Source organism: Carcharodon carcharias, chromosome 8 (assembly GCF_017639515.1).
Source record: "Carcharodon carcharias isolate sCarCar2 chromosome 8, sCarCar2.pri, whole genome shotgun sequence".
Lineage (NCBI taxonomy): Eukaryota > Metazoa > Chordata > Chondrichthyes > Lamniformes > Lamnidae > Carcharodon > Carcharodon carcharias.
Window position 1 is genome coordinate 118315357 of NC_054474.1, and position 122779 is coordinate 118438135.

The window sequence follows — 122779 nt, forward strand, 5'->3', positions numbered from 1 at the left end:
TATCACACTGACACAGCGAGTATCACACTGACACAGCGAGTATCACACTGACACAGCGAGTATCACACTGACACAGCGAGTATCACACTGACACAGCGAGTATCACACTGACACTGTGAGTATTACACTGATACTGAGAGTACTACACCGACACTGTGAGTACTACACTGACACTGTGAGTATTACACTGACACTGTGAGTATTACACTGACACTGAGACTATTGCACTGATACTGAGAGTATTACACAGACACTGGGAATATTACACTGGCACTGTGGGTATTACACTGACACTGAGACTATTGCACTGATACTGAGAGTATTACACAGACATTGGGAATATTACACTGACACTGTGAATATCACACTGACACTGTTTGTATTACACTGACACTGAGAGTATTGCACAGACACTGTGAATATCACAGTGACACTGCGAATATCACACTGACACTACGACTATCACCCTGGCACAGCGATTATCACACTGACACTGCGAGTATCACACTGACACTGCGAGTATCACAGTGACACAGCGAGTATCACACTGACACTGTGAGTATTACACTGACACTGTGAGTATTACACTGACATTGTGAGTATCAAACTGACACTGTATAGTGCCCTGACACTGTGTGTGTTACACTGACACAGAGTATCACAGTGACAATGTGTGCATTACACTGACACTGAGAGTTTTAGACTGACACTGTGAGTATTACACTGACACTGTGAGTATCACTCTGACACAACGAGTATCACAGTGACATTGTAAGTATCACACTGACACACTGAGTATCAAACTGACACTGTATAGTGCCCTGACTCTGTGTGTATTACACTGACGCTGTGAGTATTACACCGACAGTGTGAGCATTACACTGGTACTGATAGTATTACCCTGACACTGTGAGTATTAAACTGACACTGTGAGTACTACACTGACAGTGTGAGCATTACATTGACAATGAGAGTATTACACAGACACTGTGAGTATCACACTGACACTGTGTGTATTACACTGACACTGAGAGTATTACACTGACACTGAGAGTATTACACTGACACTGAGAGTATCACACCGACACTGTGAGCATTACAATGGCACTGATATTATTACACTGACACTGTGAGTATTAAACTGACACTGTGAGTACTACACTGACAGTGTGAGTATTACATTGACACTGAGAGTATTACACAGACACTGTGAGTATCACAGTGACACTGCGAATATCACACTGACACTACGAGTATTACACTGACACTATGAGTATCACACTGACACTACGAGTATCACACTGACACTGTGAGTATCACACCGACACTGTGAGCATTACACCGACACTGTGAGCATTACACCGACACTGTGAGCATTACACTGACACTGTGAGCATTACACCGACACCGTGAGCATTACACTTGCACTGATATTATTACACTGACACTGTGAGTATTAAACTGACACTGTGAGTTCTACACTGACAGTGTGAGTATTACATTGACACTAAGAGTATTACACAGACACTGTGAGTATCACAGTGACACTTTGAATATCACACTGACACTACGAGTATCACACTGACACTACGAGTATCACACTGACACTGCGAGTATCACACTGACACAGCGAGTATCACACTGACACAGCAAGTATCACACTGACACTGTGAGTACCAAACTGACACTGAGAGTATTACACTATCACTGATAATATTACACTATCACTGATAGTATTACACTGACACTGTGGCTATTACACTGACCCTGAGAGTATTACACTGACACTGTGAGTATTACACTGACACTGTGAGTATCACACTGACACTGAGTATCACACTGACACTGAGTATCACACTGACACTGAGTATCACACTGACACTGAGTATCACACTGACACTGTGAGTATTACACTGTCACTGAGAGTATGACACTGACACTGAGAATACTACACTGACACTGAGAATACTACACTGACACTGAGGGAAGAATTTTCTGCATGTGTGGAGGGCCGCCCACGATTGGGTCTACGCCGCCATTTTATGCAGGCGGGCCAATTAAGGCCCGCCCAGTGAGAAACGCAGCTCCCGAGGGCAGCAGGAGTGGGCAGGTGGTGGTGGGACTGCTTTGACCACTGGCTCCAATGGTGACCCATCGGCCTTTTTAATAGCACTCCTGCAGCCTTGTAAAGGCTGTGAATCGTGGTCAGCAGATGGGCTCCCCAGAGCGCTGCTGGTGAGCAGGCCATGCAGGAGGGTAGGGCAGAGGGGCATTGTGCCCTTTGTTTCTCCGATGATTGCCTTGCTGCCCTCCTCACGGAGGTGGGCAGCACGGTGAGAGGTTCTTGTAACCCAGGATGGGAGGAGAAGGCTCCCCACATGACCAAATGTGCCTAGGAGGAGTTGGCGAAGGCGGTGATCTCCCATGATGTGGTGCAGCGCACCTGGATCCAGTGCTGCAAGCGCTTCAATGACCTGTTGCACTCAGGAAGGGTGAGTACCATGTTGGCATTGGTCATTTAACCCAGCACGTAGACTTTCCCCACTGTTATCATCCCCAAGTCTGAGTGTAGTGACTGCATTGAATCATTGACGGCCCGTGTCCTTCACTGGGTGGGCCAGCAGATATTGCCCATGCTAAGGTCGCCCTGAGACGGTGGTGAAGAGATGGGTTCTGTCCCTGCAGCATGTGGTACACCGAGACCCACATTACTGTTTTGGGGGCGAACTGTAGGAGCTGCACCTAGGCGCAGTGCTGGAACTCCAGGACATGTCAAAGTCAGGGTGATGACATGCTGGGAGGGGAGCTTCAAGGTGGCATGGCAGTGATCGATCTGCTGTCCTCTGCACTCCACGTGTTTGCGCCTCCTTGATATGGAAGGTTAGACCGTGTGGTGCCTAATGTGATGTCAGCAGCATTTGGCCAATGGGGTGGGAGTTGGGGAACATTTGGTATCTTTGTGTGAGTGTCCGGCAGCAGCAGAGTGAGGAGACACTGGAGCTCTGCAATGTCCCACTCTGGTTGGGGTGTGCTGGCCGTGAAGAGAATCCAGGTACAAGTCGCACTAATCAATGCTCCTCTCTCCTTTTCAGGAGAAGAATGAACATAATGCCGCCGAGTGGGTGAGGACTGGTGGAGGGCTGGCTCAGCTGGCGATTCTCAGCCACTTCGAGCAGGAGGCCTAGATCTGGAGAGGTGCCATGTGCCCAGGTCCACCAGTGAGAGAGAGGCTGGGGTGCCACAGGCAGGTGTGTTTGCCCAGCAGTGAGGTCACCATTGTTCTCCCAACAGCCATGGCAGTGCTGAATGTTCAGTGATTGAAGTTTGCAACATGACTTGACCATTGCTTGTGGAAGGATGAGTGCATAATAATCTGGGGGACAGGGATGCACATTGACATTGTCTCCACGTTAACTGATCCAATGTCCTTGTTCTTCCTTTCAGCATCGGCAGAGCAGGGCTGGGAGGAGGAGCAGCAGAGACCCCTCTCACACCTGAGGGCCCTGAGGTCTCACCAGCGTCACACCATCTCTGCCAGGCAGGCACCAGCACAGATACTAGCACCTCGGTGGGAATTAGATCATCGGCTAGTGTCCCGGGGCACAGCGGTGAAGGCACTTCACAGTCAATGGAGGAGCTGGCAGAGACAGGGAGTGCCCATGGTGCCAATGGTTGGAGGACTGCAGGGGACCAGGCACATGCTCAGTCAGTGCCTAACGATGTGCCTCTAGAGTCATCTGTGAGGCAGCAAAGGCTGGAAGTCCATCAGGGTGTGTGGGAAGATCTGGTGGCGATACATGAAGCTATGCTTGCCTTGATGTCTGTGGTGGAGGAGTCCACCCAGATCATCGCCGATGCAATGAGCCTCATGTCCGAGCGCCAGGCGTCCTCCATGGAGAAAGTGGCGACTCTCGTGGAGAGGCTCCTCCAGGGGACCCATCAGTGCCTGCTGGGGATGCGTTCTGATCAGCAAGCCCTCACATCAGCATTGACCTCAGCTGGTCAGTGCCAGTGTGGGAGATGGTATGGGCACCAAGTTTCCCAGCTCGGTGCCCATCCATCCATGGTGAGCAGGGAGGTCCAAAGTGACCTCATGTCGGTGCAGCAGCCGCCTGTAGTCTCTGCAGACTCCTCTCAGGGTGCTCCGGATGAAGGTGGCAGCTCCTCTGCTCTTCCGCCAGTGACCATTGCATCCAATGAGGCTGCGGCAGCTGAGGAGATGCCAGCTGTGGAACTGGCCACTCCCTCCCAGGCGGGGCCAGCACAGGCTCCATGGGCTGGGGGACGGCTGCCAAGGTCGTCAAGGCCAACAGGACAGCACAGTGAGCAGGCTGTCTCAGATGCCAGTGCCAGCGAGGGGACAGCACCTAGGCGTAACACCTGAAAGCGTAAATTTAAGTCACCTTAGGCATACCACGGGTTTCTTACTGGTGCTTTTGTGTTGCCCCGCAATGAGGTCATGATTACTTGGTGTGGTGTTTAACACCTTTGTCATTTTGTTTCCATTAAGTTCATTTTGTTATATCATTAAATTTAGACATGGCTGAGGGTGCCTCTTTTCCTCTGCAGGTGGATGGTTACCCATGATGTTATGAGTGAGTTGTGTCACACTGAGCACTCAGGTATTGAGTATGAAGCCTGCAACACAGGCTTTTGTTGGAGGTCCATATGTGGTGTGCTAACTGAAGGTTTGTTAGATTAAAGCCTTCTGGGTGTCCCTGCCTCCCTGGAGTATGCCCAGGTCAGCGTCTACCCCCTCAGCATTTCCCTGTGCATGCTCATCCTCAGACTCACTGCTGGACTCATCGTGTGCAGCCGCAGCCACTGCATTGACATCTTCATCGTCCACAGCGTCACCCCTTTCCAGCGCAAGATTGTGGAAAGCGCAGCATGCAACCACTATCAGCCACACATGATCTGGGGATACTGAAGTGCACCCCCTGAATGATCCAGGCATTGGAAGTGCACCTTAAGAAGACCCATGGTTCTCTCCATCACAGCCCTTGTGGAGCCGTGGTTCCTATTGTACCGCTGCTCGACTTCTGTTCTTGGATGGCGGAGAGGTGTCATGAGCCACCTTCTGAGAGGATAGCCCTTGTCACCCAGCAGCCATCCATCCAGTTGGGCTGGAGCACTGAAGAGCCTCGGCACCTGGGAGTGTCTGAGGATGTAGGCATCGTGGGAGCTGCCTGGGTACCTTGCACAGACTTGTAGAATCAGCATTCTGTGATCACACACTATATGTACGTTCATGGAGTGGAAGCCCTTCCTGTTGACGAAGGCTGGTGCCTTGATGGCCACAAGTGTGCAGCCCATTGCACCCTGGACAGGGGGGGGGATGCCAGCAATGGCCGCATAGCCTCTGGCTCACTGTGTCTGGCTGGCCTCATCCCAACAGTAGTGAATGAAAGTGAATGCCCGTCTGATCAGAGCATCTGTGACCTGCTTGACACAGGTGTGCATAGCTGATTGGGAGACACTGCAAAGATCACTCACCAACTCCTGGAAAGAGCCAGTGACATAGAAGTTGAGGGCAGCTGTGACCTTTAGAGCCACTGGCATGGGGTGTCCACCCACACAGTTAGCGGAGATCTCAGGGCCAATCATCTGACAGATAGAGTTAACGTCTCCCTTGAGGGGCAGAGCCTCCTTTGGCACTACACCTCAGACATATTGAGGTAGCTGCTTCGTTGCCTGTAAACCCTGGCAGCAGGATAGTGGCGTCTTCTGCGGTCCCTTCCACCTTGGACTTCCTATTGGCCCTGCGTCCCTTGCACCTGCGCCTCTCCTCCCAAAGGTGGCTCCCCTAGAGGCTGAATGTGCACTCCTGGCCTCCTCCCCCTTCTGGCCCTCCCTTCCACCTCAGAGGAGGTGCCTCCAGTGGAGAGCACAACTCCCCATTCCCAGGGTAAACGAAGGCATCCTGAAACCTGCAGGCCCCAAAAAGGATCTTCACTGTAGCGTGCTGAACTGAAGGTAGTGAGTCCTGTCCAAGCAGCTGGTATGAGTTTTGAAGTATCACTGCTCACACAGGCAAGTATCAGTAACTTTCTAAATTAAATATCTGACTGAGCACATTCGTGACCCCACTGACCCCTCTTATCCCGCCTGTGGATGGGTTTATACAAATGTGTCCTACCCGTCTCCTGATTGCTTCCGTGCGATGACCTGAAGATCACACGGGCCCCAAAAAATCGCCATCAATTGGTGCCTCAAGAGCCTTAAGTAGCCCATTAATTAATGGCGGGTGCGCATCGGAGATCATCACCAGCCCACCGAAACATCGCACTGGCGCGCGGTGACATCGGGAAGCTTGCCCGATGTTACCTAGCATCATTTTACGTGTTAGCACGCGGGCCCCTTTCCCGCATGCCAACAGGAAATTTCTGCCCTGTGAGTATTACACTGACACTGTGAGTATTACACTGGCACTGTGAGTATTACACTGGCACTGTGAGTTTTACACTGCCACTGTGGGTATTACACTGATACTGTGTGTATTACACAGACACTGAGAGTATTACACTGACACTGTGTGTATTACACTGACACTGTGGGTATTACACTGACACTGTGGGTATTACACTGACACTGTGGGTATTACACTGACAGTGAAGGTATTAAACAGACACTGTGAGTATTACACTGACACTGAGAGTATTACGCTGACACTGAGAGTATTACCCTGGCACAGTGAATTTTACACTGACACTGTGTGTATTACACTGACACTGTGTGTATTACACTGACACTGTGTGTATTACACTGACACTGTGTGTATTACACTGACACCGAGAGTATTACACTGACACTGAGAGTATTACACTGACACTGTGAGTATTACACTGACACTGTGTGTATTACACTGACACCGAGAGTATTACACTGACACCGAGAGTATTACGCTGACACCGAGAGTATTACGCTGCCACTGAGAGTATTATGCTGACTCTGTGTGTATTACACTGACACTGAGAGTATTACACTGACACTGAGAGTATTAATAACCTATGTCTCGATTGAGATAGGCAAGTGTTCCATGTCACTTTTTCACCACCCCACTAACATGCCCTTCTGCCTTCAGAGATCTATGGACACACACGTCAAGGTCCCTTTGTTCCTCAGAACTTCCTAGTGTCATGCCGTTCATTGAATACTTCCTTGTCAAATTACTCCTTCCAAAGTGTAACCCCTCACACTTTTCAGGGTTAAATTCCATCTGCCACTTATCTGCCCATTTGACAATCCCGTCTATATCTTCCTGTCACCCAAGACACTCAACCACACTGTTAACCACTTGGCCAATCTTTTCGTCATCCTCAAACTTACTAATCCTACCCCCCCACATAGTCATCTATGTCGTTTATATAAATGACGAATAATAGGGGACCCAGCACAGATCCCTGTGGTATGCCATTGGACACTGGCTTCCAGTCACTAAAGCATCCTCCTGTCATCACCCTCTGCTTCCTACAACTAAGCCAATTTTGAAGCCACCTTATTAAATTACCCTGTATCCCATGTGCATTTGCCTTCTTTATATATCTCCTATGTGGGACCTTGTCAAAGGCTTTGCTGAAATCCATAGAAAGTACATCAGCTGCACTACCCTCATCTACACACCTGGTCACCTCCTCAAAAAATTCAATCAAATATGTTAGACATGACCTCCCTCTGACAAAGCCATGCTGACTATCCCTGATCAAACCTTGCCTCTCCAAGTGGAGATAGATTATCTCCTTCAGAATTTTCTCCAATAGTTTCGTTACCACTGATGTGAGACTCACTGGCTTGTAGTTCCCTGGCTTCTCTCTACAACCCTTCTGAAATAGCAGAACCACATTAGCTGTTTTTCAGTCCTCTGGCACCTCCCCCGTGGCCAGAGAGGTATTAAAAATTTGGGTCAGAGCCCCTGCGATCTCCTCCCTTGCCTCCCTCAGCAGTCTGGGACACAAATCATCGGGACCTGGAGATTTGTCCACTTTTAAGCCTGCCAACACCTCCAATACCTTGTCACTCCCTATATCAATTTGCTCAAGAACCTCGCAGTTTCTCTCCCCGAGTTCCATATCTTCATCCTCATTCCCTTGGGTGAAGACGGATGTGAAGTATTCGTTCAACATTCTTCCGATGTCCTCTGGCTCCACCCGTAGTTTGCCCCCTTGGTCCCTTTCCTTGGTTATCCTCTTCCCATTGATATACTTATAGAATATCTTGGGATTTTCCCTACTTTTACCAGCCAAAGCTTTCTCATATCCCCTATTTGCTCTCCTAATTGCTTTCTTAAGCTCCACCCTACACTTTATGTACTCCACTAATGCCTCCGTTGATTTGCTTCCCTTTTACTGACACTGTAAGTGTTACATTGACTCTGTGAGTATTACACTGGCACTGTGATTATTACACTAGCACTGTGGGTGTTACACTGACACTGTGATTATTACACTAGCACTGTGGGTGTTACGCTGACACCGTGAGTATTACACTGACACTGAATATTACACTGACACTGAGTATTACACTGACATTGTGAGTATTACACTGACAATGTGAGTATTACACTGACACTGTGAGTATTACATTGACACTGTGTGTTATACTGACACTGTGAGTGTTACACTGACACTGTGAGTGTTACACTGACACTGTGAGTGTTACACTGACACTGTATAATATTGACTGTAATTTTAATGCTTGTTGTAAGTGGGTGTTGCTGGGAAGTTCAAATTGGATGGTTGCTCCATACCTGTATTGATCACTTTTTTCATAATTTGCGCCATCTTCCCTTTCAGAACGGTATTCAATAGCTTTACGATGAGGATGAGGCAGATACAGAGAACAAGCAATGATGCTATGAGCAGGATGACCCCAACTGCAGTATCAGAGAGGGTTGTGTTCACAAATATGTGGTGACCTGTCAGAAAATATAATGAGGTTGCAAAGGGAGGTCAGGCATTTGCTGATGAAGTGACTACAAGTTTAAGTTCTCTCCATCTGTTTCATCTATTTGCCTACCATACAACTGAACAATGTCCTGTATGCATTTTAGCAACTGTGTGATATCTGGTGCATAGATCATACATCCCAGAGATTGGCTGATTGAATCAGCAGCATGTTCTTTTGCTTGTTTGTAATTGGCAGAGTATAACCCATACTCAACCAGCCTGAACTCGCAAAACTCAGAACAAAACGTCCACTATTAGATGTGATTCTGTGATTGGGCAACATTCGCTGAATAATCCTGATTGCGCTAATAGCTACACTAACAACACATTTCAGATAATCAATCGAGCTTGTGACGTGGCTCATTTTAACTTGCTTGAAGCCACATACATTCATAAGCAAGGACCTATCCTCTGCAAATATAAGGAATATAATTGAGCCTTGCGCTTTTAGAATTACCCAGGAACTTCGGGACCCAATAGCTCCCCATTGTTTTCTTCATAGCAATGCCTCAGCCAATCAGAGTCATCCAGAATCACAGAATTGTTACTGTGCAGAAGGCCATTTGGCCCATTGTGTCTGCACCGGCTCTCCAAATGAGCTAGTGCCACTCCCCCACCTTCTCCCCGTAACCCTGCACATTCTCCCTTTTCACATAACACTCTAATTCCCTTTTGAATGCTTCGATTGAATCTCCATCACACTCACAGGCAGTGCGTTGCAAACCTAAACTGCTCACTGCCTGATCAAGGCTTTTCTTATATCACTTTTGCTTCTTTTGCCAATTATTTTAAACCTGTGCCCTCTCGTTCTTGAGTGGGAACGGTTTCTCCCTGTCTACTCCATCCAGACCCCTCATGACTTTCAATACCTCTATCAGACCTCCTCTCAGCCTTCTTTTCTCCAAGGAAAACAGTCCTAACTTCTCTGGTCTATCTTCATAACTGAAGTGCCTCATCCCTGGAACCATTCTTGTGAATTTTTTCTTCACTCTCTCTAATGTCTTCACATCCTTCCTAAAATGAGGCACCCAGAACTGGATGCAATACTGCAGCTGAGGCTGAACTAGTATCTTATACAAATTCAACATAACCTCCTTGCTCTTGTACTCTATGCCCCTATTAATAAAGCCCAGCGTGTTGTATGCTTTATTAACTGTGCTCTCAACTTGCCCTGCCACCTTCAATGATTAATACAAGTATACACCCAGGTACCTCTGCTCCCGCACCCCCTTTAGAGTTATACCCTTAAGTTTACATTGTCTCTCCATGTTCTTCCTATCAAAACAAATCACTTCACAAGACCCAAAGTTATTAGGGGGAATATCAAATGCTTGCCAACCATCAGCACTCTTTTCTCCTGTAGTATAAATTGTTGTGATTGTTTGAAATTTGGCATTCTTGCATTTGTCCTGATGAATGCCAGATAAAAAGCTTTGTCAACATGTCTCTCTGTTCAGCGAGATTTCAGCTATTCCTACACATTCTATCAAGAAATTAGACCGATTCCTTCATCCTTATCCTCTCCAGTTACCATCTGCTGATGGATCCCCTCAAAATTGCTCCAAGCAGTTATTGTTTTCTGATTGATCTCCTTGGCATTGCTCTATATAATTCCTGCTATCTTAACCATCCCTGGATTATTAATCACACAGGTACCCATTCTGTGATTGCTTTCAGTTTCTTTCTCTCTACTGGTGCAGTTCAGATATGGAGTCCCTCATTATTTATTTTTTGAAAATAAAGCTGAGCTTAGAATAATGGTTCTAATTTCCATAAAGAAGCAACATTTAGTCTGAAAACATTTAGTCAGAAATATTTCTTGCAAATGCGCAGATAGGATCTGTCTGCCACTTACATAGCTGAAGGTTCTTGGTTTCTGTCTCATTTTTCAGTGTAACTGTCTCGTTCCCCATTTCAAAGCAGTGCAAAATCTCACAATCAGTCTGATTTGTCACTGTTACGTTTTTCAGAACCTATCAATGAACAGCAAGACGTGAGTTGAGCAAGACTGGGCAGTGTTGTGAGATTTAACAGTTAAGAGTCAGTGCACTGTAGCAGATATCATTCTCACTTGTGGTTCAGACAGTAATGGGTTCAAACTTGGACACTGGTGTAAAATCTATGCTGACAAGTCAGTGTAGTCCATACAGGGTGCTGCACTGTCAGAGGGGCAGTAATGTTTTGATTTTTTTGCATGAAGTGCTATCTCATCTAACTAAAACTTTTTCTGTCATGTACTGCATTCCAAGTGCTGCATCGCAGAGGGGCAATACAGAGGGTGTGCTGCAATGGTTGGGGACTGTATTGAGGGAGCACTGTGTTGTTGGAGCATCTGCACTGAGAGTATTATACTGTCGGAAGGGCAGTACTGCAGGAGCACTGCACTAATGGAGTGCCGCACAGTCGGAGGGGCCATGCTGAGGGGGTGCTGCCCTGTTGGAGGAGCAGTACTAGGGGAGTCCTGCAGTGTTGGAGAGGCAGTAGTGAAGGAGTGCTGCATAGTTGGAGGGTCAGTATTGAGGGAATGCTGCACTGTCGGAGGGTCAGTACTGAGGGCGTGCTGCACTGTCAAAGGAGTCACATTGAGGGAGTGCCGCACTGTCAGAGGAGTAATATTGAGGGAGTGCCACACTGTCAGAGGAGTCATAATGAGGGAGTGCTGCACTGTCGCAGGAGTCACATTGAGGGAGTGCTGCACTGTCGGAGGAGTCACATTGAGGGAGTGCTGCATTGTCAGAGGAGTCACACTGAGGGAGTGCTGCACTGTGGCAGGAGTCACATTGAGAGAGTGCTGCACTGTCAGAGGAATCACACTGAGAGAATGCTGCACTGCTGGAGGAGTCACATTAAAGGAGTGCTGCATTGTCAGAGGAGTCACACTGAGGGATTGCTGCATCGTCAGAGGAGTCACATTGAGGGAGTACTGCACTGTCAGAGGAGTCACATTGAGGGAGTGCTACATTGTCAGATGAGCAATGCTGAGGGAGCACAGCGTTGTTAAAGCAACAGCACTGAGAGTCCTGCAGTGTTGAAGAATAGTACTGACAGAATATATGTACAGCTACTCATTTGAGTACTTAGTTGCAGCACAAATGCAGGGGCTGTAGGCAGTTCAGGCTCACCATTATGTCATTAAATTCACACCATTTCTGGATGAGACTCCTGTTCCTGGCTCCTGTTTCTCCAGTTGCAATGGCTGAAATCACAGATTGATCCAGCTGCAGAGTAAGAAATCACGTATTAGCTTCTACATCTTTAATCACATGCTCAGCTGACACAACTTAGAAAGGAGAAAGGCTCAGGCAGTTTGCTGAGTGAACTTCAGTCCATTACAGAGCATGTGCACTGCCTCTGAAAACAGTGGGGCAAAATGTGTCTCATCTTGAGCCAGCTTGAAGGGATATTGGACAGGGAGGGGGAGGATCCAGTCGTTGTGATTAATGTTGAGACCAACAACAAAAGAGTAGGTAAGAGGTCCTGTTCAGTGAGTAAGACCCCAAAGGTTATAACATCTGACTTCTCACCCATGACACAAGCAAACTGATAAAGAGGTATGTAAATTAGAGAGATAGACATGTAGTCGAAGGAGTGGTCAGAGAGAGATGTTTCATTTCCTGGGACACTAGAATCACTATTGGAACAGGAAGGAAGTGTATCCTTGGGATAGGCGCCATCTGTTAGCAGGGTCCTCGTGGAAATGGGTGGTGACAGGGGCTTCAAACAAATAAATGGAGGTAAGGCTGAAGTAGAAAAGTTAGTTTAAATAATAGTTTGAAAAGAAACAGAATTGAGGAGAATAGAGTAACAGTCAGAAATTGTACTTTAGCCATTTACAGGTGAAGGGAAAACTAAAATATGTAAAGTAATTAAACCAGGAGAGAGAAATAAGAAATGTGAGTAAAATGTTAGAGGTGAAAGACATCTCAGGGTGTTCTTTAATACAAGCACACAGAGTATAAGGAACGAATTGAATGATGACCAGGTGCAGATTCAACTTGGAGGATATGACTTGGTAGCCATAACTGAGACATGATGCAAGACAGTCAGGACCTAAATAGACCAGGTTATAAGGTCTACATGAAAGATAGGGAAAATGATGGAGCGGGAGATGTAGCTTTGGTGATTCAGGATGAAATCACTTCAATGTTAAGGGAGGATATAATGAGGCGAAATAGAGACTTCATGGGTAGAATTAAGAAATAGAAAAGAATTTAAAGACTGTAGTGGGATTTGGGTATATACCTTCTAGTAGCAGCTGCCCTTAGATAGCACCTTCCAAACCCGCAACCCCTACCACTTAGAAGAACAGGGGCAGCAGATGCATGGAAACACCACCACCTGCAAGATCCTCTCCAAATCACACACCATTCTGAATTGGAAATATATCGTCATTTCTTCACTGTCGTTGGATCAAAATCCTGGAACTCCCTTCCTAACAGCACTGTAGATGTACATACACTACATGGACTACAGCAGTTCAAGAAAGTGTCTCACTTTCTCCAGGGCAATTAGGGATGGAAAATAATACTGGTCTTGCCAGCAATGCTCACATCCCACAGATGAATAGTAAGAGTGGCAGAATGTATAACTGCAGAGATTAGACAGACATGTAGTAAAGACAGAGTGCTTCTATTGGGGGTTTATAACTTTCATATGGATTGGGAAAAGTAGACTAGCTCATGTCAGAAACACAGTGAATTTCTTGAGGATAGTTTTCTGCAATATTATGTCCTGGAATGATCAAAGGGTCACATTAGATTTAGTAATGAGTAATGATCCAGATTTAATTAACAGTCTAACAATGAGTGAACATTTATCTAATACTGATTGTAATAGGATTAAGTTCAAGACTGTTTAGAAAGAAGAAAGGTGAAGTAACTATTAAGGTTTTAGATTTAGGTAAAGGTGGCTTTAATGGGATGAGTCAGAGGTTTTCCACAATAAATTGCAAAAGAAGTTAAGGGGTAAAACGACAGGAAATTTGTTGGCGTTGTTCAAAAAATAATTCAACATGATACAGAACCAGTTTATACACATAAGGGGAAAGAGTTCTACTTGTCAAAACAAGCAATTATGGATGATAAGGGGTAAGAGATAACCTAAAACAAAAAAAAAAATACAATATAGCTGAAAACAGCACAGAACCTGATACCGGTGAGACAAAGAACAACAAAAGGTGATAAAACATAAAGTAAGCTATACAAAGGGAATATGTAAAGAAACTTGCAAGAGAGATCAAAATCATCACAAAACACTTTATAATTACATTAAGAAAACAAGAGTGGCCAGGAACAGTGAGCCCCTTAAAAACTACTAACAGTGGTCTTGTCGATAAGATCATAAGAACTAGGAGCAGGAATAGGCAATTCAGCCCCTTGAGCCTGCCCCACCATTCAATACGATCATGGCTGATTTCATTTCGGCCTCAACTCCAATTTCCCACCCTCTCCCCATAACCTTTCAACCCATTACTAATTAAAAATCTGTCTATCCCCTCCTTAAATTTATTCAGCGTCCCAGCATCCACTGCACTCTGAGGTAGTGAATTCCACAGATTCCCCATGATCCTTTGAGAAAAGTAATTCCTCCTCATCTCTGATTTAAATCTACCACCCCTTAGCCTAAAAATATGGCCTCTCGTTCTAGAATGCCCCACAAAGGGAAATATCCGCTCCACGTCTACTTTGTTTATCCCGTTTAGCATCTTATATACCTCAATTAGATCTCCTTTCATCCTTCTAAACTCTAGTGAGTATAGGCCTAAACTGCTCAATCTCTCCTCATAAGACAAGCCCCGCATCTCTGGAATCAATCTAGTGAACTTCCTCCGAACCACTTCCAATGCAACTACATCCTTCCTCAAGTAAGGGGACCAAAACTGTGCACAGTACTCCAGGTGCGATCTCAACAATGCCTTGTACAGTTGCAACAACACTTCCCTATTTTTATACTCTATTCCTTTAGCAATAAATGCCAAAATTCCATTTGCCTTCCTTATTATCTGCTGTACCTGTATACTAGCTTTCAGTGATTCATGCACAAGGAAGCCCAGATCCCTCTGCACTGAAGTGTTCTGAAGTTTCTCTCCATTTAAATAATAAGTCGCCTTTTTATTCTTCTGACCAAAATGGATAACTTCACACTTATCCACATTAAACTCCATCTGCCAAATTTTGGCCCATTCACCTAACCTGTCCATATCTATTTGTAAATTTCTTATTTCTTCATTGCAACTTACTTTCCCACCTATTTTGGTGTCATCTCCAAATTTAGCTGTAGTACCTTATATCCCTGAATCCAAGTCATTAATATAGAGTGTAAATAGTTGGGGCCTAAGGACCGATCCCCGTGGCACCCCATTAATACCAGCTTGCCGTCCAGAAAATGACAGAAAGGAATAGCAGATACGTAGAACAATTACTTTGCATCAGTAGAGGAAGAGATCAGCATTCTAGACATCCCAAGGAAACTAATATTGGATCATGGACAGGGTTCACACCAAAATAATAGTAATGAGTGGGAGCACAGAGTGGAGACAAGGAGGACTGAGTGCCATTGGGGGTGAGAGCTAACCCTGGAATTTGGTGCAGGGGAATCTCTCTGCTAAGTTTTTTTCAAGCTATGGTTTAGATTAACAGTCAGACTCCGGCATGGAACTTTAAAACTCCGAGGCCATTTCAGAGGGCACTTGAGAGTTAACCACATTACTGTGAGTCTGGAGTCACATGTAAACCAGGTAAGGGTGGCAGGTTCCCTTTTCTAAGGGACATTAGTGAGCCAAATGGGCTTTTACAACAATTGACAATGAGGTCATGGTCACCATTGCTAAGACTAGCTTTCTAGTTCCAGATTTTATTAATTGAATTTAAATTCCACCAGCTGTCATGGTGGGATTTGAACCTTTTGCTCCAGAGCATTAGGTTGGGCCTTTGGCCTGCGCCACTGCCTTCCCAGTTGCAACTTGGTGTAAATCATCAGCCCTCTATAAAAGCAGACGGGCTATGGGACTGCACAGACTGGGAGCACAGAATGGAGATGACCAGGCCTGATTGTGATGAGGAATGGGTGCCGACTTAGTGATTCAGAGCACAGGGGGAAAGAGCAGCTGCTTTTTATATAAAATAAAATAGAGGGCAGAATTTTGCCCTTGTCGGGTGGGCTCGGCGGGGGTAGGCAGGGTCAGTCGGGAAGCCTACCGTTGCCTGCTATTGGGGCCGCGCTGCAGCTTCATGCTAAAGAGTCAATTAAGGCCTGCCCAGCGTGAAACACGAGTGACAGCACTCAGCGCTGCCTGTGCGGGGGTGTTGGCGGTGGTGGGGTAAGGAGCATGAGCACAAACTTCACACATGCATGTGGGTGCACGCTGGAAAATCCCCCTGAGGCACTGAGCTGCCTCAGGGAAACCAACAGTTTTCAAAATAAAAAATAAAGATCTTAAAAATGTTATAAAACATGTCCCCTCATGTCACATGAGCAGGGACATGTTATTAAATAAATCTAAAAAATTTAATTTTAATTTTAATTTAATTTTATTTGATTTTGGAAATCTTATCCCACCCATGGATGAGTTTTCCAAAAAAATGCAAAGGCCGCTTGGCCACTTGCCTAATGTTATCGCACATCATTTTATACTCGGACGGGTTGGGTATGCACCCACCCGCTTGCCGAACTTAAAGTTCAGCCCAGAAACTTTAGTTCAGAGGAAGAATCATTGGACTCAAAACATTAACTCTGCTTCCAGACCTGCTGAGGTTTTCCAGCACTTTGTTTTTATTTCAGATTTCTAGCATCTGCAGTATTCTGCTTTTATTGCTGCGTTTTATACCTTTTCTCAGCCTTCAATAACTGGTGAATGTTCAAAGGCATTAATTAGGTGAGCAGGTAGGTGATTGAGTGGTGAGTTTTAAAATTTTATCCCTCTAAACATTGGTAGTAGTTTAAACCGGTACTATGGAGATATAAGTGTTTCATTAAATTTATAGCTTAACTAGTTAAAATATTTAATATAACTACAGATAAGAATCTGAATGATATTTCTAAACTTGAAACCTAATTAGTTAAATTAAACACAATAAAAATGGCAGAGCAGGTGACATGTTGCAACTGTAGCATGTGGGAGTTGGTGGGTATCAGTGTGATCCACAGCAACTATATCTGCAGTAAGTTTCTGCAGCTAGAAGAACTTCGGCTCACAGTTGATGAGCTGGAGTCTGAGCTTCAGACATGGCGATGCAGCGGGTAAGGGAAGGTTACCTGGACCCTTTGTTCCAGGAGGCAGTCACACCCCTTAGGCTGGGGTCTCCAGATTTATTCATTGGTCAGAGACAGGAGGGTGTGTCTGTAACTGAGGCAGGTATGAGGACCCAGAAGGTAGCAATGGAGGAGCCTCAGCCACTGCAATTTCCAAAAGGTCCAAGGTTCTTGCAGCCTATCTGGATGAGAGCAGGGACTGCATGATGAGAAAACTGACAACAGCACCATGGTACAGAGAGCCATTCAAGTGAGGGGAGTAAAAAGGTATGTAGCTATAGTAGTGGACAGTATAGCTAGGGGGATGGATACTGCCCAGAGCTTGAGTTTTGAAGGCTGCGTTGCCTGCCCAGTGCCAGGACATCTCCTCCCGGTTGGAGAGGAACTTGGAGTGGGAGGGGTAGGGTCCAGTTGTCATGGCCCACTTGGGTATCAACAACATAAGTAGGAATAAGAAAGAGGTTTTACTGAGGGAATATGAAAAGCTAAAGGCTAAATTAAAAGGCTGAAGCACAAACGTGATAATCTCTGGATTATTACCTGAATCACAAACAAATTGGCATAGGGTAAATCAGACTAGAGAATTAAATGTGTGGCTCAAGGTCTGATGTGCGACAAATGGGTTTCGATTCATGGGGCACTGATACCAGTACTGGGGAAAGAAGGGTCTATACTGTTGAGATGGCCTTCACCTGAAATGTGCTGAGACCAGTGGTCCGGTGAGCCATATAACTGATGCTGCAGGGAAAACTTTAAACTAAATAGTAAGGGGGAGGGTTTACATGAGGGGAGATTTGGAAAGTTAAAGAGGAAGGACAGGACAATCATTGATGGGTAATGATACGGGTAATGATAACCAGAGTGTGACAGGAAAGGACATAAGAGTTCGCCAGTAAATATGGTCAAAGTAGGGAAAATGGCTTTAAATCAACAGAGGGGGAGGAGGGTTTGGGTGAAGGGAGATTTAGAAAGACAAAGAAAAAAGCTGAGGCAATAGAAAAGTTTATTGATGTGGGTAAAGAAAAGCTGAGTGGGACAGGAAACAGCAGAGAGTTTAACAGTAGTAGTGCATCAGAGTATAAGATAAATGCAGGAATTAATAGTTAAAAAAATAAAAATGAAGTCACTTAACCTGACTGCATGGAGCATCCGGAATGAGATAGATGAACTAGTGGCACCAATAGAGATAAATGGTTTAGACCTAATCTCCATTACAGAGACATGGGGCAGAATTTTGCCCTTGATGGGCGGGTGGGCCCTATTGGCTAGGTGGCGGGCGGGCAGCCGACCCCCACCACCATTTTGAGTGGGCGGGTCAATTAAGGCCCGCCCAGCGAGCCACCCAACAGGAAGCGCTATGCGCTTCCTGTGAGGGGGGGGGGGGGAGGGATTCCCCAACTGTCAAAGTGCGCTTTTTCACACATGCGCGCGAAAGAGTGCACATCTCACTGAGACTAAGTGCTGTCGCAGGGAGATTACTGAAAGTTTTTTAAACATCAAGAATAGAAAAATAAAAAATTTATTAACATGTCCCCCTCATGTGATGATGTCACATGAGATGGGACATGTCAATAAAAAGGACATAAAGTTTATTAAACATTTTTAAAACAGACATGAAACCTCACCCTGCCAGTGGATGAGGTTTCATATTTTTTATATTCTCCGCTGCGGCTACTCGCCTGTCCGCCAGCCTTAAGGTTGGATTGGCTGGGCATTTAATGAGCTTAATTATCCTGTCAATGGCCTCAATTGGCCATTGACATTGGCAGGCGGACAGCTGATGTTGCTGTCCGCCCGCCTTCCTGAATATTTAAATGGATGACATCGGGGATTCATCCTGACGTCATCCCGCATCATTTTCGTGTTGACGAGTGGGCCCTGCCCCCAACTTGCCGATGGAAAAATTCTGGCCATGGTCACAAGGTGACCAACATTGGGAAATAAATATTCCAGGGTATACAATATTTCAAAAAGACAGGCAGAGGAGAGGTAGCCCTGATAATTAAGGATGACGTAAGTACATTAGTGAAAAAGGGTCCTGGTTCAAAAAATCAGGAAGTAGAATCGTATGGGCAGCAGTTAGGAAGTAAGGGTCAGAAAACACTGCTGGGAGTAGTTTATAGGAGCTCTAAAAGCCATTATCCTGTTGGACAGAGCATTAAACAAGAAATTATTGAAGATTGTGATAATCACAATGCCATCATTGTGGAGGATTTTAATCTTCACATAGGTTGGACCAATCTAATTTGTGAAATTGGTCTGGAGATGAGTTTGTAGAATGATTTGATGATGACAGTTAGCTGGGGCAATATGTTGTGGAAGCACAGAATCGTTACAGCGCAGAAGAGCCCATTCAGCCCATCATGTCTGCACTGGCTCTCCGAATGAGCCATTCACTTAATGTCATCCTCGCGCCTTCTTCCTGTAATCCTGCACTTTCTTCCTGTAATCCTGCACCTTCTTCCTGTAATCCTGCACTTTCTTCCTGTAATCCTGCACTTTCTTCCTGTAATCCTGCATCTTCTTCCTGTAATCCTGCACTTTCTTCCTGTAATCCTACACTTTCTTCCTGTAATCCTGCACTTTCTTCCTTTTCAGGTAACAGTCAAATTCCTTTTGAATGTTTCAATTGAACCTGTCTCCACCACACTCTCAGGCAGCGCATTCTAGATCCTAACCACTCGCTGTGTGAAAAAGTTTTTTCTAATATCACATTTGCTTCTTTTGTCAATCATTTTAAATCTGTGCCCTCTTGTTCTCAATCCTTTCATGAATGGGAACAGTTTCTCTCTATCGACTCTGTGCAGACATCTCATGATTTTTGAATACCTCCTTCAAATCTCCTCTCAACCTTCTCTTCTCCAAGGAAAACAGTTCTAACCTCTCCAGTCTATCCTCATTACTGAAGTTCCTCATCCCTGGAACCATTCTCGTGAATCTTTTCTACACCCTCTCTCCAGTGCCTTCATATCCTTCGTGAAGTGTGGTGCCCATCGGAAACAATGCTCCAGCTGAGACAAAACTAGTGTCTTATACACGTTCATCATTACTTCCTTGCTCTTGTACTCTATGTTTCTATTAATAAAGCCCAGGATACTGTATGCTTTATTAACCACTCTCTCAACCTGTTCTATCACCTTCAATGACTTATACACATATAGCCCCAGGTCCCTCTAATCTTTATTTGATATTGTCTCCCCATGTTCTTCCTGCAAAAATGAATCACCTTAAATTTCTTTGCATTGAACTTCATTGTTACATGTCTGCCCATCCCACCATCCTGTCTGTGTCCTTTTACATACAAACATATGAATTAGACACAGGAGTAGGGCGCTCGGCCCCTTGAGCCTGCTCTGCCATTCCACAAGATCATGGCTGACCTGATTGTAACCATAAATCCGCATTCCTGCCTACCCCGATAACCTTTTACCTCCTTGCTTATTAAGAATCTATCTAGCTCTGCCTTAAAAATATTCGAAGACTCTGCTTTCATTGCCTTTTGAGAGAGTTCCAAAGAATCACAACTCTCTGAGAGAAAAAAAATTCTCCTCATCTCTGTACTAAAAAGGTGAGCCCTATTTTTAAACAGTGACCCCTAGTTCTAAATTCTCCCACAAGAGGAAACATCCTCTCCACGTCCACCCTGTCAAGACTGCTCAGGATGTCATATATTTCAATCAAGTAAACTTTTGAAGTTCTACACTAGCCTCCTCACAGTTCACAATGCTTCTGAGTTTCATATCATCCTCAAATTTTGTAACTGTGCCCTTTACAGCAAGGTCTAGGTTATTATTTATCTGTCAGGAAAAGCAAGGGCCCAAACACTGTCCCCTGGGCATCTCCACTACAAACCTCCCTTCAGCCTGAAAAACATCCATTAACCACTACTCTCTGTTTCTTGTCACTCAGCTAATTCCGTATCCATGGGCAACATTTCCCCCCCCAGCTGGGGGCACACCACTATTTTATGTGGGTGGGCCAATTAAGGCTCGCCCAGCGTGACGTCCGCCAGGAAGCACTATGGGGTCCCTGTGCGGGCGGGGGGCGGGCAGAGGGTGGATTCCCTCAGCCGAGAGTGCATGCGTGCAAAAGACCATACAGATCTCCCTAAGACTAAGTGCTGCCTTGGAGAGATCGGCTAAGATTTTAAACTTTAAATAAAGCTGAGAAAAAAATTTCCCTGACATGTCCCCTCACTTGAGTTGGGACATGTCCATAAGTTTTATGTTAAAATATTGTGAGATTTTTAAATCCTCATGAAACCTCATCCCGCCCGTGGATGAGATTTCATGTCTTTTCAGAAGCCCGCCTGGGCTCCTGGCCTGCCCACCAACCTTAAGGTCGGACGGGCAGGTCCATTAATGACTTCAACTACTCTGTTAATGGCTTTAATAGGCCATTGACAGGTCGGCGGGCGTGCAGCTGACTCGGGTCTGCGCCAGACTGAAAGTCTCAATGACGCACCATGACATAGGGATGCACGCCCGACGTCACCCCACATCATTTTACGCGTCGGCGAGCGGGCCCCGACCCCGCTCACCGACTGAAAGATACAGCCCCATATCACTACTTCAGCTTTTATTCCATGAGCTTTAACTTTCTTAAAAGTCTGACATTGTATCAAATGCCTTTTGGAACATCAACAGCATTGCCCTCATCAACCCTCTCTGTTACTTCTTCAAAAAAATTCCAGCAAGTTGTTTAAACATGATTCTCCCTTAAGAAGCCCACACTGGCTTTCCTTAATTAACCTGTATTTGTCCACATGATTATTAATTTTATCCCAAATTATTATAGGTTAAACTGACTGACCTGTAGATACTGGGCTTATCTTTACAACCTTCTTTGAACAGGGGTGTAATATTTGCAATTCTCCAGTCCTCTGGCAGCACCCCTGAGTCTAGGGAAGACTGAAAAATTATTGCAGTGCCTCTCCAATTTCCACTCTCACTTCCCTCAGTATCCTGGGATGTATCTCACCTGGTCCTGGTGCCATATCAACTTTAAGTACAGACAGCTCGTCCAAAATATCCACCTTATCAATTTTAAAATCTTCAAGTGTCTGAATTAGCTCCTCTTTTACCATGGTCTGAGTAGCATCTTCTTCCTTGGTAAAGACAGATGCAAAGTATTCATTTAATACCTCAGCTCTGCCCTCTGCCTCTATGCATACATTCCCTTTTTGGTCCCTAATTGGCCCTACTCCTCCTTTACCACCTTTTTATTATTTATGTGCCTATAATGGGATTCCCATTTTTGTTAGCTGCCAGTTTCTTTTCATACTCCATCTTCACTTCTCTTATATACTTTTTCACGCCCCCCCCCCCCACCGAGCCTTCTATATTCACCCTAGTTCTCAATTATATTTTCTACCTGACATCTATCAGAAGCATACTTTTTCTTCTTTATCTTAATGTTTGTCTCTTTTGGCATCCAAGGAGCTCTGGATTTGTTTCCTTTTCAGGAAATATATTTTGTCTGTGCCAGAAATATATTTTCTTTGAAGGTAGCCCATTGCTACAGTTTTTCTGCCAACCTTTGACTCCAATTTATTCAGCTCAGAACTGTTTTTTTTTATTCATTCATGGGATGTTGGCTTCACTGGCTAGGCCAGCATTTATAGCCCATCCCTAACTGCCCTTGAGAAGGTGGTGATGAGCTGCCTTCTTGAACCGCTGCAGTCCTTGTGGTGTAGGTACACCCACAGAGCTGTTAGGGAGGGAGTTCCAGGATTTTGACCCAGCGACAATGAAGGAATGGCGATATATTTCCAAGTCAGGATAGTGAGTGACTTGGGGGGGATCTTCCAGGTGGTGGTGTTGCCATCTATCTACTGCCGTTGTCCTTCTAGGTGGTAGTAGTCATGGGTTTGTAAGGTGCTGTCTAAGGAACCTTGTTGAGTTTCTGCAGTGCATCTTGTAGATGGTACACACTGCTGCTACTGTGTGTCGGTGATGGAGGGAGTGAATGTTTGTGGATGTGGTGCCAATCAAGCGGGCTGCTTTGTCCTGGATGGTGTCAAGCTTCTTGAGTATTGTGGGAGCTGCACTCATCCAGGCAAGTGGGGAGTATTCCATCACACTCCTGACTTGTGCCTTGTAGATGGTGGATAGAGTTTGGGGAGTAAGGAGGTGAGTTACTAGCCACAGGATGCTTAGCCTCTGACCTGCTCTTGTAGCTACAGTATTTATATGGCCAGTCCAGTTCAGTTTCTGGTCAATGGTAGCCCCCAGGATGTTGATAGTGGGGGATTCAGTGATGGTAATGTCATTGAATATCAAAGAGCGATATTTGGATTCTCTCTTGTTGGATATGGTCATTGCCTGACACTTGTGTGGCATGAATGTTACTTGTCACTTGTCAGCCCAAGCCTGGATATTGTTCAGGTCTTGTTGTATTTAGACATGGACTGCTCCAGTATCAGAGGAGTTGCAAATGGTGCTGAACATCGTGCAATCATCAGCGAACATCCCGACTTCTGACCTTATGATGGAAAGAAGGTCATTGATGAAGCAGTGGAAAATGGTTTCGCCTAGGACACTACCCTGAGGAGCTCCTGCGGTGATGTCCTGGAGCTGGGATGACTGACCTCCAGCAATCACAACCACCACCCTTTGCGCTAGGTGTGACTCCAACCAGCAGAGAGTTTTCCCCCAATTCATATTGACTCCAATTTTGCTAGGGCTCCTTGATGCCACACTTGTTCAAATGCTGCCTTGATGTTAAGGGCAGTCAAGTTCACTTCAGCTTGGGAGTTCAGCTCTTTTGTCCATGTTTGAACCAAGGCTGTAATGAGGTCAAGAGCTGAATGGCTCTGGCGGAACCCAAACTGGGCATCAGTGAGTAGGTTATTGCTGACCATTGCTGGCTGGTGGAGGATTTGTCCTGCTTTTTGTGTGCAGGAAATTTCTGGGCAATTTTCCACATAGCCAGGTAGATGACAGTGTTGTAGCTGTACTGGAACAGCTTGGCTAGGGGCGTGGCAAGTTCTGGAGCACAAGTCTTCAGTACTATTGCTGGAATATCATCAGGGCCCAAAGCCTTTGCAGTATCCAGTGCCTTCAGCTGTTTCTTAATATCACATGGAGTGAATCGAATTGGCTGAAGACTGGCCTCTGTGATGCTGGGGACCTCTAGAGGAGGCTGAGATGGATCATCTACTCGACACTTCTGGCTGAAGATTGTAGCAAATGCTTCTGACATCTTTTGCACTGATTTGCTGGGCTCCTCCATCATTGAGGATGAGGATATTTGTGGAGCCTCTTCCTGCAGTGAGTTGTTTAATTGTCCACCGCCATTGACAACTGGATGTGGCAGGATTGCAGAGCTTAGCTCTAATCTGTTGGCTGTGGGGTCGCTGAGCTCTGTCTATCACTTGCTGCTTATGCTGTTTGGCATGCAAGTAATCCTGTTTTATAGCTTCACCAGATTGATAACTAATTTTTAGGTATGCCTGGTGCTGCTCCTGGCATGTCCTCCTGCACTCTTCATTGAACCAGATTTGATCCCCTGGCTTGGTGATAATGGTAGAGTGGGGGATATTGCTGGGCCATGAGGTTGTGTTCGAGTACAATTCTGCTGCTGCTGATGGCCCACAGAGCCTCATGGATGCCCCGTCTTGAGTTGCTAGATCTGTTCGAAAACTATCCCATTTAGCAAGGTGGTTGTGCCACACAACATGATGGAGGGTATCCTCAATATGAAGGCAGGACTTCGTCTCCATAACAGTGGTCACTCCTACCAATTCTCTCATGGACAGATGCATCTGCAGCAGGCAGGCAGGTGAGGATGGCTGATGATGAGCCTCTGGGGTCGTCCATGAGGCAGCAGATGCCGGATGTCCAGTGGGGTGTGCGGGAGGGTCTGACAGAGATACATGAGGGAATGTGTGCCATGGTGTTTGTTGTGGAGGAGTCCCTGCTGAACCTAAGCAATGCATTGACCCTCATGGCCGAGCACAATGACTCCTCCATGGAGAGAGTGGTGACTCTCATGGAGAGGCTCTTCCAAGGACAGAATCAGGGGTACCTGGGAATGCATTCGGACCTGCAAGCCCTCACACCGGCAATGACCTCAGCTGGTCATTGTCAGTGTGGGAGATGGATTAGGCAGCCAGTATCCCAACTAGATGCCCATCCATCAATGGTGAGCAGGGAGGCCCAAGTGACCTAACGTTGGCACATGAGCTGCCTATCATCTCTGTGGGCTCTTCTCAGGGCTCTTCTCTGGATGATGCCAGCAGCTCCTCCACCCCTCTGCAAGTGACCGTGGCATCTGATAAGGCTGCGGCAACTGGGGAGATGTCAACTGTGGAACTGGCCACTCCCTCCCAGATGGGGCCAGCACAGGCTCCACGGACCAGAAGATGCCATTCAAGGTCATCAAGGCCAACAGGACAGCAAATTAAGCAGGCTGTCTCCAATGCCAGTGCCAGTGAGGGGGGGAGCACCTAGACATAGTACCCGCAAAAGAAAATGTAAAGCACCTTAAACACAACATGGCCTAATCAGTGGTGATATTTTATTCCCCCACTTTTACATTAAATGTTATTTGGTGTGATGGATAACACCTATCAATTTAATTTGTATTATGTATGCCAGGCACCATAATCACTAAATGTGTTTCTGTTCAACAAGCCTCTGGGTGCTTCATTTGTTCTGCAGGTGCAGAGTAACCCATGATGTTATGAGTGACTTATTTCTCATTAAACTTTATTGAAATGGCACATGGTGCATCTTGTTCACCAAGCAAATGATCCTGTCAGGGATCAAGTATGGAGCCTATAGTTTTGGCATGTGGTGGTTGTTCTTATTTGGTAGCCTAGCTGAAGGAGCCTGGGATCAAAGCATCCCGGGTGTCCCTGCCTCCCTGGAGGTTACTCAGGTCAACGTCCATGCCCTCAGCATTCTCCTCACTGTGCTCGTCCTCAGGCTCACTACTAGACTCATCATCTGTGGCCTGTGCAGCTGTGTCAAAATCTTCTTCCTCCACTGGGTCCCCCCTTTAGTGCCAGATTGTGCAGAGCGCATCATGCAACCACTATCAGTGATGCATGCTCTGGGGGGTACTGGAGAGCTCCCCCTGAACGGTCCAGGCATCGGAAGTGCATCTTGACAAGTCCTGTGGTTCTCTCTACCACAGCCCTTGTGGAGCGTGGCTCCTATTGTACCGCTGCTCGGCCTCTGTTCTTGGATGGCGCAGAGGCATCATGAGCCACCTTTTGAGGGGAGAGCTCTTGTCACCCAGCAGCCGTCCATCCAGTCGGGCTGGAGCACTGAAGAGCCTTGGCACCTGGGACTGTCTGAGGATGTAGGCATCATGGAAGCTGTCTGGGTACCTTGCACAGACTTGTAGAATCAGCATCCTGTGATCACACACTATCTGCACGTTCATGGAGTGGAAGCTCTTCCTGTTGATGAAGGCACCGGGCTCACCTGCTGGTGCCTTGATGGCCACATGTGTGCAGCCCATTGCACCCTGGATGCGGGGGAAGCCATCAATGGCCGCATAGCCTCTGCCTTGCTGTGCCTGGCTGGCCTCGTCTGTACAGAAATGAATGAAGGTCAATACCTGCCTGAACAGAGCTTCTTCACCAGCTTGACGCAACAGTGGACAGCTGATTGGGAGACTCCACACAGATCTCCACTGACCCCTGGAATGAGCCAGAGGCATAGAAGTTGAGGGCTACTGTGACCTTCAGAGCCACTGGCATGGGGTGTCCACCCACATAGTCGGAGCTGATTTCAGGGCCAATCCCCTGACAGATGGAAGTCACTGTTTCTGTTGAGAGACGGAGCCTCCTTTGGCATTGCACCTCAGACATATTGAGGTAGCTGCATTGCCGCCTGTAAACCCTGGCAGCAGGATAGTGGCGTCTTCTGCGGCCTCTTCCGCCTTGGACTACCTGCTGGCCCTGCACCCCTTGTGCCTGCGCTTCTCCTCCCACAGGTTGCTCCCCTGGAAGCTGAATAGGGACACCCCTGGCCTCCTCCCCCTTTTGGCCCACTCATCCTCCTTAGAGGAGGTGCCCGCAGCAGAGACCACAATCCCTATTCCCAGGGTAAGGGAAGGCTGCCTGATACCTGGAAGGGTCCACACGGTATGAATCCTCTGGGGGCCTGGAAAACAACCCTGAGTCCTGAACCGAAGCCTCTTATTTCTGTCAATGCAGCTCTGAAGCTGAAGATGTCCTGTTCACACAAGCAACCAGCAGCAAGTTCTATCCTAAACTACAAACTATTCACAATTACATGCCCACTCTTATCCTGGCGGCGGATGAGGTTTTGCTAATTGTGGTCTGCCTGCCCATTGGGTCTGTACGACGGCCTGAAAACCATACAGGCTACATAAAGCCCAAGACAAATGGTGTATCAAGGGCTTTAACTAGCCACTTAATTAATGGCGGGCGCGCCTCCATCTTCATCACGCGCCTGCCTAGCGAAATATCGTGTGGGTACGCGGTGATGCTGGGACGCACGCCTGACGTCATTGCACATCATATTTCGCTCGGGCGTGTCGGGCGCAAAGCTTCAATGTCTCTCTTTTTTCAGCAATTTTCGACATAGTGGCGCAGTGGTGTTGTCACTGGACGAGTAATATGAAGATCCAGGATAATGCTCTGGGGACCTGGATTTGATTCCCACCATGGCAGATGGTGAAATTTGAATTCAATAATAAAAAAACAATCTGAAATTAAAAGTCTAATGATGGCCATGAAACCATTATCAATTGTTGTAAAAATCCATCCTGTTCACTGATGTCCTTTAGGGAAGAACATCTGCAGTCCTTGCCTGGTCTGGCCTACATGTGACTCCAGACCCACAGCAATGTGGATGACTATGAAATGCCCTCTGAAATGGGCCCAGCAATCACTCAGTTGTATTAAACCACTAAAAAATCTAAAAGGAATGAAACTGGATGGATCATCTGGCATCAACTTTGGCACTGGAAACGACAATGGCAGACCCAGCCCTGTTGGCCCTGCAAAGTCCTCCACACTAACATCTGGAGCCTTTATTGCCAAAATTGGGAGAGCAGCAGCCTGACATAGTCATCCTCATGGAATCGTACCTTACAGATAATGTCCCAGACACCACCATCACAATCCCTGGGTGTTTCCTGTCCCACCAGCAGGACAGACTCAGCAGAGGCGGCCGCACAGTGGTATACAGTCAGGAGGGAGTTGCCCTGGGAGTCCTCAAATATACTCTGGACCCCATGAAGTCTCATGACTTCAGGTCAAATATGGGCTAGGAAACCTCCTGCTGATTACCAAGTACCGCCCTCCCTCAGCTGATGAATCAGTGCTCCTCCATGTTGAACATCACTTGGAGGAAGCTCTGAGGGTGGCAAGGCCGCAGAATGTACTCTGGATGGGGGGACTTCAACGTCCATGAACAAGAGTGGCTCGGTAGCACCACTACCGACAGAGCTGGCTGAGTCTTAAAGGACAGAGCTGCTAGACTGGGTCTGTGGCAGGTGATGAAGGAACCAAGAGGGAAAAATGTACTTGACCTCATCCTCACCAACCTGCCTGTCACAGATGTACCTGTCCATGACAGTATTTGTAGGAGTGACCACCACACAGTCACTGCGGAGACGAAGTCTCGCCTTCACATCGAGGATACCCTCTATCGTGTTGTGTGGCACTACCACTGTGCTAAATGGGATAGATTTCAAATAGATCCAGCAACTCAAGACAGGGCATCCATTAGGCACTGTGGGTCATCAACAGCAGCAGAATTGTACTTGAACACAACCTGTAACTTCATGGGCTGGCATATCCCCCACTCTACCATTACCACGAAGCCAGAATGTGTACCATCAACCCTGGTTCAATAAAGAGTGCAGGAGGGCATGCCAGGAGCAGCACCAGGCATACCTAAAAATTAGGTGTCAACCTGGTGAAGCTACAACACAGGACTACTTGCATGCCAAACAGCATAAGCAGCAAGTGATAGACAGAGATAAGCAATTCCACAGCCAACGGATCAGAGCTAAGCTCTGCCGTCCTGCCACAACCAGTTGTGAATTGCGGTGGACAAGTAAACAACTCACTGGAGGAGGAGGCTCCACAAATATCCCCATCCTCAATGATGGGGGATCCCAGCACATCAGTGCAAAAGATAATGCTGAAGCAGTTGCAACAATCTTTAGCCAGAAGTGCCACGTGGATGATCCATCTCAGCCTCCTCCAGAGGTCCCCAGCATCACAGATGCCAGTCTTCAGCCAATTCGATTCACTCCACGTGATATCAAGAAACAGCTGAAGGCACTGGATACTGCAAAGGCTATGGGCCCTGACAATATTCTGGCAATAGGACTGAAGACTTGTGCTCCAGAACTTGCCGCGCCCCTAGCCATAGAACCATAGAAAAGTTACGGCACAGAAGGAGGCCATTCAGCCCATCTTGTCCGTGCCAGCCTGAGGACACCCAGATGCCCTTTCTAAACCCACCTTCCTGCAACTGGCCCATAGCCCTGCAGTTTACAGCACTTAAGGTGCAGATCCAGGTACTTTTTAAAAGAGTTTAGAGTTTCTGCCTCTACCACTAACTTGGGCAGTGAATTCCAGACACTCACTACCCTCTGTGTAAAAAAGTTCTTCCTCATGTCCCCCCTACACCTTCTGCCATTTATCTTGAATCTATGTCCCCTGGTTCTAGCCAAGCTGTTCCAGTACAGCTACAACACTGGCATCTACCTGACTATGTGGAAACTTGCCCAGGTCCATCCTGCACACAAAAAGCAGGACAAATAAAACCCAACCAATTGCCGCCCCATCAGCCTACTCTCCATCATCAGTAAAGTGATGGAAGGGGGTCATCAACGGTTTTATCAAGAGGCACTTGCTTAGCAATAACCTGCTCACTGATGCCCAGTTTGAGTTCCACCAGGTCCACTCAGCTCCTGACCACATTCCAGCCTTGGTTCAAACATGGACAAAAGAGCTGAACTCCTGAGGTGAGGTGAGGCAAGTGTGGCATCAAGGAGCCCTAGCAAAACTGGATTCAATGGGAATCAGGGAGAAAACGCTCCACTGGTTGGAATCATACCTAGCACAAAAGAAGAGGTTGTGGCTGTTGGAGGTCAGTCATCTCAGTCCCTGGACATCACTGCAGGAGTTCCTCAGGGTAGTGTCCTCGGCCCAACCATCTTCAGCTGCTTCATCAATGACCTTCCTTCCATCATAAGGTCAGAAGTGGGGAAGCTCGCTGATGATTGCACAATGTTCAGCACAATTCATGACTCCTCAGATACTGAAAAAATCCATGTCCAAATGCAGAAAGACCTGGACAATATTCAGACTTGGGCTGACAAGTGGTATTTAACATTTGCACCACACAAGTGGCAGGCAATGACCATCTCTAACAAGAGAGAATCTAAGCATCGCACCTTGACATTCATTGGCATTATCATCACTGAATTCCCCCACTATCAACATCCTGGGGGTTACCATTGACCAGAAGCTGAACTGGACTAGCTATATAAATACCTATGGCTAAAAAAGCAGGTCAGAGGCTAGGAATCCTGCAGAGAGTAACTCACCTCCTAATTCCACAAAGCCTGTCCACCATCTACAAGGCACAATTCAGGAGTGTGATGGGATACCCTCCACTTCCTGGATGGGTACAGCTCCCACAACACCCAAGAAGCTGGGCACCATTCAGGACAAAGCATCCTGCTTGATTGGCACCATATCCACAAACATTCACTCCCTCTGCCACTGATGCACAGTAGCAGCAGTGTGTACCATCTACAAGATGCACTGCAGGAATTCACCAAGGCTCCTTCGACAGCACCTTCCAAACTCACGACAACTACCATCTAGAAGGACAAGGGCAGCAGACAAATGGGAACACCACCACACGGATAGTTTCCCTCCAAGACACACACCATCCTGATTTGGAAATATATGCCGTTTCTTCACTGTTGCTGGGTCAAAATCCTGGAACTCCCTCCCTAACAGCACTGTGGGTGTACCTACACCACATGAGTGCAACTCACCACCACCTTCTCAAGGGCAATTAGGAATGGAAAATAATTGCTGGCCCAGCCAGCAACGCTGACATTCCCTGAATGAATAAAGAAAAATAGTTTCCAGCCCTAATTGTTGGGCTGAAATTCTCCCACATTGACTTTAAGTCGTCCCCTATGTGACATGAACTTGGGAAAATATCAAATGAGCTCAGTCCATGAGCTCAGACATGGTCCCTGGGCACAAATGGAAAGAGGCGGGAATGAAAGAGGCTACAGCAAGGGGGTCACTGCTCCATCCCATTCCTTGTAGTATTTACAAATCAGATTTATGTTGGGTGATTTAAAAAACAAATCAGATCATAAGTCAATGGGAACCTCCTGATGAATTCCTTTTATTAAAATGATTTTTCCTGAATTTTCCATTAGTCCCATTACATGGAGCTTATTTACATTTTACAAGCAAAATCATTTGGAGCAAGCACTGCTCTATTGGCAGGTTTGATGTACTTGGACAGGGTATTGTCTAAGAGTCAGATCAGTCCCCAGCCACTCCTGCTAGCTCATCATCAAGACCTCAATGATCAGTATAGCATCACAGCACACTTCCGAACTACTAAGAAAGGACAGGTTCACCCAAACTCAAAACTGAGCATTTAACAACCTCTCATTCCAACCATCACAAGAAACATCAAAACAACTCTGCTACACTTTCAGCAAAGCTGTGATAGTCCCTAAACCCCAGCTCACCTAAACAACCCCTTCCAACATCACCAATGTCCTGAAACTGAGGCATGAAAGAATCCATTGAGGAGAAGGTGGGATTTAATGTTTCATATTAGGAGTTAGGTGACTTACCTGAGTTGTCCTTGTGAGATTATTGAACTTTTCCTTGCATTCTGGCCATGTTCTGGGGCCATATTTTTGGCAATACCACCTCTGCCTACTTTTCCTGAGGGCCCCTTGCAACTTCTGTCTATGTTCTTAAGTTTTAGTTGCCTGCAACCAGAGTGCACCTCCCCTCTAAGAAGATCAGCTGTCTGTAAATAGTTTCTTCCATTAAGCGAGCTTCTAATGAACAGCATAAGTTCAAAGGCCAAGGCCTTTTATACATATGTAAAAAGCAAGAGGGTAGCCAGGGAAAGGGTAGGCCCACTCAGGGACAGAGGTGGGAATCTGTGTGTGGAGCCAGAAGAAATGGGAGAGATACTAAATGAGTACTTGTCATCAGTATTCACCAAAGAGAAGGACTTAGTGGTCGATTTGTCTAGGAAGAGGGTGTAGATAGCTTGGATCATGTTGAGATCAAAAAAGAGGAGGTGTTAGGTGTCTTGAAGAATATTAGGATGGATAAGTCCCCAGGGCCAGATGAGATCTACCCCAGAGTACTGAGGGAGGTAAGGGAGGAGATTGTTGGGACCTTGACAGAAATCTTTGTATCCTCACTGGCTACGAGTGAGGTCCCAGAGGACTGGAGAATGGCCAATGTTGTTCCATTGTTTAAGAAGGGTAGCAGGGATAATCCAGGAAATTACAGGCCAGTGAGCCTTATGTCAGTGGTAGGGAAATTATTGGAGAAGATTCTTCATGACAGGATTTACTACCATTTGGAAGCAAATGGGCGTATTAGTGAGAGGCAGCATGGTTTTGTGAGGGGGAGGTCGTGTCTCACTAACTTGGTCGAGTTTATCGAGGAAGTGACAAAGATGATCGACAATGGAAGGGCAATGGATGTTATCTACGTGGATTTCCGTAAGGCCTTTGACAAGGTCCCTCATGGCAGACTGGTATAGAAGGTAAAGTCGCACAGGATCAGAGGTGAGCTGGAAAGATGGATACAGAATTGGCTTGGTCATAGAAGACAGAGGGTAGCAGTGGAAGGGTGCTTTTCTGAATGGAGAGCTGTGACTAGTGGTGTTCCGCAGGGATCAGTGCTGGGACCTTTGCTGTTTGTAGTATACGTAAATGATTTGGAGGAAAATGTAACTGGGCTAATTAGTAAGTTTGCAGACAACACTAAGGTGGGAGGAGTTGCAGATAGTGAAGAGGATTGTCAAAGGATACAACGGGATATAAATTGGTTGGAAACTTGGGCGGAGAAATGGCAGACGGAGTTTAATCTGTACAAATGCGAGGTAATGCATTTTAGAAGGTCTAATACAGGTAGGAATTATATAGTAAATGGCAGAACCCTTAACTGCATTGATGGTTAGAGGGATCTGGGTGTACAGGTCCACAGGTCACTGAAAGTGGAAACGCAGGTGGATAAGGTAGTCAGGAAGGCATATGACATGCTTGCCTTCATTGGCAAGGATATGGAGTATAAATGCTGGGAAGTCATGCTGCAGCTGTATAGAACCTTGGTTAAGCCACACTTGGAATATTGCGTGCAATTCTGGTCGCCACATTACCAGAAGGATATGGAAGTGTTGGCGAGGGTGCAGAGGAGGTTTACCAGCATGCTGCCTGGCCTGGAGGTTATTAGCTATGAGGAGAGGTTGGAGAAACTCGGATTGCTCTCATTAGAGTAACAGAGATTGAGGGGCGACTTGATCGAAGTTTACAAAATTATGAGTGGCATGGACAGAGTAGATAGTCAGAAGCTTTTTCCCAGGGTGGGAGTGTCAATTACTAGGGGACATAGATTTAAGGTGAGAGGAGAAAACTTTAGAGGAGATGTGCAGGGCAAGTTTTTTATGCAGAGGGTAGTGAGGGTCTGGAATTCGCTGCCAGAAGAGGTGGTGGAAGCAGGTACGATAGTGGTGTTTAAGAGGCAGCTTGACAAATACATGAATAGGATGGGAATAGAGGGATATGGACCCCGGAAGTGCAAAATGTTTTAGTTTGACAGGCAATATGATCGGCACAGGCTTGGAGGGCCGAAGGGCCTGTTCCTGTGCTGTACTTTTCTTTGTTCTTTGTTCTATAAGTAGCACTGGGAGTTTGCTTATTTTATTTTGGGCCTTAGTGCATTCCATGTGATCAGGTGGCAGTCCAACCATTGTGCTCATTCTGCATATGTAACATGCTTAAACCAATTTCCACTTGCGAAATTCAGTATAAGATTCATAGGAAACATAGGGATAGGAACAGGCCATTCAGCCCCTCAAGCCTGTTCCACCAATCAATGAGATGATTGCTTGTCTGTGACCTACCTGCCTTTGTCCCATATCTTATCATACCTTTGGCTAACAGAAATCTACTAATCTCAGTTTTAAATTCAACAACCGATCAATCATCAATTGCCTTTTGCAAAAAAGAGTTCCAAAATTTTACTGTCCTTTATGTGTAGAAATGTTTCCTGATTTCACTCCTGAAAGAGTTGTTTCTAATTGTTAGACTGTGTTGCCTAATGGTTGACTCCTCTAGCAGCAGAAACAGCTTTTCTCAATTCCCACCAGCATCTTGAAAACTTGAAATCAGGCTTTAACCTTCTGAATTCCAAAGAATGCAATCTTAGTTTGTGTAATCTCTCCTCATAATTTAACCCTTGGAGTCCAGATATCATTCTGGTAAATCTGCACTGCACTCTCTCCAAGACCAATATGTCCTTTCTAAGTTGTAGTGCCCAAAGTTGCTCTCAGTGCTTCAGACGTGATCTAACCGGGGTAGCTGAAGTATAACTTCTACCCATGTTGAATCCTCTAGATATAAAAGCCAACATCCTATTCACCTTTTTGGTTATTTTCTGTGCCTATCCATCACATTTCAATGATTTATGTAAGTTGAGCCCATGTCTCTTTGGACCTCCTTTTCACCATTTAGAAAGTATCCTCTTCTATTCTTTTTAGGTCCAAAATAGATGACCTCACATTTGTCCACATTGAAATCCAGTTGCCACAGTTTTACCCATTCGCTTAATCCATTAACTTCTCTATTATGCTTCCATCTGCTCTGTTTACAATGCCACCTATCTCTGCAAACCTGGATATATGGCTCTCTATCCCATATTCTAAACGATCATTAAATAGTTGAGGCCTCAACACAGATCACTGTGGGATAGCAGTAGTCACATACTGCCAGTTAGAGCATCTGCCCCTTAACCCTCCTTTCTGTCTTCTGCCATTCAGCCAATCTTCTAACCAGCCAATAATTTGCCTTTGATTCCATGAGATTCAATTTTAGCTAACAGTCACTTATGAGAGGCTTTATCAAACACTTTTTAGAAATTCATATAAATAGCATCCAAAAACATCGTGCTATCCAGCACTTTAGTCACCTCTTTAAAAAAGTTCAATCACATTCATCAGGCATGATCTACCCTTAACAAATCCATGCTGACTGTCTCTGAGCAGCTGAAAGCTTTCAGGCTGTTCAGTCATCCTCTCCTTAATTATACACTCAATGATTTCCCAAAAACAGAGGGGATAATTACCAGATCCTAATAGTGGAATGACAATCGCAATTTTCCAATCTAATGGAATGGCCCCCAAATTGAGAGAACATCAGATGATTATAGCTATTGTACCTGTGGCATTTTCACCCACTTCCTTTAAACTCCACAGAAACCATCCAGTTCTGGAGATTTGTCCCTAGTTAGTGTTATTATTTTCTTTATAAGAACATAAGAAATAGGAGCAGGACTAGACTATAGGGCCATCAAGCCTACTCTGCCATTCAATATGATCATGGCTATTTTGGGCTCCAACTCCACTTCCCACACACTCCCTATATCCCTTGAGTCCCCAAGAGACAAGAACCTGTCTGTCCTCAAATATAACCATAAATATAATCAGCAGTGGAGCATTCTCCACCCTCTGAGGTAAAGAACTCCAAAGGGTAAAATTTTTAGCTCAACCGAGCATCAAGCGGCCTTTGCACTTTTTTGGAATCATCATCAAGTTTATTAAAAATAAAATGAAAACTTTATTTTTTCATTAATCACATGTCCCTGTTCATGTGACAGAGTCAGATGAGGGGACATGCTTTATAACATTTATAAAATCTTAAATTAAAACAAAAATCTGTTCATCTCCCCAAGACAGCTCTGCACCTCAGGGAGATTTGCAAATGGCACTCGTGTGCGTACGCGAAGTTCGCACTTGCCCTGCTTGCACTCACCCCACCCCCTCCTCCAATTGGCCTGACAGTGTGAAATTGCCTTCAGGCCCCAATCACAGGCAGTGGTCAGCTTTCTGACAGCCCCCGCCAACCTCCACCAAGCCCGCCCAACATGGGTGAAATTCTGCCCAAAGATTCACAATCTTTGAGTGAAGAAATTTCTCCTCATCTCAATCGCAGAATCATATCTAATGTTGGACACAGTTTTGAGTTTTGCAAGCACGGCTGGTTGGGTACAGTCTGTACCTTGCCCATTGCAAACAGTGGAAGGGACATGCTGTTTGATACAATCCACCAGTCTTTGGGATGTATGGCCTACATACCTAGCATTACATTGGCACTGAAATTCATATACCACATTACTCATTTGTATGATAGGCAGAACATCTTTTTGGCTTGATGGCAGCATCCTGTTAGTGGCGAATACCAATATGTGATGTGATTCCACGATTGGACCACATTTGCGTGCTAAGAATTACACTGACAGTTAATTTAAGATTGTCAGTCAGGCTTGCAATGTGGCACATTTGTGTATACTGGAAACTACATATATTAATACACAGGGCCCTGTTCTTGACAGACAGAAAGAACATGTATATACATTGCGCCTGTTTCAGCTAAACAAAATAAGTGACTCATTCCTCAGGACAATGCCTTGACCAATCAGGATCAAGCTGCCTGGTTTAAATTTCAAACAATGCTTGGCAGTTAACTATCAGTCACCATCACTGGTGCATTCTCCATGGCAATGCCTTCACCAACCTGAGTCTGCTTGCCAAACAATCAGCGCTCTCTTCGCATATAGTATAAATTGTTGTTTTCTCCTTATATTGGTATTCTTGCAAATTGTCCTGGTGAGTGCAAGACGAAAAGCTTTGGCATGTCTCTTTTTTCAGCAATAGTCAAGTTCTGTACTACCAAAGACTATGGGCAGAATCTCGCCCTTAACATGTCCCCTTAATGTGACAGTGTCACACGAGATTGGACATCTTAATAAAGAACACATACACTTTATTAATTTTTTACAATACGGACATGAAACTTCATCCCGCCAGTGGATAAGGTTTCATTAATAATCTGGAGCTCACTGGGGCTCCTGGCCTGCCTGCCAGCCGTAAGGTTGGACGGGCAGGTCTTTAAATAGCCTGTCAATGGCCTCAATTGGCTACTGGCAGGTCGGCAGGTGGACAGCTGATTCCTAAAAATTTAAATGGACCAGTATGACATTGGGGATTCCTCCCGACATCATCCCGTGTCATTTTCCTCTTGGCGACTGGGCCCCGCCCCCAAATCGCCGAGGGGAAAATCCTGGCCTATATGTTGCAAATGTTGTAACAATTGAGTGCATGCTCTGATTGTGATTAAGAGCAACTGATACTAAATGGGGAAAGGTTAGGGCACAGATATAAGTACCAGCTTCCACTTGTGGGGCAGGAGGCTGTGTGAAAGGGAATAGTCTACACTTATAGTATACAGGGTTTCAATAATAAACCTATATTGAAAACAGACTGGCTCCAGCTTCCTCCTTTGACAGCAAAGTAGTAGATATAACCCAAGTCTCAGAGGTGAAAGAAAAGATATCCGATATCTAGCATCACCCAGCCCCTGCCTCCCCACCTCTGCCGTTGTAGTGTGTGTCTGAAATCACATCCATGTATAAGAGGTGCCTCTTGCAACTTTGTCTCGGGTGTCTCAGATTCTGAGTTCATTAGAAGCTGGCACACCTACCTTGATGATAAGCTGCGTGAAGGGCTCTGTGATGACTTTCAGGATGTCCGGTGAGGTCTCTCCTGACTGGATGTTGAAGCTCTCGATACAGGCCTTGCTGACGTGGTACAGGAGCCCAGTTCCAACCTCAGTTGGAAATAAGATGATAACTGTCATCCAGTTAAATATCCCATGCACTGCCGAACCTGCAAAGGCCCTGGGAACAGAGGGGTAGCACATTACAACAGAAAGACCACTTTAATCTGCCAGGATATAGTTCCCAGATGTCACTCAAAAGAAAAGGAGAAGTGAAATAGGATTGGACAGCTTTGGTCAAAGTGTTAGCATCAGAACAGGCAGAGTGGGTCAATCAGCCACCTTCAGTAATTGCTAGCTTGTAAGGGCATAATTAAGTTGAGTGATATGGTATTACAGTAGTTATATTCCTAGCAATCCAGAAAATGTGAGTTTAAATCCCAGTATAGTAGTATGAGAACTTGAATTCATTTTATTAATTATAAAGAAATAAACACCTGGAATCAGTAGAAGTGATCACGAAGCTGTCAGATTGTTGTAAAAATCCAACTGATTCACTTGTGCCCTTTAGGGAAGGAGACCTGCCATCCTCATCTGGTCTGAGCAAATGTGTGTTTCCTGTTCACACCCATGTAGTTGACTGTCAATCAACTGTGAAGTGGGCTCAGTAAGTCACTCAGGGCAACTAAGGATGGGCAATAAACACTGGCCATGCCAGGGATGCCCATGTCCTGAGAATGCAATGACAGTATCAGGCAGTCCACACATACCACTCTCCCGGGGCGTCCTGTTCATGATTCAGCACCATTCTGCTGATGAGTTTCCTGTCTAGTCATACAGTCCAAAGAACTGCCACTGAGCTTCTGTTCCTGTTTTGTGCTGAAATAGTGGATCTCACCAAAGCCAGCAGGAGGACCATCATCATCACTGGGTCAGGAAGGAAATAATCATCTAGAATCACCTTCCACTGAAGACAGCTAGAGGTCCACCTGTGGGTCAGCCCCCTGTTCAGGCATGACATTACCTCCTGTTGAGCAACCTCCTGATGCCTACAGGTGCCAGTGAACCTGTATCTCTGAAAAATATCACAGCTGGGAACTTCCAAATTCCCACCCAGGTTGAAACCTGAAGGAGCAGATTCCCTGTAGATCCCAACCGATTCTCACCTCTGAACCAAAAACTAGGCTGATTGTGTAAGAGCAAATGATTTGCTTTATCAGATTACCATACAACAAGAGAAGTCTGGAGAAGGGAAGGAGAAGGAGAGGGCAGGGAGTTGAGGGAGACAATGGGACCAGGGGAGAGGAGGGGCTTAAAATTTCAAAATTTGGAAACCTGATCCAACCATCCTCCAGTGGGTCCACTTGCAGATGTTCATGGAGCCAGGTTGATTGATAGACAACTAACCAGCTCTCAAGGGGTGGATCAATCATTTAAATGTGTTAATTGAGGCTGTATGGCTCAGATTTTAACAATGATTTGGATTTAATGCCTGTGGACAAATATCATTGGGTTTGGAACACCCAGCAGCTACAGGGAGGTGAGTAGGGCTGAAACTGGCAGGTAAGAGCCTTTCTAGCACTGCTAGGGGGTCAGGGGGAACAGGAGAGCTTCCCCAGTCACTCATTGGCCATTTTACCATTGATCTAGTCTTTTACCGAGCCTCCATGATAACCCCCTCCAACCCACAATCTCCCCCTGACCCCCAAACTCTCCATCCTGCCTCCTCTCCAATTCATGGCCGCAGCCTAACAGTGCAGGCCTTCCCACCTGACAGACAGCTCTCTCCCAATCCAGCCAGGAAACAGTAAGTTTAAAAAAAAAAATTGGCAGGACCTCCACATTACCTGAATTTCCTGGTTGTTATGTCTGCCTCCCTTGTAAATACCAAGGTCAATGTCTGGGGGGATCAGTATAGGGCAGAGGGAATAGACAACATACAAATCTGCAGAACGTTTCCAGGTGTCCAATCCCTGTCTGATGATGACAGGCTCAGACCCATAAAAACATAGAAAAGTTACGGAGCACAAAGAGGCCATTCAGCCCATTGGATCTGTGCCAGCCATAAAGAGAAACAAAGAAGCTAGCCGCTCATTTTTAATCCCACTTTCCAGCACCTGGTCTGTAGCCTTGTAGGTTACTGCACTTCGGATGCAGATCCAGGTACCATTTAAATGAGTTGAGCTTTACAGCCTCAACCACCAACTTAGACAGTGAATTCCAGACACCCACCACCCTCTGGATAAAAGAGATTTTCCTCATGTCCCCTCTAATCCTTCTACCAATCACCTTAAATCTATGTCCCCTGGTAATTTACCCCTCAGCTACAGGGAACAAGTCTTTCCTGTCTTCCCTATCTAGGCCTTCCATAATTTTGTGCACTTCAATTAGGTCACCCCTCAGCCTCTTCCATTCCAAGGAAAACAATCCTAGTCTATCCAATCTCTCTTCAGAGCTGCACTTTTCAAGTCCTAGCAGCTTTCTTGTAAATCTCCTCTGTACTCTGTCCAGAGCAATTATATCCTTCATATAATATGGTGACCAGAACAGTACACACAATTCCAGCTGTGGCCTGACCAATGTTTTACACAGTTCCATCATTACATCCCCACTTTTGTATTCAATAGCTTCTCCAATAAAGGAAAGCATTCAATATGCTTTCTTTACCAACTTATCCACCTGTCCTGCCACCTTCAAGGACCTGTGGACATGTACTCCAAGGCCTCTCACTTCCTCAGCCCCTCTCAATATCCTCCCATTTATTGTGCACTCCCTTGCTTTGTTTGCCCTCCCCAAATGCTTCACCTCATAATTTTCCAGATTGAATTCCATTTGCCACTTCTTCACCCACTCAACCAAACCATTGATATAATTCTGGAGACAACAGCTATCCTCTTTACTAATAACTACATGACCAATTTTTTGTGTCATCTGCAAATTTCCCAATCATGTCTCCTACATTTAAGTCCAAATAATTAATATAGACAACAAACAACAAGGGCCCCAACACTGAGCCCTGTGGAACACCACTGGAAACCGGTTTCCATTTGCAAAAACATCCATCAACCATTACCCTTTGTTTCCTGTCACTGAGCCAATTTTGGATCCAACCTGCCACTTTCCTCTGTATTCACGAGATCGCACTTTCCTGAGCAGTCTGCCATGTGGGACCTTGTCAAACGCCTTTCTGAAATCCATGTGGACAACATCCACTGCACTGCCCTCATCAATCCTCCTTGTTACTTCCTTAAAAATTCTCTTAAGTTGGTAAGACACAATCTTCCCATAACAACCATGCTGACTATCCCGATTAACCTGTGCCTTTCTAAGTGACAGTTTATCCTGTCTCTCAGAATTAATTCCAATAATTTGCCCACCACTAAAGTCAGACTGAGCAGTCTCTAGTTTTCTGGCCTATCCCTTGCACCCTTTTTAAATAATCGTACAATGTTCACAGGCCTCCAATCCTCTGGGACCTCACCTGTATCTAGTGAATATTGGAAAATGATCCTCAGAGCATCCACTATTTCCTCTCTGGCTTCCATTAACAGCCTGGGATACAGTCCATCTAACCCTGGTGATTTATCCACCTTCAAGGATGCCAGCCCCTCCAGTACTTCCTCTCTCACTATGCTATTGTATCAAATATTTCACACTCCTCTTTAACTAGAACGTCTGCATCATCCCTCTCTTTAGTGAAGACAGAGACAAAGTACTCATTGAGAACCCTGCCCACATCTTCAGCATCAGAGCACAAGTTTACCATGTACATCTCTGATGGGCCCTACCCTTTCCTTAGTTATTCTCTTGCTCTTAACGTACTGGATTAGGATTTTGTTTGATTTTACCTGCCAATATTTTTCATATCCTCTCTTTGCTTTCCGAATTTCCACTTTTACTTCACCCCTGTACTTTCTATATTCCTCTAGGCTTCCTACAGTGTTAAGTCTTTTGTGACTGTCATAAGCTTTCTTTTTCTGTTTTATCTTGGCCTTTATGCTTTTGGATAGCCAGAGGGCTCTAGATTTGGCAGTACCACCCTTTTTCTTTGTGAGGACATGTCTACACTGTGCCCATAGAGAATCTCACTTTTAAATACCACCCACTGATTTGACACTGATTTTCCTTCTGATAGCTGTGTCCAGTCCACACTCGCCAGCTCACCTCTCAGATTTGTAAAATTTGTCCTTCCACAATTTAGAACTTTTACTCCTCTTCTATCTTTGTCCTTTTCCATAATGATGCTAAATCTAACTATATTATGGTCACTATCTCCAAAATGCTCCCCCACTGCTACTTCACCCACTTACCCAGCTTCATTTCCTAAGACTAAATCTAAAATTGTGCCCCCTCCCATTGGCCTTGTTATGTGCTGGCTAAAAAAGTTCTCTTGAATGCAGTTCAAGAATTTTGCACCCTCTGTGCCCTTCACACTATTCATATCCCAATTGATATTAGGGTAGTTGAAGTTCCCAATGATTACTGCCCTATTGTTTTTGCACTTAGAAGAGCAAATATGTAGACAAATTTCTAACTCCCTTCCACTATTTGACGGTCTGTAGTACATTCCTGGCAATGTGGCTGCCCCTTTTTGTATTTCTGAGCTCAACCCATATGGACTCACATGATGCTTCATTTATATATCAGGCTTTCATTCTGTGCTCCCCCCATACCCGTGCTGACTTCAGCACCCGCCCTCCTCCTGTCCCCACCCTGGCAGTGCTGAGCATTGCAGTGCACATTTTGCTCAGGCTGGCCGTTAATTGGCCAGCCAGCATGAAATCCCAGTTGTGGGCTGATCGCGGATGGTGATCTGTTCCCCGGCCATTCCTGAACCCGCCGATCATGGCCGCCCGCCGCACTTAAAATCCTGCCCTATATCCAGGGATGTTGAGCTGCCGTTTTTGCCCCTCCTTAAGCCAAGTTTCCGTTTTGTATGATATCATGATGCCATGTGTCTATCTTTGCCCTTAGCTCATCGGCTTTATTTACTAAGCTCCTTGCATTTACATATATAACTTTTAACATTGCCAAATTCATGCTTTATAACCTGTGCTGCTTCTGTCTTTCAGAGTCACTTACTAATTCTCCAACTCCTGTTCCCTGCTCTGAATTTGTCCTCTGGTTCCCATCCCCTTGCCAATCTAGTTTGAACTCCACCAACAGCACTAGCAAATCTCCCTGCGAGGATATTCAACCCAGTCCTGTTCAGGTGGAGACTGTCTGGCTTGTACAGGTCCCACCTTCCCTGGAACTGGTTCCAATGCCTCAGAAATACGATGCCCTCCCTCCTTCACCAGCTTTCCAGCCATGTGTTTAATCACTCAATTTTCCTGTTTCTATACTCACATGCAAGTGGGACTGGGAGTAATCCTGAGATTACTGCTTTAGAGGTCCTGCTTTTCAATCTCCTTCCTAGTTCCCTAAAATCTGCTTTCAGGACCTCATCACCTTTCCTACCTAAGTCATTGGTACCAACGTGGACCACAACCTCTGGCTGATCACCCTCCCCTAGAAGAGTCCTTGACCCTAGCACCTGGGACGTAACATACAGCCACAAAGATGCCTGTCTGTTCCCCTAACTAACAAATCCTATATTACTACTGCTTTTCCCTCTTCTTTCTCCCCTCCTGTACAGCAGAGCTGCCTGTGTTGCCACAAACTTGGTTCTGAATGCACTCCTTCAAGGAACCAATGCCCTCACCAGTATCCAAAATGGAAAACCTGCCTAATTTTCTTGGACTGTCTGGCGGTCACCCATTCTCTTTCTGCCTCCAGGCTCCTAAGCTGTGCTGTGACCACCTCTCTGAACGTGCTATCCACATAGCTCTCAGCCTCATGGATGCGCCGCAGTGACTCCAGCCGCCGCTTGAGTCCCGAAATCTGGAGCTCAAGGTTCTGTAGCTGGTGACACTTGCTGCACATGTGGTCATCTAGGGCACTGGTAGTATCCACAACTTTCCATATTACAGGACATACATTCCACACAACCGAGTTCTCTCCTTCCATGGCTTCAATTTCTCTTATGTTAACTTTATTTTACTTTGCTTTACTTATGCAGCTTTATTTTAATTGGCCTCAACTTAAATTTATTTCCCTATTGCTTGCGTTTCTTACTGAAATGTAAATAGCTCCTTCTTTTAAAAAGGATGTATTTTATTAATTCTCAGCTACTTAATGACACTCCCTAACAGCCCTTCTCTCACCAACCATTGAACTTATGTTTCTCCTGTGGTGTTAGGTGCTGCTGACTGCTTGTCCCAAGGTCCTCCTCTCACACCCTCCTCTAGGTGCTGCTGACTACCTGTCCCAGGGTCCTCCTCTCGCACTCTCCTCTCCATTCACCCAAACTCGCTGTTCCTTCTGTTGCCAGCAAAAAAAACAATCAGGAGTGCATTACTGGATGCCATACCCTACATACGTAGAGGGTGAGAAGGGGATTGAATCATGAGATGGAGCTCGGGTACAAAGCAATTCCTGGATGACCAGAACTAGGACAGAATGTTCCTGCACCCTATCAGAATGCTGTCAGGCCTGGTGCTTGGAAGGGATATGATCATGTGGGAGGAATGCAACAAGCCAAACATGTCAATGAATATGGAGGATCCAACAATCAAATCCCAATAAAGCAGAGTTAATGGGAATCTGGCAGCACCATGGCCAACGAGCAAAATCCCCCCATTTACATGGACATCGCGTCCCGTGGCAACACCCTGGGCTGCATCGTCATGGAACTCAGGGCTGATGTGATCCCCAAAACTGCAGAAAATTTCCATGCATTGTGCACAGGCGAGAAGGGATTTGGTTACAAGGGCTTGGTATTCCACAGAATCATTCCCGGCTTCATGTGCCAGGTTGGTGGCTCCACAAAGAGTAATGGCACTGGTGGGAAGCCCATCTATGGTGAGAAGTTTGCCGATGAGAATTTCCAACTGAGGCACAGGGGGCATGGTACCTTGTCTATGGCCAACACTGGACCAAATACAAATGGATCCCAGTTCTTTAAATGCTCTTCAGATACTCCATGGTTGGACGGAAAGCATGTTGCATTTGATAAGGTTATAGTGAGCTCCCAGGTTGTAAAGAAGATGGAGAAATTGGACATTGATGATGGCAAAACTAGCAGTACTGTTAGCATCATTAATTGTAGACAAATGTGGATGGAATTATATGATTAAATAAAACTTGATCACTTGTGATTACAAAAAAAAAAGGGTGCAGTTAGAAATGACATCCCGAGCAAGTGTCGCATTGTAGATCAGTAGGGTGTACCTCCTGAACTCATTTTGTTCTCCAGACTGGGCCAAGGACACCAAGGTGCTGGTCACTGATGTTCCCACATTGACCCCCATGATAATTGGAATAGATGCTTTGACATTGAGCACTGTGAAAGAAAGACATGCATTAGAAACACCTTGATCTGCATTCCCATCTCAGGCCAGTGTGGGGCAGCACTGGTACGGCCCAGTGTGGGGAAACGCTCACATAGCCTAGCGCGGGGCAGCGTTTGCGCAGCCCAGAGATTACAGGAACTATGATGCAATAAGACAAGGAAAAACTGCAATAAACAACAAGGCCCCAGAATGGAGACAATCTTGACAGGACCCACTGACACTGGTCAAACTCTGAAATCAGGATACGTACTGTGACCATTACTGCAAAACCATATTTTACGTCATAAAAATGATTTTTGAATTCGCTGGCTGTAAACCAGAAATTGAATTTTTAAAAAGACTAAAGCCACATTGCAAGGACTTCAAATCATAGCTAAAGATGGCTACATATTTGCATCACTGTACCTTCTACATCCCAAAGCCATTGAAATGAAGGCAACCTGTCTGCAAAGCCGCATCACAAACAATTGCCTTGAAGGGGCATAAATAGGACCCTTCTCCTACTCAATAACAAAGCCCCCAGACAATTGACAGGGTGGAAACAATCCATTAGATAAGTTGGCCCTTAACGTCCAACTAGTGTTGGAACCATTCCAACTAGCAGGAATGAAATAAATACATAAATTGCCTCCTTACCTGCAAGTCAATACTACCTGCAGCCTTCCGATTCTGGTCTGCCAGGTGCCTCAATCGAAGCAAACCAGGTAGGCCTCGGCGTAGTGCAGGATAGTCAAGGCCCTGCCCCCTCATGATGTAAGGGTAGCTACATACAACTGTGGCATTTAAAGTGCAAGATTAAGATATTGAATCATCCCCACCATTTCCCAGGTATTTCACAGCATTTTGTAATTACTTTTATTATTTCTTTTAAACATTTCATGTTATTGACTAATTGTAAGTGTAATGCTTTGCTTTATTTCTTTTAATCATTTAATGTCATTGCTGGTCAATATTACTGAGTGTACTTAGTTTTTCTTATATATTTTAAATCGGCGATTTTATTCATTGACCATGTGTAGCTTAATGAAAAGTACACTCATATTTTCACAAGTAGAGGATGATGCAGAGCAGATTTATTGTTATATTGACGACCAGTTTAACTGCACACTGTGTACTGTTACAGTTGACCTTGTATTTATTTTTTTGGTTTGTGTTATTTATTAGTATATTACTGCCTTTACAGTGCCAAGTGTACTGTTTCACTTCCGATTTATTGTTTATTTATCTTATCTTATTTATTAAGATAACTATTAAAGTATTCCGTGGTTTTGATGTTTGAATAACACATTTGCAGTAGTCTTTGTAAGGTTTTGTAAACTTTATTCATGAAAATCACAGAATCTCAGAATCACACAGTGCAGAAGAGGCCCTTTGGCCCATCGAGTCTGCACTGACACATGAGAAACACCTGACCTACCTACCTAATCCCATTTACCAGCACTTGGCCCATAGCCTTGAATGTTATGACGTGCCAAGTGCTCATCCAGGTACTTTTTAAAGGATGTGAGGCAACCTGCCTCTATCACCCTCCCAGGCAGCGCATTCCAGACCGTCACCACCCTCTGGGTAAAGAAGTTTTTCCTCACATCCCCCCTAAACCTCCTGCCCCTCACCTTGAACTTATGCTTCCTTGTGACTAACCCTTCAACTAAGGGAACAGCTGCTCCCTATCCACCTTGTCCATGCCCCTCATAATCTTGTACACCTCGATCAGGTCACCCCTCAGTCTTCTCTGCTCCAACAAAAACAACCCAAGTCTATCCAACCTCTCTTCATGACTTAAATGTTTCATCCCAGGCAACATCCTGGTGAATCTCCTCTACACCCCCTCCAGTGCAATCACTTCCTTCCTATAATGTGGCGACCAGAATTGCACACCGTACTCCAGCTGTGGCCTCACTAAGGTTCTATACAACTCTAACATGACTTCCCTACTTAATCTATGTCTCGATTGATAAAGGCAAGTGTCCCATATGCCTTTTTCACCACCCCACTAACATACCCCTCTGCCTTCAGAGATCTATGGGCACACACGCCAAGGTCTCTTTGCTCCTCAGAACGCTTCCTTGAATACTTCCTTGTCAAATTTCTCCATCCAAAGTGTATCACCTCACACTTTTCAGGGTTAAAGTCCATCTGCCGTTTATCTGCCCATTTGACTATCTGGTCTATATCTTCCTGTAGCCCAAGACACTCAACCTCACGGTTAACCACCCGGCCAATCTTTGTGTCGGAAGAGATAATGGAAGAGATACAAAATCTTAAACAGCTGAACTTTGAAATCTTCAACAGCAACTACCTCAAAAGATTTTCAAGTGTTTGAGCAAAATTAAAATAATTTGTTTTTAACTTTAAAACAATAGTTCTCTTGCCTTATTTTGGAAGGAAGGGAGGGAGGGAAAGACAAGGAATTTGCAGATCTCAGAGTCATAGATTCATAAAGGTCTACAGCACAGAAAAAGGCCCTTTGGCCCATTGAGTCTATGCCAGTCAAACAAGTACCTAACTATTCTAATCCCATTTTCCAGCACTAGGCCCATAGCCTTTGTATGCCATGGCATCGCAAGTGCATATCCAAATACTTCTTAAATGTTATGAGGGTTTCTGCCTCAATTTCCAAACAGAGTAGTGACCAGGTGATCTCTAGTTGCTGTGGCAGCTGCACATCCTCAGCTGCTCCAGGAATCATGCCTGTATCTGGCTCCGCATCACGTTCCTCCAGCTCCTCCATCTCTGGTGCTAAATCACCTTCAGGGTGAAGGATCAGACCTTGCTGGAGGGCAAAGTTGTGCAATGTACAATACACTACTACACTCTTCAAAACTCTCACAGGTGAGTACTGTGAAGAGTCCTCTGACATATCCAGGTGACAAAAACATGACTTTAAAATCCCTATTTTCCTCTCCAGCACCCTGACTCCTTGCTAGGTGCACACGGTTGTACCAGTCCTGTGCTTCGTTGCTGGTCCTCTGAAATGGTGTCATAAGCCCTTTCTCAACGGGCATCCTTTAGCACCCTGTAGCCATCCTGTAATTCCTGGTGATGTTCCCATGATCCGGTATAACTTTGAGCTTGTCAGGATGAATCAGTCATGGGCACTTCCCTGGTTGTTTGCATTTACATTGAAGATCTTTGTTTGGGCATCACACACTATAAACACATTCAACAAACGGAACCCCTTCCTGTTGATGAAGGAAACAGCCTCATCGATTGGCACCTTCAATGGAATGTGCATTCCATCAACAGCTCCAATCACTTTCGGGAAACCTGCAATCTTATCGAATGCAAGGGATCTCTCCTTCATCCACACAGGGGCCATGTTGAAATTAATAAATTCTGAAGCCCTACAAAAACTTACCTCAGTTACCTGGGGAATGCAGGCCCTCACAGCGTTCTGGGAACTGTTACACAGCTCCATGTTGAAATGACCCACCTGAATTTCTTTGCAATGCTGTGGTGAGTTTCAGTGCCACTGTTAAGGCACTGCAGCATTCTGCGCTAGGCTTCAGGTTATCCTTCAACACTTCACAGTGGTGTCCCATCACTTCCTTGCTGAAACGTAGCTCCCTGGCACACGACTCCTCTGACATCATTTCAAATGGCATCCTCTGCCTGTATACGTCTCTGGGCTGGGTCATTGATCTTCTTCCTTACAGTAAGCGGCCGTGTTGCCTGACTCTCCTCTGAGGGCCCCTGTGCCTGCACTGAGCCCTCACTATAAGTACAAGCAAAGAACAAGTTGGGAGGTGCCGGGGATGAGCATGTCTCCAGATCAGGGTTGGATTCCACGCTAGATAAATAGATAAATGCGAGGTATTGCATTATGGAAGGTCTAATACAGGTAGGAATTATATAGTAAATGGCAGAACCCTTAAGTGCATCGATGGGCAGAGGGATCTGGGTGTACAGGTCCACAGGTCACTGAAAGTGGCAACGCAGGTGGATAAGGTAGTCAGGAAGGCATATGGCATGCTTGCCTTCATCAGCAGGGGTATTGAGTATAAAAGCTGGGAAGTCATGCTGCAGCTGTATAGAACCTTGGTTAAGCCACACTTGGAATATTGCATGCAATTCTGGTCGCCACATTACCAAAAGGGTATGGAGGCATTGAAGAGGGTGCAGAGGAGGTTTACCAGGATGCTGCCTGGTCTGGAGGTTATTAGCTATGAGGAGAGGTTGGAGAAACTCAGATTGTTCTCACTAGAGCGACGAAGATTGAGGGGCGACTTGATAGAAGTTTACAAAATTATGAGTGGCATGGACAGAGTAGATAGTCAGAAGCTTTTTCCCAGGGTGGAAGAGTCAATTACTAGGGGACATAGATTGAAGGTGAGAGGAGAAAACTTTAGAGGAGATGTGCAGGGCAAGTTTTTTATGCCGAGGGTAGTGAGTGTCTGGAATTTGCTGCCAGAGGAGGTGGTGGAAGCAGGTACGATAGTGGTGTTTAAGAGGCAGCTTGACAAATACATGAATATGGTGGGAATAGAGGGATACAGACCCCGGAACTGCAAAATGTTTTAGTTTGACAGGCAGTATATAATCAGTGCAGGCTTGGAGGGCCGAAGGGCCTGTTCCTGTGCTGTACTTTTCTTTGTTCTTTGTTCTAAATTCTGGAACACCTGTGAAAGTGATAGCTCACAGGTGGCTTGCATATGTCATTTTAAATATTACAAGTTTATAAAGCATTCAAAATAGCCAAATTACATAATAGACTTGGAACAGTAAATTATAAAATGCTACAGAACTCCTTATCACATATGTCAAATTTACTTTTCAAGAAACTTCTAAAGATCAACATTGCATTAAAGAGACTCTTAAAACTTAAATACACAAGCTGCATTAAAACGCATTGTTACCACATAAATCAAAAAATAACTAACTGAAGCTTATTAAAGAGAGCTATAAAACTAAAACCCACCTTGCTACATGTGGAAGCACTTCTCAAAGGTATAAACATTAGAATTGCAGGAAAAAATTGAAAAAAATTAACATTTCTATCTTTTTTACACATTCTATATAGTTACAAATAATTGAACATCTCTTAAACATAAAAAATATTTTTCAGCCGCCTTCACAATCTCTGTGATACAGTTGGTGCCTCCCTTCACTGCTGCTAGACCATGAGCGAAAAGGTGTAAAGAAAAGCATGTAAATACTTTCGTTGCTTGGGGGTATCCAGCTGAAGTTTGTGCTAATGTCCTTCTTCAAATGGCCTTTAAACTATCGATGACAGCCAGGCAGTGCCAAGAGCCGGTAAGGAAGTTGAAATGCAAATTTACAACGCATGCGTTAGGACTTCCGCAGGGTCCTGATGCACAACTCTCAGGTACACTGGAATGATGTTGCTGGATTCTGAAATTAAGGGCCAATCACTTGGACATGGGACCCTGGTTGAGAGAGGAATTCCCAGCCATGATCTAATCAAGTTTCAAGTGGAATACACCAGCCAAGACCATATTTTGGTCACTGGGCAGTTGGAGAGAAAGAGGGTCATGTGACAAGCCAACCCTTTGTGTGCTTAAGTAACTTTCTTTTCTGCAGAACAACACAGTGAATAAAATGCTGAAGGAGCCAAATCCCTGTGTGGGTCTCTCGCTCTCTTCCTCCATACAACTTCCAACTTTTGAACCCTGCTCACTATTTTTGACTCTGTACGCCACAGGCAGTGATTTTAAAAAAGAACTTGATCCGAAGAACAGGTAAATCATCCATCTGCATCTTCAAACCACCTTGCACCAATTAGAAGGACCACCAAGTTTAGATGAAGCCAGCCAAGTCACCAACCTTCAAGGACCGTATACCCTTTAACTTTACTGGACTTTAAATTGTTTAAAAACAAAAAAAACTGCGGATGCTGGAAATCCAAAACAAAAACAGAATTACCTGGAAAAACTCAGCAGGTCTGGCAGCATCGGCGGAGAAGAAAAGAGTTGACGCGGACTCGAAATGTCAACTCTTTTCTTCTCTGCCGATGCTGCCAGACCTGCTGAGTTTTTCTGGGTAATTCTGTTTTTGTTTTAAATTGTTTAATCTGTCCTCTCACTCAGGTGTGTGTGTGTGTGAGCGTGTGTGTGTGTGTGTGTGTGTGCACGCGTGCATGTGTGTGTGTGAGCGTGGGTATGTGTGTGTGAGCGTATTTGTGAGCATGTGTGTGTGTGTGTTTGTGTGCACGCGTGCATGTGTGTGTGTGTGTGTGTGTGTGTGTGTGTGTGAGCATGTGTGTGTGTGTGTGAGCGTGTGTATGTGAGCGTGTGTGTGTGTGTGTGCACGCGCGTGTGTGTGTGTGTGTGAGAGCGTGTGTGTGTGCGTGGCGGCGTGTGTGTGTGTGTGTGTGTGTGTGTGAGCATGTGTGTGTGAGCGCGTGTGCGCGTGCACGTGTGTGTGTGCATGTGCGTGTGTGTGTACATGCGTGTGTGAGCGTGTGTGTGTGTGAGCGTATGTATGTGTCTGCACGTGTGCGTGTGTGTGTTTGTGTGTGTGTGTGTGCGTGCGTGTGTGAGTGCATATGTTTGTGCGTGTGTGAGTGTGTGTGTGTGCATGTGTGTGTGTATGAGTGTGCATGCGTGTGTGTGTGTGGGTGTGTGTGTGTGTGTGTGGTGGGGTGGAATCATCCCAGGTTTACACTAAGTGCGGTAGCTGGTGGGAAAAACGATGTTTTACCCATTGGCCACAATGGCGGCTTTTCACACCGTATCGCCCCGATCCTGCCTCATTAATTATGCTGTCCTGGGAAACCCTGTTTCCATGGCGGGTGGGCCGCCATTCGTCCGCCACACCATTACCTCGCTGCTTCATCACACTGGGCGCCATATTTAAAGTGCAGCCGCGCGCACACCTCTCAGTGTTTCCAGGCCAGGACTGCTGCACGAAGACATGGCCCGAAAGGTGAGAAGACTGCAGCCTCCAGGTTTAATTACCCGTCCCTCGAGCGTCTTTTGAACTCTGTGGAGGCTCACCGTGATGTGCTCTACCCCAGCTCTGGCCGCAGGATGGGCAGCAACATCACCAATCCGGCTTGGGAGGTGGTGGCAGTGGAGGGGTCAGTGCCAATGCCCTTCAAAACAGGACAGCCACCCAGTACCACAAGAGGATGAATGATCTCCTCCATTCCACCACGTAAGTCACTCTTTTCATCACTCTCAACTCACACACTCACAAATCCATCACATATCCACAGGGATCTCACTCACTGCCTGTTCAAGGGACATCACCATTCACTCTCTCACACTCACTGTCATTGTCCTCATCCCATCCATTCGTGAGGGACCCCTCACCACCTACATAGGCCAGGTATATTGTCATCTGGCTTGGCAGGTGTCCTGCTTACACTTTCTTGATCTCTATTTATGCAGGACAAGCTGGCACACAACAAGAGAGAGAGGTCGCAGACCGGTGGAGGAACACCTGAAATCAAGGTCCTCACGGACGTTGAAAACAGAGCCATCCAGCTGGCTGGCAGGAACTCAGCCAGTCCTGTGCTGATGGTGAGGTCGGTGCTGCTCTACCAAGTGAAGATCCAGCAGTGCAACATCCATCAGGCAACTGCTGTGAGTGATGTGTCCTCTTTCACAGGCCACTGCCATGCACCAGTTATCTCCCCATGCTTCCACAGGCACATCTGGGAAACAGCTGACGGAGTCCACGACCCAGGACCTCCAATCAAGCCCTGAAGAAACCTCTGAAGATGAATCTGGAGGCACCCTCCTTGAAGTCCCGTCACAGTGCTCACCCACACCCTCCACCAGCACAGAGACACACACCTCAGTGGGACCTAGCTTTAGAGTAGTCTCAGGATCACAATCCGGGGGAGACGGTGGTGTAGTGGCAATGTCACTAGACTAGTAATACAGAGGCCCAGGTTAATTCTTTGGGGGCTCTGGTTCAAATCCCACCACAACAGCTAGTGGAATTTGAATTCAATTAATAAATCTGGAATATAAAGCTGGTCTTAGTAATGGTGACCATGAAACTATCATCAGTTGTTGTAAAAACCCATCTGGTCCACTATGTCCTTTAGGGAAGGAAATATGTTGTCCTTACCTGGTCTGGCCTACATGTGACTCCATACCTATAGCAATGTGGTTGACTCTGAAATGGCCTAGCAAGCCATTCTGTTCAAGGGCAATTAGGGATGGGCAACAAATGTTGGCTTTGTCAGTGACGCCCACATCTCATGAAAATTTTTTTAAAAATCACACTTTCTTATCCACAGCAGGCGGAGGCAGGGACTTCCCAGGTCCCCAGAACTCAGAGGACGACTGAAGGCCAGAAATCTGCTCAGTTCGAGTCAGATGAGGAGCCTCGGGACTCAGTAGCTGGAGCTGCAAAGGCAAGCTCAGGAACATCAGGAAGGATGTCCGCTGCACTCCTCAGATTGCAAGGCACGGTGGAGGAGTCTGTCCATCTTCAGTCTGAGGTGATAACGCCGGCATTGCAACGCACCGAGGTCAACACTGGTAGGATGGTGGCCACCGTGGAGACCTTGTTCGAGGGTGTCACTGCTGCACTGCTGCGTGGGCTGAATTACATCGCTGATGCCATACTTGGCCTCCAACTGTGTCAGCGCGAGAGGGCTGCGGGCAGCCCTAGCTCACTCCAGCTACCCCTTCTCCAGAAGGAGTCAGCCAGGGGCTCTCGGGCACCCGTAGAGAGGAGGATCAGCAGGTGCACACTCCGGGGCCATCCACCCAGGTGACTCTGGGAGTGACCGGCCCATCCGAATCATCTCTTCCTGTGACCTCAGCAGCTCCAGTTCCACAGGCCGAGGAGGGTGCCACTACCACACAGCAGGACCCCGAAAGCAGGCCAGGGTCCTCCAAGTCTCGGCCCTCCAGAGGACGCCCGCCAAGATCATCACAGACAGGGAGTCACAGTCAGCAAGCTGCCTCCACCTCCGTTGTGGATGTCCGGGGACCAAGATGTAGCGGCAGGGTCAGGAAGTTTAAGAAGATGTAGTTGCACAGCCTGCGCATAGGTGTTAATCACATGTACATACTGTGCACTATTGTAGAGTTCCGTCATTCTCTCTGTGTGCTCTTAGCACCTTTAAGGTGGGGCTGGCCCCCATCTCTTCAGCATCTGTGACCAGTGACGCTGTGCTCCTGAAGGGCTCAGGTCCTGAAGGTGGACAAAGGATCAGGTGCATTGAAAGTTTCACGGCTGCGTCTCTATGATGTGACCCTGATCACAGAGCGCAAGTGAGCTGCCCTCGGCCAGACAAGAGTCAGACATTCACAGAGGCTATGTGAAGATCTATGGAGTGTCCTCGCTGTATGTCATCATCCTCCTGCGATCAAGCAACTATTAGGGCCTCCACTGCATCTCCATGACAGGAGCATTCTCAGAGACGGTATTGGTGCTGCCAGAAGCCAGACTGGAGTCAAATGATCACAACTGCGATGTGAGGATCTATGGTGCCTCGTCACTTCATGTCGTCATCATCCTCCACAAATCTAGCAGCTATGAGGGCATCCCGAGTGTGCCTGCCTCTTCTAGCCACAGTGAGGGCCTCATCACCGTCATCGTTGCCGCTGAGGACCTCCTCACCCTCATCCCTGTCGGCATCCTCATTGGAGGAAGTGTGCAGCTCCTCCATCTCCCCCTCAGCCAACTCCTCACCCTGTTGCAGCGCCAGGTTGTGAAGAATGCAGCAGACGACGATGATGCGTGACACCCTCTGTGGACTGTATTGCAGAGCTCCACCAGACCGCTTCAGGCACCGAAACCACATCTTCAGCATCCCGATGGCCTGCTCAAACAAGCTGCGAGCTACTGCAAGGAGCCAAGTCTGCAGCTTCTGTGGACCCTGGAAGATGTCAGGGATCTGCGAGAGACTCAGGATGGAGGAGTTATGGACGATCCCTGGGAATTGTGCACAAACCTGCAGGATGTGTTTATGGTGGTCGCACGCCAGCTGCATATTCAGTGAGTAGAAGTTCTTGCAGTTGACCCCTTGCTGCAATGGAGATCTGAGCACCATGTGAGAGCAGTCGATTCCACCCTGCACCTGTGGGAAACCCAAAAATCTAATCACTTTTGCATCCTGGCTGTCCTGGTCCTGGGTGAAATGCACAAAGTTGTGTGCCCTCGTGAAGATGGCATCCGTGAACTCATAGATGCATTTATGGGTGGAGGCTTGTGATATCCCACAGAGGCCACCTGTGGAGCCCTGAAAGGATCCACTGGCGTAGAAATTAAGCACCGCTGTCTACTTTCACTGCTACTGGCAGTGGATGCCCTCCACGTCTCCATGGCGCCAACTCCTTAGATATGCGCAGTGTTTGGCGACACTGGTTCTCAGTCATCTGCAGGAATGAAAGGCGGCGGCTATAGACACTGGGTCAAATGGTGCTGACCAGCGACAGTTCGCTGTGGAACTTCAGCAGTATGTGCAGGAGCCCAGCCACCCATTTTTCCTGAGGCTGCTGCTCCTCCCTCTGTGCAGCCAGGAGCCTCCATCGCTCTCTCTTCCTTTGTCTCTGCTCTCTGTGGCCACCAGGCATACAGCTCGGTCACTAGGGTCCATGATCCTGATATACTCCTACTGCAGGATAAAAGAGAGAGATGAGTTGGTTATCTTGGGTGTTCTGAGAACTTCTCGAGGTTAAGTCTGAAGGCCCCTTAACTCATCGCAGAGAGTGCTGGCTGCCACTTGGATGGCCAGAGCTTAGTGCGCTGCATGGCTGCTTGAAACTCCGTCCCACTCCACCTGACCGATTGGTGGCAGCTTTGCCCATTGGACTGCACGCTGTGCTCTCAGCTCAGGCGCAGGCATTCTCCTGCAAGGCTGCACTGTTATCTTGAACTATGGGGGAGACTGGTCCAAACCGGGATGATGACATTGCAAGGGGCTGTGAGCACCTCCAGCAGTGACTGCTCCACGGCCAGCTTTAGCAAGGAGATTGTACAGCGTGCTCAGTCGTCCAACTGTTCTGCAATCCAGTAAAATGCTCATTAGTTTGCAGTCTGTGCCCAAGGGGTGAAAAGCTCTGGAGCACTTTGTGGCACTTTCATGCCTCTGTGTTGCTTGAGTGGGCAGATAAAATAGAGACCCAACTCCAATCATATCAATGTGGCTGTGCCTGAACTGTCTCAGCTGTACAGGAATGGTCACTTTACACAAGGTTTCCCTGATGTGTGACCACTTCCCTCCCCCTACCTGCACGTGCTTGTGCGCTACCGTCAACCACAGGGCAGCTATTGCACCCCCTCACCAATGCGCACCAACCTTATAGGTGACCCTTGCAAGCGCTCCGCAATGTTACTATGCACTCACCTCTGAGTTCCCCCCAAAGTGCAGCCCACCAAGTGCACGCCTTCTCTATGCTGCTGTGAAACACGTCGGTGTGCGATCACGTTGATGTGTTTGGACGATCCAGTGTGGGGGGATGATTCTGGCGGGCTGGCTTTATAATGATATTGTAATGATTGTAAATTAAACCATTTCTTACTGTTATGGGGATCATGTGACTGTATAGACCAACCAGCCCTAAGCATCAGGAATCTTAGGGTCAGAACTTTTTAGCCTCAGTCTTGGAACAAGCGTGTAGTGTCCTCTGAAGTCTGTTAATAATGTTTACTGTTTCTTACAAGAAACCCTTGCTGCACTCACCAAGTTTATTGTAGATATACAGATGTATTATAATGATGTTCCTGATGTCCAATGGTGTAAAACACGGCCCGCCATTGACGGGCTGAGCGGACAATTGCAAACTGGCTTCACGACGTTGTGAAGCTGAATTTTGGCCTTCTCATCATATTGTCCACTCACGCTGCTGAGCACACCTGGCGTGAGGGGGCACAGAAAATTCCACTCAGAGCATTTTTTATTTACCTTTTTTAGACCAGGTTAAGTACAGTAAAAAGTATCCTCTTGTCTTTTTTAAACTGAAGAAAACCTGTCTCTGTGTGTCTTTTATGGTCTCAGCACATAAACAGTTAAACACTCACTGAACTGGCAAACACGTCCTTTTTAAAAAAAAATGGTGTAGCCAAGTGATCGTACGACTAGCATTCATGCCCCAGAGCAAAATTATCACAATAAGTACCTCTGAGAATTGGGGATTATTTATACAAAGTTAAACCTCAATCAATTAACTCAATGGGTGGAGCCCATGGTAGGAGATTAAACAGTGGTGGGGCATGGGTGCTTCTACTTTGCCAACTGATTGCCTTCCAGGCTGAATGACTTGTTTTACTACTTGCTTCTTACAATCGAATCAATCAGAGCAAATAAAGACAAGTAAATATACTCGTGGGATTAGCTCTGTCCTGTTTAGCATTCCAGTTTGGCCAGAAACAGTGAGAAACACAGTACGTCCTGTACAGTGTGAGAACTCAGCACAGCCCTATATCCCACACAATAGTAGGAAAGCTTGTCTAACAGGCAGAGTGTTCAATGTGTGAGTGGAACTCAATGTACTTGTTGTGCACATGAATGTACTTACACCCCGAGGAGACCATGCTGACCACAATGGATGAGGATGTGCTGGAACTCTGCACCAGGATCGTCACCAAGACCCCCAGCATCAGGCCAGCAATGGGGTTGGCCAGAATTGTGTTATCACCAAATAAGTCACCAGCCACTTTCCCTAAAGAAAAATGGTAACAATTTATATAAACAAATATATAAACATAACACCAACAGCAATAACCAACATTTAAATACCCCTTATAACATGGAAAAACAGCCAAAGAATCTTCAAAGGTGCATTATCAAACAAAATTTCATCTCACCGTGTATAAAATAACTATGTGTAAAATAACTTGAGTGTAGGATCACTGAAATAGATGGTAGACATTCCTGTTAGATTGGCCAGAGACAGATGGGGTGCACACCAATCCCTTTACTCTCCAATACGCTACCATTCAAATTTTGAAACTACTTGAAATAAATTATCAGTTAGTTTGATAATGTTAATGTGGTTTCTAGTAATCATTCATTCAATGCTCTAAACATCTTACCTCCAACCAGTTGAAATGCAGAGCTTAGGACATCAAGAGAACAAACAAAGAAATAGAGGAGGGCAATAAGGAGGCTGCCCATCACAATCCCTTTCAGAACATGCTCCATCTTCCCAGCTGGATCCAGTTCTGTGAAAGAACAAAACCAACATCGTGTCCAGGGCCGAAGGGTGAGACTTGTTCTTTAAACTTGTAAATGGTATTAAGCTTATTTACCGCTCCACTTGGGTCCATGACTCTGAATCTGAGGCAGAGCCCAGGGATCTTCCTCTTCATCCTCCTCCTGTACCCCATCATCCTTTGATGGAAGAGTGTCAGTTACTGTTATCACATTCTCTGTTATAAAGCAGAGATAGAAGTGTTATTTATTCTGGACAAAACAAAAGATATGTTTAGGCACAACTTGTACAGGAGTGGAGGATTGGGTAGAGAAAGTGCAAATGTAAAATGTCAGGTCTGACAGAGGAGAGCGAAGATTGATTTAAACTCATTCATCCTCTCCTGTCTGTGCTGGCTCTTAGTCTGTCTGCCTGTTCCCACCCCATGGCCCTGCCATGGTTTAAGAATGTAAGAAGTGGGAGCAGGAGTAGACCATTCTTCCCCTTGAGCCTTCTCTGCCATGCAATATGACCATGGCTGATCTTCAGCCTCAACTGCACTTTCCTGCTCACTTGATTCCTAGAGAGATCAAAAATCTGAGTCTTGAATATATTCAATAAGGAAGCACCCATAACCCTCTGGGGTAGAGAATTCCAAAGATTCACAACCCTCTGAGTGAAGAAATTTCTCCTCATCTCAGTCTTAAATCATCCAACCCTTACCCTGAGACTGCGTCCCTGTGTTTTAGATTCCCCAACCAGCAGAAACAATCTCTCAGTGTTTATCCTATCGACCCCTTCACAATCTTTTATGTTTCAATGTGATCATCTTTCATTCTTCTAAATTCCAGAGAGAATAGGCCTAATTTAAACACCCACTCTTCAATGGACAACTCTCTCACCCCAGGAACCAATCCAGCAAATGTTCACTATACCGCCTCCAATACAAACATATCCTTCTTTCAAAATGAAGAACAAATCTGCACACAGTACTCCAGGTCTGATCTCACTAAAGCCCTGTACAATTGTAGCAAGATTTCTTTATTCTTGTACTCTAATCCCCTTGCAACAAAGGTCAGTAAATATTTGCCTTCCTAATTGCTTGCTGTACCTCCATGCTAACTCTCTGCATTCCTTGTACGAGTACACTCGAGTCTTTCTGAACATCAATATTTAAAAGTACCACCTTTTTAAAAAATTACTCTGTTATCCTAAACTTACTACCAAAGTGAATAACTTCATATTCCCCAACACTACACTCTATCTGCCCCAGCACTGTTCCTGCAGCACTCCACCTAGCTACAGTCTGCCAACTTGAAAATGTCCTGCTTATCTGCTTTCCTTCCTTTAATCAATCCTCCATCCATGATAAAATATTACTCCCAACTCTATGAGCCCTTATTTTGCATTATAACTTTTTGTTTAACATCTTATCAAATGCCTTTTGCAAATCCAAGTGTACTACATCTACTGGTTCTTCTTTATCTACCCACCAAGTTACATTCTCAATAAACCAACAGTTTTGTTGAACAGAGTTTCTCTTACATAAAACCATGTTGACTTTGTCTGATCATACTATGGTTTTCTAAGCGTATTGTTAAGACTTCCTTAATAATAGATACCAGTATTTTTCCAATGACTGATGTCAAGCTACCTAGCCTGTAGTTCACTCTTTTCTGAATAACAATTACATTTGCTAACTTCCAAAACACTGGGCCTATTCTAGAATTATGAGAATTTTGGAAAATCATAACCAGTGCATCCACTATCTGAAGAGCTACTTCTTTTAGAACCCTAGGACCATTGAGCCCTGGGATTTGTCAGCTTTTAGCGCCTTAAATTTCTCTTATCCTTTTTCTCTACTGATATCAATTAAATTTCTTATTCTTATTTGTCCCTTCTTGTCCTTTATTAATGTAATTTGTGTCTTCTACTATGAAGACAGACACAAAATTTTCGTTCAACGTCTCTGCCATTTCTTCATTTTCTATGATAACCTCTTCTCTTTCTGCTGCTAAGGGACCAATGTTTGCTTTAGCTACTCTCCTCCTTTTTATATACTCACAAAAGCTCTCGGAATCTGTTTTATTGTTCCTGGCTAGTTTACTTTCATATTCTATTTTTCCCTTTTTAATCACCTTTTTGGTAGCCCTTTGCTCGTTTCTACAACAGTCCCAATCCTTAGGCTTACTACTATTTTTTGTAACATTAGAAGCCTCTTCTTTGAATTTAATACTATCCTTAACTTTTCTAGTAAGCCACAAGTAGATCATTCTTGCTGAGCTTTTGTTTTTTTTAATGGTTTGCATTTTGTTGAATTGTTTGAATTGTTTTTTTAAATGTTTCCTGCTGTTTATTTACTACTAGTGTTGCTTCCAAACTTGCTGAGCAGTATTTCTAGGTCGGTGTGCGGGTATGATTGGTGGGCTCGGGAGCAGCGAGGGAATGAACCGTCACCTGTGATTGGCCCCTGATCGCAATTTCACACTGGCTGGCCAGTTAACGGGCAGGCGCTGACGTAAGTGCGGGTGTGAGCGGGGGTGGGGGGAGGTGGGGAGGTAGGGGAGGGGTCGCTGAATGAAAGCTCCCTGAAGGCAGAGAGCTGCCTCCGGGAGCTGAAGAATTTAAATCCAATAAATAAAGATTGTAAAATCCGGAAAAAAATGTCCATGCATCAGAATCAGTGACCTCAACATATACCCGCTGAAAATTCTGTCCATACATTTTTATTTATTTTTGCTTAATAACGGAAACCTCATCCCACCCTTGGATGAAGTTTCATCAAAAATGCAAAGTTCGCCTGGCAGATTTGCCCATCCGCCAACTATAATGTTGGACAGACTATGAAAAATTGGGGACAATTACAACTTTACTATGTATTATGATCACTATTTCCCAGTGGATTTACTATGAACATACTAATTAAACCTGCCTAATTGCACAATAATAGATCTAAAGAAGCTTTATCCCAGTTGGTTCTATAATATACTGTTCTAGGAAACTGCCATGAAATTTTCTATAGACTTGTAAGAACTTAAGAAATAGGGGCAGGAGTAGACCTTTTGGCCCCTTGTATCTGCTCTGCTGTTGAAAAAGATCATAGCTGATCTGATTGTGTCTTTAAATCCACTTTTCCTGTCTGCCCCCCACAGCCTTGACTCCCTTGTGGGTCAAAAACCTACCTAACGCATCCTTGAATATATTCAATGACCCACTGCTCCCTGGAGAAGAGAATTCCAAAGACTAATGACCTTCTGAGAGAGGAAATGCCTCCTCATCTCTGCCTTAAATGAAAGGCCCTTTATTTTTAAACTGTTCGCCATGTTCTAGCTTCCCCCCATGAAGAGAAACGTCCTCCCAGTATCCACTCTGTCAAGTCCCTTAGAATTTCATATGCTTCAATAAGATCACCTCTCATTCTTCGAAACTTCAATTAATATAGACGCAACATCTTCAGCCTTTCTCATAAGAAATCCCTTTACCCAGGAATCAACCTAGTGAACCTTCTTTGAACTGCCTCCAATTCAAGTTTATCCCTCTTTAAGTAATGGCATGCCCAGTAAAGATATCGGGCATAATCGTCCCAGATTTGCAGGTCGCAGGCGTGAAAAATTACATTTTATCCGCTGGCCGCAATGGCGGGTTTTCACATCATATCGTGCACACACTGTCTCGCTGACAGGCGGTCGCTGAATCACTCACCAGGCTGTTCCCTCACCATTTCCTCACTCTGGGTGCCATATCTAAACTGCAGCCGTGCACACAGTTCTCCATGCTGGCAGCTCAGTGAAGACATGGCCCTGAAAGCCAAGAGGAGTTCAGTGACCCATTACAAATGCCTTTCGGAGGCCCGCTGTGATATTCTCCACCCTCACCACTCCAGCTTGGAGGCAGTGGCAGTGGTGGTCAGTGCCAATGCATCATAGAAGAGGTTGGCCATCCAGTCAGAAAGAGGATGAATGATCTCATCCGTGTTGCCAGGGTATGGCAGCCATCTCATCATTCTAAACTCACACACTCACAAGGCCATTACACATTCACTGGCATCTCACTCACTGTCAGCTCAAGCGATATCACCACTTACTCTCTCACACACTCCCTCACATCTCCATCTGGCCTCATCTCCTCTGGAGACTGCCCCCTCAGCCCTCACCCTCTTGAGGCCATTTGCACAGAATATGTACCCCCACACTCATCCTGGGATACCCCCCCTTCCCCAGTACAACCCTTGCCCTTTAGCTTCTTCTCTTGCCTAAGGCCACTTCTCCCCCGTCCCCAAGCCAGTCCCAGTCCTGCAGCCATTGAAAAGCCTCCCCCACCTTATGGTTGGTCTGGTAGGTAGAGACCTACCTGTGAGCCCCCCTAAATGTGGTGCTGCCTGCGGAGACTGGTACTGATGACTGCAAGAGCTGACTGAAGCAAGATAGGCAAACAAACCTCGAAGTCCCGAGCGAAGTGCAGCCCGCCAGGTGCATGTTGCTTATGTACAGTTATGAGACACATTGGCGTGCGATCACACTGACGTGCCTGGTTATCCAGAACGAGGAGGTGATTCCAGTGAGCAGGTGTTATATTCTACTGCGGGGTCGCTTTGCTCGTGAACCAGTTGCACGCTCATCTGTGGGTGGGTGAGTTGATAACAATATACTGCAGACGCAGAGACCAATATGAAATGAAGGACATGCTATTTATTTACACAGACAACAGAGCATTAACATGATGTGTGCTTTTCCAACCAGACCTTATTCTAGACTAACATGAACATTAGAGCCCAGCTACACAGCTATTGGGTCGTACAGTCACGTGGTCAATCTGCTCACAGTCTCCTAGAGATGTATTACACCACGGATTACCACATCCCTCCCCCTTTACTTGAAAGTACATTTTACAATATATTAACTATTTACATAAATAAACTATTTACAAATTCAGTCTCTCAGGAGGCTTTATCAAACGTGTCGACCTTCGTAGTTCTATGACTTCAGATGGTTTATCTGAGGCCTCCCTCTCAAGAGTTATCTGTCCACTAGGCTCCTCAGTAGGAAACAGTAAGTTTGCCTCTTCGACTTTCTCAGGCTCAACAGGTCCTATAGGCATTTCAAAGCAAGAGGAGTTCCCTCTACCTATGGCGTGGACTCCGATAGGAATATTTGGTGCATCTTTTCTTGTGGATCTGTTTTCCTTTTCCCGAGGTGATCTACATGTCTCCTGGTTATCTGACCTCCAACTTCCTTAAGCTAGTCCTGTCACTGCACTGACTTCACCTGATAGTCATTTGGCCCCATCTCCAAAGTTCTTTGCAAAAACTGCTTCTCTTACATTGAAATTTCTTTCATGACTGTGCTAATTGTGTTCATTTTTCTGGGCCTCCTGACTTCTCTCTACCCTCCCCCCTAAATTAGTCATGAGACTCAAACGTGTCCTGAGAGATCTCTTCATTAATAACTCTGCGGGGGCAATAGCGGTGGTCGTGTGTGTAGTCCTATAGCTGAGCAGGAAACATGATAATTTAGTTGCTATAGAGTCTCCATCTAGTTTATTCATTCCGGCCTTGAAGGCCTGGACTGCCCTTTTGGCCAACCCATTGAATGCAGGGTGGTACGGCGAGGTCTTAACATGTGTTATGCCATTGAGACTTGTAAATCTTTGGAATTCACGGCTAGTGAAAGCCATTCCATTATTAGACACGATTTTCTCTGGTAAACCATGTATCACAAAACTCTGTTGCAATCTCTCTATGGTGGCAGCAGATGTGGGTGATCTTACCTCATATACATCCATCCATTTGGAATGAGCATCGATAAGTAAGAGGAACGTTGTTCCCAGAAAAGGCCCCTTGTTCTCAAAATGGAGGCAGACCCATGGCCTTCCTGGCCATTCCCAGGGATGAAGTGAAGCAGAAGGAGGAAATTTCTGCACCTGTTGGCACTGCATGCAGCTCTTGACCATGTTTTTGATTTCAGTCTCCATCCCTGGCTACCATAAGTAGCTGCGCACCAACATTTTCATTCTGGAAATGCTGGGGTGAGCGCTATGCAATTCTATCAATAATGGTTGTTTTCCTCTGGGAGGCACAATGACTCTTGTTCCCCACAGTGAAATGCCATCCAGGCAGATGAACTTGTATCTCCTGTTAAAATAGGGCTTTGTTTCGCCCGACTTTGGCTTGTCAGACCATCCCTGCAAGACTTCTTCCCTGATGTGAGATAAAACTGGATCATGGTCTATCAATTCTCTGATCTGTTTGACATTAACTGGTGATGAATCCAGAAAGTTTCATAACAAGACAAGCTCTTGAGGGGTGGGGACATTCACATTGCTGTGCTTCAGGGGTAATCGGCTCAGCGCTTCAGCATTGGCAATCTGGCTTCCTGGCCTGTAGATAAATGTATATTGGGAAGCAGCTAGAATCAGTGCCCACCTTTGAGTGTGTGCCAAGGCAATTGTGGGTATTGCCTTATTTTTGCCGAACAAGCCTAGTAGTGTCTTGTGGTCGGATACAACGGTAAAGTGATGACCATGGATGTATTGGTGGAATTTCTTAATGCCAAATACAATGGATAAGGCTCTTTCCCTATTTGTGAGTATCTTCGTTCTGTAACACTGAGTTTTCTTGAGACGTAGCCAATGGGCTGTTTGGAGCCATCTGCCATCCAGTGGGAGAGTACTGCCCCTACTGAATGTAGTAACTGCTTCACTGCCGTAAAAGCCTGTTGTTGTGGGGCTTGCCAAGTCTACCTGTGGTTTTTCTTGAGTAACCTGTATAATGAAGCCAGTGCTGTTGACAAATTTGGGAGAAAACAACCGTAGTCGTTAACCATTCCCAAGAAGGACTTGAGTTCTGTGGCAATTTTTGGGGCTGGCACCTCACGAATAGTTCTCACCTTATCTTCTACTGGGTGGAGGCCCAGTGAGTTGACCTTATGACCCTGGTATATCCCTTCTTTTGCTTGGAAGATATATTTTTCTCTTTTCAAGTGTACTCTGGCTTGTGGGAAACATTTCAATACCTCTTCCAAGTTAGCCAGGTGTTCTTCATCAGTTAGTCCTGTTACTAGAACATCATCAAGATAAACCAGGAGCTTGGCCTAAATAGCCAAGTGGTTATGGTACTGGGTTTATAACCCCAAGATCAAGAGTTCAAATCTCACAATGGCAAACTATGAAACAATGTAACTTCATCTGAAACAGATGGAAACAGGTTTACTCAAAAAGAGTATCAAGATAAACCACCACATGGTTTAGACCTTGGAGTAAATTTTCCATAGCCCATTGGAAAATGGCACAAACCGATGAGACTCCGAAGGGTAACCTGGTATACTGGTGTGTAGATCGTCACAAAGTCCCGGGAGGCCTTTTCTAGTTCGATTTGCATGTCGAGTTTCATATTTGCGGTTCCCCTTGCCAGGAGTACAATTCATCAATTTTCGGTATGGGATGCCTGTCCAGTCTGGCCACTTTGTTAATAGTCAACTTGTAATCCCCATATATTCACACACTCTAGTCAGGCTTTAGTACTGGAACTATGGGCGCTGTCCATTTGGAAAATTGTACAGGTTGTAAGACTCCCAACCTTTCCAGCCTGTCCAATATCCACTTTTTCTAGTAATGCATAGGAGACTGGCCTCGCCTTCAAATATCTGGGGGTTGCTCCAGGATCCACATGGATTTTAGCCCCTGAATCTTCCCAAGCTCTTCCTTGAACACAGGGGCTTATTTCTGTTAAATTCCTGCAGATTTTTCATTCGGAGTTGAAAAATCTCAGTCCACTCCAACTTTATTTCCTTAAGCTAGTTCCAACCAACTAGAGTTGGACCCTCCCCTGTTACCACTATCAGGGGTAAATTAACAGACTGGCTTCTATATTGCACAGGAGCCTTGCAAAATCCTTTCACTAGTATGTCATCGCCAGTATATGTCTTTAATTTAGCATCTGAGTTTTCCAGCTTTAGTGAGTGGCCTCCTCCGTTCAGATACTTATACATGTGTTCCCCTAAAACTGTTGTGGATGCTCCTGTACCCGCTTCCATTCAAATGGGTTTTCTGTTGACTTCCACTATCACGTAGATTGGGTCTGTTTTACCCATTTTAAGTTGTGTAGCGAAAATATCTGGTTCTGTTTCTTCTGGTTCCTCCATTATATAAATTTCATGACTTCTGCCTTTTTGTTTGAAATTTTGTCTCAATCTGTCTTTACAATATCTCAAAGTATGCCCATTGAGATGGCAGTAGAAACACTTGGTTCTTTTAAATTGAGGTTTGCTTGCAGGCTGTCTGGTTCCATTTCTGCTATTATTAATGTGGTTTTTATCTGTTAACCCATTGTTTTTTGCTGGTCTGTTAATGGTGGCTGTTTCCCACCTTTCCACGGAGCCCTGCGCTTCCGTGCCATTTCCAGCCAGTGCCTCCCTCCTGACAGGAAGGACGACATTTTGTGCTCCCTTGATTGCTTCTGAATCCCTAACTGTGTTTCCATTGCGAGCGCCAACTCCAGTGCCTTGCTGAAGTCTAAATTTGTTTCTGACAACAGCCTTTTTTGAATCCCACATACTAATCAAATCTCTTAACATGCCGATCTCGACATCCCAAACTCTCATGCTCTGTCAGTTGTTTCAAGGCTACTACATAGCAAGTGACTGTCTTTCCAGGGATGCGGCACCTTGAATTAAATTTAAAACGCTGTGTTATTACCGAGGGTTTTGGCTGAAAGTGGCTTTTCACAAGATTCACCAACTCATCAAAGCTCTTGGAATCTGGAGCATTAGGTGCCGTTAGACTATGAATTAGGCCATACGTTTTACTGCCACATGTTGACAAGAGGATCGCTCGGCTCTTCTCCTCCCCCGATATGTCGTTGGCCAAAAAGAAAAAGGTGAGGCATTCAATATAATGTGACCAGTCATCAGTGGTCTGATCAAACAGCTTAATACGGACAAATTGTGGCACACTGGAGGGAGATAACTTTGACGACTATGGTGAGGGCTGTACTTACAATCACCTGCAGGACACGGATGATTCAAAATAGTTGAGTTTTCACAGCTTTCCTTGGTGCTGTTGACTGGTCATGTTTTGCTTCATCATCAGTTGTTATATTCTACCATGTGGTTGCTTTGCTCATGAACCTGTTGCACACTTATCTGTCCCTGCAGACGCAGAGACCAATATGAAATGAAGCACATGTTATTTTATTTACACAGGCAACAGAGTACTAACGTGATGTGTGCTTCTCCAACCAGACCCTACCCTAGACTAACATTAACATAGTAGCCCGCACTACGCAGCTATTGGGTCTTACAGTCATGTGGTCAATCTGCTCACATCCTTTTAAAGGTGTATTACAGATCAGATTACCACAGCAAGGCTTATAATGAGATGCTAAAGTATTGAAATGAGGTTTCCGATGTGCGGTGACGGAGAAACGCGGCCAGTCATTGAAGGGTGGAGCGGGCGATCACAAACTAGGTTCACAACCATGTAAACCAATTTTTGCCTTCTTGCCAAATTGTCTGCTCATGCTGCCAAACATGCCCCCTGCCAACTGGTGCAGAAAATTCTGCTCATCATATTCCTAACTTTCAGCATACAGACGCCATACAATGTGGACTCTTCGAAATTAACTTTAAAAAGTAGACAATGTACTGTAAAGATGGCAACCAAGGCTCAGGTACGTTTTCTGATTTCTGCACGAAGAATTTACTCAGATCTCTGGAAAGCTCTTAAAATATAAATGTCCCTGGATGGAAGGCATTCAAAATGTGAAACTACTTTGCATTCACCAGGTATTTACCACAACTCAGAATAATAGCACCTGCACACTCCCCCACAAATCATTCTCTACAAGCTCCACATTCAACAAAGAGAGCAGACTCGGAAGTTAAAAGATCACAAAAAGGGGTGAGACTGAGATAAATACAGTAAATTGTAGTACATGTGGGAATTATTCTAAATTAAGAAATAATTAAAATAAATGAGTAAATACTGTAGTAAATGCTTTATATAAAGTATAGGTATGTCAGTGCAGCTCAGCCATGTAGAAATTGCATCTTGCAGGATGTGGGAAGTTGTGCAGGCACAAAGTGCCCTTGATGACCACATCTGCAGGAAGTGTCACCAGCTGCAGAAATTTAAGCCCTGAGTTGTGGAGCTTGAGTGGTGGCTGGAGTCACTGTGGTACATCCACAAGGCTGAGGATTATGTGGACAGCATGTTTAGAGAGGTGGTAATACCGCAGCTAACAAGTACACAGCCAGAGAGGGAATGGGTGACCACCAGAGAATCTAAGAGAAACAGGCAGGTAATGCAGGAATCCCTTGAGGCTATCCCATTTTCTAACTGTTTTTCCATTTTAGATACTGGTAAATGAGAGGGTTCCTCAGAGGACTATAGCCAGAGCCAAGTCCGTGGCATCACGTGTGGCTCAGCTGCACAGGAGGGGAGGAGGAAGAGTGGAAGTGCTATAATAGTAGGGGATTCCATAGTTAGGGGAGCAGACAAGCATTTCTGAGGCTGTAGACATGACTCCAAGATGATATGTTGCCTCCCTGGTGCCAGGGTCAAAGATGTCACAGAGTGGCTGCAGGACATTCTTTTGGGGGAGGATGAACAGCCAAGGTCGTGGTCCACATGGGGACCAATGACATAGGTAGGAAAAGGGATGAGGCCCTCAAAGCAGATTTTAGGGAGTTAGGAAGGGAATTAAAAAGCAGGACCTCAAGAGCAGTAATCTCAGGATTACTCCCAGTGCCATGTGTGAGTGAGCATAAGAAGAGGAAGATTGAGCAGTTCAACACATGCTGGAGAATGGAGTAGGAGGGAGGGCTTTAGGTTTCTGAGGCATTGGGATCGGTTCTGGGGCAGGTGGGACTTGTATAAGAAAGACGGGTCACACTGTAACAGGACTGGGACTAATGTCCTCGCAGGGAGGTTTGCTAGTGCTGTTGGGGAGGCTTTAAACTACATTTGCAGGGGGATGAGAACCCGAGGGGAAATTCAGAGTGAATAGGAGAGGAACTGGCAGTGGGAAGTAGAGAAGTATCAATTGATAATGAGGATATTTCAGAGAGTTGCATCAGGGTAGATAGAATACTTGGAGCGTTTGACAAAATTAGAGTAGACAAGAGTAAATCATTAGATGAGGTCCGAATAATCAGGAAAGTACAAAAAATACCTAAATCAGGGTTAATGTGCATGTATGTGAATGCACAGAGTATGGTTAATGAGATTGGTGAAATACAGGTACAGATTGACAACTGGAATTATGATATTGTTGCTATAACAGAGACTGGCTCAAAGAAGGGTAGGATTGGGTGTTAAATATTCCTGGGCACAAGGTGTTTAGGAGAGACAGGAAAGGAAGAAAAGAGAGGGGAGTGGCAATGTTGGTTAAAGTACTGGAGAGAGAGGATGTTCCGGGGAGTCAAGAAAAGAGTCTCTCTGGCTAGAGATAAGGAATGGGAAATGTGCAATATCATTGATTGGTGCAGTATATAGATCACCAACCAATGGAAGGGATGTAGAGAAACAAATTTGCAAAGAAATTATGAAGAGGTGCAAGAGTTATAGAGTAATCATAATAGGGGACTTCAATTATCCAAGTATAGATTGGGTTAGGAATAGTATGAAGGGACAAGCGGGGGTGAGAGTTCCTGGAATGTGTCCAAGATAATTTTCTGCAGCAGTATGTTTCCAGTCCAATGAGAGGACAGGCACTGTTGGACCTGGTTCTAGGGAATGAGTTACCCCAAGTGGATCAAATATCAGTGGGAGAGCCTCTAGGGGACAGTGACCATTCTATCATAAGGCTTAGGTTAATCATGGAAAAGGACAGAGAACAATCCAGTGCAGGGATAATTAATTGGGGGAAAGCCAACTTCGATTGGATGAGAATGCATCTGAATCGAGTGAGTTGGAATCAAATGTTGGCAGAAAAGATAGTGGCTGAACAATGGACCACCTTCAAAGCAAAAGTATTGCAAGAAATGTCAAGGTATATCACTTTGAAGGGAAAGTTAGGACAAATAAATCCAGAACGCCCGGGATGATGAGAGAGATAGAGGTGAAGATGAAAAGGAAGAAGTGCACATATGGCAGATGTCAGGTAGAAAATACAATGGAGGATCGGGCTGAATATAGAAGGACCGAAGGTGAAATGAAGAAACAAAAAAGAAAAGTAAGGAGAGAGCATGAAAAGCTGAGAGTATGTAAAGAGACTGGCAGCGAACATTAAAGGGAATCCATTAAAGGGAGAAATAGTGGAGGCATTGAATGAGTACTTTGCATCTGTCTTTACAAAGGAAGGACTTGCTACCCAGGCTGAGGTGAGAGAGGAGATAACTGCTACACTAGAAGAACTTACAATCAAGAGGAAGGAGGTGTTGGAAAGTCTATCTTTACTTAAAATAGATAAGGTTCAAGCACAGAATCAATTTTACTAGAGTTAAGGAACAAAAAGCGTGCAGTTACATTGCTCAGTGTAGTCTATAGTCTGCCAAATAGTGAGAAGGAAGTAGAGGAACAAATCTGCAGGGAAATTACAGAGGGATGCAAGCACTATAGAGTATTTATAATGGGTGACTTTAATCACCCAAATGTAGACTGGGTCGGTGGTAGTGAGGGGCAAAAGTTCCTAGATTGTGGTAGAGGTCGCGGGGTTGGAAGGTGGATTTAATCTAGTTGTCCAATCTGATCCAGTGGAGGGACATCAAATCTGAAAATGTCCTATTTCCAGGTTCATTCTGCTATACTGAGAATTTCTGGACCTGAGACATGCTGATTAATTGATTGACACTGGCATTAGCCTGATTCTAAGCAGCCATTTTGGGTAGCTTGCTGGTGGGAAAGAGTCAAAGTGGTGACACTAACAGTCCTTTTGTGAAATCAATTCAGATATGCTGGAAATACCCAGGGTCTATGGCAAAACTGCAGAGTGAGAAGCAGAGTTAATAGACTAAATGTTCCCGCACTCCTAATCAAGTTTATGTTGAGCTTCATTGCAGAGTGTGGGAGGCTGTGGACAGAAAGGTTGAAGTGGGAATGGGTTGGAGAATGAAACTGACAAGTGACTGGAAGGTCGACGTATTTTGTTTTTTGTTTATGCATTTCTAGGATTTGGGCTTTGCTGGCTGGGTCAGCATTTATTGTTCATCCCTAGTTGCCCTTGAGAAGGTGGTGGTGAGCTGCCTTCTTGAACCGCTGCAGTCCCTACAGTGCTGTTAGGAAGGGAGTTCCAGGATTTTGACCCAGCAACAGTGAAGGAACTGCGATATATTTCCATGTCAGGATGGCGAGTGGCTTGGAGGTGGTGTTCCCATCTATCTGCTCCCTTGTCCTTCCAGGTGATAGAGATTGTGGGTTTGGAAGGTGCTGTCAAAGGAGCCTTGGTCAGTTTCTGCAGTACATCTTGTAGATGGTACACACTGCTGCTACTGTACATCAGTGGTGGAGGGAGTAAATGTTTGTGGATTTGGTGCCAATCAAGCAGGCTGCTTTGTCCTGGATGGTGTCAAGCTTCTTGAGTATTGTTGGAGCTGCACTCATCCAGGCAAGTGGGGAGTATTCTATCACACTCCTGACTTGGGATGAGGAATGAGGAACTTCAGTTATGTAGATAGATTAGAGAAGTTGGGACTGTTGTCCTTGGAGAAGAGAAGGCTGAGAGGAGATTTGATAGAGGTATTCAAAATCATGAGGGGCCTGGACAGAATAGGTAAGGAAAAACTGCTCCCATTGTTGGAAGGATCAAAAACTGGAGGGCACAGATTTAAGGTAATTGGCAATAGAAGCAATGGAGTCATGAGGAAAACCTTTTCACACTTTGAATGGTTAGGATCTGGAATGTGCTGCCTGAGAGTGTGGTGGAGGGAGGGTCAATTGAAGCATTCAAAAGGGAACTGGATTGCGATCTGCAAAGGAAGAATATGCAGAGCTATGGGAAGAAGGTGGGGGAGGGGAACTAGGTAATTTGCTCATTCGGAGAGCCAGTGCAAATATGACTGTCTGAATGGCCTCCTTCTGCACTATAACAATTCTGTGTTTCTGTGACTTGCGCCTTGTAGATGGTAGACAGGCTCTGGGGAGTCAGGAGGTGAGTTACTCATCACAGGATTCTTAGCCTCTGACCTGCTCTTGTAGCTACAGTATTTATATGGCTAGCCCAGTTCAGTTTCTGGTCAACGGTAACCACCAGGATGTTGATAGTGGGGTGTTCAGCGATGGTAATGCCATTGAACATCAAGGGGCGATGGTTAGATTCTCTCTTGTCGGAGATGGTCATTGCCTGGCACTTGTATGGCACCAATGTTACTTGCCACTTGTCAGCCCAAGACAGGATGTTGTCCAGGTCTTGCTGCATTTGGACATGGAGTGCTTCAGTACCTGAGGAGTCGCGAATGGTGCTGAACTTTGTGCAATCATCAGTGAACATCCCCACATCTGACCTTATGATGAAAGGAAGGTCATTGATGAAGCAGCTGAAGATGTTTGGGCCAAGGACACTACCCTGAGGAACTCCTGCAGTGATGTACTGGAGCTGAGATGATTGACCTCCAACAACCACAACTATCTTCCTTTGTGCTAGGTATGACCCCAACCAGTGGAGAGTTTTCCCACAATTCCCACTGACTCCAGTTTTGCTAGGGCTCCTTGATGCCACACTCGGTCAAATGCTGCCTTGATGTCAAGGGCAGTCACTCTCAGTTCACCTCGGGAGTTCAGTTCTTTTGTCCATGTTTGAATCAAGGCTGTAATGAGGTCAGGAGCTGAGTGGCCCTGGCGGAACCCAAATTGAGTGTCAGTGGGGAGGTTATTGCTCGGCCCCTCCCTCCCCGACCCTCCTATGGCCCCCTCCCTCCAGGACCCTCCTGCTCACTCCTCCCTCCCCAGCCCTCACACCTGCTCCCTCCCAGACCCTGCCCCTCGCCTTTACCCTCCCCACCCTGCCACTTGACCCCCCTTCTAGATCCTGCTGCTCATTCCCTCCTGAGCCTTCCGCAACAGCCCCTCCCTCCCACTTGCCGATTGTCCAACAGGCTGCTTCCCTCTCACAAACTCTCTGTGTGAGTGAGGGTCAGGGGAAGGGTGCCAAGATGAGAGGGAGTGAGTGAGGGAGCAGGAGAGGTGCTGAGCAGGAGGGAGTTGGAAGACAAGTGGCCCAGGGGCAAAGTAGTGAACACCACGGGATCTAACTCAAAGCCACAAAATGGAGGTCGGCTCCAGCAGGTTTCGTGATAACCGGCCTTACTCTTGAGCGGAGCATGTGGGGAGTTGTACTTCTTTCAAAGTGGCCCACAGAAAAAGAGTCCCACTCGGGCTGGATTTGTCACCCCCACAATCATTGCTGCCTTGGGCAAGGGGGAATTCGCGACCCCAGTTGTTCATCCCATGACCCCTGCAATATGCTTTGCGAACCATTCTCTCAATATGTCCTGCCACCCAGGTCCCTCTGTCCTTACACACTCTTTAGAACTGGGCCATGAAGTCCATGTAGCCTCTCCCTATCCTTTCTGCCAAAAGACAGCACGTCACACTTCTCTGTGTTAAATTCCATCTGCCACTTGTGTGCCCATTTTGCTGACCTATTTATGTCCTGTTGCAGTTGATTGGAATTGTCCTCACTGTTTGCCATTCTTCCAAGTTTGATATCATTGGCAAATTTGGAAATTTTCTCTGTATTCCAATATCCAAGTCATTTACATACATCAAAAAAAGCTGTGATCCTAGTACTGACCCTGGGAACACCAGTGTTTGCCATCTCCAGCCTGAAAATTAGCGATCGAACACAACCCAATGCTTTCTGTCCTCCAACCAATTATCATTCATGCTGACTCTGACCCTCCTATTCCATAAAATTCAGTTTTGTTAAGCGGCCTTTTATGGGTCTAGCAGGTGGCCTAACAAGCCCCTCAGTTCAAAAGCAATTAGGGATGGGCAACAAATGCTGGCCTTGATGGTGACACCCATGAAAGAATGAAAAAGCTTTGGTAAATACTTTTGTGGAGCCTCCTCCGCTGGTTATCCATTTCATTGTCTGCCACAATTTACAACAGGATGTGGCAGGACTGCAAAACTTTGATCTGATCGATTGATTGTGAGGTCGTTGAGCTGTGTCTGCACCATGCTGCTCCCCTGTTTAGAATGCATGTCGTCCCATGTTGTAGCTTCACCAGGTTGGCATCTCATTTTAGGTGTGTCCAGTGCTGCTGCTGACATGCCCTCCCCCACTCCTCATTGAACCAGGACTATTCCCCTGGTTTGATGGCAATGGTAGAATGTGCCAGGCCATGAGGTTATAGATTGTGTTTGAGTACAACTCTGCTGCTGCTGATGGCCCACAGTGCCTCATGGATGCCCAGTTTTGAGTTGCTGGATCTGATCTATCCCAATTAGCATGGTGGTAGTACCACACAACTTAATGAATGATATCCTCAGTGTGAAATCAAGACTTTGACTCTAAGGACTGTGCAGTGTTCACTCCTACCAATTCTGTGATGGACAGATGCACCTTCGACAGGTCAAGTATGTTTTTCCCTCTTGTTGGTTCCATCACCACCTGCCACAGGCCCAGTCTTGCAGCAATATCATTTAGGATCCAGCCAACTTGGTCAGTAATGGTGCTACTGAGCCATTGTTGGTGATGGACATTGAAGTCCCCCACACAGAGTACATTCTGTGCCCTTGCCATCCTCAGTGCTTCCTCCAAGTGGTGTCCAACACGGAGGAGCACTGATTCATCAGCTGAGGGAGGGTGGTATGTGGTAATCAGCAGGAGGTTTCCTTGCCCTTGTTTGACTGATGCCTTGAGACTTCATGGGGTCCAGAATTGATGTTGAGGATCACAGGGCAACTCCCTCCTGATTGTATACAACTGTGCTGCCACCTCTGCTGGGTCTGTCCTGCCAGTGGGACAGGACATACCCAGGGATGGTGATGGTGGCGTCTGGGACATTATCTGTAAGGTATGATTCCTTTCCTTGACTGTTGCTTGACTAGTCTGTGAGACAGCTCTCCCAATTATGGCACTAGCACCCAGATATTAGGAAGGAGGGCTTTGCAGGGTCGACAGGGTTGGATGTGTCATTGTTTCCTAGGTCAATAATGGTGGTTCCTCTGGTTTTATTTGTTCTTGACTTTTCTGTAGCAGTTTGGTACAACTGAATGTCTCGCTCAGCCATTTCAGTGAGCAGATTGCTGTGGGCCTGGAGTCACATGAAATCCAGACTGGGTACAGATGACAGATTGCACCGCACCCCCCCCCCGCCCCCTCAAAGACTATTTGTGAACCAGATTGGCTTTTATGACTTTCCAGTAGTTTTGTGGTCACCATTACAGAGACTATTTATTAATTAATGAATTTAAATTCCCCCAATTACCATGGTGGAATCTGAACCCCAATCTCCAGAGTATTAGTCCAGGCATCTGGATTACTAGTCCAGTAACATAACCACTACACTACCACTCCCTGGGTGCTTGCAGACTGAATGAAAGCAATCATCCAATCTGCACTGATTTCCCCGATGTAAAGGAAATCACATTATGAGCTGTGAGTGCAGTTTTGCTAGATTGAAAGTACTGCAAGTACATTGCTATTTAGCCTGGAGGAGCGGTGTGGGTCCCTAGGCTGGTGGAGGGGAGGGATGAAATGGCAGGTATTGCATCTCTTATTTCTGTGTGGGAAGGTACTGTAGGAGGGGAAGAGTGTGTTAGGAACGACTGAGGGGTGAACCAGGGTTTTGCAGAGGGAACGTTCCATTTGGAATGCTAAAAAAGGAAGGCAGAAGGAGGAGTGTTTGGTGGTGACATCGCACTGGAGGTGACAGAAATGGCGGAGGATGCCCCATTGAGTATGGATGCTGCTGGGGTGGAAGTTGAAGAAAAGGGGAACCCTATCTGGATTCTGGGAGGGAGGGGAAGGGCTGAGGGCAGAAGTGGTGGAAACAGATATGGCTAAGGGCTCTGGCCACCACATTGGGGCGGAATCCTAGCTTGAGGTGAAAGGAAGACATGTCAGAAGAGCTGGTATGGAAGGCTGTATCATCAGAACACGTGTGCCAGAGATGGAGGAACTGGGAGACTGGAATAGAATCCTTCCAGGAAACAGAGTGTGAGGAAGTGTTGTTGAGGTAGCTGTGGGAGTCAGTGGGCTTATAGTGAATATTGGTTGATATCCTATCGCCAGAAATGGAGACAGAGAAGTCAAGGAAAGGAAGGGATGGACCGTGTGAAGATGAGAGAAGGATGAAAATTGGAAGCAATGTTGATGAAATTTTCCAACACAAATCCAGAGGAGGAAACAGCATCAATACAGTCATCAATGTACCAGAAAAAGAGATGGGAGCAGGGACTTGAGCAGGACTTGAACAAATAATGTTCCATATACCCCACACACAGAGGGGAATAGCTGGGATCCATATAGGCTCCCATAAAACATGTTTATTTGGAGCAAATGAGTGGAGTGAAAGGAGAAATTGTTCAATGTGAGAAGGAGTTCAGTCAGGCAGAGAAAGGCAGTGGTAAATGGGACCTGTTTGGGGTTGGGGGTATATGAAGTTTGAGGCTGGGCAGGGAAGATCCCCAGAGAGGATGACAGTGATAGACTTTGAGACGATAGCTTGATGTTTGGTGGTGGGGTCACAGTCCAGGAGGAGATAAGAGGAAGTGTCAGAGAGTTGGTGTTCAGCCTCGACCAAATAGGGGCATCTAGGTAGAGTCTAGGCAGAGTCCTTTTGTGAACTGGGTCAGTAAAGGAGTCTGAAATAGGTGGGATAAAGTATCTGCTCCAAGTCTCTGTAATTACTTTAATCCAAAACACTATTTTACAGAGGCAAAGGTTGCTACATACCTGATACTGTTGCTGGAGTTGAATCAATTTTCTCAGGCTCCTCAAAACTGAACTCAGCAGAATTGATGGAGTTGATGTTAAATGGAGGCATTCTAACAGTGAACAGACTGTGAAGACAAAGAAAGTAAGTCTGCATAGGCACCTGTAACTTTGACCCTATCCATGTGCTTTATCTGGATCTACTACATGGGTCAAAATATTTATTTTCCCCAAGGTTCTTTGTGAGGTTTTTTTTCGGGCAATTTTGCATTTTCACATGAGGAATTCAGGATACCATTCCTCCCTAGTTCCTTGGTATTTTCCCTCAAATTTGTATTCTAAATGCAATTCCCAATTTACAATAATAAACTAAGATCAGATTAGTCTCAAATTTCAAGTATTTGATGCAATAAAACAGAAACCGCAGGGCTATAGACAAAGAGCGTGGGTGTAAACTTACAGAAAAAGTTTAACAAAAGGAATGAGACTCAATGTTGTAATCTAATCAAGAATTTCAACTGTAAGCTAATTGAGCTTCACTGACAACTTGGATGAGTGTTTCCTCACCGTACAGGGGAAATAACAGTCAATTCTGGTTTATGGCACCTTGTTGGGAATATCGGTTCAAAGTATCAGAACAGAAATTGATAAAACAGAACAACAAGATAATGCTCTTCCACTGCTCTCCACCCCCACTGAGATCATAGGGAGACACACACACACAGTCTGAGCAGCTGCCCCAGTTAAAGCTGGGTCTGGACACAGTTATAGATGGATCCCCGCAGGACCCAAAGCCCAGGCCTAGTGAGCCTCGGCTGGCAGGGGAACAAGTGCGGGACAGAGTGAGCATGGAGACCATGGTGTCTCTGCCTTGTCAGGCAGCGGCCCTGGTGGCTAATAGCTGCTGGGTCTAAAACCAAGACCTGCTTTTCTAGAGATGGTCTCCAGTACCCCATTAGCCACATCCACCTGCTACTGCGCAGTGCACAAGAATCACTATACCGAGGGTGTCAAGGCTGGAGCCCCCATCTACCTGACCATGGTCAAGAGCATGGAGCTGGCCGGCAAAGAGGCCCAGGACAAAAAGCCCTGCATCACCCCCGCCACCTCCAGCTCACCATCTACAATGACAAGGAGCTCAACAATCTGCTGGGAGGACCCACCATAGCCCAGGGCAGGGTCCTGCCCGACACTCAGGCTGTTCTACTGCCCAGGAAAACCAGACACCCTAGCCAGGTAAAAGGACAAGATCAGAAAATAGGAGTGGGAGAGCGGGGACCTGTGATTGGAGGAGCTGGAGCAGCAACCTGGGAGAGACAGAATCTGTGATTGGAGGAGAAGCTCCTCATAGATTCTGCCTCCTGTGCTTACTGCTCCTCCAATACAGGAGTGACCTTTCTTCAATTTTTGCCCCCCCCCCCCAACCCCCATCATTGAGTTTTCAGGGTATTTGTGAGGTTTCCAGAGTGAATTCACCCACCATCCTGAGTATTTTGAAACCTGATCTACAAATATCTATTTGATTTATCTGTATGTGTATTGCATCTATATGGTATATTTGTCCCTTTACTCTTTCTCTATCATTTATTGCATACATATAGTATCTCTAAAACAATATGCTATCATTATAGGCCATATATATCTCAACATGTAGAATCATAAAATGGTTACAGCACAGAAGGAGGCCATTCAGCCTGTCACATCTGTGCTGCTCTCTGAAGGAACAATTCACTTGGTGCCTTCTCTCTTGCCCTCTTCCTGTAACCCTGCAGATTCTTCCTTTCCAGATAATAATCCAATTCCCTCTGAATGCCACAATTGACCCTGCCTCAACCACACTCTCATGCAGCACATCCCAGATCCTAACCACTTGATGCATAGAAAAGTTACTTCTCATGTCGCCATAGCTGCTTCTGCCAATTAACCTTAAATCTGTGTCCTCTGGTTCTCGATCCTTTCATGAATGGGAACAGTTTCTCTCTATCTACTCTGCCCAGGGCCTTCATGATTTTGAATATTTCTATCAAATCTCCTCTCAGCCTTCCATTCCCCAGGGAAAGCAATCCCAGCTTCTCCAAACTAGCTACATAACTGAAGTTCCTCATCCCTGGAACCATTTTTGTGAATCTTTACTGCACTCTCCCCAGTGCTTTCACATCTTTCCTAAAGTGTGGTGCCCAGAACTGTGCACCTTCTAGATGATGGTGAACTAGTGTTCTGTACAGATTTAACATAACCTCCTTGCTCTTGTACCCTGTATCTCTATCAATAAAGCGCAGGATACTGTATGCTCTATTAACCACCATCTCAACCTATCACCTTCAATGATTTATGTACAGATCTGTTTGCTCCTGCACCATCTTTAGAATTGGACTCTATTTTATATTGTATCTCCATGTTCTTCCTTCCAAAAATGAACTATTAAATCATCAAAAGTAAAAACTGTCCAACTAAACCACACACTAACTAATCCAACTAAACCACACACTAACTAATCCAACTAAACCACACACTAACAAATCCAACCCACCCTAACACTAACTAATCCAATTAAACCACACACTAACTAATCCAACCCACCCTAACACTAACTATCCAATTAAATCACATTAACTAATCCAATTGAACCACATACTAACTATCCAATTAAGCCACACACTAACTAATCCAATTCACCCTCATGCTAACAATGCAACTCTCCCACACTCACACTAAATATTAAGTTCTTCAATACTCTAACATGTTAACTATCCAACTCTCCATTACAGATGGCTGAGTATCTACACTTGGAATACACACTGACCTCATAACTGTAAAGTTCACACTCTTAACACATTAGCAGACTAACTCATTCTTTCACTATGTTACTTTTTCAACAATTTGCAGACTTTTTCAGAAATGTTACAGGTCTACTATGAGAGCCCCAGACTCACTGGATTAGCTTGAGTCAATTCACTGACAGAATGGAGCTCCAGTTCTTTACACTTGAACCTAGAGAGTACAATGTATCATTCTTACCTCACTGTGGACAATACAAGTAAATTGTAATTTCTTCAAAGGGCAGTCAATATTTATACTGATTCTCAGTGGTCAAAGTATTGTGCTGGCTATGCACTTGTAACCAGTAATTAAACCATATCAGCTTCCCAATTAATATTTACCCAACTCTCCTGATAACTGGATAGAGACGACAAGATAACGCTTTAACAGAAACAGAAATACCTGGAAAGGTCATGAGGACGCGAAACGTCAACTGTGCTCTTCTCCGCCGATGCTGCCAGACCTGCTGAATTTTTCCAGGTATTTCTATTTCTGTTTTTGTTTTGGATTTCCAGCATCCGCAGTTTTGTGTTTTTATATAAGATAAAGCTTTGATGCTTTCATTGTTCTCTAGTCAGCTATTAGGCTTTTTAAGTACTGAATCATGACAGCTCCATTCTCAACAGGGTCATTCCTGGACAAATTGCAGCAAGAGAATATTAGATTGACACACGCCCAAACCAGAATGGATTACAAAACTTTCCCTTCAGTCAGCCCCCAGTGAAATACTTACACAATGAATGGTGCTGCAATTCTGAGAGAGATCTAAAAGTGATCATGGACTCATTACCAACCAGCTTCAGAACAAAAATCAACTAATCAAACAGAACACTGAGTTACTTTACCAAACTGGTGGAGTGTGAGTCTACTCATACATCAACTGAACAATATGTTCAGACCAGTTCATAGATAAAGGGGAATATCCAAGCTCTAGAACCAACTTGGGACTATTCATGAGGCACAGTGACACTGGGAGTACAGGCCTCACTGATATCCCACACAGAATGGGCCGAACAACATCCCTTGACCAATCATATAATTGCAGCATGAGAAGAGCCTTTGAATCTTCAATGAAAGGAGTGAAGAGATTGGGTAGCTCTAGTGATATCATTAGAGAAGCTAACAATTACATAAACTTAATCTGGAATGTAACTACATGGTGGGTCAGAATCAAAACAGGGGCTGGGGCTGTGCAATGCATAGTTGAGTACTAAGGCAGGGACTGTGTATCAGGGGATTGGACTGCGTAATGAGGGTAAAGGTTGTATAATGAGGTAGGGGTATTGCAACAGGGGTTGAATAGATAACAGAATAGGGGATGTGTAATGGGAATAAGAACAATATGATGGACAGTGCTGGTGTATCAGTGAATGGTCTATTCAGTGACACAACAGTTGTGTAAGAGGGTTCATTGATGTGGGCTTTGCCCAAAGGCAGGCCCTTGGCTCACTGTCTGCTGATGCTTCATCCTGAGTTGTTTTCTTGGCAGTTTCTTGCCAGTGGTGGATCACTATTGCCTTCCACTCTTAGGGCCAGAGTAAGGAGGCAGGTCCCAAGTCTACCTCAGCCAGAATGGGAATCAAACCTACATTGTTGATGCTATTTTGAACCACATGCTAACCAGCCGCCTGTAACAGTGTAATGGATTGTGTAAGGAGACAGTGACTGTGCAATGGGACTGGGGTTGCATAATGAAGAAATGGACTACATAATGGGGAAGTGATGGTGTAGTGGTATTGCCACTGGACTAGTAATCCAGAGACCCAGGGTAATGCTCTGGGGAGCTGATTTCAAATCCCACCACAGCAGATGGTGGAATTTGAATTCAATCAATCAAAAGCTGGACTGAAAAGCCTAATGAAGCCATTATCAATGTAAAAACCCATTGGTTCACTAATGTCCTTACCTGGTCTAGCCTACATGTGACTTCAGATCTTGCTGTGCTTGACTCTTTAAATGGTTCAGCAAGCACTCAGTTGTATCAAACTCTAAAAACAAATTAAACCAGATGGACCACCCAGCATTGACCTAGGCACTGGAAAGGACAACGACCTGTCGACCCTGCAAAGTCCTCCTTGGGAGAGCTGTCTCACAGACTAAAAAGCAACAGCCTGACATAGTCATCATCACGGAATCATATGTTACAGACAATGTCCCAGACACCACCATCACCATTCTTGGGTACATCCTGTCCAACGAGCAGCATGCAGTCATAGGTGCCAGTCTTCAGCCAGTTCAATTCACTCCACATGATATCAAGAAACAGCTGAAGGCACTGGATACTGAAAAGGCTATGGGCCCTGACAATATTCCGCCAATAGTGCTGAACTTGCCACGCCCCAATCCAAGCTGTTCCGATATAGCAACAGCCTCCCGGCAATGTGGAAAATTGCCCAGGTATGTCCCATGCACAAGAAACAGGACAAATCCAACCCAGCCAATAACTATACCATCAGTCTTCAGCCAGAAGTGCCAAGTGGATGATCTATCTTGGCCTCCTCCAGAGGTCCCCAGCACCAGAGCTGCCAATCTTCAGCCGTTTTGATTCACTCCACATGATATCAAGACACAGCTGAAGGCATTGGATAGTGCAAGGACTATGGGGCCTGAAAATATTCTGACAATAGCACTGAAGACTTATGTTCCAGAACTTGCCGTGCCCCTAGCCAAGCTAGTCCAGTACAGCTATAACACTGGAATTGCCAGGTAAGTCTTGTACACAAAAAACAGGACAAATCCAACCCGGCCAATTACCGCCCCATCAGTCTACACTCCATCATCAGTAAAGTAATGGAAGGGGTCATCAACAGTGCTGTCAAGTGGCACTTGCTTAGTAATAACCTGCTCACTGACATTCTGATCCTGTTCTGCCAGGGTCACTCAGCTTCTGACCTCATTACAGCTTTGGTTCAAACATGGACAAAAGAGCTGAACTCCCGAGATGAGGTGAGAGCACCCTTGAAATCAAGGCTACATTCAACTGAGTGGCATCAAGGAGCTCGAGCAAAACTGGAGACAATGGGAATCAGGGGGAAAGCTCTCCACTGATTGGAGTCATACCTAGCACAAAGGAAGATGGTTGTGATTGTTGGAGGTCAGTCATCTCAGTTCTTGACAGCTTCATCCCTGTTTGGGGCTTCGTTCTCAGCATTTTCAGGCTTCATTTCAGGACTCATTAGTGCCTCCAAGGCCCCCAGAGAATTCAGACCATGTGGACCCTTCCAGGTATCAGACAGCCTTCTGGGACCCTGGTAATGGGGATTGTGGTCTCCACTGGAGGCACCTCCTCTGAGGAGGAAGAGAGGGACAGAAGGGAAAGGAGGCCAGGTGTCCAAATGCTGCTTCCAGGGAAGTGACCTGTGGGAGGAGAGGCACAGGCACAAGGGTTGCAGGGCCAGCAGGAAGTCCAAGGCTGAAGGGGCCACAGAAGATGCCACTATCCTGCTGCCAGGATTTACAGGCAGCGATGCAGCTACCTCAGTATGTCTGAGGTGCAATGTCGAAGGAGGGTCCGTCTCTCCAGGGAGACTGTGACCTCCATTTGTCAGATGATTGGGTCTGAAATCAGCTCCGACTGTGTGGGTGGACACCCTATGCCAGTGGCTCTGAAGGTCACAGTGATCCTCAGCTTCTATGCCTCTGGCTCTTCCCAGGGCTCAGTGGGGGATCTGTGTGGAGTCTCCCAATCAGCTGTCCACAGTTGTGTCAAGCTAGTGACAGAAGCTCTGTTCAGGCAGGTACTGACTTTCATTCATTTCCAAGGCCAGCCAGACACAGCGAGCCAGAGGCTTCACGGCCATTGTTGGCTTCCCCCACATCCAGGGTGCAATGGGCTGCACACATGTGGCCATCAAGGCGCCAGCAGGTGAGCCCGGTGCCTTCGTCCACAGGAAGGGCTTCCACTCCATGAACGTGCAGATAGTGTGTGATCACAGGATGCTGATTCTACAAGTCTGTGCAAGGTACCCAGGCAGCTCCCACGGCACCTACATCCTCAGACACTCCCAGGTGCCAAGGCTCTTCAGTGCTCCGGCTCGGCTGGAAGGACGGCTGCTGGATGACAAGGGCTCTCCCCTCAGAAGGTGGCTCATGATGCCTCTGCGCCATCCAAGGACAGAAGCTAAGCAGCAGTACAACAGGAGCCACGGCTCCACAAGGGCAGTGGTAGAGAGAACCATAGGCCTTCTGAAGATGTGCTTCCAATGCCTGGACCGTTCAGGGGACCACTGCAATACTGCAAGATCGTGTGTCACTGATAGTGGTTGCATGCTGTCCTCTCCACAATCTGGCACTGGCAAGGGGGGAACCCACTAGAGGAAGAGGATGTTGACACAGCTGCACAGGCCACAAGTGATGAGTCCAGTGGCGAGTCAGAAGAGGAGCATGGTGAGGAGAACACTGAGGGTGTGGAGCCAGACCTTGGTGACCTCCAGGGAAGCAGGGACACCAGGGACGCCTTGATCCAATGTTCCTTCAGCTAGGTTGCCAAATAAGAGCTACTTCCTCATGCCAGTGCTGCCACCACCATCCTGGATGTCTGAAATGACACTTTCCTTGGCCCCCAAGATACAATCAGTGACTGTGCAATAAAGGTTTGAGCCACCCACATCCAGCATTACATACTGGCCTAACCTGCACCTACAGAACAAATAAAGCACCCAGGCCAATAACACAAAAGCAAATGTAATTTAATGTTGGCACTCACAGATTATTGAACAGAACAATATCAAGTATTAATGGTCACACCATTAAAAAAAGTAAAACAAAATAGGGTAGCAAAAGATCACTTGTGACCAGCCCCTCTTGTGCTTAAGGTGCTTTAAACTTATGTTTACAGGTGCTATGTCTAGGTGTTCCCTTCTCGCTGGCACGGCCATCTGAGACAGCCTGCTGACTCTGCTGTCTTGTTGACCTTGATGCCCTTGGCGGGCATCCTCTGGCCTGTGGAGCCTGTGCAGGCCCTGCCTGGGAGGGAGTGGCCAGTTCCACAGTTGGCACCTCCCCAGTCACCACAGCCTCATCAGATGCGGAGGGGCGGAGGAGCTGCTGCCATCATCCAGAGTGCCCTGAGAGGAGCCTGCAGAGATGACAGCAGCTCATGCGCCAACATGGGGTTGCTCTGGACCTCCCTGCTCACCATTGATGGTTGTCACCTCGCTGGGATACTGGGTGCCTCATCCATCTCCCACACTTGCTCTGACCAGCTGAAGTTATTGCCTGTGTGAGGGCTTGCAGGTCCGAGCGCAATCCCAGGAACCCCTGATTCTGTCCCTGGAGCTGCCTCTCCATGAGAGTTGCCATTCTCTCAATGGAGGAGGCAGTACGCTCAGCGATGAGGGTCAATGCAGTGCTGATGCTCCGCATGGACTCCTCCACAACAGAGATCATGGCACACATACCCTCATGGATTTCCGCCAGATCCTCCTGCACATCCCACTGGACATCCAGCATCTGCTGCCTGATGGACGACTCCAGAGGCTCAACATCAGCCTTTGACTGAGCATCGTCCTGGTTCCCAACAGTCCCTCTGACTGCCGGCACTCTGGGCACTCTCTGTCTCCACCTGCACCTCAAGCGAGTATGAAGTGCCCTCAGCAATGTGCAACAACAATGTAGCCGATGATCTAACACCCACCAACGTGCTGGTATCCGCGCTGGTGCCTGGTTCAGGGAGTGGGTGTGACGTAGGTGCTTCTGGAGCCTGGTGGTCTTCCAGGGTCAGGATAGCTCCTGGAGGTCCTGCGCTTGGCTGCTTGGTGGCAGTTCTAAGGGAGAAGAAGGACATGTCATTGGTTAAAGTCATCACACTGTCACTGTGCATATCAGGCACCCTGTTGAGACAATGGAGATCTACATCACGGTGTCACCGTCTTTAAATGATCAATGGAGGTTCCCATCAGTGATGAGGCTACACAAGAAAGTTTGCAGCGTCCTAAACTCTCACCTCTGTGCACTGCACTCTTACCTTCTTCTGACACCCCAGCCTCACTGTGGCCAGTTGACCGAGGTGCTTAGCACCTCTTCAGCTCCAAGGCCTTTTGCTCGTATCTGGCGAGGATGAGGACATGTGGGGTCCCCCGCCAGTCCACGACCTCTCAGCATTGCTATGGGATGTTTTCTCCTGAAAGGACAGAGGAGCATTGACTAGTCCACTCTCTACCTGCAGCGCCAGTGCAGCCTGGCAAACCCCAGCTGAGGAACACTTTGCAGGACAGATCTGAGTCATGGCCTTCGAGATGCAAGGCACTCAGCCCAAGCAGCCAGAGCTCACCCCCTTGGCCAGCTCCGGCGTCGCTGACAGTTGACATTCAGACTCTAGCACCCCTGAGCTCCATAGGGGGGATGGCCAGACCTTAACACTTCACCACGCTGACACATGCCAACATGGTCCTCACCCTGCCCAAGCACAGCAGGTCATTGAATCCCTTCTGGCACTGCACCCATGTGCACCGTACCACGTCATGGCTGCTCACCCAGGCTGCCACCGCCTCCCATGCTGTCTTTGTGAGGTGCAGTGACCTCCTCCTCCCATCTCTGGGTACAAGAGTGTCCCTCCGGGCAGCCACCTCCTCCAGGAGGACAATGAGGCACTCATCCGATAAACGGGGTGGCGAGAGCCCAGCCAACTGCACCTCCCGCCTGGTGTCTACACCTACGTTTGCAGCCATGTCTTTGCAAGAACTCCGACGCGGGCAGCCTCCCTGGTGCTGCATGCGCCGTTTTTGTACCAATAGCGATCCGGCAGCTGACTGGCCCCCACCCACATCTGCACTTTTCGAACATTCAGCAGCCGATGTTCATGCTTGGTGGGCCGTAATTGGTCTGACCATGAAATCTCGATTGCGCCCCGATCGCGGACAGTGATCCATTCACAGACGCTCCCGCTCATCCCCGCTGAGCCTGCCTGACTAGGGCAAAATTCAGCCCCAGGCCTTTAGAGTGTTAATCCAAGCCTCTAGAGTATTAGTCCAGGTCTCTGGAGTATTAATCCAGGCCTTTGGAGTATTAATCCAGGCCTCTAGAGTATTAGTCCAGGTCTCTGGAGTATTAATCCAGGTCTCTGGAGTATTAATCCAGGCCTCTAGAGTATTAGTCCAGGACTCTGGATTGTTAATCCAGGCCTTTAGAATATTAACCCAGGCCATTGGAGTGTTTGTCCAGTAGCATAACTGCTCCTTTCCATGACTGTACAATGGAGAGTGGTAAAAGCAGAATGCACTGTATACTAGGGCTGGAGGTGTGTAACAAGCGAGTGGATTATATAATGGGGAAAGAACTGTAAAATTGAACAGTGGCTGTGTAATGAGGGAATGGATTGTGTAACAGGACAGGGGCTGTTTAAAAGATAGGCTAGCGTTTATATAGCACTGTTCATGACTACTAGATATTTCAAAATGATTTACAGCCAATGAAGCACTTTTGAAGTATAGCCACTGTTATAATGTAAGAAACATGGCAACAAATGTATGCATACCAAGATCCCACAAGCAGCAATGCGATCATTGTTGTAGCGTGTTCAATAGTGTTCAGTAAATCTTAATGAAGTCTTCATAGTCGTAAGTAGGATAACTGTGTGTATTTGTTAGCTACAAGAACTGTGTATATATATATATGTATATATATATATATATAGAGAGAGAGAGAGAGAGAGTAAAGGGTCCAAGCTAGGAGCTGTTTCCGTTTTGCTTGTACACATGGCTCTGTCCAATACTAGACTGATGGTAGGTGTGGGTCATGTGTTCTCTTACATCACTGTGTGGGCAGTACTGTACTCAGTCCCACGTTAACCCTATATGTTCCAGACCCTCACAGTACAATAACCACCATTCTGATTATTCTGATATTGATTGATGGATAAATATTAGCCAGGATAACTCTCCTTCAAAAAAAAGTGCCATAGGATCTTTTATATCTACACAAACAGGCAGATGAGGCCTTGGTTTAAGGTCTCATCTGAAATTCAGTACCTCCTCAGTACTGCACTGGAGTGTCAGCTTTCATTTTTGTGCCTAAATCCTGGAGTAGGACTTGAACCTGCAACCCAGAGGGGAGAGTGCTACCAACTGAGGCACAGCTGACACAGGGAAATGGACTGCATAATGGGACAGAGGCTGTGGAACAGGGAGTTGACTTTGCTATGGAGCAAAGAATCTGTACGGGGAAGGAGCTGAAAACAACATCTCCTTATTTATGCAATTAAAGTGAATCATAATTTTGAACACTTCTATTAAATCTCCCCTTATACTTCTCGGCTCTCAGGTGAACAATCCCAGCTTTTCCAGCCTCTCCAAGTAACAGAAGTCCCACATTCCTGGTACCATTTTAGTAACTCTACGCTCTCCAACACTTTAACATCTTTCCCAAAGTGTGGTGCCCATAATACTCCGGCTGAGGCCTAACTAGTGTTTTATAAAAGTTTAGCATGACTTCCTTGTTTTTGTAATCTATACCACTATTAATAAAGCTAAGAATTCCGTATACTTTTTTAAACAATCTTCTCAACTTGTCCTGATACCGTCACTGATTTGTGTACAAGTACCCTCAGGTCCCTCTGCTCCTGCTCCCCCTTAAATGGCACCCTTTATTTTCTATTGCCTCTCTTCATTCTTCCTACCAAAATTACTCACTTCACACTTCTCTACATTAAATTTCATCTGCCCCTTGCCTGCCCATTTCACCAGCCTGTCTATGTCTTCCTGAAGCCTGTCACTCTCCATCTCATAGTTTACCACATTTCCAAGTTCTGTATCACCTGCAAACTTTGAAATTAGGTCCTGTCTCTCCAAGTCTCAGTCATGAATATATATCAAAAGAGCAGTTGTCCCAAAACTGACCACTGCACATTGCCCTCTAGTCTGAAACATAACTGTTCATCACTCTCTATCCCTTAACTGATTTAGAATCGACATAGTCACAACCCCTTAAATCCCATGGGCTTCAATTATACTAAGAAATCTATTATGTGCAACTTATTAAAATTAATTATTTTTATTCTTTCATGGGATGTGGGTGTCACTGGCAAGACCAGCACTTGTTACCCATCCCTACTTGCCCTCGAACTGAGAGGCTTGCTAGGCCCTTTCAGAGTTAAAAGTCAACCACATTGCTGTGGGTCTGGAATCACATGTAGGCCAGATCAGGTAAGGAGGCAGATTTCCTTCCCCAAAGCACATTAGTGAACCAGATGGTTTCTTACAATAATCATTTCATAGTTACCATTACTGAAACTAGCTTTATAGTCCAGATTTATTAATTGAACTCCATTAGCTGTTATGGTGGGATTTGAACACATGCTCCCGGAGCATTAGTCCAGCAACGTTACCACTATACCACTGCAGTGATGGCAGCCAATAAAAGGGTGGGACCGACTAGGGACACAAAAAGAGATCCTCTTGTAGAGGCAGAGAACATGTCTGGGGTATTAAGTATCTTATAAGAGAAGGGGATGTGGCCAATATAGCAGGAGGAGATAGTGGTGACATTGGTCAAGTTAAAATAGATAGAAGGGAGATACTTAAAAGGTTGGCACAGGGCTCAAAATAGGTGGAAATAGTGGAAGCTCTGACCACAATCTTCCAATCCTCCTTAGATATGGGATAGTACCAGAGGATTAGAAATTGTAAATGTTAAACTTTTGTTTAAAAAGGAGAGAGCTAAAGCTGGAAACCACAAGCCTGACAGTCTAATCTCAGTGATGGGGGAAGTTCTAGAGACAATAATTTGAGACAAATTAACTGTCACTTGGAAAAATATGGGTAATAACTAGCAGGCAATATGGATTTATTAAAGACAAATCATGTTTAACTAACTTATTTAAGTTCTTTAATGAAGTATTGTAGATGGTTGATGAAGGTATTCCTGTTGATGTTTGTATGGGGGGAGACAGTGACATGGGGAAGAAGCTATCTTCACCTTGACTTCCTTCAGTGACCTAGGATGCATCCCATCCAAGTTGGCTGATTTTTTTCTATATTGAGCCCTGTGCCAACCTTTTAAGTATCTCCCCTCTTCCTATTTTCACCTGGCCAATGTCTCCGCTACCTCCTCCTGCTACATTGGCCACATCCTCTTCTCTAGTGAAGAGACTTGTAAGATACTTAATACCCCACATTCTCTGCCTCTACAAGAAAATCTCTTCTGGTCCCTAGTTGGTCTCACCCTTTCTTTGACTATCCTTTGAATATTTGTGCGTGGCTATGGGGTTCTCTTTTGTGTTATCATGTCAGCGTCTATACAAGATTCCGAAGGGGTTTGACAGGATAGACACTGAGAGATTGTTTCTGCTGGTCTGGGAATCTAGAACATGGGCGCACAGTCTCAGGGTAAGGGGCTGATCATTTAGGACTGAGAAGAGGAGAAATAACATCACTCCAAGGGTTGTGAATCTTTGGAATTCTCTACCCCTGGGGCGTTATGGAGGCTCCATCATTGAATATATTTAAGGCTGGGATAGAGAGAACTTTGGTCTCTCAGGGAACCAAGGGATATGGAGAGTAGGCAGGAAAGTGCAGTTGAAGTCTGAGATCAGCCATTAGTGTATTGAATGGTGTAGCAGGGTCGACAGGCCATATGGTCTACTCCTGCTCCTATTTCTTGAGTACTTGTGTTACTCATTAATCTATTCTCTTATGGCCTCTTTGCCCCTCTTATTCCTAATCTCTGTTCTCCTCTGCACTTGTTGTATTCAACGTGGTTCTCATACCGTGGGCCAAACAATTATCATAATCCTTTCTCTGTCTTATTTTAATGTCTATATTTTTAGTCATCCAGGGAGTCCCAGCTTTGGATCTTTTCCCTCTTGTAGGAATGTGACTGTTCTTTGAAGGCCTCCCATTGTTCATTTACTGTTTTACCTGCCAGCCTTTGGTTCCAATGCACCTGGGCCAGATTCCTTCTCAACTCACTGAAGTTAATCCTCCTCGAATGAGGTATTTTCATGTGTGATTGTTCCTTGTCCTTTTCCATAACAATTCTAAACCTGGTGATTTTGTGATCACTTTTTCCTAAATGCTCTCCCTCTGAAATCTGCTCCACTTTGTTCCCCACAGCACAATCCAGCAATGCTTCCTCATTGGCCTGGAAACACACTGATCAGGAAAGTTGTCTTGTACATACTTCAGGAATTCCTTCCCTTCTTTTCCCTTTACACTATCATTATCCCAATTTATATTGGGGTAATGGGGCCATTATCCCTACTCTCATTCTTACATATTTCTAGAATAAAACAAAAAAGATTGACTTTTGCGGCAATAGGAACGGAAGCACTAAAATGAATCTGATTGTGTGCCTTTGCTTTCCCCTTGAACACTGAAATGAGAGCTCCGTTCAGAGAGCTTGCTGGGCCGTTAGGAGCAGAGAGAGGCTGGTGTTACGACAAGGCCTAGTGAGACTGCACCCTCAGCATGGAGGCAGGGTATCAGTCAGAGGCAGACAGCCATATGCTTGCTGGCATGGGGCCTGAGTATCCCCAGGCAGCTCCTGAAAACTTGTGCCAAAACACATTAAGCTGTCAGCAGGATATCATTAGAAGTAGAGCTTGACTGATTAAACAAGCATCTCCGAAGAGACCCTCCCTGGCAATCAAATCATTATTTCATAGGCCCCGGCTGATGGAAAGACACAAATGGAGAAATTAAGAGGCTTTGGGCTGGGAAGGTGGGGTTGGGGGTCCGCGGACCTGGAAAGATCCATAGTATTCTCTGATTCTGCTAGCCCTTGGCTGTAATGTTGAAGGTGCTCCTGCCTCTCACAGCAAACAGTGTAGTACTGGAGAGGGTGCAAACAAAATAATGAGGCTGATTTCAGAAGTGAGAGGTCATATCTATCAGGAAAGGCTGAACAGGCTGAGGCTCTAAGGAAGGTTAAAGGCTGATCTGAGGTCTTTAAAATGTTGAGACATATTGATAGAGGAGATATAAAAAAGATGTTGCTACTTGAGGCAGAGAGCACAACTAAAGATGCTATAAATATAAGAGAGTGTCTAATAAATCTAACAGGCAATTCTGGAAAAATGTCTTTACCCAGAGACTGAGAATGTGGAGCTCGAAACCACAGGGAGTGGTAGAGGTGAATTGTATAGATGCATTTATGGGGCAGCTGGATAAATCAGGTGGGAGAAGGTGTGCTGATATGTCAGGTGAAGTAGGCAGGAGTAGTCTCCTGTGAAACACAAACACTGGAACTGACCTGTAGGGCTGAATGGCCTCTTTCTCTGCTTTAAATTCCATTTAATTTGATGTGACAGACAATCAGGAGAAATCAACAGATTGAGAAATGTTCGGTACTAATTTCTAAATGATGTAACAATCATCTGCTAATTTTAATGAAAAATCTTTCTGTTCATGCCTAATTCATTGTTTGTGGTGTTGGCAGTGTTCTGATGGCTGTGTATGCAAGATCTGCGTCCTGAAGGTTCTGCTGCAAAGAGGACAAGATACTGCAGATTGAGTTTTGGATAAGTTGCTGGCTCGGGATTTCCTCTCCTTGTGTTTTCTCTGTGCCTCTGATACGCGCTTGAACTTCTTGGCGTGACGCTATTATACAGTCTGAGTCTCGCGTGTGTAGAGCAGAGTGGGGAGGCTATTGCTCTATAGATTTTGTTTGGTAGGCAGGTTTACTCCTTTTCATTACCAAACTGATCAAAGTCAGCTGAAGGCTACATTTGTTTTGGCAATTCTTGCATGTGTCTCATCATCAGTATAGACAGCTCAAGAGAGTGTATGCTGCTGAGCTTAGTGAACTTATCCATTGCTGACAGGTTCTGATCATGGACTGAAACTTTGAAGTTGAGACCAGACTTTCCTGGAGCAGGCTGGGACATTATGTCAGTTTTCTTCGTGCTGACTGTAAGGCTGAAGTTATCAAATGCATGGAGAACACGTCCAAGCTACAGTACACATCCAGCTCTGAACCAGCAGCTAGTGCACGGTCATCGGCAAATAGGAAATTGCTAACTCCTTGGAGACCGTGGCATTTTCCTGGAGTCGCCTCAGATTGAACAGCTTCCCATCCATGCGATATCTGATTCTGATGCCAGGATCACCATCATGGAAGGCATCAGACAACATGGCAGAGAAAACCATGCTGAAAGGGGTGAGAAGTCTTTGTGGTCTGCTTTCTGACTTAGCCAAGTGTCTCGTATCTCTTTGCACTTGCAGGATTGATCTGCGAATGTTCTAGTAGGCATCGTGCTTGTATAGTGATGACTTGTAGAGACGATATTTCCCCTCCAGTAGTTTCTGGGTTACCCCATTGTTTTCACTGAACCAATCTTGATGCGTATGAGAGATAGGGTCAAGGGCCTCTAGAGATGTTGTGTACCCTATATCACTGAAGGTTGTCCAGTTACCATCGATGCAATGAGTGTCCATTTTTGAAACTCTTGAGTTCCTCTGAGAGAGCTTGCTTCGTATCTGCCTCTTTAGACATTGAGACACTTCTAGACCTTCATGCCCTGGGGGCCTCTAGAGGGATAGATCTTGATGTTTAGCTTTGTAATGATAAGATGGTGGTCAGTCCAGCAGTCAGCACCACACATGGCTCTCATTACACACATCCTGCCTATCCCTCTGCCTGGTGCCGACAGAGTCAATTAGTTGCCAATACCCGGGTTGCATTCAAGATGTCTTGTTGCAGTTAGGGAGACAGAAAACTGCATTGCTGATTAAAAGCTCATGCTCAGCAAGAGGAGATCATTTCTGTCACAACTGCCAACCCCATTTTTTCCGATGACCCTTTCCCACGCCTGGTAATCTGCACAAACTCTTACATTGAAGTCACCAAGAATAATTAGTTTGTCTGTCTTTGACATGGTAGCAATCAAGGAACTGAAGTCATCATAGAATTTATCCTTGATTTCATCAAGGCTGGTCATGGTAGGGCTATGCACTCATGAGAGCTGCTGGCCCGTTGCCGAAGGGTGAGTTTAAGCACCATCAGATGATCATTAACAGCCTTGGGAAGGCAAGTCAACTTACTGATGAGATGGTTCATGACAGAAAAGCCCACATCAGCTTTACAGCATCCTTCGTTTCCACAGCCACTCCAAAAGAATGTGTAACCTGCGCCAATTTCCATGACCTGACCCTCAGGTAGATGAGTCTCACTGAGGGCGGATATCTGGACATTGTACCAACCCACCTCGCTACCAAGGAGATTTTCTTCTCTCTGGCCTGTCAGCTGTGGAGTTAGCCTTGAGGGTGTGCAGGCCCCAGGTACCAGTGGTGACTGGTGTCACCATTTCTTCCTTATTTGAGTTTGATTTACGAACGCGTTGATGAGTTCCCTGCCGGCGGCAGCCTGCTGGCCAGGGAGGTGAAGCAGACAGTGTTTTGGACACCTTTACTAGCCCCTTCCTCATACTAGGGAGGTGAGCAAAGGGCTGCTCAGTCACTCAGGAAGTTGCCGAGTTCCACATCTGCTTCCTTGCAGTGAAAAGCGGCCCGATGGCCTGAGCCGTTGGTGTGTAGTTTCACGGTCACAACTCCCAATGAGTCGACACCTGCTGCTACGTCACTCGCCCAGCACCACAGGACTTGTGAAGATAGATGATGGATGACATGATAGACGGATGATGAACGTGACTTGTGTGTGAATTGGGATATAGTGAGGGAGAGTTGCACATCATCAGCCTCACCCTCTAGTCCTGGCCTATTTTGGTCCAGTGACAAGACGATTCTAGACAGCTGGAGATTGATCCAGATGTGGTGGTTGACCAGCATGTCTTCTGTATCTTGCGAAGGTCTACAGTTTCGACAACATGGTGCTGGCCCACGTTTAAGGTCATTGGACCCCTGCAAGGTCTCATCCACCCAATCCATCAGAATCAGTCTTTGTATTCCAGGGTAGACAAAATACTAAATCTCCAAGGGTGGGAGACCCTAGCCTGGTTTGGCTCACCCGATGAAGCGCTTTACCAGAGTGTGGCCGTTGTCACATGATAACAATTACTTGGAGCCACAGGTGGGCAGAGGTGAGGACCAATACAGATGAGTCATTCCAAAGAGCCCACCTGTGAGGGGTGCTGCCCCTTACTTGCACCCCAAAAAATGAAATGAATTACATTACAGTACTGGACTAACAATCCAAACATTATGTTCAAATCCCACATTGAGGTTCAGCATTTTAATTCAGTTTTAAAAAGTCTGAAAATAAAGTTGGTATCAATTATGCTGTCAGCTTGTTGTAAAAGCCCAACTAGTACAATAATGTCCTTAATGGAAGGAAATCTATGGTCCTTAGCCCATCTGTGTGAGTTTGTGTGTTTGTGTGTGTGTGAGAATCTGTATGTGTGTGTGTGTCTGTGAGGGTGTGAGTGAATGTGTGTGTATGTGTGTGTGTGAGTGTGTGTGTGAGAGTGAATCTATGTGTGTGTGTGTGCGTGCGTGTGTGTGCCTGTGAGGGTGTGAGTGAATGTGTGTGTCAGTGAGTGTGTGTGAGAGTGAGTCTATGTGTGTGTGTGTGAGTGTGTGTGTGAGTGTGAGTGAATCTATGTGTGTGTGTGTATTATGACACACCAGTGGTAAAGGCCAAGTTGTTTAAATCCTAGGGGGAAACTTGAACAACCGTCATAACCTATATTTTCAATTGGTATGTTTTAGAGACAGCTCTGAATTCAGGAATAAGACCACCAAATCTCAAGAGGTTTTTATATAAATCTAAATTAAACATTTATTAATTTAACAACAAATTAAACACATACACGTGTCTACAAATTACTACCATAATAACTTTTAAATCAATCCCCAAAGTAATCACTCCCAGGTAAATCTTCACCAAGACAACAATAACCCAAAGACTTTAAACAGACACCAGGCAAAACATTAAGATAAAAGCAAAATACTGTGGATGCTGGAAATCTGAAATAAAAACAAAAATAGCTGGAAAATCTCAGCAGGTCTGACAGCATCTGCAGAGAGGAACACAGTTAACGTTTCGAGTCCGGATGACTTTTCATCAGAACTAAAGAAATATAGAAATGTGGTGAAATATAAGCTGGTGGGGGGTGGGGGGTAGGACAGGTAGAGCTGGATCGAGGGCCAGTGATGGGTGGAGGCAAAGAAGAGATTGCCAAAGATGTCATAGACAAAAGGACAAAGGCATGTTGACGGTGGTGATATTATCTAAGGAATGTGCTAATGGTACATTAAGAGTAGAAAGCAGGACAAACAAGTGGCAGATGGCCCTAGTGGGGGTGGGGTGGGGGGAAGGGATCAAAATGGGCAAAATAGGCAAAACATATTTGACCTTATGAATTTAAAATGAGATTCCTTGCAATTTGTTTCCTTTGCAGACACAGTTGTAGGCTTACAGGCTGGTTAGATCTTAAATGCCCCTGACTTATACACACAAACTCCTTTCTGTTTATACCCAGCTTCCCCTTTGAGTGTAACTTTTCCATTGTATTGCTAGGCTTTTCTTTGCATCTTCTAACAATAACATTTTCATCCCACTAATTTTATTAGTAATATAAACACATTGCCTGGCGTCTCCCAGATAGGTGCAAGATTTTACTCCCACTCTTGAATGCTTTATTCAACAAATGTAAATGTACACTTTACCTTTTATTCTCCTTACATTTATCTAATTAACATCTCAAATTTCTATACATCAAAGCACCCAGACTAGCTGGCTTTAATCTAATTAAGCCAAACACACACACATAGACACAGACTCTATTACAGTTATATTTTAAAAATAATTTCCAATAACATTATAGACATTAATATCTCTTCACGACAGTGTGTGAGTGTGTGTGTGTGTGTGTGTGAGATGGAGCGTGAGTGTAAATGTCTGAGCATGTGTGTGAGAGAGTGTATGAGTGTATGTGAGCGTGTGTGCGTATGTGTGTGTGTGAGAGAGAGAGTGTGTGAGTGTATGTGAGCGTGTGTGCGTATGTATGTGTGTGAGAGAGACAGTATGTGAATGTATGTGAGCATGTGTGTGTGTGACCCCAGAGCCACAACAATGTGGTCGACTCTTAACTGCTCTCTGAATGAGTCTAGCAAGATACTCAGTTGTATTGATCCTGCTACCCATTTGTTCAACTCCACCTCCTCAGGACATCTGGAGATGGGCAATAAATACTGACCTTTCCAGCAAGGTCCACATCCCGAGAACAGGGCCTGTTACAAAGGAACAGAAGGAGGCCATTCGGCCCCTTGAGTGTGTTACACAGGAACAGGAGGAGGTCGTTCAGCCCCTTGAGTCTGTTACACAGGAACAGGAGGGGGCCATTCAGCCCCTCAGCTCAGTGAAAGGGCTATCCTTTTACTTCCACTTTCCTGCAATTTTCCCAGATGTTTTTTGATCTTTTCTTTTCTAAATATTTATTCACTTCCTGGTTAAACGTTGCTCTGGATTCTGCTTCCCTTTGTTTCTGGTCAGAGATTCCACATCTTAAAAACCATCTGTGTAAAGGATTCTCAAAATCTCTCCTTTTGTTCTTTGCATACTGATTTTAAACTGATACTCTCTAGCTATTAATTCACTAACTGGTGGAAATAGATTTTCCCTGTTACCCTTTCAAAACCCCTCATTATTTTGAATTCCTTTATCAGATCTCCTCTATCATATTCTCTGATTTTGTAAAATCCACCAATTCCTAACCTCTCCTCATCATTAAAGTCTCTCATTTGCAAGGAGCATTTCAGTGAATCTCCTCTGCACCCTCCCCATGGCCTTGACATCCTTCCTGAAGCAGCGAGACTGATTAAACCTAATATTCTCAGATAAGATAAAGGCAAAATACTGCGGATGCTGGAAATCTGAAATAAAAACAAAAAATGCTGGAAAAACTCAACGGACCTGACAGCATCTGTGGAGAGAAATACAGAGTTAACGTTTCAAGTCCATATGGCTCAGAGTCATACAGGCTCAAAATGTTAACTCTGTCTTTCTCTCCACAGATGCTGTTAGACCAATATTCTCATGTTGCCTAACCAATTATCTGTACAGATTTAACACTCCCTCTTTGCTATTCTGCATTCCTGTTTCTACAATTAAGGCTCCCACATGCTCACCACTTTGCAGGCTGCTGTGTGGTGTAGTGGTAATGGCTCCACTCTGATCATTTTCAAGCTACTGCCCTAGGGGCACAGGTTCAACCCCTAAGCAGGGTAGTGGATAGCTGGTTGATGGAGTTTAGATTCAATTAATAAAAAATCTAGAGTTGAAGCTTGTCCCAGTAATGGTGATCATGAAACTATCATCAATGGTCACACGAATCTATCTGGTGCAGCAATGCCTGTTTAGGGATGAAAATCTGCTATCCTCACCAGGTCTGGCCTATATGTGACTCCAGACCCACAGTAATGTGAATGACTCTTAACTGCCCTCTGAAATGGCCTAGCAAGCCACTCAGTTCAAGGGCATTTAGGGATGGGCAACAAATGCTGGCTTTGCCAGTGACTGCATCCTATGAATGGAAATAAAGTTTGGCCCCTCTGTCTCTCTCTTTGCCCCTATGAATCTAGCAGGCTTCAGTGCATTGTGGCTCTCTTGCTGTTACCTGTAAATTTTGCTGCAGTTACAATTCAGATTTCTCCCTACGTTCTGTGTTCATGTTCACCACATGAAACATGGGTAGCCTCTTTTCCCAGAAGTAAATCATGCGATTCCCACCTTCACTGGCTCCCCTTCCCTTGATGCCTTTATGGCCTCACTACCTCCATAACTGCCTCAAGTATGCAGCCTCACCTTCGAATTCTCTATTAGCCTGATTCCAGCCCTTTACCTTCCTCTTTACCCGATTGGCTGTGTCTTCAGCCACCTATGTCCCACACATTGGAATTCCCTCATGAATTCTCCATCTCTATACCTCACTCATTCAAGCCCTTTCTTAAAACTCACATTTTTGACTAAACATTTGTTCACATCTTCTTCTTTAGCTTGGCGTTCAATTTTCCTCAGATTCGTGAAGAACTTAAAGCATTTTCCTGTGTTAAAAATGTTGAATAAATGCAGGTTGTTGTAGATGTGGCTGACATGAGGTAGAGTAATATGGCGCTGTTCAAACTGTTTATTCCGTAGTTACCACAATCGGCTCATGAAGCCATTTGTATCCACCCTGGAAAATTTGGAAAGAGGAACCAACTCCTGTTGTTACAAATGAATCTGGAAAATACACCCTGTTGCTAGGACTCAGCCTTCAATGAATAGTCACTCACAGCTGGAATTAAGGGCTCCGGGGTTTTGAGGGATGTGATTTCTTGATCAATAACAAACTCCAAAGCTTAAAGCAGCAGGAGCCATTTAACAGAAGATGCCAAGAGGCTTCTGATTTGCTTCTTGTACCAATCTGAGTGAAGACTGAGGTCCCATTGAAGCATTATGCCCAGGTCTGAATACCTGACCAGCCTAGATGGGCACAAAAGAATACAGGCGTTTGGAGAGAAAAATCTCCAGGACTAATAGTTGTTCCTCACTCTCCTACAAAATGACTGGCACTAATTGAAAGGATTTTCAATACAGCATGGGTTAAGGTGAGAGTGATGTATGTTCTTCACCAGCTTTTTGGTTTCTCCCCTACCCCCCTATCCCCTGATAACTCCTCCAGTGGAGATAGCATCTTTTTGTTAAAAAGCCAATCTTTGATATTCTCTGAAGAACTGATGAAAGATTATTGGCCTGAAAAGTTGGCTTGGCTTCCCTCCCCACAGATGCTACCTGACCTGTGGATGTTTTCCAGCACTTTCTGTTTCAATTTCAATTCTGTCCCAGGGTCAGTCGAGGAGTGGTATTAGAGTTGGTTTTGTTTATTTTCTTGTATGATTTTTTTGTTTGGGAGTGATGGGTATCAGTGAAAACTCCAAAGGTTTTCAGCCTGATGTCAGCCATGCCCAGTGACATGGTGTGATAATGTTGGAGAACAGATCATACATCTGGGCCGGAGTGTGAGTGTACAGCTAGGAGCTGAGCATCTTCATTACAACAAGCAGCTCTCAGTGGGACCCCTGCAGGGATAATTAGCTAAAATCTGAAGCCATATGACTAATGGATCCCTTTATAATTATACAGCAAGTGTTTCGCTGAATGATTGATGATTGGTCAGGAAGAGGTCTCCAAACTCAGGCATTCCAACAGAGACTGGCCGTCTCCCATGGCAACAGCTTGGGGCCAAACTTGTCCACAGGTCTCTTTCTGAAATTGAAATACATGGAGAAATTGTGGATGTTTTATGTTAAGATGTTTTTCAAACTCAATTGCCTTCTTGCTGCCAAGAGACTAGATTTGAAATTGTAAAGGAGGTGAACTAGTTTAGGAAGCTGGGTCTGAGGCCATCACAGGTAATTGTCTATATCACTGGCCATATCTCAGCTCCCCCTCTTCACTAGAAGATGCAGTCTAGCCCTCCTGTACCACTCTGTAATACCACCTCTTGCTCCAGTATCAACCTATGATCTGTTTATCTCTCCTGTACAACTCAGTGATGCAGTTTATCTTGCCTGTATCACTCAATGTTACTACTCAATCTCTCCTGTACCACTCTACGATGCAGCTCATCTCTCCTGTATGACGGTCACTGCAGCCTATCTTTCCCTCTACCGCCTGTCCCATGCCACTCTGCAATGCCTGTTACGCCCCTTGAACCACATTGTGCTGCAGCCAATCTCTTTTGGACTGTTCTATTCTTCTGTGCTGCTCTGTGATGCAGCTTATCCCTGCTGTGATGCTGCCTGTCTCTCCACTAGCAATCTGTGAAATAGCCGATTCACCCCCTACCTCCCATACTACTCTGTAATGCAACCTATCCCACCTTACCACCTGTGATTCTTTTTACTCATTTATGGGATGGGGCTTCGTTGGCTGGGCCAGCATTTATTGCCCATCCCTAGTTGCCCTTGGGAAGGTAGCAGTGAGCTGCTTTTTTGAACCGCTGTGGTGTAGGTACACCAACAATGCTGTTAGGGAGGGAGTTCCAGGATTTTGACCCAGCGACAGTGAAAGAACAGCAATATATTTCCAAGTCAGGATGGTGAGTGACTTGGAGGGAACTTCCAGATGGTGGTGTTCCCATCTATCTGCTACTCATCCTTCTAGATGGTAGTGGTCATGGGTTTGGAAGGTGCTGTCTAAGGAGCCTTGGTGAGTTCCTGCAGTGTATCTTGTATATGGTACACACTGCTGTTACTGTGCGTCGGTGGTTGAGGGAGTGAATGATTGTGGATGGGGCCAGTCAAGCGGGCTGCTTTGTCCTGGATGGTGAGAAACTCCTTGAGTGTTGTGGGAGATTCAATCAGCCAGTCAAATGGAAAGTATTCCATCACACTCCTGACCTGTGCCTTGTAGATAGTGGACAGACTTTGGGGAGTCAGGAGGTGAGTTACTCACCACAGGATTCCTAGCCTCTGACCTGCTCTTGTAGCCACAGTATTTATACGGCTAGTCCAGCTCAGTTTCTGGTCAGTGGTAACACCCAGGATGTTGTTAGTGGGAGATTCAGTGATGATAATGCCATTGAACTTCATGGGGCAATGGTTAGATTGTTGGAGATGGTCATTTCCTGGCACTTGTATGGTACAAATGTTATTTGCCGCTTGTCAGCCCAAGCCTGGATATTGCCCAGGTCTTGCTACATTCAGGCAGGGACTGCTTCAATATCTGAGGAGTCACAAATGGGGCTGAATATTGTGCAATCACCAGCGAACATCCTGAAGTGGGGCTTTCAAGCCATACAGCAATTATGGGGTTAAAATGATTCTCGAATGCTAAGTTTATTAGGTGCAAAAGCAACAAAGCAACTTTATTGCAGATGTGTGAGTCACACGGTTTGTTTAAGTAAACAGTATCACAAATACGTCTCCTGAGGATATCTTGCTGGATGATTGGTGCTCAGCACCCACTTTGATCCAGCAAATCTATTCTGGACAGACCTGCTCAGTGCTGACGCTATTTGTTTTCAGCTGTGGAATGAATCCTACCAAGATGAGTTCCCCTGACTCCAAAGTTGATCTTTTTGTAAAAGATTTCTCTCTTTCTGTGACAGGGGTGAATGGACATTGTATTGGGCCATTTGGTTGTGACAATTGCCACCTGCATTTCTGAATTAGGTTACCTGATGGTGGTTACCCTGCGTCATTATTGTGATGTCCTAAATTCCAGTCCTTCTTAATGATGTCAGTTCTGCTGTAGGCGGCACTGTGATTGTAAAGCAATTAGAATAGTATATAAACTGCTTGAAACTCTGTATTGTTGGAGAAGTCTCCTGGTTTATCAGTAGAGACTATCTCTCCATCGGTGTAAAAAATAAAGGCTGCTTAACATTTGAATGAAAGACACTGTGTTGGGTGTTGGTTTAAAATACTCCAAAACAATCCCCAGTCCTGACCTTATGATGGAAGGAAGGTCATTGATGAAGCAGCTGAGGATGTTTGGGCCTAGGATACTGCCCTGAGGAACTCCTGCAGTGATGTCCTGGAGCTGAGATGACTGACCCCCAACAACCACAACTATCTTCCTTTGCACTAGGTATGACCCCAACCTGCAGAGAGTTTCCCCCCTGATTCCCATTGACTCCAGTTTTGCTAGGGCTCCTTGATGTCACACTCAGCCAAATGCTGCCTTGATGTCAAGGGCAGTTGCTCTCACCTACCCTCCGGAGCTCAGCTCTTTTGTCCACGTTTGAACCAAGGCTGTAATGAGGTCAGGAGCTGAGTGGCCCTGGTGGAACCCAAACTGGGCGTCAGTGAGCAGGTTATTGCTAAGCAAGTGCCACTTGGTAGCACTGTTGATGACCCCTTTCATCTCTTTACTGATAATTGAGAGTAGACTGATGGGTGGCAATTGGCCGGGTTGGATTTGTCCTGCTTTTTGTGTACAGGACGTACCTGGGCAATTTTCCACATAGCCGGGTAGATGTTGGTGTTATAGCTGTACTGGAACAGCTTGGCTAGGGGTGCAGCAAGTTTTGGAGCACAAGTCTTCGGTATTATTGACAGAATATTATCAGGGCCCATTGCCTGTGCACTCTCCAGTGCCTTCAGTTGTTTCTTGATATCACATGGAGTGAATCGAATTGGCTGAAGACTGGCATCTGTGGTGCTGGGGACCTCCTGAGGAGGCTGAGATGGATCATCCACTTGACACTTCTGGCTGAAGATTGCTGCCAATGTTTCAGCCTTATCTTTTGCACTGATGTGATGGGCTCCTCCAACATTGAGGATGGGGATATTTGTGGAGCCTCCTCCAGTGAGTTGTTTAATTGTCCACCACCATTCATGACTGGATGTGGCAGGACTGCAGAGCTTAGATCTGATCTGTTGGTTGTGCGATTGCATGGCTCTGTCTATCACTTGCTGCTAATGCTGTTTGACACGAAAGTAGTCCTGTGCTGTAGCTTCACCAGATTGACATCTAATTTTTACGTATGCCTGATGCTGCTCCTGGCATGCCCCCCCGCACTCTTCATAGAACCAGAGTTGATTCCTGGCTCGGTGATAATGGTAGAGTGGGGGATATGCCAGGCCATGAGGTTACAAATTGTGTTTGAGTACAATTCTGCAGCTGCTGATGGCCCACAGTGCCTCATGGGTGCCCAGTCTTAAGTTGCTAGATCTGTTCGAAATCTATCCCATTTAGCACGTATTAGTGCCACACAACACAATGGAGGGTATCCTCAATGTGAAGGTGGGAGGGACTTTGTCTCCACAATGACTGTACAGTGGTCACTCCTACCGATTCTGTCATGGGTAGATGCATCTGCGGCAGGCAGGTTGGTGAGGATGAGGTCAAGTATGTTTTTCCCTCTTATTGATCCCTCACTACCTGCCGCAGACTCAGTCTAGCAGCTCTGTCCTTTAGGACTCGGCCAGCTCAGTCTGTAGTGATGTTACTGAGGCACTATTAGGGTGGAATTTTACGGCAGGGACGGGGCTGTAAAGTGCAGCAAGTTGTTCAAAAGTCCATTGTCTATGTGGGACTGTAAAATCCCGTATAGAAGGGGCCAGAAAATTCTGCCCTTGGTGATGGACAGTGCTTCCTCCAAGTGATGTTCAACATGGAGGAGCACTGATTCATCAGCTGAGGGAGGGCAGTACATGGTAATCAGCAGTAGGTTTCCTTTGCCCATGTTTGACCTGATGGCATGAGACTTCATGGGGTCTGGAGTCGATGTTGAGGACTCCCAGGGCAACTCCCTCCTGACTGTATAGCACTGTGCTGCCACCTCTGCTGGGTCTGTCCTGCTGGTGGGACAGGACATGCCCAGGGACGGTGATGGTGGAGTCTGGGACATTGGCCGTAGGATATGATTCCATGAGGATGATTACGTCAGGCTGTTGCTTGACTAGTCTGTGAAACAGCTCTCCCAATTTTAGCACTAGCCCCCAAATGTTAGTAAGGAGGACTTTGCAGGGTCGACAGGGCTGGCTCTTGTCATTTCTGGTGCCTAGGTCGATGCCGGGTGTTTGTCCAGTTTATCTAGCCACTGTATTTATATGGCAGGTACTGTTAAGTTTCTGACCAATGGTAGATCCCAGGATGTTGATAGTGGGGGATTCAGCAATGGTAATGCCATTGAACATCAAGGGAAGATGGTTAGACTCTCCCTTACTGGAGATGATCATTGCCTGGTGCTTATGTGGTATGAATGTTACATAAGAATTATCAGCCCAAGCCTGAATGTTGTCCAAGTCTTACTGCATGCAGGCACAGACTGCTTCAATATCTATGGAGTGGCACATGGTACTGAATGCTATGCAATCCCACACTTCTGACCTTATGACGGAAAGAATGTCATTGATGAAGCAGCTGAAGATGGTTGGGGTGAGGACACTACCCTGAGGAACTCCTGCAGTGATGTCCTGGAACTGAGATGACTGACCTCCAAAAAACATAACCATCTTCCTTTGTGCTAGGTATGACTCCAGCCAGTGGAGAGTTTTCCCCCTGATTCCCATTGACTCAAATTTTGCTAGGGCTCCTTGATGTCACACTAGGTCAAGTTCTGCCTTGATGTCAAGGGCAGTCACTCTCACCTCACCTCTGGAGTTCAGCTCTTTTGTCTATGTTTGGGCCAAGGCTGTAATGAGGTCAGGCTGACTGGCCCTGGCGGAACCCAAACTGGGCTTCAGTATCAATACAACAGATTGCATTGCAGAGAGGTATGGAAAAGATGGACTGCATCAGAGAGTGGTGCTTGAGAGATAGACTGCATTTGTAAAGTGGTATGGGAGAGTTAGACTACATTGTAGAGCAGTACAGGAGAGATAGACTTCATTGTATAGCAGTACTGGAGGGAAAGACTGCATTATAGAACATATGGGAGAGATTGGCCGCATCATAGAATGGTACAGGAGGGATAGACTACATCGCAGAGTGGTACAGGAGAGATAGACTGCATCGCAGAGAGGTACAGGAGAAGTAGACTGCATCATAGAGTTGTATAGGAAGGATAGACTGCATCGCAGAGTGGTACGGGTGATAGACAGGATCGTAGAGTTGGACAGGAGGAATAGACTGCATCGTAGAGCAGTACAGGAGAGGTAGACTACATTGCAGAGTGGTACAGGAGAGATAGACTGCATCATAGAGCAGTACGGGAGAATTAGACTGCATCGTAGAGTGGTACGGGAGATAGACAGGATCGTAGAGTGGTACAAGAGGAATAGACTGCATCATAGAGCAGTACGGGAGAGTTAGACAACAACATAGAGCGGTACGGGAGAGGTAGACTACATCGTAGAGTGGATTGGAAGAGATAGACTACATCGTAGAGTGGTATGGAAGAGATAGGCTTCATCGTAGAGTGGTACAGGAGAGATAGACTGCATTGCAGGGTTGTATGGGAAGGATAGACTACATCGCAGAGTGGTGCAGGAGAGATAGACTGCATCATAGAATGGTGTGGGCGAGATAGACTGCATCATACAGTGCAGGTATCGGATTTTACTTGCCACTTGTCAGTGCCAGGCAATGACCATCTCCAACAAAAGAGAATCTAATCATCTCCCCTTGACATTCAATGGCATTATCATTGCTGAATCCCCTGCTATCAACTAAAAGGGTTAAAATCCCCCACTGTCAACGTCCTGGGGGTTGCCATTGACCAGAAACTGAACTGGACTAGCCATATAAATACTGTGGCTACAAGAGCAGGTCAGAGGCTAGGAATCCTATGGTGAGTAACTCACCTCCTGACTCCCCAAAGCCTGTCCACCAACTACAAGACACAAGTCAGGAGTGTGATGGAATACTCCCCACTTGCCTGGATGAATGCAGCTCCCACAACACTCAAGAAGCTGGACACCGTCCGAGACAAAGCAGCCCATTTGATTGGCATCACATCCACAAATATTCACTCCCTCCATCACTGATGCACAGTAACAGCAGTGTGTACCATCTACAAGAGGCACCACAGCAAACTGGCAAGGCTCCTTTGACAGCACCCTTCAAATCCATGGCCTCTACCACCTAGAAGGACAACAGTAACAGATGCATAAAAACACCACCACCCTAATTGCCTTTGAGAAGGTGGTGGTGAGCTGCCTTCTTGAACTGCTGCAGTCCATGTGGTGTAGGTACACCCACAGTGCTGTTAGGAAGGGAGTTCCAGGATTTTGCCCCAACAGCAGTGAAGGAACGGCAATATATTTTCAAGTCAGGATGGTGAGTGGCTTGGAGGGGAATTTGCAAGTGGTGGTGCTCCCATGCGTCTGCTGCTCTTGTCCTTCTAGATGGTGGAGGTTATGGGTTTGGAAGGTGTTGCTGAAGGAGCCTTGGTGAATTCTTGCAGTGCATCTTGTAGATGGTACACACTGCTGCCACTGTGCATCGGTGGTGGAGGGAGTGAATGTTTGTGGATGTGATGCCAATCAAGTGGGCTGCTTTGTCCTGGATGGTGTCAAGCTTCTTGAGTGTTGTTGGATCTGCACTCATCCAAGAAAATGGGGAGTATTCCATCACACTTCTGACTTGTGCCTTGTAGATGGTGGACAGACTCTGGGGAGTCAGGTGGTGAGTTACTCACCGCAGGATTCCTAGCCTCTGACCTGCTTTGTAGCCATAGTATTTATATGGCTAGTCCAGTTCAGTCTCTTGTCAATGGTAACCCCCAGGATGTTGATAGTGGTTTATCAGCAATGCTAATGCCATTGAATGTCAAGGGGCGATGGTTAGATTCTCTCTTGTTGGATATGGTCATTGCCTGACACTTCTGTGTGCAAATGTTACCTGCGACTTATCAGTTCAAAGCCAGGTCTTGCTGCATTTGGACATAGACTGTTTCAGTATCTGAGGAATCGCGAATGGTGCTGAACATTGTGCAACTAACAGTGAACATCCCCACTTCTGACCTTATGATGGGGAAGGTCAAGCAGCTGAAGATGGTTGGGCTATGGACACTACCCTGAGGAACACCTGCAGTGATGTCCTGAAGCTCAGATGACTGACCTCCAATAACCACAACACTGCTGGCTGTTTCCTTTCACTTGTTTTTCCTGCACAGGAAATCTATTAAACTCTGGAGGTGCTAACTACACAGAGATGCCAGCTGTTGCTACACTATCATGGGCACAGTTGGCACAGCTGCTTTTTAAAAATGGGGGATTAAAGCTAAGAAGGATGCTGTTGTAGATTTCCTTGGCAGAAGGAACAGTTACACTGGGATATGCATTTCCCGAATGCCGTGGAAGTTTGGAGCCTCCAAGGCTCTGCTTCATCCATGTTCCATCTCATCAGGAATGTACTTTAACTGTTCAATTACTAGTGAAGCAATAGATCATGTGACCCAAATGCTATAACACTGTGCGTGCTGGATTCTGTACCGTTACACCTACCCCGTGTTAATTCCTCCTCCATAATGGAAAGCAGACCAATGAACATAATGAAACAAAACCAATTGTAAACAACAGTCTGGTTTCTTTTATATGCAATACATGATTGTTCAGAATGCCATTTCATCATGAGTTTTACCTATTTACTGTGGTTCCTCACAACATCAAAAACCATGCATTGTGGGAATGTTGTCCTCATCGTGGGCCAACATCATTTCACCAGTCAGGATCACTGGTCACTAATCCAAATGGCAGCCTCTCATTAAACCTGCTCCATAATCTCCTTCTTTGCCATATTGAGACAAAGGCAATAGTTAAACCTCTGACCTCAACTCTTTGTTGAAGATTGACTCATTGAGCTGCCAATGGAGATTAACATTTTGGATTAGAAACCTGCCCCCAGTGTGAGAGCCAGAGTTCTTATTACATTGTCCGTTTAGCTTAGCCTGCTGATGTGTTCACTGAATGAAACCACGGTAACATTATAATTTACTTTCTGAAGTGTGTTACTGGTCCAATTCAATTGTTGCAAACTGATGTAATATTTTAAATAATCACAGTTCCGTTAATTACTTTTTCTGGTTCCATGCTAATGTCCTAATCAACATTTCAGATAACTCCAACAACTACAAAATCAGAATGTAAATATGATAATATCAATTAACCACAACATTTCATCATTCCAAATTTCCAAAGCTACAGCCATTGAATCAAAGGAGGAGAGAAATGTGTTTGCTCCCATGCTGCTAAAAAGACTTTGTGAGATACCCTCAGAGGGTGAAAAACCAGCTGACATTGCTCCAAAGCTTCATGTCAGCTGCAGACTTGCAGTTTCTGTTCTTTGTGTGGATTATTTATAAATGGATCCAGATAGGTTTCTGGAGAATGAGATGGAGGGTTAGACCTGGCAAGAAAATGCGGATGTGAGAGGTAGGCATGGTAAGAAGATGAGAAGGTGAGAGTGGACATGGCAAGAATGGAAGGAGCTGAGAGATGAAAATGGTGAGATTCCTTTGTTTCCTTCCTCAATCATCACAGATCCCAGCAGATAAAGCAAAGCCTGAAGCACTCACACCATCATTAGCTGTGTGCTCTGTTTAGATGACCCTTCTCCTCTTTCTCCTGAGGCCCTCACCATCAGAGATGTCAGTCTTCAGACAATCTGACTTGCTCCATGTGTTATCCAGAAATGGCTGAGTGTGCTGGATGCAGCAAAGGCTTTGGGCCCTGTACACCCAACTGTAGTGTTAGAACACCTATGTCTCTCAAGCTAAGATGTCTGAGTGTAGCTACGACATTGGCATCTAACCAACAATTCAAAAAAAAAGTTGCCCAGATATGTCCTGTCCACAAAAAGCAGGACAAATGCAACCCGGTTAATTACCGCCCCATCCGTCTACCCTCGGTCATCAGTGAAGTAATGGAAGGTGTCAATGACAGTGCTATCAAGCAACACTTACACAGCAATAACCAGCTCATTGATCAGTTTGGGTTCTGCCAGGGCCACTCAGCTCATTATAGCCTTGGTTCAAACATGGACAAAAGAGCCAAACTCCTGAGGTGAGGGGAAAGCGATTGCCCTTAACATCAAGGCCTCATTTGACTGAGTGTGGCATCAAGGAGCCCTATCAAAACTGGAGCCAATGGGAATCAGGGGGAAAACTCTCTGCTGGTTGGAGTCATACCTAGCACAAAGGAAGATGGTTGTGGTTGTTGGAGGTCAGTCACCTCGGTTCCAGGACATCACTGCAGGAGTTCCTTAGGGTAGTGTCCTCGACCCACCCATCTTCAGCTGCTTCATCAATTCCCCCTATTGTGAGGACAGACAGGGGGATGTTTGCTGATGGTGCAGCTTCAGTTGCAATTGCTCAGGCAAGGTTGATTCATAGGCTGACACACACGTGTCAGGCAATGACCATCTCCAACAAGAGAGAATCTAACCATCACCCTTTGACATTCGATGGCATTATCATCACTGAAGCCCTGACTATAAACATCCTGGGGGTTACCATTGACCAGAAACTGAACTGGACTTGCCATATAAATACTGTGGCTACAACAGCAGGTCAGGGGCTGGGAATCCCGCAGAGAGTAACCCATCTCCTAACTCCCAAAAGCCTGTCCACCATCTACAAGGCTCAAATCAGGGGTGTGATGGAATACTCCAAACTCGCCTGGATGAGTGAAGCTCCCACAACACTCAAGAAGCTGGACATCATCCAAGATAAAGCAGCCCCTCTTGATTGGCATCATATCCACAAACATTCACCCCCTCCACCACCAATGCACAGTAGCTGCAGTGTGTACCATCTACAAGATGCACTGCAGGAATTCACAAAGGCTCCTTTGACAGCACCTTCCAAACCCACGACCTCAACCATCTAAAAGGACAAGGGCAGCAGTCACATGAGACCACCACCCTCCAAGTCATTCACCATCCTGACTTGGAAATATATCGCCGTTCCTTCACTGTCGCTGGGTCAAAATCCTGGAACTCCCTTCCTACCATGGACTGCAGCGGTTCAAGATAGCGGTTCACCACCACCTTCTCAAGGATAACTAGGAATTGGCGATAGATGCTGGCCTCATCATCGATGCCTATATTCCAGGACTGAACTTAAAAATGGTTGAGGAGGTGAGAAGTGAACTTGGTAAAAATATAAAGAGGTTAGGGCTGAGAATGGCAAGAGATGAAGTAGTCAGAGGTGGGCATGGTGTGGAGAAAAGGCACTGAGGTGGGTAGGATGTGTAGATGAAAAGCTGAGAGCATCTGAGGTGACCAAGGTGGGGCATTAAACTGAAATACCAGTTTAATCGGCCTTTAGTGCAAAGTGCCAGCTGGGCAATGGGGATGAATCCATCACGAAGAACAACCGTCTTAGTAAACAGCTGCTTAAAATACCTGCTCGTCCTCATTAAGGAGGCTGCATGGCATTTTGGTGGCTAATGCTTCATCGAACACAATCTCCTCACAGCGACTAGCTGTTTTGGTGTAAACATGGCCTTGATTTAGATTGAAGTGCGGCTTAAAGGGATACTCACCATTTCCTGGGGCAGGATTTTCCCCTTGTCGGGCGGGCATGGTGGGTGGGCCTGGGACTGGCCTCGAAACTGACCACTGCCCGTGATTGGGCCCCAGCCCCGATTTCATGCTGGAAGGCCAATTAAGGCCCACCCAGCATGAAAAGCGGCTCCACACTGGCCGGGAATGGTTGAGTGGGGGCAGGGGCCTGCTGGCCACAGGGTCGCAGTTTAAAAACGGCCCAGGCAGCCCCAAAAAGGCTGCCAGGAAGGGACTTCTGTCTGCTGTTCTACTGATGGAGTCAAGTGCAGCTGCAGGAGGAAGGGCAGGTCAGGTGGGCACTTGATCCCCCGCTTTTCTAATGAGTGCCTCATTGTCCTCCTGGAGGAGGTGGCTGCCAGGAGGGACACCCTTGTCCCCAGAGATGGGAGGAGGAGACAACTGCACCTCACAAAGAGGGCATGGGAGGAGGTGTGTCAGCCCATGTGAGCAGCCATGACGTGGTGAGGTGCACCTGGCTCCAATGCCGATAGCGCTTCAATGACCTGCTGTGCTCAGGAAGGGTGAGTACTGTGTTGGCATTGGTCAGTGTGCGGATGTGCTAAGGTGTAGCCTTCCCCCCATTGACCTCAGGGGTGTTAAAGTCTGAGTGCCAACTGTCAGCGACGCCGAAGCTGGCCAAGGGGGTGAGCACTGGCTGCTTGGGCTGAGTGCCTTGCGCCTCGAGGGCCACAACTCGGATGTGCCCTGTGAGATGTCCCTCAGGCGGGGTTGGCCAGGCTGCACTGGTGCTACAGGTAGAGAGTGGACTAATCAATGCACCTCTGTCATTTCAGGAGAAAACATCCCATAACCAAGCAGAGAGGTCAAGGACAGATGGAGGCCCATCCAACCTATTGCTGCTCACCAGGTTCGAGCAGGACGCCCCAGAGCTGGAGAGCCGGCACACTCCCCATGGAGAGGCGGTGCTGCCAGACGAAGGTAAGAAGTGATTTTCGGATTGTGCGACATTCTAGTGCAGTCTCTCATTGATGGGAGCCTCGAGGCTGTAGTCCCCATTAATCATTTAAAGACGTTGGCACCATGATGCAGATCTCCATTGTCTCACCAGGGTGCCTGGCATGCACAGTGACAGCATGATGACTTAAACTAATGACATGTCCTTCTTCCCTCTTTTAGATTCACCAGCAGGTGTCTGATCTGCAGACCCCAAAGGGCCACCCCTGACACCGGAGGACCATTGGGTGACATTTTCAGCTGCGCCACACTTGCTTTCTGAAGCAGGCACCAACGCAGATACCAGCACCTTGGTGGGCATTAGAGCAGCGGCTAGTATCTCGGTGCACATTGGTGAGGGCACCAATGATAGAAGTGCAGGTGGAGGCAGAGAGTGCCCAGGGTGCCAGCAGTCGGAGGACTGCTGGGGACCAGGATTATGCTCAGTCAAAGGTTGATGATCAGCCTCTGGAGTCGTCCATTAGGCAGCAAACGTTGGATGTCCAGTGGAATGTGTGGGAGGATCTGGCAGAGATTCATGAGGGTCATGAGCCACCTTTTGAGGGGATAGGCCTTGTCACCCAGCAACAATCCATCCTGTTGGGATGGAGCACTGAAGAGACCCAGCATCTGGGAGTGTCTGAGGATGTAGGCGTCGTGGGAGCTGCCTGGGTACCTTGCACAGACTTGTAGAATCAGCATCCTGTGATCACACACTATCTGCACGTTCATGGAGTGGAAGCCCTTCCTGTTGAAGAAGGCACCGGGCTCACCCATTGGTACCTTGATGGCCACATGTGTATAGTCTATTGCACCCTGGACGTGGGGGAAGCCAGCAATGGCTGTGAAGCCTCCGGCTCGCTGTGTCTGGCTTGCCTCGTGCCAGCGGAAATGAATGAAAGTCAATAGCTGCCTGAATGGAGCTTCTGTCACCAGCTTGATGCAACTGTGGACAGCTGATTAGGAGACTCCACACAGATCCCCCACTGAGGCCTGGATAGAGCTAGAGGCTTAGAAATTGAGGCCACTGTGACCTTCAGAGCCATTGGCATGGGGTGTCCACCCACACAGCCGGATCTGATCTCAGGGCCAATCATCTGACAAATGGAGGTCACTGTCACTAGAGAGACGGAGCCTCCTTCGGTATTGCACCTCAGACATATTGAGGTAGCTGCATCGTTGCCTGTAAACCCTGGCAGCAGGATAGTGGCGTCTTCTGTGGCCCCTTCCGCCTTGGACTTCTTGCTGGCCCTGCCCCACTTGAGCCTGTGCCTCTCCTCCCGCAGGTCATTCTCCTGGAAGCTGCATTAGGACATGTGGCCTCCTCTCCCTTCTGTCCCTCTCTTCCTCCTCAGAGGAGGTGCCTCCAGCAGAGACCACAACTCCATTCCCAGGGTAAGGGAAGGTTGTCTGATACCTGGAAGGGTCCGCATGGTCTGAATTCTCTGGGGGCCTTGGAAACACCAATGAGTCCTGAAATGAAGCCTGGAAATGCTGAGAATGAAGCCCGGAACAGAGATGAAGCTGCCAAGTACCAATAGGTCACCAGCTGCAAACTATCTCCAAAACTCCTCACCACTCACACTGGCAATGCTGCTGACCCTTCTTAGCCTGCCCGTGGATGAACTTTGTGAAAATGTCAGCTGGCCACCTGCCCATTTTGTCCGTGTGAAGAGCAGAAATTCACTGGTACGGGCAAAGAAAAATCCCAGTCAATTAGACTGTTAGGGGCCTCAAGTGGCTGCTTAATTAACAGCACCTGCTGCTCCGACACCCGAGCATGCCCACCGAGTGAAATATCACGCGAGTACGCCATGATGTCGGGACACTCGCCCAAAGTCATTGCAACTATTTTACTCCTGATTGGGTTGGGCGTGCACCTGCTGGAGGGACGACAAATTCTGCCGCTGGTCATTATTGCTGGATTTGTGAAGAGGACCCTCGGAAACACATCTGGAGGCAGATTTCTGAGACACTTTGGCAAGACTTCATCGACACTGAAACAACATCTATTACAGAAATTTTCCAAGCACTCATCTAAAAAGAGTAAGTGCTGTGCTGCTTGACGTGATTGGACATCTTTCTATGATTCAGCAGGAGAAAGTGATGAACATTTTCCTTGGAATTCCCCCTTATCCAGACAAGGAATGGGAGAAGTAACATCTGCTGCAAGAGAGCGGAACATATGGGTGATATGGCCTTTTTGCCCCCAGGGCTATAGGATATTCCTCCTCCCCTGTCGCCTGGAACACCATCTCCATCTCTGGTCAAAGCCACCCTGAGCACTGTCTCTGGTTCTGGTCAGAGCCACCCTGAGAACTGTCTCTGGTTCTGGTCAGAGTCACCCTGAGCACCGTCTCCAGTTCTGGTCAGAGTTATCCTAAGCACTGTCTCCATATCTGGTCAAAGTTACCCTGAGCACTGTCTCCAGTTCTGGTCAGAATTACCCTGAGCACCATCTCCATTTCTGGTCAGAGCCACCCTGAGCAGCGTCTCCAGTTCTGGTCAGAGTTACCCTGAGCACCGTCTCCATTTCTGGTCAGAGTTACCCTGAGCACCGTCTCCATTTCTGGTCAGAGTTACCCTGAGCACCATCTCCAGTTCTGGTCAGAGTTACCCTGAACACTGTCTCCGGTTCTGGTCAGAGTTACCCTGAGCACTGTCTCCAGTTCTGGTCAGAGTCAACCTGAGCACTCTCTCTGGTTCTGGTCAGAATTACCCTGAGCACTGTCTCCGGTTCTGGTCAGAGTTACCCTGAGCACTGTCTCCGGTTCTGGTCAGAGTTACCCTGAGCACTGTCTCCAGTTCTGGTCAGAGTCACCCTGAACAATGTCTCCGGTTCTGGTCAGAGTCACCCTGAGCACTGTCTCCGGTTCTGGTCAGAGTTACCCTGAACACTGTCTCCGGTTCTGGTCAGAGTCACCCTGAGCACTGTCTCCGGTTCTGGTCAGAGTCCCCCTGAGCACCGTCTCCAGTTCTGGTCAGAGTTACCCTGAAAACTGTCTCCGGTTCTGGTCAGAGTCAACCTGAGCACTGTCTCTGGTTCTGGTCAGAATTACCCTGAGCATCTTCTCCGGTTCTGGTCAGAGTCCCCCTGAGCAGCGTCTCCAGTTCTGGTCTGAGTTATCCCGAGCACCATCTCCTGTTCTGGTCAGAGTTACCCTGAGCACCGTCTCCGGTTCTGGTCAGAGTTACCCTGAACGCTGTCTCTGGTTCTGGTCAGAGTTACCCTGATCACTGTCTCTGGTTCTGGTCAGAGTCACCCTGAACACTGTCTCTGGTTCTGGTCAGAGTCACCCTGAACACTGTCTCTGGTTCTGGTCAGAATTACCCTGAGCACCGTCTCCAGTTCTGGTCAGAATTACCCTGAGCACCGTCTCCAGTTCTGGTCAGAGTTACCCTGAGCACTGTCTCTGGTTCTGGTCAGAGTCACCCTGAACACTGTCTCCGGTTCTGGTCAGAGTCACCCTGAGCACTGTCTCCGGTTCTGGTCAGAGTCACCCTGAGCACTGTCTCCGGTTCTGGTCAGAGTCACCCTGAACAATGTCTCCGGTTCTGGTCAGAGTCACCCTGAGCACTGTCTCCGGTTCTGGTCAGAGTCACCCTGAACACTGTCTCTGGTTTTGGTCAGAGTCACCCTGAGCAGGGTCTCCTGTTCTGGTCAGAGTCACCCTGAGCACTGTCTCCTGTTCTGGTCAGAGTCACCCTGAGCGCTGTCTCCGGTTCTGGTCAGAGTCATCCTGAACACTGTCTCTGGTTCTGTTCAGAGTCACCCTGAGCACTGTCTCCGGTTCTGGTCAGAGTCACCCTGAGCACTGTCTCCGGTTCTGGTCAGAGTTACCCTGAACACTGTCTCCGGTTCTGGTCAGAGTTACCCTGAGCACTGTCTCCTGTTCTGGTCAGAGTTACCCTGAACACTGTCTCCGGTTCTGGTCAGAGTCACCCTGAGCACTGTCTCCGGTTCTGGTCAGAGTTGCCCTGAGCACTGTCTCTGGTTCTGGTCACCAAGTGACATGTGAGGTTATTCAGGTGCTGGAGGCAGGCCAGAGACACGAGGCTGGTCCCCGGTATCAAAGGGACTGAGTTATGGGGAAAGGCTGGAGAAACATTTGCTGCTCAGTGTGGTAAGAAAGTTCTGAGAGATGTTTCACAAAGAGACATGTAATAATAAACAGAATGGAAAAGATTAACCTGTAATATTACTTTAAATTCAACTCTTAATGTGGATTGAGGAGAAACACGGCCACACCAGGAAAAAGTAACTTTAGGACTGATGTCAGCTTCTCAGACAAAGTGACCAACACTGGAGGTGGAAGCAATGAAATACAAGAAAGGGGATCCATAGGGAATTTCTGGGTAATATGTTACAATGGCTCTCCGTCATCCACAAATAGATTGTGGTTTTTTAGGTCAGGAGTAGGAACTGTAGCCTCAGTAAGCTGGGAGTAGGAATGAGAGAGAGAGTGGGAATGTGAGTGGGAGTGGGAATGAGAGAGGAAATGGGAACAAGAAAGGGAACGGGAACGAGAGAGGGAAACGGAATGAGAGAGGGAACGAGAATGAGAGAGGGAGTGGGAATTGGAAAGGAAGTGGGAATGAGAGAGGGAATGGGAAGGAAAGAGGGAGTGGGAATGAGAGAGGGAATGGGAATGAGAAAGGGAGTAGGAACTAGAAAGGAAGTGGGAATGAGAGAGAGAGTGGGAATATGGGAGGGAGTGGGAATGAGAGATGAAATGGGAACAAGAGAGGGAACGGGAATGAGAGAGGGAATGGGAATGAGAGAGAGAGTGGGAATGGGAAAGGAAGTGGGAATGAGAGAGGGAGTGGGAATGAGAGAGGGAATGGGAACGAGAGAGGGAATGGGAATGAGGGAGGGAACAGGAATGAGAAAGGAAGTTGGAACAAGAGTGGGAGTGGGAATGAGAGAGGGAGTGGGAATGAGGGAGGGAATGGGAACGAGAGAGGGAGTGGGAATGAGGGAGGGAACAGGAATGAGAAAGGAAGTTGGAACAAGAGTGGGAGTGGGAATGAGAGAGGGAGTGGGAATGAGGGAGGGAATGGGAACGAGAGAGGGAGTGGGAATGAAAGAGGGGGTGGGAATGAGGGAAGGGAATTAATAATATGGTGACACACTGACAGCGGGTTCCGCACCCGGAAGATGCAGCATTTCAACTTGCAGGCCCGCCCACAAATTACCGCTCATTAATGGTGAGGGAGGGTTCGAGGCCTTCATCCTGCCCAATGAGGGAATGGGAATGAGAGACGGAGTGGGAATGGGAGAGGGAGCGGGAATGAAAGAGGGAGTGGGAATAGGAGAGAGAGTGTGAATGAAAGAGGGAGTGAGAATGAAATGGAACGGGAATGAGAGAGGGAGCGGGAATGGAAGAGGGAGTGGGAATGAAATGGAGTGGGAATGAGAGAGGGAGTGGGAATGGGAGAGGGTGCAGGAATGGGAGAGGGAGTGGGAATGAGAGAGGGAGCTGGAATGAAAGAGGGAGTGGGAATGAAATGGAGTGGGAATGAGAGAGGGAGTAGGAATGGGAGAGGAAGCAAGAGTGAGAGAGGGAGCATGAATAAAAGGGAGCGGGAATGAAGGGGGAGCACGAATGAGAGAGGGAGCGGGAATGGGAGAAGCAAAGAGATGGAGAGGGAATGTCAATAACAGTGAAACGGGCGAAGAAGTGAGAGCGTGAGTAGGAAAAGTGTTGGGAGAGTGGGAATGATGGAAAGAGTGAGAGCGACAGGGAGAGAGAGGGAGATAGGGAGCAGGAGTGAGAGAGATGGAATGGGGGAGAGTGTGAGAGAGAGAAAGGGAGTGAGAATGGGAGCAGGAAAAGGAGCAGGACAGGGTGTGAGAGAGACAGAGAGTGAGAGATAGGGAGCAGGAAAGGGAGCGAGAAAAGGCTTCATTTCATTCAAAGTACTAGTTTCTTGGTCAGAAGCCATGACTAAAATCCAATGTTACTGAGTTTCTGGCAGATTTAATTAAATTGTTGCCTGTGTTGTAGGGAGTTTTAATTATGAGCTTGGATAGATTCAGGAACGCTGATGTCTGGGGATTGAGTTAATTAAAAGCTGCTTTATTTTAGTTTTAATTAGTTTCTCTTCACCATATGGCCTTATCCTGTGGTCAAATTAACTTAATTAAGCTCATTAAAGTGATCAGTTTAATTATTCAGGGCAATCTGATTGGTAACTGGAGCCGCTGATAGTTCACAGAATCATTTTCCCATCTTTATTAAAGTTGGAATGACCCTTCAGCAATGACCTCCAGAGTGAAACAAGGTCCCAGGCATAAATATCCTCCTCTACAGGGAGTGGGAACAAACCAGAGCCAGTGTGAAACCTGCTCAAAGCCCAGTAACTGGGATCAAACCCTGTTGTCGATTCTGCTATCAGCTCTACGTATGGTATTGGATTCACGTTATCAGAGTTAAGCATTGTATTGCGGCTATTCACGAGTCTTAAAGAAGCCTCTGCTGAATGAATCCAGTGGTGTGGATCAGGAGGAGGAGGAGGGAGCCCCTCAGCTACCTTTCCATTCAATTAAATCATGACTGACCTGTCCCTCAACTCCTTGGTTCCATTTCCTTTGATCCCATTTCTAATAAAAAAACAATCTCAATCCTGAAAGCTTCAACTGACTCCCAGAATCCACAGTTTTTTGGAGGAATTTTCCACTATTCTCAGTGTGAAGATACTGCTTTGTGATTCCACCCTCTGTTGTAATATGCCTTTCAGGGATAGGAGCGTGATGTCACTAGAAAGGAAGTGTGTCATGTGATCCAGTTTTAGTTTCACTTCTTGCTTTCAGCAGAGTACACACATTCTGCAGCTGTGATGTCCTCAAGATTTATATCCATTTATATATGTTCAAATGTGTATGTTCTTAATAAATGAACCCACAGTGCATTTGCACAATCCCTTATGACCAATGGTGTTTTTATGTCATATTAAAATACAACATGGTGTGCAGCAGTGGTTCTTTCTAAACAACATAATGCCCAGCCTGGCAGTAAGATTCAGTATAGGTACAACATGGTGAACAATCTTAGATCATGCTGCATGCATGAGGTGACTCTTGACATTTTGGTCAGGCTGCAACAAAGCCGCAGCATTGGAGAGAGTTGTAATTGCAGCACGGTGACTGCACAAAAAAGCTTTGAAGAAGCAGTGCCAGGTAACGCTCAGCTAAAGAGCTGGTAAGCAGACAGTCCCTCGTGGTGAGACTGCAGTGCACAGCCTATCAGTTCAGTGAGTGAGACAGTACATTGAGAGGACCAGCCTCGGGTTAGCTCAGTTCGGAAGGCGAGTGACCAGGGTGTGGGCCGGATGGATAGCAAGTGAGGGAGAGTCAAAAACAAAAAAAAATCCTAAAAATCAGGCCAGAGAAGATTGTGATTATAAGGGGCAGAGCTTCAGAAAAGTGTGTGAAAGTGTCTACAGTGACACTCATCCCAAGAGAAGAAAGGTCAAAGAGATATTTTCAAAATGTCCACAAAATTCCCCAGATTGAATTGGGATGCAGCTGACCTACTATCAGAGTTCAACGTGTTTAAACAGCATATAGAGCTATGGTTTCTTGATTCAGGTGTGTCTGAACCAGGCAAGCAAGCCATAAAAATTTGCCTAGCAATTGGGAACGAAGATCTACCCAGGCTGACAGAAGAAGAGCTAAAGAATCCCCAAAGGATATGGACTACATTGGAAGACCAGTTCAGAATCAGGTTAAACTTCCATATTCATCAACTAGAGTTCATATAATTTCGACAACAACCTATAGAATCCATAGACCACATCATCAGCAGATTCAAAACACATGTTTCACACCGTCAATCTCATTGAAAATATAGATACTGTGTAACCATCCAAAGTCTTTGCCAAGATTCAAATTATTTGCCCTTGGAAAGTTGGTAATTATTCGTTATTGGCCAAGATTGACTCGGGGCAAATGCCAAAATAATACCCTTGAAAATTCTAAAAGAAATGAATCCACAGACATGGAAGGACATGGTGAAATGGTTCACTAATTCCATGTGCAGATTCCATAGTCCTGAAGTGCAAATACAATCAATCCTCCTGGGTGCCACAGACGTTCTACATCACAAAGACTAAAGGCCCAGCAATTGCAGGCCTACCGACATGCTGTGACCTCGCACTAGTAACAAGCCATGGAATTAATCAGACCTCATTTAGCAGATCAAACGCAAAAGCCACTCCTATCACCTGAATTCACAACCTAACATTGAAATATCCAGAATGTTTCAACAAAATTGGCAGTTTCAAGGGAGCTGTAATGTTATGCTTGCAGGAGAATGCAAGTTCATCAACTGACCTGATACATTTTAAGCAAAGCAAATGCCAGCAGCTACAAGAAGAAATGATGAAAGATTTCACACTACAGAATCTGTGGAAAACCATAATTGAAGGACTGTCTGATTCAATTCAGCATGTCCAAGAACATGCAAAACCATTTTGGCCTCATCAGGATGAGCTAGGCATCTAGTGTGGAGTCATTTTTAAAGGCAGGTATGTCATCATATTGGAATCTTTGCAAACTGATATTCTTCATCACTCACACATGGGCATAGATTGGACAAGAAGACTTGCAAGAGAGACATTCTATTGGCCGAATATGAACAATGACATTGAAGTCATCATCAAGAAGTACGAGGCATATTAAGAGCATATACCAAGTCAACACAAAGAACCATTGGTTCTGCATGAAGTTCCTACCCATTGTTGGTCCAAAATCACTTCCGACCTCTTTCATGTCCACAGCACTGACTTCATCATCATTATCGACTGCTTTATCAAGTACCTTATTATTCGACAATTGCACAATACTTCAAGTGCAGCTGTCACATGTACTCTAAGTGCTATTTTCAGTTTATTTGAGGTGCCAAGAGAGATCATTATGGATAATGGTCCACAATGTATTGATAAGCAATTTCAGGATATATGTGAGAAGTGGAATATTGATCACACTACTTCTTCCACTGATTAGATCCAAGATTTAGCAGCCCAGCTGAATAAATGATTTGAATGGTGAAAACACTCATTCTCAAATGTAGACAGACCAAGCAAGATCTACACATTGCAATGTTACATCTGAGAGTGACACCTTTAAGAGCAAGTATTCCATCACCGGCAGAGCTTATGTTTGGCAGGCCAGTGTGTATCAATTTATCTACTCTTACCTTCTTAGAAACTAGAGAGCAACTTTTCAAAGTGTAAGAGAAGATGACCAATATGCACAATAAAAATATAAAAGCAAAATACTGTGAATGCTGGAAATCTGAAACAAAACAGAAAATGCTGGAAAAACTCAGCAGGTCCGACAGCATCTGTGGAGACAGCATCTGTCAGATGCTGTCAGACCTGCTGAGTTTTTGCAGCATTTTCTGTTTTTGATGCACAATAAAATGCAGGTACAGAAATCCACAGAAGGTATGTGGCAACCAGCTGAGGTGACAAGGATTTGTTCATAACACAAGTGCAATGGTGAGGCTTAACAAAGGACAAATCAGATTCATTCAAGCTCCTCAACCACCATACAGTCCTATTGCATCTAGGATAAGATCCCAAATGAAGCCAGGAACAATATCCAAGAATGACAATTCCACAGATCATTGTAAGCAATTAAAGACACATCCAGAAGGTTATCGTTACAAGATCTAGGCATACCAGCAGATTATCTCTGCACTTTAGAGACTCAAAAATTTATCAGTTCTATACACTAATGTAATGGTAACTAAACAAGAACATACATTGCAAATAGTTATACTTCTTTGGAAGGGGGAGCAATATCTTTAAAAAGAAAGTAAGAAGAGAAATATGCTTTTAAGGGATTGCAGCATGATCATGTGAAAGAAAGTCATGTGATCCGGTTTTAGTTTCACGTTTGCTTTCAGTAGAGCACGCACATACAGCTCTGCTGCTCTTGATGTCTTCAAGCTTTAATATTCATGTATATCTGTTCACATGTGCCTGGTCTTAATAAATGAACCCATAACATGTTTACCCAATCCCTTATGAGTGATTGGTGCCTTTTTATCATCATAAAAACACATTCTCTAATGGCCTAGTTTTAACTTTAGCTTTCTGCCTCCGAGGCTTAATACCCTGACAAAGGAAATTGTTTCTCTGTATTTACCATATCAAACCCACTCCCAAAGCAAATCACATCATTCACAGAATTCCTGCAGGTGTGGCTGACAGGAAACGTTTTAGGGCTTTTTCTGATTCAAGAAGGGCCACAGAGGGTGGGATTGAGGGATGGGGGAGAGGGTGGGTAGATGGGGTTGAGGGATACAGAGAGAGGGTGGGTAGGTGGGATTGAGGGCTATGGGGAGAGGGTGGGTAGGTGGGGTTGAGGGATACAGGGAGAGGGTAGGTAAGTGGGGTTGAGGGATAGGGGGAGAGGTTGGTTAGGTGGGGTTGAGGGACATGGGGAAAGGGTGGGTAGGTGGGGTTGAGGGCTATGGGGAGAGGGTGGGTAGGTGGGATTGAGGGCTATGGGGAGAGGGTGGGTAGGTGGGATTGAGGGATAGGGGAGAGGGTGGGTAGGTGGGGTTGAGGAATATGGAGAGACGGTGGGTAGGTGGGATTGAGGGATGGGGAGAGGGTAGGTAGGTGGGATTGAGGGACAGAGGGAGAGGGTGGATAAGTGGAGCCAAGATCTATCAAAAAACCTAAAGCCCTTTCCCTTTAGCTGTTTCCTAGTTTGGGTGAGATTTATATTACTTGAACCTTTGTACCAATCACTTAATAATTCCACTTACATGGTAAATGTCTGAAAAGACTTTTATGATGTGTGTGGACTGGGTTATGTAGATCACATTGTCATCCTCCCTCTTTAACACACTCACTTCCTTCTTAGCCTCTGTTCTTCCTGATCAACTCTGGATCTCCTCATTGTTGGTG

At 46.0% G+C, this 122779-nt stretch overlaps 2 protein-coding genes across 2 annotated transcripts; one reads left to right on the top strand and one right to left on the bottom strand.

The window, feature by feature from the left end:
- Positions 1–8687: 8687 nt before the first annotated feature.
- Positions 8688–86954, bottom strand: LOC121281488 (sodium-dependent phosphate transport protein 2B-like). The gene is made up of 11 exons (XM_041194432.1): positions 86722–86954; positions 85705–85830; positions 77267–77373; positions 58550–58669; positions 58334–58462; positions 57817–57960; positions 45249–45360; positions 37962–38157; positions 12068–12163; positions 10801–10918; positions 8688–8914 (listed from the first exon to the last, which is right to left on the bottom strand). The coding sequence occupies exons 1-11, from the start codon at positions 86952–86954 to the stop codon at positions 8688–8690; spliced, it is 1608 nt and encodes a 535-aa protein (XP_041050366.1).
- Positions 44615–45154, top strand: LOC121280963 (peptidyl-prolyl cis-trans isomerase-like; the record flags this gene model as incomplete). The annotated part of the gene is made up of 1 exon (XM_041193452.1): positions 44615–45154. A coding segment is annotated over one exon (540 nt), but the record flags the coding sequence as incomplete, so codon positions are not given.
- Positions 86955–122779: the final 35825 nt, after the last annotated feature.

Bases quoted from the DNA above. Each gene is read 5' to 3' on its own strand.
- LOC121281488 (XM_041194432.1), bottom strand. From the start codon at position 86,954: ATGAGCGGGAGCGTCTGTGAATGGATCACTGTCCGCGATCGGGGCGCA. The intron at 58,670-77,266 runs GTATGTAGCAAC...GCTTTATAACAG, and splicing joins AACTCCAGCAACAGTATCAG to AGAATGTGATAACAGTAACT. The intron at 38,158-45,248 runs GTACACCCTACT...CTCTGTTCCCAG, and splicing joins GAACAAAATGAGTTCAGGAG to GGCCTTTGCAGGTTCGGCAG.